The 144,179-nt window shown below is 42.4% G+C and overlaps 1 protein-coding gene across 1 annotated transcript; it reads right to left on the bottom strand.

The window, feature by feature from the left end:
• Window positions 1-12,830: 12,830 nt before the first annotated feature.
• On the bottom strand, window positions 12,831-88,125 carry EIF4E3 (eukaryotic translation initiation factor 4E family member 3). Its single transcript, XM_029601089.1, has 7 exons — window positions 87,676-88,125; window positions 33,937-34,009; window positions 27,481-27,575; window positions 25,384-25,444; window positions 19,031-19,097; window positions 15,536-15,691; window positions 12,831-14,586 (listed from the first exon to the last, which is right to left on the bottom strand). The coding sequence occupies exons 1-7, from the start codon at window positions 87,882-87,884 to the stop codon at window positions 14,540-14,542; spliced, it is 708 nt and encodes a 235-aa protein (XP_029456949.1). The 5' UTR covers window positions 87,885-88,125; the 3' UTR covers window positions 12,831-14,539.
• Window positions 88,126-144,179: the final 56,054 nt, after the last annotated feature.

The following is a 144,179-nucleotide window of genomic DNA, read 5'->3' on the forward strand; positions in this document are numbered from 1 at the left end:
TTGTTTTATGAGGACTGGTGATATTTCTCTTTTTCCTTTGTTACACTGCATACAGAGTCTCTGGCTTGTTGCGGTTTCCAGTTCAGTTTTTGTCTGCATGTTTCTAGTTATGCTTTATGGTCTCTTTATTCTTTTTTAGGTGAGGGTCTGCACATGAAACTGAGGTGAAGTATTCTGCTGGCTTGAGGTTTCTGTGTAGGAGCCTGGCTTGGTCCATTTTCCTAATAGGAGTATTGGAGTTTTAAGGCCTGGTGTAATATTTTCAGTGTTGCCTTATAAGGTGGTTACTGTTTGAGTGCTGGAAATTGGTGCTGTTTTGGCATGGGATGTTTACTATTTATTTATGCAGTTTCTGTTCAGAGGGAGTACTTATCTTTCCCTTGTGTCATTCTTAACAATAAAAATAATACTGGGTCTTTATTTTTTATTTCCACCGTGAATTGTAATGAGCAGTGTGTCACACATGTGAGCGCGGTCTGTCAGGTGTGTCACGATGGGAAAAAGGTTGAGAACAACTGTTGTAGATGTCAGATACTTGAGAGTATTTTGATGTAGATATATTACATATTTATATATTTTTTAACTGATTGCTATAAAAAGTATTCATGATTCCATGTTAAAGGGTCATTGAGCTATATATTTATTACTGAATGTTTCTCCTACTTGGTGTCAGTTTTATTATGTCATTTTGTTTTTATATAATTTATGTATTGTTTATATATTGTAATCTATTTGGTTGTATACCGCTTTAATTGGTATATGGATCTGAAGGCAGTATATAAAATATTTGTAAATAAATACTTCTGTCATATAATGCCTCAGTAACAAGATTGCTTGCACTTACACATGTGCTCCTATACTGGCAACTTCCCACCCACCAACTGAGTTTCTGCTTGCCTCTGAGCATGTTCCCCACTCACAAGCTATCCCCTGGTGGTTTCTAGGGACATTGGGATCCCACACAACCCAACAGAAATGTACTCACAGTAGCAATACACACAGAATACTGGGATCATTAATTAGTACAAGACAGGCAGAGCTAATAACTTAAGTTTAACAAAAGAAAGTAGAAACAGTGAATGTTAAAAGATTTAATCTGTCAACAGGAGCAGATGAAACAACAAGGATTAAACAGCTAAGTCTAGCTAAACATTTTCCACTATACTTATTAGTGCCTGGGGAGATCAAGAAAAAGATTGTCCATATGAGATGAATGGAGCTTCAAGCATAGTGATCTACTCTCTCTGTACTCCCAGCCGAGGCTTGAGAATTCTAGTACCTTTAGGGATAGTTCTCTGGCTTAAGGGCCAATCAGGGTACAAGGTTTCAGCATCAGCTCTCTAACCAATGACTTTCTAACCAGTAATATTTTTCTGGCCAAAGGCACTGCAGGCTATTTCAGATTTACATCTTCCTCAGGGATGCTGGAATAGGGATGCTGTTCAAGTCTCATTCTGAGTCAAACCAACATCCCACGTCTCTTTTTGAACTGCAGTCCAGAGGTCAAACACCACCTGTAGGCCAATGAAAGGAAATGAAATTCTTCTGGGAAGAAAACACGAGGACTAAGGCAAAGCAAGAAATTACAATTCACACATCCCCCCCCCCCCCACTTTGCCACAGCTTCATACAATGGGCCCATCTTGTCTTGCATAATTAACAATGTTGAATGAAGAGCAGGATATTTTACGGGTATTTTCTATAAGGCACCTTATAATAAAGGATTCTGAACATAAGTCAGAAATGGATCAGTAACACACAAATGATTCTCCTAGGAAATGGCTGAAACAATAAAGGCAAAAAGATTGGCATTCAACAAATACAAAGATTATCAAAAAGAACAACATTGGGAATAATTGGGAATCAAAGAAAGAAATCGGAAAGGATAGAAGGCTAGAGGCAGTCCAGAGAAAGGCAACTAAAATGGTGCAGGGTCTGCATCAGAAGCCAAAACAGACATGAGGATCTAAAAATATATATTCTAGAGGAGGGGAGAGACAGGGGGGATTTGATACAGACATTTAAATACTTGTAAGATATTGGTAATGTACAAGAGACAAACTTTTTCAGTAGAAAGTAAGTTCTGGAGACAAGGGGCATGATATGAAGCTCCAAGGGGATAGACTCAGGACCAATGTCATAAAATATTTTTTCACAGAAAAGGTGGTGGATACCTGGAATATGCTCCCAGTGAAGGTGGAGTTAAAAAAAAAAAAAAAAAGAGTGCTAGAATTTTTTTTTTTTTATTTAATCTTTATTAAAATTTTCAAAAATGCCTTACATCATGAAAACAAGAAAATATGTATATCAACATAAAGCAACAAATATTAGAAATCAATTTCCATTATTTCTGTTGTTACATATACCATAATTGAGGGAGACTCAAATAAACAAAATTGTATATAATCTATATATTATTAACTACTTCAATAATTCATACATTCTGTTTTAAACAAATCAAGAAACAGTATTTAAGAAGAAGGGAGGTTTACTTTTATTTTACTGGACATCTTCCCTAGATATTTCAGCTTGACTTTTATCCGACAAGAAGGTTTCTAAATGTGTAGGATCCACAAATCCAAACAAAAAGTGCTAGAATTTAAGAAGCCATGGGATAAACACAAAGGATACCTCGTATGGAAATGAAGCACTGGGGTAACCTGCACAGAGAAGCTGTTACAACTCTAAAAAGAATTCTTGCTGGTTAGACCGGATTGGTCATTTCTCTCGCTCTTTTTGTTTTGCCATCATTTACTATGTTAAAATGCAATTAAGCACTGGGGAAGGCAAATAGGAATAGACAGATGTGTTTTCAATTTGTTCACTAAAAAAGGGAAAGAAGGGATGGCTTCTCAGATTGAAGTGGGTATTTGGTTCCAGCCAGCTGATGATAGGGAACAACAGAAAATAAATCTACTTTATGGGATCTGCCAGGTACCTGCAACCTGAATTGGGCACTGCTAAAGACAGGATGCTGGGCTTGATGGACCTTGCTCAGACACAGCATGGAATATTTTGTTCTTAAAGCACGGAAGTGCACTTCTGTAATATGAGCTGAATTTCCCGGCTGGAAAGGTGGGTGATAAATAAATGATGGAAGGATGCTTGTTTGGTGTGAGAGACACAAAGAGAATTATTTGAATCTATAACCTCCTATATTTATTTGTATATCGACTGGCAACACTGTAATCACTGTATTGATAACATGTTTCTAACCATTGAAAAAGAGAAAACAGAAGACAACATAAAGCATAGATTGAATGTACAACGTTGCTAGGATCATAACAGACTGCACTAATTTGATCCTAGCAAACTGAAATTAATTATGGCACCAAAATCAGGGGGGAAAAAAACACAGCAATTTATTTTTTGTTATATTGTCCTGTATGAAGGCATAAAAACAATCATACAGGACAATATAACAAAAAATAAATTGCTGTGTTTTCCCCCCCCTGATTTTGGTGCCATAATTAATTTCAGTTTGCTTTTAAAAATGATGCTGTAGCTTGCAGGAAAGAGTTCCAGGTACTTAAATGTCTTTCACTGCCACATCACAATTAAGGCTTAACATTGCACATGTATCGCTAGTCCTTCCTTTCAGCACTAGGTGGAAGCACTTGCATAGTGTTTCCCAGAGGACCCATGCACTGTTTCATTGTGGAAACAAAATCTGAGTTTATTTCAGAAGTGAATATGGAAAAATGTTAACCAGAATAGTTTGTTAATGTCTGAGGCTAACTTTAGATGTGAAATTGTACACTTAAGACACAGAAGCACTTGACCTGTGCAGAGAAGGGACATTTCTCATATAACAATCAAATATTTACTGGATAACGTTTGTTTTTTTTTTACAAGCACTGGTAAGAAAAAAAAAAAAAGTACCAGCATGGAGCCTGCCACAGCTTCCACCTTCCAGTCCAGCTACAATGACAGAAAAGGAAGCAAGTTTAAAAAGGCCAACCAGAAAGAGAATCAGCATTGCTTAAAGGGTTTGCTGTAGTCAAAACAGGAGTACTTGCTGGGATAGTTTTCATTATAGGATGACAAAATTTAGTTAATTAGTTTAACAAGTCACAAACAGAAGCAACCTTGTAGCACTTGTATTAGGTGTGTACAGTACCTAAACCTTCAGCAGTTTCTAGTTTACAATCATCAGGAAAGAAATTTAGTATAAGAGGACTAAGTTACATTTATAGCATATTCCATTGTGAAAGATGTCCCCTCGCCCCCTTCACATATCAAGTTTTCCTAATGAGAATGCAGGGGACTCATTTTACAGCGCCCTGGTCTCTCCTTACTGTGGACAAATCCATTCCTTTAGTTCATGTACCAGTCTTTGCATCAACTTCTTATGACCAATCCCTTTTATATTCACATTTTCCTTATAATTTAGCATTTGTTTTCTTTTTGAAGTTGGGATTGAAAGTTTAGCTAGCAATTGTTTTTTATGCCTGACTTGTGAGCTTCCAAATGGGTGAGTAGAGGAAAAAAAAGCAATTGCCACATTGATTAATAGCAGCTCAAGATATTGGAGCCACAACAATAGAAAGTGACCTATCTACCTTCACAGACCAGTTTTTCAGTTCCTGAACTGAAAAAAAAACAAACAAACCCCCCCCAAACACCTTAAAAAAAATCTCAAAACAAAAACAAGGAGCAAAACCAGGCCTCCTGCAGCCCTCCAAGTTGCCTCTGCCCCTGTAAAATTTAACCCAGGGCTGGGGCTGGTTTCCCCACCCATGAAAACAAATCTAGCCTTGGGCCCAGCCAGGCCCCTCCTGCTAACCCTCCCCACCCCCGGTAAACATATGCTGGGATTGGGGATCTCTCTCCCCATATGCACTTGTCTCCTTCCTATGGCTGCCAGTAAAAGAAACTTAAGGGCCTCTGCACCTTTATCTTTAATAATGGTGCCAGTAGCCTGGAGCAAGGTGCAGAAGTGACATCACTCCAGTGGTCGCCAGCACCATTATGCTGCTGGCCATGCTGGAGACAGGCACCACAGTGAAGTCACTTTGGCATCATGCTCCAGGCATCCAGTACCATTATTAAAGATAGTTGCCAGGGCCGGAATAAGTGGGCTTTGCTCCAGCCCTTAAGATTATTTTACAAGCAACTGCAGGAAGGGGGTAAGTGGGGGCTATGAAGGGAGGCTCCTAGCCCTGGCATATTTATTTGGGGAGGGAGGGAGGGGCTTGGGGAGGTCTGTGTTCCAGGTTAAAATTTACAGACTAGGTGTTTAAAAAAAAAAAAAAAGTGGCAATGAAGACAAAAATATTTTCACATTTTCGTACCCATTTTTGGTTTGTTCTGTTGGGGATGAACTGAAAATGGCTTCATTCATAGCATTTTGTGCATTTGTTTTTAATGAACGCACATACCTAATTTGTAGCTTACTTCTCTATCCATTATGCCTCCTTTCCATTTATGTAGGAAGGAACACAGTAGGTACATTGGTTACTGCCCATTTTTCCCCAGCATCTTATATCACTTGGAGTGCATTGTACTCGCTCTTACAATAGATCATGAAATATCCTACAATATACTCCATAGTGAAAGGGAAAACAATTTAGTCATTTCAGTTTTATTTCATAAATGTAAATTATGCATGTACATTATTATGATTTGTATATATTTACATATGTTTTGTATGTGCTACACTCTAAAAATCTTGAAAGGCTGTTTATATATCTATAACTTTATATATGTTCAAATGCCAATACATACAAGGGGTTGCAATATTGAATTTTTTTAAATCTATCTTTTGCTAGTCTACTGCTTCAAAGAAAACATCTAAAAGCACAGAAATACATCTTTTTTTTTTTTCCTGGGCTACTAACATATTGCCACAGTTAATGCCTCAGATATGCTAGGACAATTTTTAATGTGACAAAGTTTTTATTTAGTAGAAAATTACTAGTCTTAGCTCTTTCATTACACTACAGATGAAAGATAAGGCTCATAGCACCAGGATCAATCTCCTATGAGACCAGATTATTCAGTCCATGGTAAGCACCTACAGAAAAAAAGGGGATGAATTAGCACAAAAGTTTGAAACTTGTGAGCAATGGCACCAATCACAGAATCTTCAATTTTTAATCATGAGCTGAGTGAATGTGAGACCTGTGTGAGTTTCTTTTTAAGGTGATGGAATTAGGATTGTTTATGCAAGATGCACAAATGATGTGCAGCTAAAGCTGATGCCTTGGCTATGGGCATTACTACTGACAAGTTTCAGACTTGTGCTAATTTCACCATCTTTTTTTCTGCATGTGCTTGCAGTGGGAAAATTTCTGCTTTAAGCTAAAAGTATTAGGCTGAAGTGGCACCTATAGCAATTATCAGCTTTGACAACACTTGGCTCAGAGCTGAAAAGCATACTTCATGTTTTTAATTTTATTCCTATCAATATTTTTCTTCCAGTGTCTTGTATTTGCTATGAAAACTTTTCTAATGAGAGAAAAGATTTTAAATAAAAGAACACATGCAGCTTTATCAGTTTTCTATTGACCAAGGTCCCTTCCTCCTTATTGGATAAGCAGGGCAACAGAAGGGGATTAACATATACATTTAAATAGTTGACTTAGCTCAGGCCTATAAGCAGTCAGATAGTGTGCCATTTCATTTTGCATGTCATCTGGGTTCTAGGTTTTCCAACCTTTCACTGGTATTGCTTGACCTTGCTAGGTTTTGGTTGAGCTAATGTCCTTCAATCGGACAGTACCAGAACACCTCTCTACTGTGAAGCTATTGTGACTACCCCTACTTGAGCTGTATTTATTTGTAGTTGAAAACATCAGACAAAGGTCCATCAAGCCCAACATCTTGTCTCCAAAAATTGCCAATCTAGGTCATAAGTACCCAGCAGATCCCAAAAAGTAGATTTATTTTTGTTTCTCACTCCCATGGAGATCAATGGCTTTTTTCTAGTCCATTTAGCTAATATTTTATAGACCTTTCTTTCAGGCATTTGTCCTAACCTTTTTTAAACTCAGCTATGCTAGTGGGCTTGACATTCTGTAGGAACACATTCCACAACTTGTTTGAGCATTGAGTGAAAAAGTACTTTCTAGAATTTAATCTGTTGGTTGCTAATTTTATGAAGTGTCACCCTGTTTTAGTGTTACATGAAAGGGTAACAAACCGTTCTTTACCCATTCCACTTATGATTTTATAAACTTCAATTATGTCCCCTTCTCAACCATCCCTTTTCCAAGCTGAAGAGCCCTATACGGTGTAGCCATTCCATCCCATTTACATTTGTCACCCTCCTCTGCATCTTTTCTAGTTCCAGTAGGTCTTTTTTTGAAATGGGGCAACCAGAACTGCACACAGTATTCAAGATGCTGCAGCAACATGGATCGATCTAGAAGCAATATTTTCCATTTTATTACTATGTACTAAGCTGATGATCTCAACATATTGTCCATAAGGACCACCAAGGTTCTCTTCCTGGGAGATGTCATCTAATATAGAACCCAGCATTGTGTACCTGCCAGTTAGGATTATTTTTTCACCTGTCCACATTCCTTCTCACTTTTCCACATTAAATTTCATTTGTCATACAGATGCTCAGTTCCCTAGTCTCACAAGGTCCTTCTGCAATTCCTCACACACTGTTGCTGTTTTAGATTTGAGTAATTTTGTGCCATCTGAAAATATTATTTCACTCATTGTTCTCTTTTCCATATTATTATATTATATTATATTATATTATGGGTGACTAGTGAACTGGATTGGGGAAAAGCACTTGATGTGGTTTACTTGGATTTCAGCAAGACTTGATATGGTCCCACATTGGAGGCTCATGAATAAAATGAGAAGCCTGGGAGGGGGCCTCATGATAGTGAAATGGATTACTAATTAGATGACTGACAGACAGAGAGTAATGATAAATGGAACCTACTCTGAAAAAAGAAGAGTGATAAGTGGAGTTCCTCAAGGATCTGCTCTGGGACCGGTTCTGTTCAATATCTTTGTGAGGGATATTGCATAGGGATAAGAAGGTAAAGTTTGTCTTTTTGCAGATGACAATAAGTTCTGCAAGAGATGATACACCTGCAGGAGTAGAGAACATGAGAAGTGAATTGGAAAGCTCAAGGAGTAAGCAATGTGAAAAGGTGGTGGCTAAGGCCAGAGGAATGCTGGGCTACATAGAGATAGGCATAATCAGCAAGAATAAGGAGGTGATAATTATCCTGTACAGATCCTTGATGAAGCCTCACCTGTGCTCAGTTCTAGGGACCGCATCTCAAACATAAGAACAGAAAGGAAGCAGTCCAAAGAAAGGCAACCAAAATGGTATCGGGTATGCACAAAAATACTTACAAGATGAGACTAAAGGACCTAAATGGCAGAGGAAATTTAATATGAAAAGTGTAAAGTGATGCACATAGGGAAAAGTGACCCATGTCATAATTATATGATATTAGGCTCTATAGTGTAGTTACCACCCAGGAAAAAAGATCTGGCTGTCATACTGGACAATACACTGAAATCATCAGTTCAGTGTGCTGAAATGGTTAAAAAAAAAGTACATAGAATGTTAGGAATCGTGAATAAAAGAATGTATTGCTCCATGGTGAGACCACACCTAGAGTGTGTGCAATTTTGGTCACTGCATCTCAAAAAAGATATAGCCGACTGGAAAAGGTTCAGAGAAGGGCGACTAAAATGATAAAGAGGATGGCACGGCTCCCCTATGAGGAAAGGCTAAAGAGGTTAGGGCTCTTCAGCTTGGTAAAAGATAGTTTTTTGGGGGGGGGGGGCGGATATGATCGAGGTCTATAAAATCATGAGGACTAGACTGGGTAAATGTGAATTAGTTACTTACTCTTTCAGATAATACAAGGACTAGGGGGCACTCAAAGTTAGCAAGTAGCACATTTAAAACAAAGAAAATTCTCTCCCCCTCACTGCATAGCTAAGCACTGGAATTCATTCCCAGAGGATGTGGTTAAGTTAGCGTAGCTGGGTTTAAAAAAAAAAGGTTTGGACAAGTTCTTGGAGTCTATGAACTGCTATTAATCAAACTGACTTAGGAAATAACCACTACTTATTACTGGCATTAGTAGCATGGATTTATTTACTGTTTGGGTATTTGCCAGGTACTTGCATCCTTAATTGGCCACTGTTGGAAATAGGATACTGGGTTTGGCGGACCCTTGGTCTGACCCACCATGGCAACTTCTTATATTTAAATATGTATTTCCTGGAGAAGAGAACAAACAGGGGAAATATGATGTGGACTTTCAAATGCCTGTAAGGAATTAATGATGCACAAAAAATATTTCCCCAATGGAAAGGAAGTTGTAAGACTAGGGGGGTGTGTGTCATAATATGAAACTCAAAGAGGGAAGACTTAAGAACAATGTCAGGAAATATTTCTTAGTAAGTGATAAATGTAGGAAAAAATTCAACATGTCAAACAATTTTTTTTTTTTAAATTAAAAAAAGGCAGCAAACATGGAGCTTCAACGGGTGAAGGGATTTTAATCATTTTACTTTTTGTCATTTTTTGCTGCAGGTTTCCTGAAGAATTCTTTCAGAATATCAATGTTGGGACTTGCCTTTTTTTGTCAAGATTATTATATGTTCTAAGCTGCGCCATTCATTCATTGGAGAAGTTAAGTACCTCCTTGACTGATAATGCTGCCAATACTATCTAAGTTCTTTAAAAAGTTTAATACACTGAGGACTATTTTGAACACTTTGGAGTACATTATAAAATCCATGGGCTGTGCGCGCCATCTGGCTGCTGGTATGTGCTTCCTTGGGACAGCGTACAATGGCGCTGTCCCAGCCCGCCCCAGACCCTTCCCCTTCGAAGAGGCTTGGCACTTGTGCACGTACCGGGTGTTTACGTGCATGGCCAGGCCCCTTTGAAAATTCACCCAGCTCACACAAGGCCCGACTACGCGTGTAAACCTCGGGATTTACGCTCACAGGGCTTTTAAAGAAAACAACATTTTTGGCAAGTGATGACAAGGGGTGTAGGGTTTCACTTTTAAAAATCTGGGTGATGCTCCATGTTTGTTGCCTTCCTTAAATTAAAAAATAAAACAAAAAAAAATAAAACTTGTTTCTATTTGACACATGTTGAATTTTTTCCTACTAACTTCTTTTACACCTACACTTTTGCTTGGGGTGATCTACAGAGCAGCAGTTACTATGTTAACAAAAGGCTTGGGGGTAACCTGCACAGAGCAGCAGTTACTATCCTTAAATTGGCTGGACAGACTAGATGGAACGTTTTGGTCTTTATCTGCTGCCATTTACTGTGTTACTATTTAGTCCTATCCTCTGTTTTGTGTCTTTTAATCAGTTCCCAGTCCACAATAGGACACAATCTCCTCTTTCTGCATGCAAAACTGCACTTGAGTGTGAATCAGTTTAGCACCAAGATGGACACAGCATTTGGACACACATTTTTAAGCAGCATCAGCTTTAATTTCAAGAAAGATCATTAATAAGACTTTTACTATTGGTATTTTACATCAAAATGAACTATACTAGAAATAAGCTTCAAGAGCTAGCAGCCAAATACCACAAAGGGGAAAAAAGGAAAAAAAAGATTTAAAAGCAACCTCGTTTGTGATGAAAATATGCCTCTCAGTTTTACATTGTCTCCTTGTTCTTCTCTTCTGGCACATACCCAGGATAATGTGAGTTACACAAGATACATACTAAATATATTACAAGAACTAAGTCTAAGTTGCATACAGCACCAGAGAAAAACAGGTTAGTATGGTATAAAGTTTGGTTTATTATCTTTGCATTTGAATTACTTCTGTTCTTCAGTGTTAAGAAATTTTGATACTACAGAGGGATACAAAATGAACACAGTTATGTATCTAATATATCTGCAAATAACTCTAGAAGTAGAATGCCCTTTCAGTACAATTCTTTAGGAATTATTGCAATGACTGTTTCTGCATAATGGAAGGATGACATTTGTGGCGATAAATACATTATTAAAATATTATCCAGATATTATCACATGCTTATCAAGTCACAAATTTATCCCCAACACAAAAGGTGTTTGTAACATGAGTACATCTGGCTGCATTGACATATATAGTGGATTTAACTTAGAACACTCTGCTTATAAAAACACTTGCCAAGCTTGGTATTGAACATAGCTCATTCTAGTTATAAAAACATCTGGTCCAAGGATGTGCTTACAAAAAGAATCCACTGTACTGAAAATGATGGCCTTTCTGTAATTGGGCTTCCAACGTGCTGACTTTCTGTACCAATTATCAAGGCCCATTCTGATCTCGTATTTCCTACCCCATAAGAAGTGTGTGTCAGCACAGATACATTTCTGAAATCTGATTGTTTTTGTGATCTGGGGTCAGATTCAAAACTTGCCCAGAGACACATATTTCATACTGCAAGAGACTCAGATACGGTAATGTAATCTATTTCAGTTTGCATTTCTCCATTCTGAGGGAAAATACATGCCCCCACTGTGGCTGGCAGCTAGGAAATATCCTTAGAAAGGCTAACTGGGCAGACTGTATAGGCTGAATCAATTTACTATGTTATCATAACTACAAAATAACATAACTACTATAGATATGGTACTTTCTATCTGTCATAATTAAATATATGGACTTTTAAAATATTCACACTTTTTTTTTTGTTAGTCAGCCAAATTAATTTTACTAAGAAACCTAGGGGGTCATTCATCAAAATGTGATATGGCCTTATCGCGTGTGTTAGGATGTTATCGCATGCAATAATGCCCTACCACATGTGATTACCATATCATGACTGTAAGATTCAAATTAGGGAAAGGGGTGGAATTAACAGTAGCGCTGCGGGGGATAATGTTTTAGACATTATCGCCGGCAGTAGTGCTGGAAGTATCACCACATTTTTCAGTGGCGCTATAGGGCGGTGTGGCCGCAACCGTTGCGGGCAAAACGCACAGCCGCAATGTGGCCGGTTGCCTGCACTATTGCCCCTGCCCCCTTTTTTTTTTTTTTTTTTTAAGCGAGTTACGACTCTGCTCTAATCATTGAGAGATGATGAATACCCCAGCTGGTAGGGTAGGGAACGTCGCACTGCAAATATAACATATTTAAAAAAATATTAGGAAAGTTTGGTTTATGATAAATTCCATTTCAGCCAACTAAAGCACAGATGTTTAACAATCCACCAACACCTCAAATTCTTCACAATTTTTGAGCTGCACGAATGGCCTAATAGATAGCAAGTTCAAGCTGTGGCATTTTTTCTTCAGACTGCAAGAAAAGATATTTGGTTCTGTCCCCTGGATTCTTGTACACAATTTTTCGCACAACTGCAAATTTCATACAATAGAAGCCAGAGATTTTAGTTTGTATTTGAAGATTATTTTCAACATATCTGACCTTTCAGTCAGTCATAGCCCCAAAAGCTTTTTAAAAAAAATCTTTAAAATTATTTTTTTGCCTTGAAACAAACATATATACAAAATAAAAACCATCAAAAGAATAAAAAACAAGTGACTTCATACATTTTGTATTTGATTGACAACGCAAAAATGTTTTCTTAAACTTTACTTTTTTATAATTCCTAATTACTTTTTTTTTTTTAAATATCTGTCAAAACCTCAGTTCATTTATAAGTGAAGTTAAAGCCTATTATCAATTGTCTGTTAATGCTTAATCATTTCTACTTTATGTAGAGCACATTCTAACAAGTTTTTACACTTTAAATCCCAAACCAAGTTTTCTGAACTTGTAGCAAAAATCACTAAACCACACAGACTTTTTGCATCTGACAGCATTAACCTAAAAAAAAACAAAAACAAACAAAAAACAAAAAACTACACACAAAACTGTAGAATACTAAATACAGAATTTATTTAAATAAAACCTTCAAAATGAACATTCCAAACTAGATTTACTCCTGGAAACACACAAGGCACAAGTCAGAGATAAAAAGTAACCACTTTCCCTTATGCTATGTACATTTTTTTTCTGATATACTGTAATATCTAGCTAAAATAAAGCAAGATTTATATGTATTTATAATTCAGAATTTTTTTTTATAGCTCGTGAATACTTTGACAGATAAAAACCTAATCTAGACTATCAGTGCATTTCCACATTAATACACTCTTGTCTCAGAAAGCAGGCCTGCCAACACCTCAGTAATGACAATTCAGACAATTTTTTTTTTAAAGTCCTGAAACAAAATGAGAGAAAGTTTGTAAATTGGGCACAAGTCATTACCAATGCTTTCTGTTAGAAAACTTTTTAATTCACGATGGAAGGGAAATGTATATAAAGTAATTTTATAAATACAGCTGTAAGTGTAAAAATATAAAAACTGAAAACTATTTATAATTGTAATTGAGGCTGATGGCTCCCTGTTGCTACCATGGTATGGAAATCAGTGCAGTCCTAACAATATGGAAATGAAATCTACATGGGGGGAGGGGAGGGAGGGAGGAAGAGGAAGGTATCTATTTCCTACTGCTCTGCAGCGTTTTCTGCTAAAGAGCTAAATCAAGATTTCTTTGGTTCTAGAAGGATAAATATGTTGGTAACTCCGAATTGTTTCCATGGACAAAATGCACTCAAAGTTTTAACATTGTACATGTTCACAGTTGTGCTGTAAGTAATAAAAATTCCTGCTTCTAATACAAACATGTTACTTTCAAACTGAATACAATAGGCTTATTGATCTCTGAGGAGGAACATGTGTATAAAGTGGCAGTCCTACTGAATTACAATGAATTGCTAGTATCTGTTGGGAGTACACAAAAGAAATCAAACAGAGGCAAAATTTTAAATGAAAACTTTTCAACATGACTCCCTCCCATGCCAAAATAACACACAACATTCAAGGTGTGGCTAAAAATGTGTGATAAATGTATTATGGAAAAATATTGGTTCACAAGATCTCCAGCAGTGATTCATGCACCCAGAATCTCAGCAGATCTCCAAAGGAAAATTAGCACTCAACCTGTATGTTTGTATGCCCTCTCACTGAGCAATTACGCCATCAGCAATTTACAGTATGTGTGCTATCATCAGTGCAAGATCAGATGACTTGATAACTTAGGTAATGCAGTGCATTTTCTCCTCTCGTGGGACAAAGACCATGAATAAATTTCAACATGATAGGAATGTTTTACAAAATATTGCAATGCATCTTCAACCAAGCCAATATCCCATGTACAGCAAGTTTAGAGCAGCAGCATTATCACATTTGTGCATATTGGCATTCAGCCATATAGGACAGTACAGCTACAATGCAAGTTTTCTATCTTAGTGAAAATAAGATTACTTAAAATTAAACAGTGGAAAAATCTATTTCAAATAAAACGGAACTGAGAATTTAGACAACCAACATAAGGCTATGTTAAATAAAAAAAGCGAACACCATGATGTTTACTTTGAGTACTAGTTGTCCAATCTGAATATGTTAAATATCTAAAAATGGCCAGCATAGTGCTTCGACAAAACTGCTGTCCAGCCTCTCCTTTGATCAAACCTCTGCTAAACCTCAGATGCAGAGAAACTAATCCAGTACAGTGAAGTCAGTGTCTCGACCGTCCACCTTCAAACGCATGATGCTCTTTGTGAGCTAAACAGGACAAAAAGAAAATCCATTTCAGAAGTTTTAATAATTATTCAAATCATCATTTTCTGACACTAGCAGGAGATGAAATGGGTTTTAACCTTTTTTATCAGCACAATTGAGATTAATGGGGTCTCCATATAAACACCACACGTTAGTGTGTTTCAATAAATATCCTCTTCATGAAACACAAATTGATAATTACTTTAGTTATATTTCATTTATGTCTGAGTGAAACAGCTCACTCACTGGATGGCAAAGATTTAGGACTTCTTTTTCCACCACACAGAAAAATATTAATTCCCTATTCATCACTCAACTAAAGAAAAAATGTCAGAATCATACTAGTTTCAAATAGTTTATGAAATAGATTGTAGGAGACTTAGGGCCTGATTTACTAAGGCTTTTTTTTTTTCTAGTCTGTCTGTATGGAAGAAAAGCTTAGTACATCAGTCCCCTAGTTTGCCATATTCACTCTTCATTCAGACTAAAGGCCATACACTTGTGTTGTTGACCAGTATTGCTGGTCAACATACCTGCTCCCCAACGGAGTTAAACACAGATATGCTGCCACATCACTGCAATCCTTTTTAACTAGCACATGGTTCTGGTTAAGTTACATTCCTGGTTACTTGCCACTGTGGCCGGCAAGAACCTTTGATATTTCTTACACCTATTATCCGTATTTGCTAAAATTAAATCAATGAATTAAAAATGCATCAAGAACAGCATTTTTCTGGTATCAGAGTAAAATTTACATAAAGTTAAATGTCTACATAGTAAATTTACGATAAGTTAATACAAATTATTAAAAATTCACCATATTTCTGATATAAGGCTTTCTAGAAGCAAAAAAATGTAGGGTTTCAGGCAAGCATGGATTTAGGCGGTCACCTATGTACAGCCCCACTTTAAAACAAAAAATATCAGTGAGGCAAGGATTGTGTATACTTACGTTTATAAAATACTGCTTTGAAAGATATTTGCGGAAGAAGTTCATAGATCTTTTCTAAAACGGTTGCCTCACTCGCCACAGATGCATTTCCATTCCATACTTGAACAACATCTTCGCGGTCACGAACGCTGACACTCACGCCAATAACTTCATCATCTAGGATGGGCGTGCAGTGTATGACAAACAAGGATAAAAGGTCATTAGTAATAAAATCAAAGATAAAGTACTGTGGTTGCCATGTCAGTTCACTTGGATGCAGGATAATAAAGGTCAACAACTAAAAATATATAAAGGTGATACCTTTCTATAGTGCTATTAAGTTAAACACATACCATTTGTATTGGCCTATTTGTTAAACTTTCTTTTTGTAAAAACGTCTATACTAGGCTTAAGACTTTAGTTTTATGATTTTATGCAATGCAATCAATGCTTTTGATTTTAGTGAAAAGTAGTATATAAAAAATAAAACTAACTTTAAAGAAATTGTATTGCTCTGCATTTGTTTTATAAACTATGGACAGGTTCTATTTTCTCTCTCTCTCTTTTTTTTTTGCATCTTTGCTTCACTGCTCAAAGTGTACTCCATTATTGAAAGTTCAAGCTTGACCAAATAATTCTGGTCATCTAAACCAGAGCTGACAGAAAACGGCATTCCTTTTGGCATTAAGTTCTCATGAAGACTGAGTAGTGTGAAACCGATGATTTCTTGGAGGAGTATATTGCAGCTGGATTGAAATCTCCTTTAAAAGCAGTAAGAAGCCATTAGCAATGTCTCCTGGGGCCAAAGAGATAATGATCCAGTTCAGAAGAACCAATATCCCAGGTTTAAGTAAAGTACACAAACCATTTATTGAAAAAGGGGAAACAACTAACATTAGCTTTTAAAAAAAGATCCGCTTGTTGGAAGCTGTGCCGCACACAGTATGTGCTCACAAAGGCTCAACGTCTAATCTGTACTTATAACATCTAATTTGTACATGTAATTTGTATCTATAACACCTTTTAAAAAGAGAGGAGAACTATAACACCAAGACTTTAATGAAGACAACTGGTCTGTCTAAAATTCTGATGCATGGGGATGAAATAGTCTAGGTTTCTTTTTGTTTTGTGTTTTTATTTAATTCTGGAGATAGTTGTACTAAAACATTAAGGCAATTTTAAGTTAAAAACGAATTCCATTGCGACTGACCCTGTGGCTCAGCTATAGCAGTGTGAGCTGTGGCGTATGAGCCTCATGCTTAGTATCCAATGAGTTAGAACCAGAGGGTGGCCTGACATTGCAGATACAACTCCTACTGGTTACAGAGCAATAGCAAAGGGGCACAGTCTCAGAAGAGGCTTCACCTAAAGCCTTCAACCAGCAAGGGAAAGGGGAGAAGACAAGCAGATAACAAAAAAATAAAAGATCAGCTTCATCCAAAGTTTACTTAAAAATGTCATTTCAATTCTTTACAGAACTTATAGTCAGCACATGCCCATCTCCTAAAAGCATAAGATGTGCCATGCTGGGGAAGTAATTAATCCAAGTCATAAGAACCCAGAGGATTCCAAAGAGTAGATCCATTTCTTATTGCTCACTCCCATGTATAAGCAGTGGTTTTCCCAAATCTACCTGGCTCATAATGGCTTATGGACATTTTCTCTAGAATCTTGCTCAAACCCCTTTTAAACCCAGCTATGCTAGATACCTGTACTAGGGATGTGCAGCAGGGATGGATTCGTTCCATTCGGTATTCGTATTCATGGGGAGCCAAATCAGTTGCATCTGTTCTCGGGGGACCCCAATCTGTTCATTAGTTACGTATGTATTCGTTTCCCAAAAAAAAAAAAAAACCCCTATCCCAACCCTTTAAATTTAACTACAACCCCCCACCCTCCTGACCCCCCCAAGACTTACCAAAAGTCCCTGGTGGTCCAGCGGGGGTCCTGGCATGATCTCCTGCACTCGGGCTGTCGGCTGCCGGTATTCAAAATGGCACAGATAGCCTTTGCCCTCACTATGTCACAGGGGCTACCGGTGCCATTGGTCGGCCCCTGTGACATAGTAGGAGCACAAGATAGTGCCGGCGGTCCATTGCTCCTACCATGTGACAGGGGCCAACCAATGGCACCAGTAGCCCCTGTGACATAGTGAGGGCAAAGGCTATCGGCGCCATTTTGAAAACCGGCAGCCGACAGCCTGAGTGCAGGAGATCGCTCCAGGACCGCCGCTGGACCACCAGAGACTTTTGGTAAGTCTTGGGGGGGGGTCAGGAGGGTGGGGGGTTTATTCATTAGATACGTTGTATTCGTGGGGGTTCGCCATACATTTCGTGACCCCACGAATACAACGAATAGGGACATATACGTTGCGGACTGCCAATACGTCGAAAACAAATGCACACCCCTAACCTGTACCACATGTTCCAACAAATTCCATAGCTTGAATGTATGTAAAATGGAAAAAAAAAACCCCCAAACCAAAATACTTGCGCCAATTTGTTTTAAATCCACTCCCTGTTTCATGAAGAGTTCCCTAGTCTTAGTAATGAGGAGGTAAATAACTGTTCTCTATTAATCTGTTTTACTGCACTCATGATTTAATAAACCTCTTTTTCATATGCCCTCACAGCCGTCTCTTCTCCAAGTTGAAGAGCTCTACTCTGTTTAGCCTTTCATAAGGGACCATTCTATCCCTTTATCATTTTTATTGCCCTCCTCTGTACTTTTTCTAGTTTCACTGCATGTTTTTTTTAAAATGGGGTGACCAGAACTGCACAAAGCACTCAAAGTGTAATCGCACCATGGATTGATACACAGGCATTATGATATTTTTTCCATTTCTTTCCAAATAATCCTTTTTTGGCAATCACTGCATACTAAGCTGAGGATTTCAACACATTGTCCACAATGGCTCCAAGATCCTTTTCCTGAATGGTGACCCCCAATACAGAACCCAGCATTGGATACCTAGAACTAGGATTATTTTCCCCTTTATGCATCACTTTACACTTGATCACATTAAATTTCATCTGCCATCTGGATGCCCGGTCCACCAAGGTCGGCCTGCAATTTTTCACAATCTACCTGGGTTTTAACAACTTTGCATAATTTTCCATCATCTGCAAATATGATCACCTCTCGCACTGCTCCCTTTTCCTGATCATTAATGAATGTTAAACAGTGCTGGTCTCAATAGAGATCCCTAAAGCACTTCATTATTTACCTTTTCTCCTAGGAAAAAAGACCATTTCGCTCTATTGTTTCCTGCCCTTTAACCAGTTACCAATCCACAACTGAATGCTGCCTTCTATTCTGCAACTTTTTAAAATTTCCTTAGGAGTCTCATGAGGAACTTTGTCAAATGCCTTCTGTAAATGATATCCTTGGCAGAAAAAGTTACAAACCAGAAAAAATCCTCCATTTATAGGCTACGAACTAACAGCACACTAAGAAAGCAAATTAAATAGAGAAACAAAGGAACACGAGAAGCACGATCAACAAAGGTGGATTTACCTGGTGTACAGCAATCTGTAAACTGTTCCCCGATGGTGGCGAGTAATAATTCTTTCCAAACTGCAGGCTGAACATTTAATAATTAAAAATGATGAAAATATATAGTTTGAAACTGTTATGTACATTTTTTTTGCTAAAATGAAAAGTCCTCGGCCATCTGAATCACTTTACCAAATGCAGTGTTATAGCTTTCTAGAGTGACATACAGTTTAGAAAAGAAAACTGGATACCCCATAATTAGCTAGGCTGACGTTTTATTAATGCAAATGAAATTTCTCTTTACTTATGTGGATGAAACAAATGTGACGGGCTAAACACAATATCATGGAGTCATCACACCTTGTGTGCTTGCTTCCCTTTTTCAGCTATGCTTAAACGTTTTTCTGCTGGTGCAGAAACTGAACCAATTTCAGCTGAGCACATTGAAAGGTTGGCATTCTGCAGATTATTCTGCCTGGCTGTTGATATCTATTCGGATTGGGTAAGTTATTTATTTTAACTTTTATTTCTACTTCTGCTCCTATCTTGGTCTCAGTATAAACCATATTTATGACCAGTATTTTAAGTTATAACTAGGAGACAACACCAGAAAATAGAAATCACACACACAGCATCATCTCTGTAGTGTTCCATCTAGTTAAAATGTTACTGTTTAATTTCTTTTGTTGACAAAAGAGCGAACAGAAAGAGTACAAATGAGATTTAGGGACTAAAAGGATCATCATTATGTTTCCTCTGCCTACACAAAATCACCGTATGTACTGCACATTTGTTACTGGATACCATACGCCAAAGACCAAGGAAAACTGAAGCCCGTGCCTTTTATTCTAAGAAATCTTAAAAACTGCGGTGTCTTTTATTCATGGTAAAATTTAAATTTGTTGCAAATAATTCGGAGGGATGGTAACTTTCAAACCGGTGTGTGAACGCATGTATGTGGGTGCGTGCGTGCCGAGATTTGGGGTCATTTTATAACGTCCGCGTGCATGTTTATAAAACAGCCTGGCCACATGCACCGCGAAATCTGAAGCGGGTGAGCATAGGTGCGTAAATCCCGCTTCTACCACGCAAGTCGGGGAACTTTAAAAGGGGGGTGCATCCACACCAGTGCCAGTTTAACCAGTTCATCCACCAGTCTGCCCCACTAACAGCTAGGTCCTCCAAGCCCCCTGGGTTTGATGGCCTACACTCCCCCCCCCCCCCAGACCCTTTAAACCCCTCGGAAGTGGCTCAATTCTTTTATTACTTACGTATCCTCAATGGCAGAAGTAAAGTTACGTAGCGGGGGTCCTTGGCACGCGCCGGGACAGGTACTTAAGCGCACATCTCTTGGCCATGCCCCTAATTCCCATGGCCCGTCCCTTTTTGTAAAAACTTTTCAGATGTGCGCACAGTGGGTATCTGGGCACGTTTTAAAATAAGTCTGGCATATGTGTGCATCCCCTGAGGTATGTGCGCCAAGCTTTTAAAATTCACTTCTAAGAAACCAGAAATTCTGGGTGTTTCTTCTAAAAACAAGATAGAACTAGGGTGCAAATGGGCATAGAGACAATGACTGGTGGTCCATGATTTCCATCTTCTCCTCATGCCCCTGGACCAGCTGATTTTTGACATTTCAGCTACTTGTCAGTCAGGGATATAACAAGAATGAGAGGTGAAAGAAAAGGAAGATTAAAGGCCTGCTGAACATGCTCTCTTTATTTCTGGTTAACTTCATTTCAATCACGTCAAAATAGTCCAGTCAACATCAAATGCACCAAATGTCTCAGAACAAAAAAAACAACTAGGTAAACAAATTCTTTAATGTTTACTGCTACTGGCATCCATTAATCAAATGAGGCTATGAGCTTTTTTTGGAGGGACCATTGTACCACTTCATGGGTAAGAATATTTTCTCTTCTTTAGGGGTCATGCATAATCCATAATCATTGGTCCTTTCACTTAATTCCAAATCACGTTTTTGAAAGAGCACCATTTTAAGGCAAGAACATTCCTGCAGTGCATGATTGCTAGCCCTCCCATTGACAAAACTTCAATTGCAAAACCACATGGACAGTCCACAATAGTAATTATCTATTGTGCTATCATATTTCATGCAGAGCAACCCTTAGATTCAGCGAATGCACAATATTTTAATCATTTACCAGACTTGTATTTCAAAAAAATTGCTTTTTTTTTTCTTTTCTGTTTGCACTTAAAATCTTAATAGCTGCTTCCAAATCCAAGTAAATACTCCTCAAAACAACATGGTAATGTCTCCAATCAATAAATGAATTTGTAACACCCCCATGACTATTACACATCATAATTTCATGTTGAGCGTAATACTTAGCTTCTTATCTCTCTAATGCAGTTAATTTGGTTAGCTGACCGGGATCATGAGGACCTCTGCCCGTCACTGTCAGTATTTCGACAGGTCTGCCTCAGGGACCAATGTAGCTCATATTGGAGACATTCTGTGTGAAAAACAGACTGTGGGATTACCTGCTATCCTTAGAGAGGGCAGGTAGTCATCTCTCTCATTGGGTATAAAATCTTAAAAGGTATGTTGTGACATCAGATACCTTCAGTATTCCACGGCAGCCATGGCATAAGAACGGTGAAACCACGGTTCATTTTAAATGAAGTCTATATAATATACTGGTTGGTAAGATACTTGACGGTAACGTTTGTTTGTTTTTCACATAAAACGTCTCCAATATGAACTAAATTGGCCCCTGGGCCAGACAAATACCCTGTCGAAACACTGGCAGTGTCGGGTGGAGGTTCCCATGATCCTGGTCAGCTAACAAGATTAACTGTATTAGAGAGCTAAGAAGCTTAGAATTATACCTCATAATTTCACACTGAGTGCAACAGTCACGTGGGTGCTGTGAATTCACTTATTGATTGGAGACTTACCATGCTGTTGTGTGGATTATTTACTTGGATTTGGAAGTAGCTATTAAGATTTTACGTGCAAACAGAAAAGAAAAAAGAGAAAAGTTTTTCCATTGCACAAACTTGATAAATTATTAAAATAGTGTGCATTCGCTGAATCAATGGGTGCTCTGCACAAAATATGATATCAGCATGGTAGATAATTACTATTGTGGACTGTACATCTAAGTGGTTTGTATAATTGTGATCTGGAGGTCCTTTTAGGCTATTTTGTATTGTTTCCGCCCCCTGCTTGCCCCAGAGCCCGCCCACTGCTGTTCAAGATCACAGTGGCAGTGCCGTAGCACTGAGAGGACTCCACCTGCCTGTCCATCATCAGCTGGAGCCCTGGGGAGGTAAGGAGAGGAAACTGGGCGGCCGGGCCAGTTCCAGTGGAGCAGCGTTCCCCCTTCCCTCGCCAGAAGGAAGAGTAGGCGCCCGCAGGACTGTACCCACATCCTGCCCGCCCACCACTGCTCAAGATCGCAGTGGCAGCGCTGGTGATGCACACCCGAAGGAGCACAACAAAGGAGCTTTCCCCCTTTGTGCGCACCCGAAGCGAGGCCTGCGGACGCCTTTCTAACTTGCTACTCTCCCCTAACTATGCAAGGAAAGTAATGGATCAGGAACACCTCATCACAGGAAAAAAAAAAAAAGGACAAAGGCTACCTCAGAAGATCCACCAAAAACAAACAGCATATGATCAACAACCTAACCCACCCCACAAGAAATAACTCCTCAGCAGATCACTCCTACCTAACGCTCATACTGCTTCTTCTGAATGCGCAGTCTATTTCTAAAAAAACCCTCTTATGATTTACTTGATGATTTCAACCCAACCATCTTCTGCATTGCCAAAACCTGGCTGAACAATAAAGATAATGTACTCTTAAATCAAACTGACAGTCCAAATATGTCTTTCACTTCCCCTGACCAAAACATAAAGGTGGGGGTTTACTAATTATTAGTTAAAAAAAAAAAAAAAGCTCAAACTTATTTCATACAAAATAGAAATCAACTCTCCCTATGAAGTGGCACTACTTAAATCTCCACAAAAACATCGGAATGGTCTACTGTCCCCCCAGAATACTTCAAAACGACTGCTCATTAAAGCGTTTCCTTCACATGAGTCCACCTTCATAGTAGGTGTCTAATCTACATGTTGATAGAACAACTAAATCCTCTGCCTGTGAAACCTTCTTTGAAACAATGGAATGGTCACAATTTATAACCAAACCCACTCATAAAGCAGGTCATATTCTAGATCTCATATTTGCCAATCTCAATTGTATGATAAATACCTCTCACACTATACTGCCTTGGTCTGATCACCAACTACTAAAAGCAGACATAACCTTCCTCAACTCAAATAAGCAAAACACAAACAATCAGACATTCACCTTTAGGAAAAAGATAGAGCCAGATCTACTTGCAGAATCACTAAAAAAAATAAGCTTGTCGATTTCAACCATGCCAATGCCTCCGCTTCATTTGAAGCATGGGATAACATGGTTAAAGAAATAGCAGATGACCTAAGCCCATTACAAATAAAAACAATCCAACTTAATCAATATACCTCTAAGCAAAAGAAACCATGGTACAATGAGGAATTAAGCCGCTCCAAACAATCTGAGAAAATCCGAGAAGCTTTGGCGGAAAATCCCGACTTCAGAATCACTTGGAAAAAACAGATCACTCCTCTCTCAATACTGGTTGCTAATCAACAAAGCAAAAAAAAAAAAAGAAGAATACTATGCCAAACAGATTCATGAGGTAATTTTTTAACTCTAAATTAGTCTTCGATGTCATTGAACACCTAATCAAGCATCCATCTTCCTCTATCTTGAGCAATAATCACACAAGGAATGCCTGCAACGAATATGCCACTTATTTTGTAGAAAAAAATAGCTAGACTAAAAACTCAATTCTCTACCTGCTCACCAACCATAGAAGAGGAAAAAAAATACAAATCAGCCAAATGGACCACTTTTGAAAGATTATCTAAACTACAAATCACTCAAATCATTACTAAAATCAAACCTGCAAATCACCCATATGTCCCCATTCCAGCTAACTCCCTAAAACTAATAAATAGCACTATCACCCCAATAATCACATCCTTAATCAATCAACCACTCTTGGAAGGTTTTGTCGATGATATGGAGAAACAAGCAGTGATAAAACCTATATTAAAAAATAATACCAGCTGTTCTGACAGTTGGGAAAATTAAAGACCAATATCCAGCCTGCCCTTTCTCTCAGAAATTCTCAAAAAACACAGCACTTTCACAACTAGAAGACTATCTAGATGACCAGCACATTCTACATCCAAACCAATTCGAGTTCAGGGAGAAAAAAAAATAATTCGCTCAATCAAGACTTTACCTGTATCCTTAACGGCCCCCATAATCCGGGGATTTTACAATGATGAATCCTATTTCCTGGTACTACCTATTGGCAGTCTTTGACACCGTTGACCATACCCTATTATGCCAGCAGTTGAGAAAAATCAGAATCGATGGCAATGTAATGAAGTGGCTCTTCTCATTCCTAGCAAAAAGGTAATTCCAAGTCAAACTGGGCAACCACATGTCCAACACCTTCCCGACTGATGCAGTTGTCCCCTAGGGTTCAGCTCTCTCGGCAACTTTAGTCAGCATCTATATGCTTCCTCTGTGTAGATTTCTATCTGATCTAAGAATCGCCTTTTTCCTATATGCCAATGACATTCAATTCTATAAACCATGCACCAAATCTATTGAAAATGCAAGACTAACTCTAGCAACATACATAAAGGCTATACAACATAATCTATCCAAACTTTAACTCTACACACTAATAAAACTGAAATCATTCTACTGAAGAAATCTACCTATAGTGACTCCTCAAACACTTGACATGGGTAACTTCAACATCTCACCCTCAGACCAAATACAGGACTTAGGCATACAAATAGGTTCTCGTCAATCAATGGAAAAGCATGTAAATAAATTAATCAAATAACGATATGCCAAACTGCGCTTACTACATAGACTGAAACCATTGCTGATTCAAGTAGACTTCCGCATGGTCCTGCAGACCCTCATCTTCTCAAACTTAAGACTACTGAAATTCACTTCTGAGTTCCTGTCTTCTAAAAAAAAACAAAAAACCTCAAGTATACAAAATGCTGCAGCTAGACTCTTAACAGGTTCAAGGAAATTTTATCACATACCACATTCTCTGATAGCTCTTCATTGGCTACCTGTACAATCTCGCATCAACTACAAAGTCCTAACATTAATACACTCCACTATCCATTCTGATAACTATGGTTTAGTAGACATAGTTCTACAATTATACAGGCCACAGAGATCTTTAAGATCTCAAAACAAAAGACTAAGTCAAAAGTGAAATCACCATAGCCTCTGCAGGAATGAAAGCCCGAGACATACCGTGCTTTCTTTTGGGACCTTCATTTTCCATACTCCTCCTTTTGCATTGCTTTCCTCTTCCCTGGTAGAGTGTGAAAAAAAAACATGTCATCAATCTTTGGAAAAGGAACAAGAGAGATACAAATGAACTCTTGAAGAAGCTCAGACTTTGATTTTCTAATAACAGTAGTATTTGGTCTTGTAAATATCAAAGACGATGATGACAAGGCCTGAAATAGCCTAACTGAAGAGGTGAGGAGACCATCACTTACAGAATTTGGACACGCTTGGAACAAATATGGAGGTCAGTGGTAGGAACAAGGTAGAGAGATATGAGGAGCAGTAGCAATGGAGTTAACAACGAGAATTTATATGATTATCCTCCCAAAGCAGCAGAAAATCAGAGAGGAAGAATTTCAACTGGACAGACTTGATGAGCCAACTGGTCTTTATCTGCTGTCATTTACTGCTACTACTTTTAGATGGTCCAAAAAAAAAAAAAAAAAAAAAGATATCAGAACCTACAAAGAACACAGATAACAGCTGTATATGGCTAAGTGTTTGCATTCTTGCAAAACACCACACTTACTGTATTTTTCGCTCCATAAGACACACTTTTTTTCCCCAAAAGTGGGGGGAAAATGTATGTGCGTCTTATGGAGCGATTATAAAAAAACAAAACAACCCCCCCCCACCCTCCTGACTCCCCCAAGACCTGCCAACTTAATTTACTACAACCCCCCCAAGACCTGCCAAAAGTGGCCCAGCGGGGATCCAGGAACGATCTCTTGGACTTGGGCCATCGGCTGCCAGTAATCAAAATGGCGTCGATGGCCCTTTGCCCTTACTATATCACTGGGGCCGACCAATGGCAGCGGTAGCCCGTGACATAGTAAGGGCAAAGGGCCGTCGGCGCCATTTTGATTACTGGCAGCCCAACGGCCCAAGTCCAGGAGATCGCTCCTGGACCCCCACTGGATCACCAGGGACTTTTGGCAGGTCTTGGGGGGGGGGTCAGGAGGGTGGGGGGTTGTAGTAAATTAATTTGGCAGGTCTTGGGGGGGGGGGGGGGGTTAGAAGGGTGGGTGGTTGTTAATTTAAAAGGTTGGGGTGGGTTTTTTTTGGGGGGGAGGGGTTTCCCAGAGAAAGATAAGTTTTCTGATCTGGGGAGTGGACTGAAATGGCCCTCCCCAGACCCGAAAACAAAATGGGGAGAAAAAAAATGTTATGCACTCCCCTAATTTGCTCCATAAGATGCACAGACACTCAGGGACAGAGCCAGTTTAGCACACTTTTTTTTTTTTTTTTTAATTTTCCCCCTCTGAATCCTAGGTGTGTCTTATGGTGCGAAAAATACGGTATGTCCTGCCAGTTCACGTCCCACATTGCTCTGACGATGCTAAAAGTGAAAGCTATTAGTTGGTTGTCAGAGCAATGTTGGGATATGAGCTGGCAGGATTTTAGAAAGCATTCTGCTGGCTCGCTTGGGAGACCCTTGAGGGTGAGTTTTCAACATGGGATGAAAGGAGGGGGACAGCAGAAAAGGAGTAACCCTGTAGGACAACCCCCCCCCCAAAAAAAAAGCATTATGGAGTATCAGGAAGACAACAGGGGATTATAGCTCTGTTTTGTTTTGTTTTTTTTAAACTTATCTTGTGAGAGGCAGAGGAGGAGGAAGATTACTTTGCGGATGTTGGCCTCCAAGGCTTTTATTTATTTTACTTAATTGCCTATATTCAGTATAAAGCCAATTAAGTCAACTTATCTGGGTAAACAACCAGATAACTTTAGCGAAGCATGTTCAGCAGCAGATTTGTCCTACTGTCTGGCTAAATAATTGGATAACCTGTCTGCTCACCACTTTTCTGAATATTGACCTCTGTACACATACTTTTCCCCTCAGTGCTACTGACCTAAAACCTTTTCAGTCTAAGGATCAATCCTAGGTCAAGTCTTCCTTTGTGGTACCATTTATACTCATAACCGAATGTGCATCACCAACTTTTTTTTTTTAGTAAATTTCATTAAGGATTCACCACTGCCTAATGACAGGCCATCCACAAGTATTAATTTATCCATCATCCTCATGAATCTATAATTACAAGATAAGAAACTTACCAAAGTGGTTTTCTTTCTCCTCGCATCAGATGATAACTACATCTCAGAGGCAAATTTGACACAGGAGGAATATTATTATAGACACTCCAGAAACTCTTGAATAAGAAAGAGATGGTCTAATTTATTCACATACAACTGCAAATTGTAGGTTAATTTTTCTCATCTATAAAATGATCTCAATATTATAAAACCACACAAAATTACAACCCTGCAATTATCTGCGATTCAATATATAGTTGGCTGTTTCACTATCCAGGAGTCTGAAATCTGAATTGAGTGTGCTTAAAAAAAAAAAAAAAAAAAAAAGTTACAACCCCAAAAGTTACGTTATTAGCAGGAACACAGTGTTTGCAGGTCTGGATGGAGGGAAAATCCTCCATCCTTTTACACTGTAGTGAGAGAGGATGTTACATATTATGTAAATGGAAAAGTATGTGTTTTTTCATCATGCACGATTCCCCAGAACTATATCAATGTATGGAGAAAGATTTATGAGCTTCTGCTGGAAATTAGCAAAACAGTCCTACGTGATCTTGGCGACTCCACAGAGTGAAGCTCCAAAACCTAGACCCTGGTGCTGCTGTTGCTTCTTTAATTTCGAGGTGGGTGGGAGAGTGGTGGTATGCATGAGTGTAAGTGAACTGTAGGGGGGAGGAGGAGGGGGTAAGAATGATAGACTGTTTAGTGTGTTGTACACTATTTACTCAGGCTGTGTGCTTTTGTTGTTATATTATTGTTGTGATATTATGATAGCGTTGTTTTGGATAGTGGTATGGTTGGCTAAAACATGCTAACAAATATATTTTAGAGGGGGGGAAAAAAAAAAGAAAAGCAAATACTATTCGAGAAAACAATGACCAGCAGTTTTCACCACTAATCCAAATACTGAAGTCCTTGTTTGTGCTCTTTACCAGCTACTTTAACTCTTCAATTGTCAGAATTTATTTTATTTTAGTCATTTTATCTGATGTAACAAATATTCCAGCCCTGAACAGATGTGTATTTACTGTGCATTTCTAATCGATGCTGCAGGGCTCAGTACAAATGCTATCCTCCCTAGGTGGCTATTAGTTTTCAAAGCAGAAGATCAAATACTGCACCACACTTCAGTTGTAGATTTTTTTTCTGACAAATTGGCTTTATCATAAATTATATTTATGACAGAAGAATTAGAATCAAATACCGGACAAAATTTATATTGGGAAATAACTTGGGGGGGGGGGGGGGGGGGGGGGTGTTATTCATCAAATTGCGTTAGGGCCTCTTCAGGATCAGTAGGGCCTTACTGCCCATGATAACGCCTCAACGCCCACAATAAATAATGCATCACGAGATGTGTATGCAAATTTTAAAATTTTTCCCAAATGGGGGGAGTTTGGGCAGAGTAAATTAAAATGAAGGGTGCTTAGCACTGCGTGCGTGCAATAGCATTTTAACGCGGAAATAACTACAAACAGGATTTGCATTAAAAATCACAAATTCCATTTTGGAGAGGGGAGAGGAGAGCGAGTGACCGCATCTCTGTGGAGGCACACATATTAGCCAACTCTTTATACCACTGTAGGAGGGGCAACTAGTAACTGGAGGTGAGGTTTTGAATGAATGAGCTTGCCAAGCTGGGTTGAGAGTATACTGTAAAAATCTCATCTTTGTGTACCTTACCTCACTCCAAATCGCATCAAATCTTCACTGATATGTACTGTGCTGTTAGTACCTCTGACTGTGCATGTAAAACTGCCCAAAACCTAAACCACCATCAAAACCTCACCTCCAGTTACTAGTTCCCCCTCCTACAGTGGTATAAAAAGTTGAGTAATGTGTGCCTCCGCAGAGGTGTGCTTGCTCGCTCTCCTCCACCCCAGTTCTCTCCATTCCCCTTCCTCTTTCCTCTCCAAAATGGAATTTGTGATTTTTACTGCATATCCCGTTTGTAGTTATTTCCGGCATTAAAACGCTATCGTATGCAATGCTAAGCACCCCTCATTTTAATTTACTCTGTCCAAACTCCTCCCATTTGGGAAAACTTTTAAAATTTGCATACACATCTCACAATGCGTTATTTATCATGGACGTTACCGGGAGCAGCCTGTAGATTGGTATTCACCCATCTGTGAGGGCTACCATCCTGCTTATCCTATGAGACAGCAGAGTTGCTTACCTGTAACAGGTGTTCTCCTAGGACAGCAGGATGTTAGTCCTCAGGAAACCCGCCCGCCACCCTGCGGAGTTGGGTTCTCATGCGTTTTATTTTTTCGCTCGTGAATTCTGTGTTACGAGACAGAAGTGGGACCCTGCGTGGACAGTGGCATGCTTGGCATGCTCAGTGTGCAGTCAAAGTTCTAGAAACTTTGACAAAACATTTCCGTGCCAGGTTCCATCTGATGTCACCCATCTGTGAGGACTAACATCCTGCTTGTCCTAGGAGAAAAATAGTTTACTTATATGAGAGCCTTATAAAGAGTCTCTCTCTCTCTCTCTAGCCAGGAGCAGCCCAAAATGTGGAAAAAAGTCTGTCTGGGCATTTCTCAGCTTGCAATGTCAAAATATCATGGGTGCAATAAATTTAACATGTGTTCCGTAAAATACCTATGCATTGCGATAAAATAATGTGTGTTGCGTTAACTCAATGGGAAAATTACCCTAATCACACCCCTTTATTTTATCTCTGGTGCTATTCATGCAAAATTTATAGCAAAATGATGAATCTAGGTCTTGGTTTGTTATAACCCATACTTGATAAAAATGTATTTCCTTTTGCTGTAAAAGTTACAGAAAATTGCACACTGGTGAGCCATTTCCTTATCTATGTACAGAAGAGAATTAGAGGACTGATCCCTAGCAGAAAGCATGGTGAACAGGGAGACTGCTTTCTGTAAGAAAGCCAGAACATGGTTCTTCTAGGAAAGAGAAACCACACCTGACTTACTAAGTGCTAGAAATAGTAAATATAAACAAACAGCATTTTAATACAAAAGATGGAAACTAGCTTGAGAGATGCCCAGTAAATTTTGGAAGTCCAAAATTAATTTGAGGTCCCAAGTAAAATTTTGTACGTAGTTGAAGATGTTACCATTTATAAACATATGTTGTAAAGGACTGAGAACGATGAAAAAGCTGAAGTGAGGTTTTTGTCACTCTCAGCTGCTTAGTGAACAGTGCTGACATTCACACTTCATTTTTGCTTATAGCACAACATAATATTGTATTTGGCAGGGCAGTTAATTCCTGCTCCAGTTCAGTCAGAACAGGCTTCTACCAGGCAACAGAACTATGATCCTTCATTCAAAAATATCCAGATTTGTTTATTTTTCAATTTGAAACATTTTCCCCTTCCCCCACTCCATCAGCTAAATATCTAGCTCAGCCATCCCAACAACAGTCCTTGGTCAAGGGCATGTGTGCACCCAAAGACTGGATAACAATACTACCAGTGTACAAATGCCTGGGATTGCTGCCTCTAAAGCATCCCAAGCCCTAGCTGGTCCAAGGAATAGAAGCCAGACTCATGAATCAAACCAAAACATTTCCTGAATTGTCACTAGAAGACCAGGTCAGTCCTATCTAGCTTAGAACGGATAAGTATCATCAAATATTCTAGAGATGCAAGAACCAGATATGGCCACAAGCCATCAGGCATGCTGCTTTTATCTATGCTCCTCTTCTCCATTGCTAAATCCGGATACTTTGCTTTTTACTTTACTGTGTCGTGTGCCTCTAACAGCCTCCTTGTGCACCATGTCCCATCTCTGGTCTAAAATCCCACACATTTGAGGCTGTTTTTAAATCTTAAAAGCTGGCTCACCATGATCAAGACCTTGTTGATTTTAACTATGATTTACTGTAATAAATACAAGCCTGAAACCTGTCTTGTTTGTGTGTCTTGACTAGATTTTAAGCTCCATAAAGCAGGGACTCTCTCTTATGCATATCTGCACAGTGCTACATACTTCCAGTAGCATTACAGAAACGATTAGTAGTAGATATAGATGTTACCCCTGAAAAAGATGCAGGAGGCAGCTGTTACCGGAAGCAGAGGGAGACGCCTGGGTGAGCTCCAGAGTTTTTACCATCTGAAAGTTTCCCGCCGGTCCTGATGTCATCAGGAGGAGCTGAAAGCGCCCATAAAATCGGCGCTATTGCGGCGCGTCACTGCCGCCGGCGCGCGCAGCTTTGTCCAGCTTACTCTGGATTAGAGTGGATTAGTGGAGAATAACCTCTGCCCGAATTTCAGCTGCCACAGAGGTGAAAAAGACGACACAGTTTGTAGGATAATCGAAGCTTCTGATTGAAGGGGAATTAAAGAGTGTTTTGTTTAAATATGCCACCAAAACGTAAGGGGAAAGTAAGGGTGTTCCCTTCAATGCCCCTTCCATCATATGCCTACATCTGCACTGAAAAGTCCAGTAACCAAGGATACTGCTGATTTAGACCATTTGGGAGGACGGTCTGAATCCATAGAGGAGAATCTTTAGAATGTAAAGCCTGTTGCTGAATTATTGTTTATTGTAAACCGAAGTGATGTTCTTAACGTGCTGCGGTATATAAAAATTTCTAAAATAAAAATAAATAAAATAAAGGAGGCGTTGTTGAGTCCCAATCTTGGACTACCACCATTGCAGAGGGCAAGCGAGGCCTCTCTCGGAAGCACACTGGTGCAGCCAAGTTCTCTTGGGTCCAAGACATCATTGGTATGTGTTGGCGAAGGAGTCCCAGCTGTGGAGGAAATTGACGTGGGACCGACAGAGGAGCAGAGGGATCGGACACCTCAGGAGGCCGCGACTGGAGGAAAAGATCTGGCTGCTAGTGGTGAGGCCTTGGAGACCTTGACACGCCCTACAGTGGTAACACTAGAACTTTTGTGGGATTTGATGGCTGTGATGGCTACTAATATAAAAGGGTTAGAGAAAAAGATGGATTCTATTGCAGGGAAAAGTCAGCAGGATATTTTGGCTATTCAAAATGTGGTTAAAAAAATCTGAAGAAAGAATTAAAAACCTAGAGGATACTGGTAAAAAGAATTTAGAATTTCATGCGGCAGTAGTAAAAGATAGAGAATTATTATCTAGGTGTACTGAGACCTTTGAAAACAACTCCAAATGTTTAAATCTACGCCTACTCAACTTCCCTCGTGTAGTTGGGGAGGTTCTGATGAAAACGTTACAAAAATTTCTAAAGGAAGTGTTATCTTTTTCTGAAAATGAATTACCTATTATAAGTTTCTGCTACTTCTTACCTAAGAGAAATCCTAACTTAAATACATCAGTTGCCCTTTCAAGGGAACCTTATTAATTTTTTAGAAAGTTCCAATAACCAAATAATAGATCAGGGTATATTACTGGTCTCTCTTGTAAATTTTCTTGACCTGAATAAGGTAATGAAACAATATTTTTCCAAATACCCTATTTCTTTTCATGATATAGTAAAAATTTTTCCAGACCTATCATTAGCTATGCAGCTTAGGAGAAAAGGGTTTTTGGTCTTCCGTCAGGAAGTTATATCTATGGGATATTAGTTTACCCTGTAAATGTCTAATAAAGAAACAGCAAGATATTTTCATTTTTTTCATACCAGATCATTTAAAAAATTTTATTGAACAGAGAAGAATAGCCACCGCTTCTCCACTGTCTAGTGAATTAGAGTAATTATATACTGTGCAGTACTGTGAAATGTCAAGTGTGTTTTAATGATTTGATTTCTCTAGAATCTCCCTATTATTTACCATGCCTCTGTTATTTCCAGTTGTCATAAGGTAACAGTTTCTATTGATTATGTTATAAATAAGTATGATTACTTAATTAGAAATTGGTGAAGGTATTAAGTTTGAAGGGTTCTCAAACTGTGCCGAGTTTATTGTTCATTTGCATTCTGTATTAAATGTGGAAAATCAATAAATATATAAATTAAAAAAAAAAAAAAGAAAAGCTGCAGGAAAGGGCTTTGCCTGTATATTTAATTGGAGGTCATGAAACTCCTACATGAATGAAGTGCTATGGTGTACATGTTCTAGAACAACTCCCCCTACTTGTTAGTGAGCTATGAGTAAAAATGTATTATGTTACACCACTTTGTACAAGAATCACAAAGGTTGTGCGCACTCCAATGCTGATATGAGAATATACAACTTTAAAATATTTTGGCCTATAAATCTGAACAGAAGCAAACATCTGAATGTGGCAGATTGCTGGGTACACATTATACTATTAAAATCAGTTGCTTTTTAAATCAGCTAATTTCATTAGAACATGAAAAGAAGGCGTTTTCTCAAACTTCTGAATATCACAGTTCAGATATTTTACTCTGTATAGCTAAAAACAGTATTTGTATTCTTAATGGTGCTGCAAGTCTCAGAAGTAATATAAAATCTTTCTTCCTCGCCATATCAAGCACTTTTTACACTTACACTACTTAAGCACAGAAATAAAATGCAGAATCAAAAGCACCATTTTGTTGCTTTACCTGTATTGTTTGCACAGAGTAAATTTTCTTCAGATTTGATTCACATTCAGCTGCTGTGGTTCCAGGTAGTGACCTGCAAAGTACCAAATCAAAAACAGCACATTCATTAAATACAGAAGCCACAGCATGAAAAAGTTTCTTTGCAATTTTTAAAGAGCAAAAAAATGTGCCTAGTTAAGGTTTCTCCAGCTGGTAGTTTGATTTTCTCTAAAATTAAAAATCACACACTGTGCTCACTGCATTTTTTCCCAGAACTAAAATTTGTATTTACTGCATACAAATAAGTCCCTTTTAGTAAGAAAGTATTTATAACTGACACTTAAAATATACAGTTGCATTGCTCAGAATACAATATACAAGTATTTACCACTAGATGGCAATGCTCACCTAGTTCTTTTATCTAAACAAACCATACTACCAGTAGTGCTTTCCACACTTTTATAAAATATGATGAAATATTGAAGGTTGTAGGTGATACCTTTATTCCTACATATTCAAATGGAATAACAAGGCAACCACAATACTTTATATCCAATATGTCCCAATCTTAACACTTGCAAATTCACGGGGCCCCAGCAAAGACTGAAGGTGAAATTAAACTTACCTGTTGCCGGTTAATTTCCTTTCCTGTAGTCCTGTCAGACCAGTCCAGGCAAATGGGATATGTCCTCTGTTTAGCAAATGGTGAAAGACAAAAGCTCAAAGCTGACTTCACCCCCCCCCCCATATAAAGGTCTGGTGCCGCCCTCGGCTCTTCAGTATCTGATGCCAAAGCTAAGACAACAGAAGACAATTGTTAGTTCTGGTTTCCAAATCACCATTACAAATCCTGATTCTGTCTACAAGGACTCCTCCTCCTTCCTTAAGCAGGATCATTGACTGACTTAGGAGGATGAGGAAGTCAAGCCCAATTCCAAAAGCAGTGAAACACTACCCTCAAAACAAAGGGAGCATGCTAGGCAAGGAGATACTTTTTCCTTTAAAATTACCAAAGGCCACCAAGGAGACAGACTTCAACATCAAGACTCCAAGAGATGCTACCTTACAAAGCTTGAAAGGAAGGGATGGCAGATCCCTTCATAAGCAAGTTCGCTGCGGAAGGTCTTCTCAGCTTGGAAGTGGAGGACTTGTGATCTTGATTCCTTAGAAGAAAGTAATCAAAGAGCAGGGAGGTGGCTTCCATTGCTATGTCTCTTGCAGCAAGTCAGAGCCTGACTGCCCTTTGCAAGACTTGTGTTATGCTTTCATCCCTTTGGTAGAAGGACAAGGTCGAAGGCATGAACCCCTCAACTGTAAATATTGCACCTCTCATAAACAGACTTTGCAAAGGATCCAAACTAAAGTATGCTACATGATCCGTTTTCGCAACACCAATGGCAGCAATCCCTGCCTTTAAGTACCCTCATTATGTAGCCTGGTTCTCTTAACAGTCAATGTTGTAAAACAGAATGGTACAGATCTTCTAGGGAAGAATTATTTGACTAAGGTGAAGCAGCACCCCTGCATGCATCTCCTAGACTCAGTTCACAGGATGTACAGGCTTTCAGCTAATACACCCATCAAAGACTGGATGCCAGTCATAGTTCTACCAGGATACCTGAAACCTCTGGTTCCTTCTTTCCTTTTTCAGCAGGAAAATCTTGCTTATCTAGGAACATCATAGGGCTAATCTAAAATCCACACATGGAAGCACACTATCTGACCTCTAGTAGGGCAAATGCCATTTTTGCTGGTCCTTTCACTTCAGGGTCTCAAAAGTGTCAACTCAAATCATTTGTCCGTAGGATGATGGTGCTGGCCATGTGAGCTGCTACTCAGTCCTGCAGGGGAACTCCAAGCTAGACCAAATCCAACTCACTTACCAGGGTTCATGAGAGCTACTAGTTCCCTCAGTTTCTTCCCTGCTGCTAAAGGTGAAACTGACTTCTAGCTCAAAAGAACAGCTCAGGAGGTAGAAGCCAAGATATCTGGAATTCTAGATGGCTGGCTCTGGTCCTCTGCCTGGACCCAGTTGCTTTGGTTCTCTACTAGGATTCCTATCCCTGTTTCTGCTAACTCCACTCAATTTATTCGGTTCATGCCAACAGCACAAAAGAACCCTGAAAGAGACTCAAGATCTATTCCCTTCAAGACGCAACTGTGAAAAATCACCTGCTCAGGCTCCTTACAATCTCCCTGTATTGAGAGAAAAATGAATGGCCTTGCAACTCTGGGCCACTGCATATCACCCTGAGAGGAGATTATGTTGAGAAATATGAGCATGGGTCTGTTCCTAAGGTACTAATGTTCATGTCAATTGCCCCAGAGCCTAGGACCTGAAGAACCAGCCATACTGAGGCAGATATGGGATGGAAGAATTGGACAGCAGAGTGAAGCCCAGAGCCCCTGATACTCAAAGCCCTAAGGTCCCCTCTTTATTATTTTTCAGAGACGTGAGGACTTCCCTATACAGAAGCTGGGGAGGACTGACTGACTGATAAGGATCTCAAGAGCAAAGGATTTCACCTCAGCCCTAAATAGTTTGATGTCTGATTAAAGGAGGAACTAGACTCCCTCCATGCATAGGGAAGCTTTTACTACTCCTGGACCAATAGGTATCTAGAGTCCTGGCTAGCACAAAGGGAGAGCCTTGTTGCTGTCAATGAGGGATCCAGAAAGAGGCATCTGAGAAATATCTGTGTGGGGAACCACTTAGCAAAAAGGTCTGCCATTCATAAGAACATACAGTATTCCACATTGGGTCAGATCAAGGGTCCATCAAGCCCAGTATCCTGTTTCCAACAGTAGCAAATCCAAGTCTCAAGTACCTGACAAGAATCCAAACATTAAGTAGATCCCATGCAACTAATTCCGGCAACAAGCAGTGGCTGTTCCTTATTAATTGTTTATGGACTTCTCCAAACCTTTTTTAAACCCATCTACACTAGCTGCCTTAACCACATCCTCTGGCAACAAATTCCAGTGCTTAATTGTGTGTTGAGTGAAAAATAATTTTCTCCAATTTGTTTTAAATGTGCTACTTGGAAACTTCATGGTGTGCCCTATAGTCCTTGTATTATCTGTGAAAGAGTAAATAACTGTTTCACATTTACCCATACAAGCCCTTTCATGATTTTGTAGACCTCTATCATATCCCTCTTCAGCCCTCTCTTCTCCAAGCTGAATAGCCTTTCCTCATAGGGGAGTTGTTCCATGCTCTTTATCATTTTGGTCGCCCTTCTCTGTACTTTCTTCAGTGCAACTATATATCTTTTTCAAGATGTGGTGACCAGAATTGCACAGTATTTAAGGTGTGGTCTCACCATGGAGCAATACAGAGGCATTATAACATCCTGTTTTATTTGCAATTCCCTTCCAAATAATTTCTAACATTCTGTTTGCTTTTTTTTTTTTTTTTGCCTGCCATAGCACACCGAGCAAACGATTTCAATATAATGTCAACTATGTTGCCAAGATCTTTTTCCTGGGTGGTAATGCCTAAAATGGATCCTAATATTATGTACCTACAGCATGGGTTATTTTTCTCCATATGCATCACCTTGCACTTGTCCACATTATATTTCACCTGCCATATGGACGACCAATCTTCAAGTCTTGTAAGGTCCTCCTGCAATTTATTAGAATTTGCTTGTGATTTAACTACTCTGAATAATTTGGTGTCATCTGCAAATTTTATCACCTCACTTGTCAAACCTCTTTCCAGATCATTTATGAATATATTAAAAAGTACCAGTCCAAGTTCAGATCGCTGACACACTCCACTGTTTACCTTTTCCCACTGAGAAAAACACATTTAATCCTACTGTTGCCTGTCTTTTAACCAATTTGCAATCCACAAAAGGATATCGCCTCCTATCCCATGACACTCTAGTTTTCTTGGAAGCTTCATGAAGGATTTTATCAAATACCTTCTGAAAATCCAAATACACTATATCTGCTGGTTCATCTTTATCCACATGCTTATCTACCCTCTTCAAAAAATGAAGCAGATTTGTGAGGCAAGACTTCTCTTGGGTAAATCCATGTTGGCTGTGTCCCAGTAAATGTCTACATATTCTGTGATTTTATTCTTTATAATAGTTTCCACAATTTTTCCTGGCACTGAAGTCAGGCTCACCGTCTAGAGTTTCCTGGATTATCTCTGGAGATATTTTAATAAATTGGCCACCTTCCAATCTTCAGGTACAACAGATGATTTTAAGAATAGATGATACATTACTTGTAATAGGTCTTAAATTTAATTTTGAGTTTTTTTCAGAATTCTGGCATGTATACCATCTGGTCCAGATGATTTGTGACTCTTCACTTTGTCAATCTGGCCTACTACATCTTCCAGGTTTACCGTGATTTGGTTCAGTTCATTTGCATAGCCACCCTTGAAAACTGTCTCCAAAATCCTGATCAGTAAAGAATTAATTTAGTCTTTCCACAATGGCCATATCTTTCCAAAGTGCTCCTTTAACCCTTGATCATCTAACGGTCCAACTGACTCCTTTGCAGTCTTCCTGCTTCGGATATATTTTAAAATTTTTATTATGAGTTTTTGCCTCTGTGGCCAACTTCTTTTCAAATTTTCTCTTCGCCTGTCTTATTATCAATGTTTTATGCTTTTTCCTATTTTCTTCAGATGGAACCTTCTTCCAAATTTTAAAGGAAGATCTTCCGGCTAAAATAGCCTCTTTCACCTTATCTTTTAACAATGCCTGCAACTGTTTGGCCTTCCTTCCACCTTTCTTAATGTGGGGAATACATCTGGACTATGCTGCTAAGATGATATATATATATATATATATACCGTATTTTTCGCTCCATAAGACGCACTTTTTTTCCCCCAAAGGTGGGGGGAAAATGTATGTGCGTCTTATGGAGCGAATATAAAAAAAAAAACCAAACAAAAATCTAACAAACACCCCCCCGACTCCCCCAAGACCTGCCGACTTAATTTCCTACACCCCCCCCCCCCCAAGACCTGACAAATTAATTTCCTGCAACCCCCCACCCTCCTGCCCCCCCCCAAGACCTGCCAAACGTCCCTGGTGGTCCAGCGGGGGTCCGGGAATGATCTCCTGGGTGTGGGCCGTCGGCTGCCAGTAAACAAAATGGCGCCGACGGCCCTATGCCCTCACTATGTCACTGAGACCGACCGCTGCTATTGGTCGGTCTCAGTGACAGTGAGGGCATAGGGCCGTCGGCGCCATTTTGTTTACTGGCAGCCGACGGCCCTATGCCCTCACTATGTCACTGAGACCGATCGCTGCTATTGGTCGGTCTCAGTGACATAGTGAGGGCATAGGGCCGTCGGCTGCCAGTAAACAAAATGGCGCCGACGGCCCTATGCCCTCACTATGTCACTGAGACCGACCAATAGCAGCGGTCGGTCTCAGTGACATAGTGAGGGCATAGGGCCGTCGGCGCCATTTTGTTTACTGGCAGCCGACGGCTCATGCCCAGGAGATCGTTCCCGGACCGCTCCTGGACCCCCGCTGGACCACCAGGGACGTTTGGCAGGTCTTGGGGGGGTCAGGAGGGTGGGGGGTTGCAGGAAATTAATTCGGCAGGTCTTGGGGGGGTCAGGGGGGTGGAGGTTGTTAATTTAAAGGGTTGGGATGGGGGGGGGGGGGGGTTTGGGGGTTCCCACAGAAAGAAAAAATTTCTGATCTGGGGAGTGGACCGAAATGGCCCTCCCCAGACCCGAAAACAAAATGGGGAGAAAAAAAAAAACTATGCACTCCCCTAATTTGCTCCATAAGACGCCCAGACGCAGAGCCGGTTTAGCACAATTTTTTTTTTTTTTAAATTTTCCCCCTCTGAATCCTAGGTGCGTCTTATGGTCAGGTGCGTCTTATGGAGCGAAAAATACGGTATATATATATATTTTTTTTAAACAATGTCCATGCCTGTTGTACACTTAACCTTTGTAGCTGCACTTTTCAGTTTTTTTCTAATCATTTTTCTCATTTTATCAAAGTTTCCCTTTTCCTTATTGTCCCCTTTTCAGTCATTAAGTCAAATTTGATCATATTATGATCACTATTGCCAAGCAGCCCCACCATCATTACCTCTCTCACCAAATCCTGCACTGTACTAAGAATTAGATCTAAAGTAGCTCTCTCTCATCGGTTTCTGAATCAATTGCTCCATAAAGCTGTCATTTATTCCATCTAGGAACTTTCTCTCTCTAGCCTGTCCTGTTGTTACATTTACCCACTCAATATTGGGATAACTGAAATCTAAACAAACCAAAGCAAGGTGCTGCACTACAGAATAATCCAAATCACAGAAGTGCAGAGCACAGAACTTTTAGTCCTGATCAAAGGAAATTCCAAAACATTTTGTGAGAAAAAAAAATGAATTCTAATTTTTATTGCGGCAACTCCACTGCATAATGTTAACACAGCAAACAATTTTCAAGGTACCTGCTACAGGTACCTGCTACAGGTACCTTGAAAATTGTTTGCTGTGTTAACATTATGCAGTGGAGTTGCCGCAATAAAAATTAGAATTCATTTTTTTTTCTCACAAAATGTTTTGGAATTTCCTTTGATCAGGACTAAAAGTTCTATGCTCTGCACTTCTGTGATTTGGATAACTGAAATCTCCCATTATTACTGCATTACCAATTTGGTTAGATTTCCTAATTTCTTTTAACATTTCATCGTCTGTCTTATTTTGGCCAGGTGGACGGTAAGTATACTCCTATCACTATACTCTTACCTAACACACATGGGATTTCTACCCATAAAGATTCTATTGTTAATTTAGTCTTTTGCAGGATCTTTATCCTGTTGGACTCTATGCTATCCCACACAAATTGCCCCCCCCCCCCCCCACCAAATTGCTCCTCCCTATCATTGCGATATAATTTGTACCCTGGTATAGCACTATCCCATTGCTTATCCTCCTTCCACCATGTCTCCGAGATGCCAATTAAGTCTATCTTATTATTCATTGCTATACACTAACTCAACCATCTTAGTTCTTTAGACTTCAGCATTAGCCTACAGACATTTCAAAGTGTGTTTTTGTTTGCATTAACAACCTGCTTTTCAGCTGACAGGAATCATTTAGAATCTATTAGCTCAGGTGATTCTTTACTTATAGGCAGATGGACTACTTTTGCTTTTATTGGAATCTGTTAGGATGTCCTAACTCTTCTATTCCATTAGTATCCTCTGAATTTACCTCTCTCTGAACTACACACTGCTGAGCGGCTGTTGCTTTCCCCTTTGTTCTAGTTTAAAAGCTCCTCTCTCTCTTTTTAAAGGTTAGCACCAGCAGCCTGTTTCCACCGTGGTTAAGGTGGAGCCCATCCCTTCGGAAAAGACTTCCCCTTCCCCAAACTTGCCCAGTTTGTTACAAAACCAAATCCCTCTTCCTTGTACCATAGTCTCATCCATGTATTGAGACTCCAGAGCTCTACCTGCCTCTGGGGACCTGCGCATAGAACAGGGAGCATGTCGGAGAATTCTACCCTGGAGGTTCTGGATTTCAGCTTTCTAGCTAAAAGTTTAAATTTGTTTTCTAGAACCTCCCTACCACATTTTCCTGTGTAATTGGTGCCCACGTGTACCATGACAGCAGGCTTCTCCCCAGCACTGTCTAAAATCCTATCTAGGTGACGCGTGAGGTCCACCATCTTCGCACCAGGCAGGCATGTTACCAGGCGATCCTCACATCCACCAGCCACCCAGCTATGTATGTTCCTAATAATTATATCAACTATGACAACAAACTTTACCCTTCCCTCCTGGGCAGTAGCCCTGGGAGATATCCTTGGTGCGAGAGGACAATGCTTGAGCTGGAGAGCAGGTCCTTGGCTATAGGATCACTTCCTGCTGTACCAGGATGATGCTCTACCAGTAGACCTTCCTCCTCTATGGCAGCATTAGGGCTGCCAGACTGGAGTTGGGACTTAGCTATGTCCCTGAAGGTCTCATCTATATACCTTTGTCTGCCTCAGCTACTCCAGGCCTGCTATTCTAGCCTTTGGAGATCGGACTTGTTCTCTAAGAGACAGGAGCTCTTTGCACCAGGTGCACAATTACAACCTCTCACTGGCGGGTAAAAAAAATCATACATATGATACTCGAAGCAGAAAACTGAAAGGCTCCCCCTCTTGCTGCTGAATTGCTGACTTCATCTTAAATTTAACTATGAACTCAGCTAATGTAAGTTGCTAAGGGAGTAGGAATGTGTAAATAAGAGTTTTTTTAAAATTGATTGGTATATTCTCTATTAATCTGGTAGTGACCTACAATGGAATAATTAAACTCTTGATAAGGGATGGGCAATCCTGCATTCTAGATAAAAGGCTGGTTGATCTTTTTATGTGCAAGTGTCTCTTGCCTATAAATCAAAGGATAAGCTAGGGGTGGGAGGGAGGGAAAGACAAGGAAGAATAATCAAAGGTTGTAATCATTTAAGGAAGAACCATATAAGAATGCAAAAATAAAAGATGCCAATCTTACCCAATAACAGAGATCAAGAGGGGGAAAGTCAGATGGTCACAAAGTTGGGAGGTGCGGAGGTGCGCATGGAACCAAAAGGTATTCACATACTATTAACAAATCCAAACAGCAAAACTGAGAGGAGAGGATCACCTTGCTGGTGGCTGAAAGGAATCAGTAAGTTTTTGCTTGGGACATTGTCTTTTTTTAAAGTATTGGGGCAAAGTTAACCATCTGGGAATATTATTTAGTGTGTTTATGCCTTTAATAGAAGGGCAGTGAATAAACAAGTTAGACTGTTTGTATTTTTAAATAGTCAGTCAATAAAGTAGCTAGTAAGCAGTAGGTAGTGTGTTTATTAATTATTATTAAAAGTCTGCAGAACTGAGTGTTCTGCAGACTTTTAAAGAACTGAGTGTTTGTATTTAATACAAACTAAGTGTTTGTATTGAAAAAAAAAAAAAAAAAAAAAAACCACCCACAAAAAACAAACCCCAAAAAGTAGCCAGAAGCTAGAAATAAGCTAGGAGCAGTGTATACCTAAGTAAAAAAGTTGAATAGCTCAGCTCAGTTACTCACCTTGGAAAGGTGTTGAGGTAGCATGATTGGGTTTGAATAGGGACCAACATTTGTTAATCAAGAGAGCAGTGAGTCACTCTGGCTGACTAATTGAAGTTAGACGGTTTGTATTTCCCAACCCTCTCACCCCAGCTCATCCCTTAATTTATAGGCAGGTGCCACTTTCACAAAAAAAAACCCCAAAACCAACAAAAACTTTATTGAGAATTCGATCAGACCCCGGTAGGCCACTACCAGACACATAGTGAATTCACTAATACATTTAAAGGACGTTAGACACATTCCTACTCCCATAACAACCTAAAACTTAACTAGGAACTGATCAAAATTGAGATGAAGGCAGCAGTCCAGCAGCAAGAGGGGGGCTTCCCAGTCTTTTGCATAGAGTGTCACATGTATGATTTTTTACCAACCGGTGAGAAGTTGTACATGTGCATGCGATGCAAAGAGCTCCTGGCTCTCAGAGAACGAGTCCGATCTCTGGAGGCTAGAGTGGCAGACCTGGAGGAGCTGAGGCAGACAGAGAGGTATATAGATGAGACCTTCAGGGACATAGTAGTCAAGTCCCAACTTCAGACTGGCAGCCCTGGTGCTGCCTTGGAGGAAGAAGGTCTCATGATGGGAGAGCACCAACCAGGTGCAGTAGGAAAGGATCCTGTAGCAAGGACCTGCTCGCCAGGTGATGCATTGCCCTTTCGCACTGAGGATATCTCCCCAAGGCCTACTGCCCAGGAGGGAAGGGTTAGGTTGGCCGTCATAGTTGGTGATTCAATTATTAAGAATGTAGATAGCTGGGTGGCTGGTGGGCATGAGGATCTCCTGGTAACATGCCTACCTGGTGCGAAGGTGGCGGACCTCACGCGTCACCTAGATAGGATTTTAGACAGTGCTCGGGAGGAGCCGGCTGTCGTGGTACATGTGGGCACCAACGACATAGGAAAATGTGGGAGGGAGGTTCTGGAAGCCAAATTTAGGCTCTTAGGTAGAAAGCTTAAATCCAGAACCTCCAGGGTAGCATTCTCTGAAATGCTCCCTGTTCCACGCGCAGGTTGCCAGAGGCAGGCAGAGCTCCGGAGTCTCAATGCATGGATGAGACGATGGTGCAAGGAAGAGGGATTCAGTTTTGTTAGGAACTGGGGAACCTTTTGGGGAAGGGGGAGTCTCTTCCGAAGGGATGGGCTCCACCTTAACCAGGGTGGAACCAGACTGTTGGCGCTAACCTTTAAAAAGGAGATAGAGCAGCTTTTAAACTAGAACAAAGGGGAAAGCCGACAGTCACTCAGCAGCGCATGGTTCGGAGAGAGGTATTTTCAAAGGATACTAATGATGCATTCAAATTAGGGCATCCCGACAGTGAAGTTCCAATAATTAGAAAAATAGTCCAAGTGCCTGTAACTAAAAACTCATCTGAGCTAAAAAATTCTAACTTATCCCTATCAATTAAAAAGCAGAATGAAAATACAAACAAAAAAAAACTTTGAAATGTTTGTTTGCTAATGCCAGAAGTCTAAGAAGTAAGATGGGAGAATTAGAATGTATAGCAGTGAATGATGACAGACTTAATTGGCATCTCAGAGACATGGTGGAAAGAGGATAACCAATGGGACAGTGCTATACCGGGGTACAAATTATATCGCAATGACAGAGAGGAGCACCCGGGAGGAGGTGTGGCGCTTTATGTCCGGGATGGCAGAGTCCAACAGGATAAACATCCTGCATGAGACTAAATACAAAATTGAATCTTTATGGGTAGAAATCCCTTGTGTGTCGGGAAAGACTATAATGATAGGGGTATACTACCGTCCACCTGGTCAAGATGGTGAGACGGACAGTGAAATGCTAAGAGAAATTAGGTAAGCTAACCAAATTGGTAGTGCAGTAAAAATGGTAGACTTCAATTACCCCAAATATTGACTGGGTAAATGTATCATCGGGACACGCTAGAGAGATAATGTTCCTGGATGGAATAAATGATAGCTTTATGGAGCAATTGGTTCAGGAACCGATGAGAAAGGGAGCAATTTTAGATCTAATTCTCAGTGGAGCACAGGACTTGGTGAGAGAGGCAATGGTGGTGGGGCCACTTGGCAATAGTGAGAATAATATGATCAAATTTGATTTAATGACTGAAGAGGAACAGTGTGCAAATCCAAGGCTATCGTGCTAAACTTTCAAAAGGGAAACTGATAAAATGAGAAAAATTGTTAGAAGAAAACTGAAAGGAGCAGCTACAAAAGTAAAAAATGTCCAAGAGGCGTGGTTCATTGTTAAAAAAATACCATTCTAGAAGCACAGTCTAGATATATTCCACACATTAAGAAAGGTGGAAAGAAGGCAAAACGATTACCGGCATGGTTAAAAGGGGAGGTGAAAGAAGCTATTTTAGCCAAAAGATCTTCATTCAAAAACTGGAAGAAGGATCCAACAGAAGAAAATAGGATAAAGCATAAATGTTGGCAAGTTAAATGTAAGACATTGATAAGACAGGCTAAGAGAGAATTTGAAAAGAAGTTGACTCACAGTAAAAAAATTTTTAAATATATCCGAAGCAGAAAGCCTGTGAGGGAGTCAGTTGGACCGTTAGATGATCGAGGGGTTAAAGGGGCAATTAGAGCAGATAAGGCCATCGCGGAAAGATTAAATGATTTCTTTGCTTCGGTGTTTACTGAAGAGGATGTTGGGGAGGTACCCGTAATGGAGAAGGTTTTCATGGGTAATGATTCAGATGGACTGAATCAAATCACTGTGAACCTAGAAGATGTTGTAGGCCTGACTGACAAACTGAAGAGTAGTAAATCACCTGGACCAGATGGTATACACCCCAGAGTTCTGAAGGAACTAAAAAATGAAATTTCAGACCTATTAGTAAGAATTTGTAACCTATCATTAAAATCATCCATTGTACCTGAAGACTGGAGGATAGCAAATGTAACCCAAATATTTAAAAAGGGCTCCAGGGGCGATCTGGGAAACTATAGACCGGTTAGCCTGACTTCAGTGCCAGGAAAAATAGTGGAAAGTGTTCTAAACATCAAAATCACAGAACATATAGAAAGACATGGTTTAATGGAACAAAGTCAGCATGGCTTTACCCAGGGCAAGTCTTGCCTCACAAATCTGCTTCACATTTTTGAAGGAGTTAATAAACACGTGGATAAAGGTGAACCGGTAGATGTAGTATACTTGGATTTTCAGAAGGCATTTGACAAAGTTCCTCATGAGAGGCTTCTAGGAAAAGTAAAAAGTCATGGGATAGGTGGCGATGTCCTTTCATGGATTGCAAACTGGCTAAAAGACAGGAAACAGAGAGTAGGATTAAATGGACAATTTTCTCAGTGGAAGACAGTGGACAGTGTAGTGCCTCAGGGATCTGTATTGGGACCCTTACTTTTCAATATATTTATAAATGATCTGGAAAGAAATGCGACGAGTGAGAATCAAATTTGCAGATGACACAAAATTGTTCAGAGTAGTTAAATCACAAGCAGATTGTGATAAATTGCAGGAAGACCTTGTGAGAATGGAAAATTGGGCATCCAAATGGCAGATGAAAAATAAGGTGGATAAGTGCAAGGTGATGCATATAGGGAAAAATAACCCATGCTATAATTACACAATGTTGGGTTCCATATTAGGTGCTACAACCCAAGAAAGAGATCTAGGCGTCATAGTGGATAACACATTGAAATAGTCTGTTCAGTGTGCTGCGGCAGTCAAAAAAGCAAACAGAATGTTGGGAATTATTAGAAAGGGAATGGTGAATAAAACGGAAAATGTCATAATGCCTCTGTATTGCTCCATGGTGAGACCGCACCTTGAATACTGTGTACAATTCTGGTCGCCGCATCTCAAAAAAGATATAATTGCGATGGAGAAGGTACAGAGAAGGGCTACCAAAATGATAAGGGGAATGGAACAGCTCCCCTATGAGGAAAGACTAAAGAGGTTAGGACTTTTCAGCTTGGAGAAGAGACGGCTGAGAGGGTATATGATAGAGATGTTTAAAATGAGAGGTCTAGAACGGGTAGATGTGAAACGGTTATTTTCTCTTTTTGATAGTAGAAAGACTAGGGGGCACTCCATGAAGTTAGCATGGGGCACATTTAAAACTAATTGGAGAAAGTTCTTTTTCACTCAACGCACAATTAAACTCTGGAATTTGTTGCCAGAGGATGTGGTTAGTGCAGTTAGTATAGCTGTGTTTAAAAAAGGATTGGATAAGTTCTTGGAGGAGAAGTCCATTACCTGCTATTAAGTTCACTTAGAGAATAGCCACTGCCATTAGCAATGGTAACATGGAATAGACTTAGTTTTTGGGTACTTGCCAGGTACTTATGGCCTGGATTGGCCACTGTTGGAAACAGGATGCTGAGCTTGATGGACCCTTGGTCTGACCCAGTATAGCATTTTCTTATGTTCTTATGTTCAACTAACTGGCTCCAAATTTAAGCATACATTGCCCACTTTGGTCCAGTTGCATTGGCTCCCTATTCTGGCCCATATTCATTCTGAAGTTGAAATTTGGGCATTCAAAACTTTACAGGATATGAATCCAAATTTGGGGAAGAAACTGGTGAGCTATTGCCCAAATTGCTGTCTGTGGTAGAGAAGGAGGGCCTGATAGTGGTACCTTCGGTGAAGATTAAGTTAATCTGTAGATAGGAAAATATTTTCGTGTAAAATTCTTCAGATTAGTCTTAGCTCCTGAGGGAGTTCATTCCAATCTAATAAAATTGAGGCGAGAGCTGAAGACCAAGTTGTTTGAGTTTTAGGGTACATTAGACATAAAATAAAAATGTTAAACAATCATAACAAAACAAAAATAAAGTCACAACCTGGCAGCCTTATTAGAAATGTTCTAGACCATCGATTCCCAAAATGAATCTTATTTGGGAAAATGGATGAGAAAAATGAAGAAAACCTTAAACAAAATGCATTTGTATAGGCTTTGATTTTATTACATTCATTATTACATTATGTATTATTGCAGCATTTATACAGTGCCCTGAACCAGGATACTTTACAACATTTAACATTCAGATATGAGTCCCTATACTAGAGCTTAAATCTAATTTACCAAGAACAACTGACAGTGATCAGAGTTTCTTCGTTTCATCAATGCTTTCAGTAGGTATTTTTAATAACAGACCCCCATGTGTCACTCCGTGGTGCAACCATACCTTGAATACTGGGTACAGTTTAGGTCGCCCCATCTCAAAAAAATATAGTGGAACTAGAACTAGAAAAGGAGCAGATGAGGGCAACAAAAATGATAAAGAGAATAAAACAGCTGCCAGTGATGAGGCTATGTAGGTTTGGTTTCTTTAGCTTGGAAAAGAGACAGCTGAGAAGGGACATTATAGAAATTTATAAAATCATGAATGGGGAGGGGGGGGGGAGAACAGGTAAATAAAGGACTGTTATTTAACCTTTCAAATACTACTAAAACAAGGAGGGCAGAGGGAGAAAAGTCCCCCTGGCAATTTCAACAGGCACTGCCTAACTGCTATCCTTGCTGCCTGAGGTCCTCGTTGGTGAAATTAAGAACCGGCGAGCAGTGGCATACTCTGAGAGGACAATGGTTTTGGTTGTCTTCCTTATAGCTTTGGACCTGGCCTTTTGGAATGGAAAGAAAAGGAAGTGTTCCACTAGAGTTTATCCGACCAAAATTGCTGTTCCCTCCTCTAAATCTCAGTCAGCACCTGGAGCCCTTTCAATTTGTTTCTCGAGCCTCACAAGATGTACTTAGAGGTGCTCTCTCCATGCTGAATACAACTAATGTTTCATTAAGCCCTCTAAGCCTTCCAAGACTCGTCCCCCTTTGAAATTAGCATCCAGGATGCCCCATTCAAGATCAATCAATTCTTGAATGGCCTCCATAATAGACAAAAAAAACAAGAGGCTTTGCGCAAAGAAATCAAATTGGGATCTTTCTTCGACTCAGACATGGATTCAGCCCCAGCATTTTTAATGTCTGGGAAATAAGAGCTGGTAACTCATCTCTATGAAAGAACTGCAACATAGTTCTATATGGTTGCAATCCCAAAGGAATTTCCCCATCCTCTAGGGAGTAAGGATTGGCATCATCATCCGTGCCATCCGGGTCCCTATCGGGAAGACCAGCCGCCGATCTAGGTGTACTTAGACGTTTAGCTACAGCACCAGGAATGCAGGAGTTCACAAACTGCGACTCTGACCTGGCAAGATTGGTCGTGGCTGAGGACTGTGCCTGAAGAAAAGACTGCAATCCTTGAAAAATGTCCACCCAAGAAAAGGCAGAATGATCCATGTCAAAACTAGGAGGCACCTGTCCTGTGCCCACCAAACTACCTTCCCCTACTGATGAACCAGCTAGGGGAGTTCCAAAGTCAGAAGCCCCTTCTGACACATCTTTACCCAGGTCCGCATCAGGCTGGGAAGAATCAGGCTTGGTAAAAATTAGACAAAGGCAATTCTCCCTGAGCTTCTAATCAGCGCTGACACAAGTTAGAGGGAATGCCAGGTTGAGATGCCCGAATATGACAAGCAGCACAGAGAGTAAGGCGCTTAGGTTTCTTTGCTCTAGGCGCCATCAGTCTGTCAGTATGCTTTAACAGGCGCAAGCAGGCGCCCAACTAAGCGTTCAAAAACTGGGTGCACAACTGGACCCACAGCCAGACGCACTTGCATGAACCGACGGTCCTGAAGAGGGAGCCTAATGAGCAGTGAAGATGTGCAAAAAGCTGCTGTGACCTACCACACAGCACATAGTGATAAGCCTAAGAGCGGGGCCTAGCCCAAAAAGGCTGCTCAATGTGCCAGGCTGCCCATGGCCCCTATGCTTCCTTGGAGGCAGAAACGAACATCAGATTGGTGCGCCGAGCAGGAGAGAGGGTATATACCATCACAGTTGTGCTCAGCTTCCTGCACCTGCTTGCCTTTCTGCTGTCTTTTACAGCTAAGACCATGCCAGCTGAAAACTAGCTACCATACCAAGGCACTCATCTGAGGGAAAATCCAATGTATATCACCTCAGGAATTCTCAACTGAGGGAGGGATGGTATCACCACAGGAGAGCAGGATGAATTAATATTTTCTCTTTTCTCCTTCTAAAAACCTTAAGCAATCCCCAGAAGGGAGATGCACGTCCACCATCTGCTGGAGATGGAGAAAACTGGCAGGCTGTCACTGCAGGGGTATATATACTGTGATGTCAGCTTTGCTTCATCTCCATCTGCTGGTAGAGGTGCATAACCCACTTGTTCTGGATTCACCTGTCTAAATGCTAAGAAATGGGTATTTGTAACCTAGACTGGCCACTGCCAGAGACAAGATGGGCTTGATTGACCTTGGTCTGACCCATTTATGTGCATGTTTGTTCTGTACATAAGAAGTGCCATGCTGGGTCAGACCAAAGTCAAGCAAACCCAGCATCCTCTCTCTGATCATGCCAGTCTGGCCACTCATCCTGTTTCCATAGTAGTTAGTCATCAATACCTGGATTAAGTTCATTGAAATTGGTCTGTACAAAAGGATATAGCTGCACTGGAGAAAGTGCATAGAGGGCGATCAAAATAATATGGGGCATGTAACAGCTGCCCTATGAGGAAAGGCTAAAGAAGTAAGAGCTGTTCAGTTTGGAGAAGAGATAACTGAAGGGGGGGGGGGGGGGGAGGGGGGAGATATGATAGAAGTTTACAAAATCATGAAAGGACTTGAACAAGTTAATGTAAATCCGTTATTTACTCTGTCCGATATTAGAAGGACCAGGGGGCACTCCATGAAGTTAGCAAGTAGCTCATTTAAAACAAAATTGAAGAAAATTCTTTTTCACTCAGTGCATAGTTGAGCTGTGGAATTCATTGCCAGATGATGTGGTTTCAGCAGTTAGTATTACTGGGTTTAAAAAAGGTTTGGATAAGTTCCTAGAGGATAAATCCATAAACTATTACGGTAATTAATAATCAATAGCAGCTTGTGATCTATCTAATGTTTGGGTACTTGCCAGGTACTTGAGACTTGGATTTGCCACTGTTGGAATCAGGATACTGGGCTTGATGGACCCTTGGTCTGACCCAGTATGGCATTTCTTATGTTATTGTTACGTTGCTGTGTGTACTTGATTAAGTTTTTGGTGAATACTTTGAGCAATTTAGTCTTATCCTTAGAATGGAAATTCCGAAAATACTGACCCCTAAATTCTTCCTAAATTCACTTAATATCAGTGTACAGACATTTTTTCAGCATGAGTAATCTCATTCATAAAATGTTTAAAAATATTTCAATTTCATCACTCTCTGCTGTATTTTAAATTTGTTGAAAGTAATATGATTCAAAACTTCTTGGAATGTGTGTTTTTTTCCCCCACTTTCGAAGCCCCAGGTCATTCTCCGACTTTTAGACAAAGCCCACATGCATGATATATAGACCATAATGTTTTGTGGCTTGAAGAGGAGCCACTGAATGATGTATGGCCAACACAGAGTTGTGTTGGCCATACATCATTACCACCAAACCCAGACCTCTTTCCCTTGCTCTTATTTTAAGCCAGTCACCCAGCTGAGGTGATAGTGAACACAAGCCTCTTTTTTTTTTTTTTTAGAAAACTATGCCATTTTTCTCCACTACATTTATGGCAGTTGTAGTCCAGTAAACTCTGACCATGGGCAAAAATCCAGATTCGAGCAAATCAGTCATTTTTCAGGTTCTCTACAATATATTTCTTTTAAGAGTTCCAAATGAGTAGGGTGAGCATTTGGCTTCAAGTTAAGAGGGACAGGCTGCCTGTTTTTACTCCGTGGCATGCATGGAGATGTAGTTCTGAGTTCCCTAAGAAAGAGCAAAATTACATCTCCATGTCTGTCAAGAGGCAAAGCTAGGACTGGCTCAGCTTGCCACCCTACAAATGATTCACATATTGCACAGTACATATTACTAGGTTTGAAAGATGTGCACATGTACTAAGTCACTCCTGTGCTGGGGTACACCAGAGGGAATGCTGTGCTCTCTGCCTCTCACCTAAAGTACATGCAGGCCCCTTTAAGGCAGGGAGTGGGGTAAGGCAGGTCCTGACTAGATCTTGGATTAGACTAGATGAGAATTGTAAGGGATTCATCAAGAAAAATGTGCACTATATATTAGTGAAAAAATTAGATGGATTCTTTGTGATTTATTTTGTAACACTGTAACCTGGTGTGTTTCTCTGTTCTGACTTTTGAAATATGTATTTATAAATATTTGATATTCCATCTTTGTAATCTTCTTTGAGACCGACTAGCAATCAAAATATCATTAAATTTAAATTAAAAACAAAAACAAAACAAAAACTAACTACTATAAAACATGAAGGAAGAGAATAGGTAAGAGGAACAATGGAAGGTCCAAGTAAATAGTAAGATACCAAATACAGAGAAGGTAAATGATCAGGCTCAAGCGGTTAGTGATAGAGGGAAGCCTGTTGCATGGAATATACGGGAAGGCTTGGCTGAATAGTCATTGCTTTGACCTTACTATAAAATATTTATTGGTACATCTATACCAGAAATGATTGCATTTAGATGCAAAATCACTGCAGCTAACAATTTTACAGTGATATGTTTTGCTTATTTACTTTCCCATGAAATATCCTCAAATGCTTGCAAGTCTGCAGGCGTGTAAAATTTCCTGGTGCCTAAAAACGGATGCTTGCCACTATGGTGTCTAAGGCCCTAGGCACAACCATTGACTGGGGCTGCTTTCTGCCCTATGGGAGGAGGAAGAGAAAAAAATAAAAACAAATCAAGCAAACAAAAACAAACCAAAAAAAAACGAACAGGTCAAAAAAATGAAACACTGTGCAAAAATGTCTATATTTTGGATTTTAAGGAAAAATACATTTTTGCTTGATTCCTAAAATTTTTTTGGCTTAGGCAACCAAGTTCTTTTAAATAAATTTTCCACCCCTATAAATCTGCTCAGGTCCATCAGCTTACTCACATATTGTTAAATGTGAACATGTGAGCTCTTTTTACAAACCAGTATTAGATAAATAGGGGAAGTGGTAGAATAATACTTGGATAGACTTGCTCATTTCAGATATTTTTATTTTTCGGATTCAGTCATTTTGCCATTTGTCTCATTTTCCATTGTGTTTATTTTATACTTGCATTTATTAGAAACACTTTGTACAAATAATAAACAAGAAGTAGGTGAGACTATTGGACTAATGCAATACATTTGTGATTAGCTCTCGAAAGCTAGTGGCAGCTGTATTAAGATTTTCCAGCAAAAAAATGTTTCATCTACAACTTGTTTGATCCTGTTTTTCCATGTATTTAAGTAACAGGCAACCACAATATTTTGCTACATTCTAGTAAATTTCAGGCTTCAGAACCCAGCTCTATAAGCTGCCAGAATAATACAGTAATTGGTATAAGTTAGGCTCTAAAATCTAGTGCAAGTATTCACTTCCAGTATGTTGATCTCTGTTCCCAAGCTGTAGAGTTTCATTACATTTTTTGGGTTTTTTTTATATAGTCATTTCTACAGTTGTTAAAGCCAGTTAATAGTTTTCTGTTCAGGGTAAAGAGAAACCGAACCTGCAATGGTGCATAGTGTTGGGCCTGTGAGCCTTTATGTATGCACAGGCTCTTCTCTTCACCCTCCCTGCATAGGCTTCCTGTTTTACTGGAAAACAGAGTAGAGGGCTGGATCCAGTGAGTGTGTGCCGACTGCTGCTGTTGCCACCGCTACTTCCTGAAGACCCACTCCTTCGCTTGGAAGGAGTGAAACTTAATGAGGATAGTACGAGACATATTAGGCTTTCCATGTGGCCCACTCGCTGAGTTATCAGGCTGCAGCACATCCGAGAAGAAGCATTTGACAAACGCCATGATTTCTGAGCCTTCCTCTCCACCAACTGCACATTACTTCCCTGTGAATGGTCCTCCAGATCAGTGACCTTCCCCTCAGGTCAGCCACTTGTTTACACAAGTCAGCAATTGAATTTGCCACACCAGATCATCAGTCTTCCAGGTCAGAAACTCGCTGTTCTAGCTCTTCAACCCATGAGGGAATCGCTTATCAAATTTTCTCACCCATGGTAGTTATAGACTCCTTAAGGGTCTGCATAACTTTAAAGATATTTTAGACCTCGCATCTCTTTCAAAACTAGGTCTGTTAGTGGCTCAAAGTCTTTTGAGGCCTGCATTTTCCCACCAGCCATATTGTCGGCCCCAAGCATGCTTTGTTCCTCAGTCTCAGAGTCTTTGTAATAAGTGACCTCGCAAGTCTGTTCTCCTAAACTACAAGTTCTCCGAGTCCCCATACTTATCACCAATGTTCACAGGAAGAAAATTATGCTTGAGGGTCAGACTGGCTCTGGTACAGATGGATGAAACAGGGCTACCAATGGAGCTCTAAGGAAGAGCAACCACCACCATAAGCACCCTGTAGCGGCCCTAGGGCCTAGTTTTTTTTTTTTTTTAAATTCCAAACAATCCTTTCCCTTTCCCTCCGGTACCAGGACTAACTCAAAATTTCCTGGAGAAATGGTGTCTGATAACCAAGGATTCCTGGGTTCTCAAAATTGTGCAGTCTGGGCACTGGTTGTTTCTCCCAGCTCCCATCCCTTCCTCACTATTTACCACACTGTCCAGATCCATCTCATCTACCTCAGATCCACCTGGAAGTACAATTGCTTCTCAAGCACCAAGTGGTGGAAATTATCCCTGTCCTCCCAACATACACAGGGTTTCTATTCCTAATTCTTCCTCATTCCAAAGAATCAGGGGGATTATGGCCCATCCTGTACTTGAGACTTCTCAACACAATATCCTCTAGAGATAATTCAAAATGAATTCCCTCAGCACAATCTTCCATTCATTCAACAGGGTGACTGGATGTGTGCCCTGGATTTCAAGGATGCTTACACTTGCATCCCAATTACTCCCCCTTTCACATTGGCGCTACCCTATGATTCCAAGTGGATTCTTCCTACTATCAATAACAAAGTGCTTCTTTTTGGCCTATCTTCTACTCCCAGATTCTTCACCAAGTGCCTCATAGTAATGCCAGTGAATATGCATCTCCAGGGAATACAAGCCTTCCCGTAGCTTGATGATCTGCTGATAACAGCTCAGTCATGAGAAGCAATTCTTTGCTCACTGGATGCAACGATTCACCGCCTTCACAGCTTGGGATTCCTTATAAACTTCAAGACATCAAACCTGGAACTAACAGTGCCTCCAGTTTATTGGGACATGCATAGACTCATTGCTCAGAAAGCATTCTGCCCAATGACCGAATGATCACCATGGCCTTGCTTATCCGTCAACTGTCCACTCAGAGATCCACAGCCAAGCAGCTCATATTGCTGACATAGTGTGGCAGCTATTCACATAGTTCACCAGACCTGCCTTCATATCTGTCACCTTCAGTGGGGCCTGAGATCTCCGTAGGTTTAACTCACAACCCCTGTCTTCAGTAGTGTGGATCACACCACTAAAAGTGAGGGAGTTGCTCCAGGATGGAGCTCTGCTTCGCCTACTTCCCATCAGCTCCTTTACCATGGATGCTTCCATGAGGAGGTTGGGGAGCTCACGTGGGATCCTTCCACACCCAGGGAATCTGGTCTCCTCATGAACATCTCTCTCAAATTAATTTCTTGGAATTAAGATTCACAGATATCCTCAGAGAGAGGAGCATTCTAATTTAGACAGCCAATCAGGTCACCATGTTCTACATCAATAAGCGGGGGGTGGGTGCAGGATCATGGCCTCTCTGCCGAGAAGCACTGAAAGTCTGGAACTGAGTGGAACATCAAGTGATCATTCAGACCACTTATCTACCAGGTGTCTCCAACATTATAATGGATCACCTCAGCAGAGTAGTTTTTTCAACCTCACAAGTGGCGTCTACAGCAATCAGTAGCAAAAAATTGGTATCTACCAGCAGTGGACCTGTTTATTTCACAGCACAATGCAAAAATTAGTCAGTTCTGCTCACTTTCTATCAAGCAATCACAGACTAGTACAGGATGCTTTTCTAATCAACTGGGGGGAGGGGGGCGAGGAAGCAAAACCTCATATATGCTTTTCCACAAATACCCCTAATTACCAAAACAGTGCAGAAAGTCCTTCAAGACCAAGCCCACCGAATCCTCATAGCACTGGTGTGGCCCAGACAAATTTAATAGGCATATCTTGTCAAGCTTTCCAGCAGTCCTCCTATACCTCTAGGACAGGTGTGCTCAAACTAGACCTCATGGCCCTGCACCCCACCCCCCTCCCCCAGCTAATTGGGTTTCCAAGATATCCCTAATGAACATGTATGAGAAATATCTGGGTACATAGGAGGTAGTGCATGCAAATAAATCTGATCCATATTCATTAAACAGATCCTGAAAACCTGCCTGGCATGGGAGCCACAAAGACTGGTTTGAGCACCCTTGCTCTAGGGTCAGATGCTGCTGTTCTAACTTAGGACAATGGCATGCTCTTTCATCCCAATTTCTTGGCCCTCAACCTCACAGCTTGGATGTTGAGTGCACAGTGATTGGGCAGCTCCATATACTGTCAGAAATCAAGGACATTAATCTCAACTACGAAACTTTCAATCAGAAGACACTATGCCTTCAAATGGAAATATTTCCCATATAATGCCAGCAGCATGATTTTGAACCCTTTTCATAACTCAGAGGTGAAGCAGGTATTGTCAATCTCAAGCAAAGAAGCAGCTTTATGGGCTATCCTAAAAAAAGATGATGGGATATCCATTTTTATTGTTGTGGTTTACAGGCCTCCAAATCAGATGGAAGTACTAGACAGTGATCTGATTGAAGACATCCAAAAGATGAGTAAGAAGGGAGAAGTGGTGATTGTTGGAGATTTTAATCTACCGGATGTAAACTGGAGAATCCCTTCTGCGGAATCTAACAGTGGTAGGGAGATAGTGGATGCCCTGCAAGTGGCTCTGTTCAAACAAATGATAATGGAGCCTACGAGGGAGGGAGCTACACTCGATTTAGTGCTCACTAATGGAGATAATGTCTCTAATGTCTGGGTGGGTGCCCACCTCAGCACCAGTGATCAAACAGTATGGTTTCACATCTCTAATACGTTACGGAGAAGTTGCAACAAAGACCAGGGTTTTTGTGTTTCAAACACATGGATTTTGTTGAAATGGGGAAGTACCTGGAAGAAGAACTACAAGGATGGGAGAAAAACAAGAGTTCTGGAACAACAGTGGGCCAAACTAAAAGGAGTAATTACTGAAGCGACTAATATATATGTTAGAAAAGTAAAGAAAAGCAAGAAAAGAATGAAACCTATCTGGTTCACAAAGGAGGTGGATGATAAAATAAAAGATAAAAGAACAGCAGCTGAGATTCAATGCCAAGAAGTGCAGTCATGCATATGGGATGTGGAAATCCAAAAGAACTGTATTCGATGGATGATGAAGGGCTGATGTGCACGGAGCAGGAGAGAGACCTTGGGGTGTTAGTATCTAATGATCTGAAGTTGGCGAAACAATGCGACAAGGCGATAGCTAAAGCCAGAAGAATGCTGGGCTGTATAGAGAGAGGAATATCAAGTAAGAAAAGGGAAGTGATTATGCCCCTGTACAGGTCCTTGGTGAGGCCTCACCTGGAGTACTGTGCTCAGTTCTGGAGACCGTATCTCCGAAGGGAGAGAAACAGGATGGAGGCGGTCCAGAGAAGGGCGACCAAAAAGGTGTATGGTCTTCATCGAATGCCTTATGAGGAGAGATTGATGAATCTAAATATGTATATCCTGGAGGAAAGGAGGAGCAGGAGGAATATGATACAGACCTTCAGATACTTGAAAGGTTTTAATGATCCGAAGTCAACGGCAAACCTTTTCCTTTGCAAAAACATCAGCAGAACCAGGGGTCACGATTTAAAACTCCAGGAAGGAAGACTCAGAACCAATGTCAGGAAGTATTTCTTCATGGAGAGGGTGGTGGATGCCTGGAAAGCCCTTTCGGAGGAAGTGGTGAAGACTAAAACTGTGAAGGATTTCAAAGGGGTGTGGGATAAACACTGTGGAGCCATAAAGTCTAGACGATGTGAATGAAGAGAAGAGGCATGGGGATGGCTTGCAGGAATGACTGCTACTACCTGGAGATAATACCTTTATTCAATAAACATACACACGGGTTAATGTGTCTCCAACATTGCTCTATGCTTCAACGGCAAGAGGAAATGTAGAAAATAGGATTTGCATTCACAAAAAAGAAGGGAGTGGCTTGCTTGTTACGGCAGTTACCACCCCAACCAAATAATGCCTGATACTTCACTTTCACTGCATATCCAGCGTAGCTCACTGCTTCAATGGCAGGGGGGGATGAAGAAAAGATGATTTATATTCAGACAACAACCAACAAGGACTGAATTGCACAGGCTGGGTAAACAAATAAGCGTGGGAGTAGCTTGCTTATTGCGGCTGTTACTACCCCTAACCAATTAAGCTAGATACTTCACTTAGATGCAGCTCCAGCACTACTCTCTACAGCAATGGCAGGGGTGGAAGTGAAATAGAACCAAAATGTTACTAAGGGCCAAGAGTAACATAAGTAAGAGAAAAAATAAGTGTGAAAGCTTGCTGGGCAGATTGGATGGGCCGTTTGGTCTTCTTTTGCCGTCATTTCTGTGTTTCTATGTTTCTATAAGCCTCGTCACTTCTTTGGTGAGAGTCCATTTGAGCACCATCTCAGCCTATCACACTTTTCTGGACAGCAAACTGATCTCTCACCTACATGTATCTCACTTTAGGAAAATGTCCATGGCATGTTAAGCCCCCGATACAGAAATCTCTGTTCCATGGGATCTCAATGTGATATTCTCTCAACTCATGAAGCCTACTTTTGAGCCACTAGAGTCCTCATCTTTCAAGTTCTTGACTTGGAAGGTGCTTTTCCTCATTGCAGTCACTTTGGTGAGAAAAATTAGCTAACTCCCAAGCTCTTGTCCACTACTCTCTGTATCTACAGTTTTATACAACAGAATGGTTCTTTGCAGACACAAAAAGTTTCTGCTGAAAATATTTTCAGCTTTCCATATCAACCAATCCATAGTACTACCTTCTTTCCAAACCCCATGTGCATCAGGGAGAAAAATCCCTCCATACTCTGGTCTGCAAAAGGGTTTTGGCATATTATAAGCAATATATTCCACCTCATTGTCAAACCAACCAGCTCTTCATCTCATATGACCCTAACTGCCTAAGGATAGCAGTCACCAAGTGAACTCTATCAAACTGATTAGGTTTTGATAAGTTCCTGGAGAAGCTCAAACTGTTAATCACCAGGGAATAGCCACTGCTTGTTGCGGCATTAGTAGAATGGGACCTTTGGATTGGCCAATATTTGATACCATATATGGGCTTGACAGACCCTTAATCTGACCCCGTTTGGCAAATCTTATTTTCTTATGAACAGCATGTTTTGCATAGCATACCTGCTTAACCAAGTTACATAACTCAGTAATCAGTGTTGGTGTAGTTTAAATAAATGGATTTCCTCTCATGTGTGGCATGCAGTGTTTGGAGAATACTCTTGAACAACTATGAGGAAGAAGCATAAATGCTACAAAGCCCAAGCTGCAATGAATAGCAATAAAGTTGCATAAAGTGAGGTGGAGGATCGCAAATATAAGTAGAAAGATGTCAGAACGTAAGTGGCCTGTAAGGCAGAAGGCCAGATGCTTTGAATGGCATCACCTCTGCTAACACAATTCACTCCCTGGAATATATGATTTTTTTACCTTATTGCTAAAAGATACTCTCCTAGGCCTTGAAGCATGATTTGACTGTCATCCTAGTAAGAGAAAAATGTTACTAGAGCACTCTGCATAGCTATCATGATTTATAAGCAAGGACTATTTTATCATAGGTTACCAGTGGAAATTTCATGAGATGAGGCATTTTCATTATTTTTAATTTGCTGCTGCCTCAAGTTTCCTACCCCATGATCATCCTCTTTCCATCTTTATCCTTTGCCAAAAAGCAAGTTTGCTTACGATAAGTGATGTTTTCTGTAGATAGCAGGATGAATTAAGACATATATGGGTGATGTCATTTGGTTGCACTGAATGGAATTGTCTCGCCAAGCTAGTATAATTGAGCTCTACTGAGTATGTGCAGGAATTTCTACATGATGATTACACTTACAGCACAAAGAAGCTTTTAGCTCCAAAGGGTTACCAGGTTAATATCCAGGACCCTGTGCCATATGATGGTTGCTGGAAAAACAATCCTTTAAATTTTCCATAGTCCACCATTAGTGAGAAATGTGTTCACATTCTTTGTAATATAGTTTCTCATGGTTATAGATTTTCTTTATACGGAATTCCTACATGGGCATTGCTTCAGAGTCTCCTCATTCTGTTTTAGAGCTAATACGATAGTGTGCTGTCCAGGAAGGAGAGTGGGCATCTCATGTCTAACTCATCCTGATATCTAAGGGAAAACACTGATTAAATTAAGCAAACTTACTTTTTCCAATAATAAGCAGGGGTGAACCAGACTTCATCTGTGGGGAGTCCCAACCTGAAGGGTTGCAGTGGAGCATTTTGTTATAATACAGATAGAAAGGAAAAATAATAATATATCTTTTAACAATAATTTTATTACAAATTCTGAAAAAGTATCAAACAGCTTACAAATGAAAAACTTAGACAAATTTAACTAACTCATTTTGTGAATAGAACCTATAATGTGTTCTTTGGGTACAATTTATCCATCATATATATTAAAAGTAAAAACAACACACACTTGCTTAAAAAACACCATACCTCAATCATAAGCATCCACAAACAGTTTAAGAACGCTAGTGCCCCAATATAAACATTTAAGGTATGCTACTCTAATGCTGTACACTTTTATACTGTTGATTTCATATGTTTGATATATCAAATCTCAATTGTAATTTTTAGCCCTAACAAGGTCCTTATTTCACTGGAAATGAGCTTCTTCAGGGGAAGTTTTTTTTTTACATCAGAATTTTTATAGGCAATATTTTCAAAAGGCGCTTTCTAGGAAGCAACTCAGACAACTTTAAAAAATGTCGAAGGTATAGCAAATGGTATTAATTCATCTTTGGACTTCTCAAATGTCAATTAAGTCTCCAATAACTACTTTTAAAATGAAAAAAAAATACATTTAGCCAATCAATCTGTTCTAAATACTATTTTTTCTTTTTTACTGTTTGAGTGAGCTCAGCAACTTACTTGTTTAACTGTAAACATTACTGGAATCTGCCAGAGGCAAAACCCACCCAAGCTTAAGCAAAGATCATTTTTCCAATCTAAAAAGCAGGCTGAATTAACCATGTTATCTGGGGTGATGTCATCTGACAGCGCACCACATGGAGCTCTCTCTCCAAGAATACAGAGCTTTGCTCTGCTGCGTATGTGTGGTGCTTTCCGCGTGATAGTTCCATTTTTTCCGTGCTTCACACAGATGTATTGAAGCTCCTCTCCATCTTTTCTCCTCAGATTCTATTTTTCAAAATTTTTTCGCATGATACCCAAAAAGCACTTTTCAGTGCCACAAATGTCTAAGAAGCCCGGATTCAAGCACCCTCAGTGCAGGCATATATCCATCACTGATGATCATAATTATTGCTACCTGTGTCTGGGCCCAGACCACGACCAGGCCTCATGCTGTGACTGCAGGTGCATGCTGCCTAGAGCACAGCACCAGAGGGCTATCAAACTTGCAGCATTGCAGGAGAAGGATGGAGGCTCCTCTGCATCAGGAAGTTATGCTCCTTCTCAGAAGCATTCCACTCACTCCTCGTCGGGCCCGAAGAAGAACCACCAGGACCCACGCCGGAGGGCCGCATCCATGGAGCCATCATCAGGTGCGTTGAGGCATAAGGCCAAACATTTCACCATCATAACACTATCTCCCTTTCTAAGGTGACTGAAGCCGCAGAGGGATCAGGGTCACAAAAGCACCAAAGATCCCAATAAAGCATTGGCTGAGAAAGTCGCGCCAACCATCTCAACCTGCACCGATTCATGGAGCATTGTTGACGTCTATGCACCTCGACGCGCCGAAGCTAAGATGATGTTGAGATCTGCTCATGACGCAAAACAGGCTAAGGATAGCTGTGTCGCTTCGATGCAAGATCGGCAACACAGAACAAGGGCCGTGCCACTCCAGCGTATGGCAGTTCTGACACGATGCAACGCCGTGGTGCTCAGGTGCAGCGTTCTGACGCTGCAAAGCCAAATTGTGTGTCAAAGACCCAGAGACACACAGCGCAGGATAAGGGTCCTGCAAAGCATGTATCATCTCCAAGGAGAAAGCAACCTCTAGCTGCTCCTTCAAAATGTTTCCAGGGATCAGAATCATTGACCCTACATATTCCAAAGCAGAAGAGAAGGATGGTCCTACAACTCCACCTCACCATTTCATGGAATTGGACCCAATCCTGGACACCTTGACCAATCAACCACAGTCATCACTTTTGAGATCTTATTCTGTGAACTCTGCCTCCACCTCTTCACAAGGTGGCAGACGAGTTTATTCAAATCTTTTGACAAAGTCTCATCGTACACAGTCCTCTCTTCAGGAGGAACTTTCTCCAAGGGGCAAACAGCCAGCATTGGAAACAGTAATGCTTAGTCCTCGTCAACCAGTTTCTGACATTTTGTTGGCGGCTATCAACCCATCCAATAGCTGCAGGCACTCAAGAGTGAATTTTCCTCCAACTACTGGTGGACGGAAACTACTTCCTCCAGTATCTCCAGGAAGCCATTCCAGCCAAGCTATACAGCAGATTTCACTAATTATCAAGAACCTGTTCTCCTTGCATCCTTAGGAGTTGCCACCAGTTTGCCTGAGTACAGAATTGGAGTCAATCGCCAGGGGAGTCTAGAGAATTCCCATCAACCAGAGTCTGTTCCACAGCCTTATGGAGAGGCTTCCATCTCCATTGCTGGATCTGGCAGAAGACCCTAGTCCACCAGCTTCTCGACTTTTGGACCATCAGCGAGACAGTGCTCCGGCTCAGTCTCCCTCTAGCTCTACGGGCATCCCTTTGGACCCTCTGGAGGACCCTCCCAAAATACTCATCTCCTCCAGAGGATATCAAATACTCCCGTTTTGTGAAAAAAAACAAACTGGGTACGGTATTGAAGACAGAGGTCCAGAAGATACTTGAACCCCAAGCAAAAACATTCGGAATTCTGAAGATCCTAGATGTACCAGCGGAACCCACTGCACTGCTGTTGCATGTGGTTCTGGACTCTGTTCTGTCAAGGTCGTGGGAATCTCAGTTCACCAGTGTCAAAGAAAATTGGACCTAAAATTTTGACTTCATAAGCCTCTAAATTATGAGGTAGTACTTTTGCCTCATGCATCTGTAGTGTTGGAATCCACAAAGAAAAGAGCGAAAAAGTCGAAGCTTCATTCTAATACTCCTCCAGGCAAAGACCACAAGCTCTTAGATGATTTTGGGAAGAAAGTCTTCCAAAGCACCATGTTGACATCTAAGACACATCACCATCAATTCTACATAGTACAATACTTATATGAGGGCCTCCAACAATTGAAACTCTTCATCTGCTCAGAGACGGGACAGCACACACCGCAGCCTCTCCATGACCTAAAGGAGGGTCCAAGACCCCTGCTGGGAGCCGTTTGAGTCTTTCGAGACTTCTTCTCCTACCTCAGTGACATCTATAGCTGCATATCATATGGCCTGGTTGCAAGCCAGCAGTATTTGAGAGGATGTACATGAAAAGCTGGCGGTCTTACCATGCTTAGGCAATAACTTGTTCAGGGACAAGCTCAGTGAGACTGCCTCCCAAACTAAGGAGCAGAATGCTGCAGTGCAATCTTTGACAACATCACTGGAGACCCAGTAAGCATCTAAGCGATTCTGTCCCCAATACCGAATATCAGTGGAAGCCTTACAAGCAATTTCTGTCTTACCGAATGCAGACGGAACCACTGGGACCATAGGCAGCAGCAGCAGACACAGGCATCAACCCCCAAGTCACAACAGTCTTTTTGTGCAAGGAACAGCCACGGCCCCCTCTTCTGGTTCGGGGCAGACCATCACTATTATTCAGCGTGGAAGCAAACAATCAGTATTATTCAGAGCGCTATCATCTGGATTTCAAGGATTATCCTAGACTTTCTCACCTCATTGCTCCCCCGCGGGATCCCTCTCAAGCAGCCTTTTTGCAACAGGAGATACAGAGGTTGTTACAACAAAATGCTAATCAAGTGGTTCCAAACCACCAGATAAATACAGGCTATTCCCAATACTTCCTAATTACAAAGTATTCAGAGGTCTACGTCCCATCCTAGACCTCAGATCACTAAACAAACACCTTCGGAAGGAAAAATTCAAGGTGACTTCACTCTAATCGATTTTGTCTTATTCAGGCAAATGACTGGATATTCTTTCTGGATCTCAAAGATGCATACACTCACATTCCGATCTACCAGTCCTGTTGGTGGTACCTCTGATTCCAGATGGACTCCAACCGCTACCAATACAGGGTGCTCCCTTTCGATCTGACTGTTCCCGTCTTCATGAAATGCATTGCAGTGGCTGTGGCTCACCTACATTGAGAGGAAATACAAGTCTTTTCCTATCTGGACAACTGGCTTATAGTTTCTCCCAACCCATCAACTCTACAGGACAATCTGCAGAAAATTATTTGAAGCCTGGAAACCTTATGATTTCTCATCAATTATGAGAAGTCAGTACTCAAACTGTCCCAGATATTGCAGTTTATAGGAGCCAAGATTCCATTCAGTTGAAGGCTATCTTTTTTGCCAGAGGACAGAGTGCAAAAGATGCATCTCAGTTTCCAACTGCTCTGCAGGCTGACAATAGTGTGTCAAACACTGATAATCCACTAGGACATATGGTGGTGACCATTCATATAGTCTCACGCTCATCTTCACATTGCAGCGCTTGCAATGGGGTCTGAAGAACTAATGATCACAATTTTTTCAGCCCCTGAGAACCAGACTTGCAATAACCAGATCCATGAAGGTGGACACAGCGTGGCGGCTAAAACCGGATGTTTTGGCCCAAGGGCCCCCCCTCTCAAAAAGCTTCTGCATCAACTGATCTTTACCACCAATGCTTCCACTCAAGGATGGGGAGTGCATCTGCTCCATCACAACACAGGTGGTCTCTGGTTGTCAGAAGAGAGTACTCAGGAGATCAATCTGCTAGAACTCAGAGCCAACAAGAATAAACTGGTTGCATTCCACCATTTTCTGCAAAATAGTTCTGTGATGATCGCCATGTTCTACATAAACAAGCAAGGCAGGTCCCATTCATGGATAGTCCGCAGGGAAGCCATACTAATTTGGAAATGGGCCATAGACCACTCGATTTCCCTCCAAGCAACCTACTTGCTGGGCCTAGTAAATGTACTAGTGGATTGACTAAGCAGAATCTTTCATCCATATGAATGGTCCCTTGATCAGACCATAGCAGACAATCTTTTCCTTGATTGGGGACTACCTTGGATAGACCTATTCGCAACATAACACAACAGGAAGCTAGACAAATTCTGTTCCATTCCACCCAGTTGAGACTGGGAAGCACAGGACGCTTTCCTGCTTTCATGGTCGAAAGGCCTGTTGTATGCTTTTCCTCCAATCTCTTGAAGAGTCCAGAAGATCATTCAGGACACAGCTTGCATGACACTAAGCTCCTGCATGGCCGAGACAGCCTTGGTATGCCTAAAGTTCTCGGCACAGACCCTAAAAGCCTCTGGGTCACAATCCAAAACTTTTAACTCGAGGGGGTGGGGATGAAAAAAATTGCTCCTTCATTGCTCCATTTAACAGCTTGAATGTTAAACGTGAGATTTAAAAAAAAAAAAAAAAAAAAGTTGTTCCTCTGCCAGTTCAGGAAATAATTATAGAATAGGAAGCAGTCAAATCATTGCAACTACTCTTAAATAGAAACTGTACATGGGGTGGTGTGCCCTTCATCCCATTAATCCCTTCACGTTTTCACTGAAGGAGTTACTCATCTCCTTGCACCACCTCTCTAGATCAGGCCTAGCAACTTCTTCAGTCACAGTTCATCTGAGTGTTATTGCAGCCTACAATGATAAAGACGCAAGCTCTTCATTTCGGCTCACCCTCTCATCTCTCAATTCATGAGAGGACTTCAACTGTATCCTCCACTTTGGAAGCCACCCATTCCTTGAGACATCAATATTGTCTTGGCAGCTCTAATGAAGGATCCATTTGAGCTGCTTTAATCAAGTCCTTTAAAGTTCCTGACTTGTAAAGCACTATTTATCACTGTCACCGCAACAAAAAGAGTTAGTGAACTACAAGCTATGGTCCATTTTTCACCCTATTTGCAATTCTTCCAACACACTTGAAGTTTCTATCTAAGATAGTATCAGCTTTTCACATCAATCAAGACATCACATTTCCCATTTTCTTTCCAAAGTCACACAGGAATGAAAGGGAGAAACCTTTACACACTTTGGACTGTAAAACGGATATTGGTGTACTATAAACAAAAACAGAGGGCCACAGACTCTCTTTGCAACTGTTCGTCTCTTATAACCCAAATGCCTTAGGAACAGCAGTGACCAAAAGAACGTTATCCAACTGGATCACCTGTTGTATTTAACACTGCTATAACTCAGTGCTGCTTCCATTGGCCAGCTCAGTTAAAGCACACCAGGTGCACACTACAGCCTCTTCCAGTGCATATCTGCACAATGTTCCTATTGAAGAAATTTGCAAGGCAGCCAGATGGTCCTCCATTCACACGTTCACCTCTCATTACTGTCTGGACCAACATGCAGCTTCAGACAGTACCAGTGGATCAAGCAGTCTTAAATAATGTGGTCCACTAGAGGAACCATCCACAGGAGAAACCTGTGGGTCTGTTGGGGGGGGAAATCTCCTCCCGGTAGCAGGCTACCAAATCAGCGTCATAATCCTTACAACCCTAAACTTGGGATTCCCCAGACAGCATGGCTAATTCAGCCTGCTTAATGGAAAAAAGCAAGTTTGCTTACTGTAAACTGTGTTTTCTGTAGATAGCAGGTTTGAATTAGCCATGTGAACCCACCCTCCTCCCTGAACAACCCTTCCTTCCTGGAATATGGCGCTTGCCTTTATGCTTAGTTACAAACTGAGGAGTAACAGTGCACAATTGTGCGGAAAGCATCACACATACGCAGCAGAGCAAGGCTCTATATTCTTGGAGCAAGAGCTCTGTGTGGTGTGCAGTCGGATGATGTCACCCAGATAGGATGAATTAGCCATGCTAACTACGGAAAATACAGTTTAGAGTAAGCAAACTTGCTTATTTCTTTTGTGTTTGTCAATGTGCAAGAAACGTAACTTCAAGATGCTCTCAGTCTAAAAGAGAACAAAAATGTAAATTCTAAATAGAAAAATTGTGACTATATGCCTTTATCACCTGCTAAACTAAACTTACAGGGAACTTTAAAAACATCAAGCCGCACTGCTTGTTATTGAAAATAACACCTCTGCCTGTTTTGACTAACCAGACATCTATAAAGATTAAACAGAACTATAAACATTGGATCTAATATTTTTTACATAGTTTGAATGCAACACAGACAAAACACCTTCACTTAGATAAAGTTTATATTTAATCTTAGAATCGCTTACCTCAATTTCTATACCTACAATGTAAAAAACATTGCAAGACTCTCCGTTGAGCATCACAAGACAGAAAAATGCTTAATCTTACATATTAAAGGGATTCCCGCATGACGTGTAGAGTTTTGCATTGCGCATGTACCTAAATGCCAGCATCCCAGGCTTGAGAAACTGACAAGCTGTCATAAAAATGAAGCCCATTCAATTTCCTCGTTTAAACCTGGAGTGTGTAGAGCCTGCCAGCAGTAAATGAAATGCTACTCTTTTCGTGTAAGGGCACAAGAAATGTCCCCACCGAGATTCAAAAAACTCTCCAAATAAAGAATTCTGCGAAAGCCAATGCTCTATTAATGGAGCTTGAAGTTTCCCAGTACGAATGCAACTTTTATGTTCAGTAATGCGTGTTTTTCACTTTTAGTTTGGCCAATATAGATTAATTAGCAGAGACATACAATGAGACTAAATGATCACAAATATTTGTTTCTTTTAAAAGCAAAAACCAGGGTTTCTTTAAAGTGATTTGTATCTGCCAAAATGTGCCAATACTTATATAATAAACGTAATTGCTTTTGCCTTGTTCGAAAAAAGGAATAGTACATACTAAGCATTCCTAAGTGACTTTTTCATTGTTTCTCAACAAATTGTCTCCGTTTGCATAGAATGCACGTTTAAAAGCTTTACCGATGCACCTAGGGGTTTATCTGCGATCAAGAAATCTAGTAGACAGTATTCATGCTTGAGTTCTATACTGTTGCATAGAGTGATAATCTACAAAATCGCAGAACTTGGCTGACTTGTATATTTTATTTTAACAATCTAGGGTGAAAACTGGAATTGTGTAGTAAAATGTTTCTATCATGGGTTTTCTGTAAATAGTCACTATATGACCCTGTTCAATTTTTACAACCAAATCCAAAAAAAGGTGTTTGAACCATGTCATATTGTAAAGTAATTTAAAAAACCTAAGGAAACACTTCAAACTAAACATTTCATAGTAAACAATATATAATTTATTTCACACTAGTATATTTATTAATACAAAATTTTACAAAGATCAATTTATTCTTACAAAATTAATTCTTAACATTTAAAACCCATACAAAAGATAACTATTTAATACCCGATATTCCATCATTCACACAATCACTCATACCATACATACTAAAATTATCATGAAAATCCAAACCCAACAAAACAGGATCCTCTGTTTCACCTGTATCAGGCTTCTTCAGGGGATTTTCTACAGCAATCAATTTACAACTCTATTAACAATATTTTCCAACTGAGGAGTTCCATGGTGCAATTCATCGTACTCCAGTATCACTAATATTTCTTCAACTTTTAATATTAAGACTGTCAATCTTCATTCATCAATCAATCAATTGGTTCTTAAGAACAAGTTCCTTCAAATTCTTAGGGTGCTACTATTGCTTAAATTGTTTCCACTGTCTGATCTGAGGAAGCCTGATACAGACGAAACAAAGAGGATCCTGTTTTTACAGAATGTCTAGGATTTTTAATATTCCCAGGACTTACTCTTGGATTTGGGTCCATGCGTACTGTGCAATGTTAAGAGCTGTTCCCATCTTTTCCACAAATGTAAAGTATGTTATGTCCTCTGGTGGAGAAGTGTAATCTGGTGGTCCTGAAGGTGGGTTAGAAGGGATGCCTTTGGAGCTGCCAAGGGACTCCTCTGGGGAAAGATGACTAAACTAAGAAGATTGTAGTGAATAAGGGGGACTGACTCCTGCTGATAGAACTGAAATACGAGTTAGACCTTCACTAGATGTGGATTGTCTTCAACTTGAAGAGGAAGACGTTGCCCAGTGCTCCGCCACTACCATCACTTTTTCATGTGATAACAGAAAGATGAGATAAGCCTGTGGGAAGGAAGGTTCCGGCAAGAAAAAAAGCAAAAATGCTTCATAATATGTCCGTTATTTGCTCCATGGCTTGTTGGGATCTCTGGGCTGGCATTAGCGGAGGGGCATCCTCTTCTGATACTAGAACTGATTCAAGTGCTGTTATTGGTGGAGGATTGGATGTCAGGGGAAGACTAGAGCATATAGGATCAGGTGTCTGTAGGCAGAGTCCTTGATTCAGAAGCTGAGAGAATGGTAGAGCTCTGGTGATGGGAGAGGGAACATATAACTTGGCTTCTGCTAGAGAAGCATTATAAGCTGCAAACAATTGTGTATGTAGTGCTCATACCTTTAAGATCTCCTGTGCCATAACGTTCAACTGGTCAAATAGGAAATACTGGGAAGTGCTGGGCTTCTTCCTTAGATTTTTTTCAATGTTAGAGATCATGGTGATATTGTGAGAGAGATTCAGACCATCATCTGAAATAATCTGGAATGCTTCAACGGAATTATCTATTTAATGTTTGAGTACTTGCCAGGTGACTGTAACCTGGATTGGTCACTGATGGAAACAGGATGCTAGGCTTGATGGAACCTTCTTATATTCTTATGACTCTGCTAACACTTGCATCAATGCTTGTGCTGAAGGTAATCTCTTATGCAAATTAGTTTTTGTTAGCAATATCTTCAAAGCACTATACTTCAAGGGGTGCTCTGGTGTATCATGCACTGGCAACTTCAATGCCTCTTTTTTTTTTTTTTAGCATCTTCTGATTTTTTCAATGTGTTATTAGTCCTGGGAGAATTCTGCGCTACTGTGGAGCGCAGGATTTCCCCCTGCACAGAAATGCCAAACTCTGCGCATAACATGGCAGAGGAGACCTTGGCATGCTGCAGAGCATGCGCCGTTTGCAGCGAAGATGAAGGCCCCGGTGAGAGTGAATGTATGTAGAGAGGTGTGGGTGTGTGAGAGAGCGAGCAGGGGAGGTGAGAGCGAGCGGGTGCCAGAGAGAGGGAGCCTATATGAGGAGATTGTGAAGGAGTATGTGTGTGTGTGTGTGAGAGATTGGGAGCTGGTGGGTATGAAAACGGGATCGTGGTTATGTGAAGGAATTGTGTATATGTGAGAGAGAGCTTGTGTGAAGAGGTGCGGGAGAGAGACAGGGAGCTTGTGTGGGTGTGTACTATGCAAGAGAGGGACCCTGTGTGAGGGGATGTGTGTGTGTGTGCAAGAGAGAGTGAGGGAGCCTGTATGAGGGTGTGTGTATGTGCACTAGAGAGAGGGACAGAGGGAGCCTGTGTGAGGGGCAGTACTGAGCATGGGGTCAAACTCTGGGAGTATCGATAGAATGGAAGAGGTTGAGCCTAGAGGTGGAAGGGAGAGATAATGGCAGGTGGAGGAATTGGGGCCTGAGAGGGCAAAGTGGCCAGGGGAGTAGGGAAAGCGAGTGGAAGGAACACTTACAGTGAATTTTACGGAAATTCTGCTCAAAATATTAAAAAATTCTGCATCTTTAAATAAAATTCTGCATCTTTAAGTATCTTTAAGTTCTTCACACTTAGTGACAGCATCTGAGGCCGTCACTAAGTGCAAAGAACTTGCACTCTACTTCCACAATAAAATAAAGAATCTTCTGTCTAGATTCCCCGACTCCTCTCTCTCTCCTCCTTTAAACCCTGGCCCTCCCACCCCTGCCCTTGTCTCCCTCGACCTCACCTCCTCCAAAGAAGTAGAATCCATACTCAAAAAGCTCAAACTTGCTTCCCACCCAAGCGATACTATTCCCCCCAAAGCACTCCTTTCCATCTCCAACTCCATATCCAGAGCGATAGCTGACATCATCAACTGTTCTCTATCCACAGGCTCTGTCCCTGACACGCTTGAACATGCAGTGGTCAAACCCCTTCTTAAGAAACCCTCCCTTGACCCACGAGACCCGGCAAACTTCCGGCCCATCTCAAACCTCCCTTTCATCGCCAAGATAATGGAAAGAGTAGTCAACTCTCAGCTCACGGACTACCTAGAAAACCATAATATTCTCCACGTTTCACAATTCGGTTTCCGAAAACACTTCAATACGGAATCCCTCCTCACCCTTTCAGACCACCTCCTCATAGGAATGGACCAGGGCCGTAGCTACCTCCTCGCCCTCCTAGACATTTCCACGGCCTTTGACACTATATGTCATAACCACCTTCTTGCTCGCCTAGAAGTCATCTGTATCTCTAGCCTAGCACTTTCATGGCTCAAATCCTACTTATCCAATAGAAAATTCTCAGGCAAAATTGGCAACACAATTTCCACCCCTCACCCCCTGCAGCAAGGAGTCCCACAAGGCTCCTCCCTCTCCTCCACTCTTTTCAACATCTACCTTCTGCCCCTATGCCATCTACTCTCCGATCTCAAACTTAAATTCTTTAAGCTGATGATGTCCAAATCATCATCCCCATCCACACCTCCATCTCTGATGCGCTAAAGCATTGGGAAACCTGCCTTACATCCATAAATTCCCTGCTCACCAATCTCCACCTTGCCCTGAATACTAATAAAACTGAACTCCTCATCTCCTTGCACTCTTCCCCTAAACCCCCACTATCTATAGATCCTGCCTGCAAGTCCATCTCAGATCAACCTTTCGTAAGAGACCTTGGAGTTCTGCTTGACCATCAGTTAAACATGAAAAAATGTGTGAGCTCTATACTCAAGGATGGCTTCTTCAAACTTAATGTCTTAAAAAAAACCTCAAGCCCCTTCTATACACTCAAGACTTCCACACAGTAATCCAAACCCGATTACTGTAATTCACTCCTCTTAGGACTCCCCTACTCTACATTAAAACCTCTGCAAATGTTGCAAAATGCATCTGCCAGAATCATCGCCAACGGGCGTAAAACAGACCACATCACCCCGATTCTTAAGGACCTCCACTGGCTCCCCATCTCCTCCAGAATAATCTACAAAATACTATCATACACAAATCCATGCATTCTCACCATTCCCACTGGCTTGATATACCCTTCAGCCCCGTGCAGAACATTTGACCCACAAGATCGGTCCATAAAGGAACCCTGCACGTACCTTCTCTAAATATAGCACACCTCTCCTCAACCAGAGACCGTGCCTTATCCATTGCAGGCCCTACATGGAACTCCTTGCCCACGGTGCTCCGCCTAGAAGCTTGCCCAATCAAATTTAAAAAGAAACTTAAAACATGGCTGTTTCAACAGGCCTATCCGGATTAGCCCTTCTCCTCCTTCCCCTTTTGTCTTCTACCTTCGACACCTCCCAGCTGAACGTACGATCCCTTTTGTCACCTTCTTAGTCCACACTAAGAGCCAACTCAACCTTTAAGATGATATCTTGTTACCCCTTGCAGTTATTTTTTGTATTGTTACTCTTGCAGTTTGACCTGTACTTCCTGTGCTTTACTATATTGTTGTCCCTTTCCCTAATTCCTTGTTATGATGTACTTTCACTCCTATTGTTAAAACGTGAACCGACATGATGTTTTTTTCTACTAATGCTGGCATAAAAAAGTTTATAAATAAATAATAATGTTTTTCTGTATTAGTTTAAAATATAGTTACTGTCATGTAAAGTGTGTTATTTTGACCAATATAAAATATATAGAATTTTGCAGAATTTTAAGTTTTTGTGTGCAGAATTCCCCCAGGAGTATTATTTTTGGTTACATCTATGTAGCATGCTTTTTATACACCGGAGCATTCGTACTGTGCATCAAGTGCAACTTGCTTCAATTCCCCCTGAGCATATTGTATTCAGATGTTGGATGCACGATGCGTCAGTTAGATTGATGCATTACTTTGTTTTTAGGGCTTTGCTGCTCCATGCATCAAGTGTTTCAAAGGTCCAGGCAAATCTTGTGCAACTGTTTTTTCTCAAAGCTGCTTAGATTTTTTTTTTCCTCCGAAGGCACGGGGCAGATTGCATCGAGTGCACTGAAGAGTCTCAGTGCTTTGTCTTGGTAGACCTTCTGACCAACTCCAGGGACTATAGCTACTTCAAGCTCAATGCCTGGCTGGCCATCCAGTCTGAGTCATCTCAGTTTGAAGAAGTCGCTTTCAAGGATCTGCTCCAGTTGCTTTTTGATGATGTAGAAGAATCAGAAGACTGATTAAGCAGAAAGAAGATGAGAGGCAGAGAAAACAGTCCATGCAAAGCAAGGACAAAAACAAACTGGAGAGACTCTGAGGCAATGCCCATGTAGGAACTTCCGCACACGCTCAGTAGAGCTTAAGGCTCTGGAGAGACAGTTCTATTCAGTGCTGCCTGATTACGTCAGCCACAGATCATATGCAATTCAGCCCTGCTTACTGATGGAAAAAGCAATTTTCTTCTACCTCCTGCCACCCTCCCCCTAAGTTGATAGTTCATCCCCAAGACTGCTTGCTTCCATTCCTCCTTCCCCCAAAGACAGGACCAGAGTGTGCTTAACTGCCTCTGTCTTCTACACTGGTTTCAGTCTTGTGGTTTGAACCACAGGGTTTGTTATTGGCTCACTGTGTGCTTGTAGCAAGACAAGCCTAGAATACCCCAGGGCATTACCCTGGTGAGATCCACCCCTCCCAGACACAAGGCTGGTATTCCCCTGGCAGCTCTCCTCATAAGATTACCACTCCAAGACAAAGCAGTATCCTCTAGGCTCCCCTCCACAGACCCACTATCCCAAAACACATCTGGCGTATTGTGTGCAATTTTGGTCACCGTATTTCAAAAAAGAAATAGCATTATTAGAAAAGGTATAGAGGAGGGCGACTGAAATAAAAGGGGATGGAACAATTCCCCTATAAGGAAAGGCTAGAGAAGAAACGGCCAAGGGTAGATATGATAGAGGTCTATAAAATGAGTGCAGTGCAATGGGTAAATGCAAATCATAAGATTTACCATACTGAGTCAGACCAAAGCCCATCAAGCCCAGTATCTTGTTTCAAACCATGGCCAATCCAGGTCTCAAATACCTGGCAGGATCCCAAAATGTTGATTACATGCTGCCTCCCCAGGGATAAGCAGTAGATTTCCCCAACTCCACCTTAATATTATGGACCTTTCTTCCAGGAACTCGTCCAAACCTTTTTTAAACCCAGCTATGCCTAAGCTTTCATCATATCCTTCAGCAACAAATCTCAGAGTTTAATTGTGTTGAGTAAAAAAAGAAATATTTTCTCCTATTAGTTTTAAATGTATTACCTAGTAACTTCATTATGTGCCCCCTAATCTTTGTTCTTTTTGAAAGAACAAACATGTAGCCTAGAACTTTACAGGCCACATGTGCCAAACACATCTAGCCCACATGTGCCCATTTACTGATTAAGAAAACATTTTAAAACAAGCAAATCTAGACAGTAGAAGCTGAAAACGCAGCAGCTGTTAGATTATGAAATGACCTCAGGGTAGTAGTTACATTTAGAGCGCTGTGTTCTTCTAAAAATAATGTTCCTTACTGTATCACATTTTTGTTGTAGTTACAAGGAGATCACAATGCAGAACATAAAAATTGCTTTCACTGGGTTTTAATTGTTAAAATTACCAGGTGACAAAGGAATGGGTTTCAAGATTATGGACCTCCTCATAAAATGGGTGAAAGAGCAGGTGTAGGTAAGATGGAGAAAGTATGATTAAGGACACCTATTCACACATTTAAAATGTTATGCATATATCAATCGTCCAATCACGGCATGTGTTATTTCAAACACTTCTAACACATACCATTAAAAATACTTGTGCCTAGCAGCTAAACAAATACACAAAATTAAAAATAAACAAAGATATCAAATGTAGCATGAAAGAGATGACAATATACAGCAACAAAACAAAAACATAGGTCAAAATATACTGTGGCTTGCAAAAGTATTTGACCCCCTCAAAAGTCAGATTTGTATGGATTACAAATGACACGTACACAGACTGTTCCAGACAGTGTGTTTACTGCAAACCAGTATGCTCAAAGTAAATTTTCAGTCGTAATTCATTATTTCTCAGTATTTTTTTTGTAAAATAAAATTAAAAACTGAAAAATGCTACTGGTTCATTCCATATCAAGTGGACAGGGTTCCATACTCAACCTCATCCAAATCGAACAAAATTTTACACCGCTGTTCTCTAGGGTCTCAAACAAAACCTTGCTAAATTTTTCACCTGGATCTCCATTTGTTGGAGAGCTAGAGGCAGTTGAATGGAGGTCACCTCTGAGTACCATGCTCTGCACAACCTAAAATGGCATTTTGTCCAGGTGCCTCAGGCCGACACCTCCTCTCAGGTGCCTGAAATTTTATGGATTAGTACAACTCTTGGTGGTAAGTCCCAGTGCAAAGTTTGGAACATAACGTGAGTTTGGGCCACCAAAGTATGTGAAAAGTTTTACAAAAGAAATATAAGGTCTACTTTGACTCCATTGCTCCTGACCTATATTTTGATTCAGGCTGTGACTGGACTAGTAGTCATGGCCCATGGCATATAAGTTTAAGATTTGCACTAAGAGGCTTTACAGGCAACTGGAAGCAAATATATAATTACATAAAGACACTGTCACTTTTTTATGCAAATTTTTGCCAATTTTCAGGTGCAAATATCTGTGTAGTTTTTAAATCTTTTCCTTTTTATGTCATTTGAAAGAGCATCTTTTTTCTACAGAAGTCACCCTGTTTCATTTTGGATCCAATCTTGCTTTGGTCAGAATTAAGGCTCCAGGGGGCCTGACCTGCGAGGAAGGAGGGAGCCGACCTAGCCTGCCCGGCACAGTGGAGCGGTGAGGAGTGGAGATCGCCTGCACCTGCGGGACCCCTGCCCCCTGACATCATCGGCCGGAGACCGCGAGCTGAAAAGCCCACGAGACAGAGTGGAGTTCGGGGCCTGACCTGCGAGGAAGGAGGGAGCCGACCAGCCTGCCCGGCACAGTGGAGCGGTGAGGAGTGGAGATCGCCTGCACCTGCGAGACCCCTGCCCCCTGACGTCATCGGCCGGAGACCGCGAGCTGAAAAGCCCGCGAGACAGAGTTGAGTTCGGGGCCTGACCTGCGAGGAAGGAGGGAGCCGACCTAGCCTGCCCGGCACAGTGGAGCGGTGAGGAGTGGAGATCGCCTGCACCTGCGGGACCCCTGCCCCCTGACGTCATCGGCCGGAGACCGCGAGCTGAAAAGCCCGCGAGACAGCGGCGCACCGTAGCCGCCGGCGCAGCGTCTAAGCCGCGCACGTCCAAGGGGCGTGCGTGACTTAGATTGACTTTGATCGGCTTGGATCAGCTGGGATTGTTTTTTCAGTATTATTAGGTTTTATGGGGCGTAAAAGGAAGGCGAAGTTCGTCACCTCGTCTCCAGCCTCACATGGACTAGGACCGATGGATGCCCACGTACGTAGGATTTCGCCACAAAGGGACTGCATTAGAGACTCTTATGAGGCCTCGCTGAGTCCCGGCACAGGCCCAACACCTCTACAACCCCCACCCGGAACATCAGGAGGAGAAACCAATTTACAAGATCAAGCAAGAGTAAGTGATTTGGATAATTTTTCTCAATCGCTGAATGTTGCAGAAACCTCCCAGTCTGATTTAGACAGACAGGGTATGGGTGAGGATTCTCCAGTATTTAACATTGAAAGTGCAAGGTTAGACACCGTTGACACAAACAATGTGACGTTGGGGGATATATGGAGGATGATGATCAAATTGGACTCTAACATGCAAAAGATGAATGTATATTTAGGTGCAACTGTAAATCGTAATAAGAATTTAATACAAGAACAGGGCAAGAAGTTAAATGGAATTGAAACAACTATGTCTAATTTATCCACAGAAGTAGATAATGTTAAAAAAATGGAAGATTTACATACGTAGATAATGTTATATTGCATGCAAATATGGAAAATTTGGAAAATTTTATGAGAATAAAAAATCTCCGTATTGTGAACTTCCCTATCACCAGATTATTGTCACCTTTAGAAATGTTTTCGAAATATGTAAGATAAATTTTAGTATGTGAAGAGGTTCCAGCTATCTCGAAAATTTATTATTTCCCACGCCAATTAGATACTGCCCCAGGGAGAGAGGTAGAAGACTCCCCAGGTGTATCTACCTTCTTGGAGGAATCAATAGATTTAATAACCAAGAGAACAACCCTGTTCATTTCTTTTGCCTTAGAGAGAGATAAGGAGATGATTATGGAAAAATTCTTTAAAAATAAAGACATTGTTTTGTGGACAGAAGGTTTTTATTTTTCCTGATGTCTCCAAACCAACACAGGTTAGGAGAAGGAAGTTTTTGGCCTAAAAAATGCAGCATTGGAACTGGGGGCTACTTTTTTTTTTTTTTTTTTTTTAAGTACCCCAGTAAATGCTGCATCAATTATCAGGGGAAAAAATTTATTTTTTCACAACCTTCACATTTGGAGAATTTTTTGACAGATAAAACTCAAGCAAAGGTAGAGAACAAAGTATCACCAATGTTGAGCCAATAATAATAAATTAGTGCTCCTGCTTCCTTGATAAATTGTTATTTGAAAATGTAAGATGTATCAATAAAACCACCAGAGACTGCTTTTATAAGCTCCAAGTGCTGAAAAGAATACGACCTCTCTTCCACACACATGACTTCAGAACGATTCTACAATCAATCATTTTCGCAAAGCTGGACTATTGTAACACCATCTTGCTTGGTCTCCCTTCATCACACACCAAACCACTGCAAATGGTCCAAAATGCCTCCGCCCGTATACTCACTAACACCAGAAGAAGAGAACACATAACCCCTATCCTGATGCACCTCCACTGGCTGCCCATCCACTTCAGAATAATCTACAAGGCCATTCTCACCATTTTTAAAAACATCCATCAATTAGCCCCAATTGATCTCCATATCCCCCTCCAATTACACAACTCTACAAGACCGACAAGAGATGCTTACAAAGGATCACTGCAAGTACCTCCAGCCAAAACAACCAGACACATTACACTTAGAGATCGTGCCTTCTCCACAGCTGGTCCAAATTTATGGAACACCATTCCCCCGGATCTTAGAATGGAACCAAGCATCTCAACATTCAAGAAAAGACTTAAGACGTGGCTGTTCACGCAGGCCTTTCCTAACTCTAACAGTATTTAACTCCCATCAATCAACACACTTCGCTAGTAATAGCATTAATAGCCACCTCTTACAATGTTATTATATATATATAATTATCTGATCTTCATTTTCCTTCTTTCTCCAAGTTATTTATTTCCTTGTTACATGTAACTGCTTTTCTGCACGATTGTTCAAATTGTAAAGTTTATTGTAATTGCACCCCTGTTTCTTGTGAACCAGCATGATGGGACTTCCGTCTTGAATGTTGGTATATAAAAAACGTAAATAAATAAAATAAAATAAATAAATAAAAATCTTTAACAGGCCTCCAAGTTATATGGTTTGAATATAGCAGAATCTCTTATATTTGAAATTGTTTCTTATGTTTTTTGCTGTTATATTCAATTTACTTGATTTATGCATGTATAATGTAAGAATTGCTGTTAAGCTTTCTTGAAAATCCAATAAAGAAAGAATTATAAAATAAAGAATTAAGGCCCCAACAATATGCAACATTTGCATGCGTGGGTGTACTATGTTAAAGAGAGGCATCTTTGGCGCCCTGCTGCGTAACACGCAAATGAGCTAGAGATGTGAAATTGTACAGTGTGGCGAAGCTTGTTGTACTTACCATGCTTGAGCTTATGACATCTTGCTTCGATATACTTTCATTAATTTCCCTTCAAAATGAACATTTTATTGTGCTGTGTTCTTTACTGCATGCAAGCCTGAACATGCAAAAGTATCACCTTCACAAGGAACTATGGCAATGTGTGTGTGGCAGAGATTTTGGGAAAATGCCCTGGCCTATGACACCATTGTGCTTTTTTTGTGCCCCTGGTATCAAATTTTTCTTTTTGCCAAAGGAGGACATTGAAGCAATTAGACCTGTTCAGGATGAGAGTTTTAGCAAAGGTCATACAGTTGCTGGCACAAGGGAAAATCATCAATTCAAGCCCATTGATGTATCTAAAAATTGCATTTGCAAAGTTTTGAATGATGTCACTTCATTCACTGCAAGTGTTTGAGAACATGAATGTGAATATTTTCCTGCCCTTCAAGTATCCAGCTTCCAACCTGGTCAGTATTTAGCTGGCATCTATGATAAATCCTGGTGCATTGGCCATATATGCGAGCTCTCAACGGAGGAACATGATGTCTTAGTCAATTTCTTGTACCCCAAGATCTTGCCAGGCCATTTTACTGGCCACCCCTTAGAGACATCTGTTGGGTTCCAGAAGAGCACATTATTGCTACCCTTGATGCACCCATAACAATTTCATCAGGCAGGCAGTACTTCCTGATCTTACTGGACATCTCGGCAACCTTTGATGCAGTTAACCATAATATCCTCCTTGATAGACTAAACGAAATAGGCATTAAAGACTTAGCGCTCAAATGCTTTAGCTCTTACCTAACAAATAAAACCTTCAAAGTAAAATTTCTTGATAAAGAGTCACATCCTATCGATCTCAGCTTCGGAGTGCCCCAAGGATCCTCTCTATCCTCTATACCAGGGGTCAGGAACCTTTTTGGCTGAGAGAGCCATAAACGCCACATATTTTAAAATGTAATTCCATGAGAGCCATACAATATGTTTAAAACTAAATACAAGTAAATGTGTGCATTTTATGTAAGATCACACTTTTAAAGTACAATAAGTCTCTGAAAATATTACACCAGGCCTTAAGACACCAATACATCTCCTATTAGGAAAACGGACCAAGTCAGGCTGCTATAGAGTCCTACACAGAAACTACACGCCAGCAGAAAACCTCACCTGAATCACGTGCTGTCCCTCACCTAACATAGAATAAAGAGACCAAAACGCATAACAAGAAGCATGCAGACAAAAACTGAATTGGAAACTGCAACAAGCCAGAGTCTCTGTATGCAGTGTAACAAAGGAAAAAAGAAACATCACACATCCTTATAAAACAAATCAAGAAATATAAAATCATCAGCAGTAAAACTGTACTAACAAAAAGAACATATTTCGAAACAGCTGATGAGTGGAATATCCAATAATTAAAAACTCATATAAAACATTTCCAGATACCAACAAAATATTTCAAAATAGCAGACACAAAGATCCAGTAATGAAAAATAATAAGGATACAAAAATTTTTTTGCTCTGCATACCTGGGAAAGTTTGATATCCAGGTGTCCTGAGATTGTTCTGAATTAGCAGGAGGTGGGGTGGTTTGCTTGGAACTTTCTCCTCTCTCAGTCACATACCAGCGCTCTCTCTCACACTGGCTCTCAATGACACACCTATACACACATGCTCTCAGTCACTCACATATACAAATGTTTTTTCTCTCTCACTTATATAGGCTCTTAATTACACATTTACACACATGCTGTCTATCTTTTCACGCTTACACACACACACACAGGCTTTCAATCACATAAATACATGCTGTCTTTTTCTCTCACACACAGACTCTCATTCACATGCTTACAAACATGTCCTCTCTTTCTCTCATTTACACACAGGCTCTCAATCACATACTCACATGCTCCCTCACCTAAATCAGCTCTCAATCACACAGACACACATGGTCTCTCTCTCTCATTTAAACACAGGCTCTCAATCACATACTCACATGCTCCCTCACCTAAATCAGCTCTCAATCACACAGACACACATGGTCTCTCTCTCTCATTTAAACACAGGCTCTCAATCACATACTCACATGCTCCATCACCTAAACCAGCTGTCAATCAGACACAGACACACATGATCTCTCTCTTACTTATACACACAGGCTCTTAATCATACATACACATGATCTCTCTCACACACAAAGGATCTCAATCATACACACATACTCTTTCAAACAAACAGGTTTTCAATTACAAACTTACACATACAGGTTCCCAATGGTAAACTTACATTCATGCTCTCTCTCACACAGGCAGGATCTCAATCACAGACATACTCTCTTTCACATATACAGGCTCTCAATCATTCACATACATGCAATCTCTCACTCACACACACAGGATCTCAAACACACATGCTTGCTCGCTCATTCACTCTCTCTCTCCCCCCCCCCCCCCCCGGGAACTCGCGGCAGCAGCAGCCACCTCCCAACGCTAACCTCCTTCATTTTCAGCCCTCGCGGAGGCGAAGGCGGAGTCCCATCGGCCGCGGTTGAAGATTTTCATTTTCCTCCGAGCCGCGCTGCAGTCTTCTTCCCGGACACTAGCGTGCCTGCGCGGGTCTTCCCGCGCAGGCACCCGATGCTCTCCACTTCCTCTTCCGGGCCGCGGGAAGAAGAGAGCACCGGCGTGCTCTCTTCTTCCCGCGGCCCGGAAGAGGAAGTGGAGAGCATCGGGTGCCTGCGCGGGTCTTCCCGCGCAGGCACCCGATGACTCCAGCGCTGGCACCCGGCTGACACCCGATGACTCCCGCGCAGGCACCCGGATGACTCCAGTCGGCGTGCTCTCTTCTCCTCCCCCCCCGCGGCCCGGAAGAGGAAGTGGTGAGCATCGGGTGCCTGCGCGGAAGAAGAGACCACGCTAGTGTGGTCTCTTCTTCCCGCGCAGGCACCCGATGCTCTCCACTTCCTCTTCCGGGCCGCGGGGGGGGGGGGAGGGGGGAGGAGGAGAAGAGAGCACGCCGGTGCCGCTGACTCCAGCTGTCCTGCCGCGTTCCGCCTGGGCTGACAGCATTTTAAGCCCGGGCGGCGGAGGACCGGGGAGCAGCTGGGTCAGCGGGGAACCGCGAAGTATGGCGACACTTGTCTGCGAGCCAGATGCAGCCCTCAAAAGAGCCATATCTGGCTCGCGAGCCATGGGTTCCCGACCCCTGCTCTATACTATTTAATATCTATTTGCTCCCTTTATGCAAAATTCTATCAGGCCTCGGTCTAACACATTGTATCTATGCCGATGATGTTCAAATTTTAATGCCGATCCAAAAGTCCATTGACCAAACTCTAAAGCTCTGGGACATATACCAATTCACCATTGAAAATGTATTAACCCAAATGAATCTTTCCCTAAATATTAAAAAAACTGAAATCCTATATATCTCCCTTAAATTAAGCAAGACAAAAGAGCTTGAAATTCAAGAAGCAGCCAAAAACTACCCCATCTCCCTAGAAGTATGAGATCTAGGGATTCTTATAGATTGCGAATTCTCCATGAAATCCTGCATTAAAAAAAATCATAAGTGATAGTTACTTCAAATTAAACATACTCAAAAAGATTAAAACCCCTCCTATTCCCTAAAGACTTTAGAACTGTCTTACAGACACTTGTCTTATCAAGATTAGACTACTGATCTGAACATATCACCCCAATATTAAAAGAACTTCATTGGCTGCTGGTCAAATACAGGGCCCAGCATAAAATCTTATCACTAATACACAAAATCCTCTACAATGAAAAAATTGAATGGCTAACCTCTTCACTTCACTTCCACACTCCCTCAAGAACCACCAAGATCAACCGGAACAGGGATGCTACCAATTCCTTCTCCCAAAGTTGCCCACCTAAATAATGTAAGAGAAAGATCTCTCTCTATTGCTGGACTCCTATGGAACTCCATCCCGCAGGAATTACGACTAGAAGCTGACATCAAATTTTTTAAAAAGGGGATTAAAACTTGGCTTTTTAAACAAGCCTACCAAGAGCTGTTAATTATCTAACACTTCTGATTTAATACCAAGGTAATGTATATTTTTATTATACTATCTCTACCCTAAGTGTTTAAATTTTGATTATTTAGCATATTATTTAGTTTGTTAGGTTAATTATATTATGAAATAATGTATTTATCTATTTATTTAGTGGGGGTTTTTAAGCACAAAATAAGAACAATAAAACACTTAAACTATGGATTTACTTCTTTCTTCTTTGGAAATGCAAATCATTTTAAATGATTAATTGCTAACTACTGTAAACCGATTTGATATGCTCGCATGAAAAGTCGGTATATAAAAATTATTAAATAAAAATAAATAAATGTATTCACAAGCCACTTTGGGACACTCAAAAGCATGTACAGGGCAGGAAAAAAAGACTAAGCGAGTTTTTGTGAAATCTCCAGTTTAAGCAATTCTCGTATGTATTCTTCTTTTGTGCTTAAATAAAAGCTTGGAAACCTGTGGCTAGAAACTTGTCTGGCTGTCTAGAGTAGCCATTAGGCAATGGGGCTGTCAATAGCTCAGCCACCACTGACCCATGCAAGGTAACAAATCAGCATACAAAGTTTTGCACTGAATTTGATGACTAATTTATGAAAATGTGTCTAAACAAATGTGTCAAAAACTAAAAAAAAAAAAAGTGTTGTAACCTGAGCTGCATTGTAAAATTTCATATCTCTAGCTCATTTGCCTGTTTCACAGATGGGTGCCAAAGATAGCTCTTTTTAACATAAGGGCAGATTTTCAAAGGGGTACGCATGTAAGATATGCGCTTACCCCCCGAAAACCTGCCCCAAGCTCCCCCTGAGCGTGCCGAGCCTATGTTGAATAGGCTCGGTGGTGCGCGCAAGCCCCGAGGCTTTCCTGGGAGGGGGGAGGGCCGCAGGCGTGGTTCCAACCCGGGGGCGTTTCAGGGGCGTGGCCGAGGCCTCCGAAACTGCTCCCGGGCCAGCAGGCGTAACTTTTATAATAAAGGTAGGTGGGGGGTTTAGATAGGGGGAGGCAGAAAAAGTTCCCTCCGAGGCCGCTCCGATTTTGGAGCGGCCTCGGAGGGAACGGAGGCGGGCTGCGTGGCTTGGTGCGCGCAGGCTGCCGATGTTGCACAGCCTTGCACACGCTGAGCCCGGATTTTAAAAGATATGTGTGTATCTATTAAAATCCGGCGTACTCTTTTGCGCCGGGTGCGCTTACTTTTTTAAAATCTGCCCCATAGTGTATTCACGCATGCAAATGATGATTGCCTTTGGGACTATAATTCTGACCAAAGCAAGGCTGGGTCCAAGACTAAACAGGGTGACTTCTGTATCAAGAGAGGTGCTCTTTCAAATGACATAAGAAAGAAAAAAAATTAACACACAAAACAAAAACTATACAGTAGAGATATTTGCACCCAAAAAAATGGTGAAAATTTACATAAAAAGGTGATATCTCTTTATGTAACTATATCTTTGCTTGCAGTTGGCTGCAAAGTCTCCTAGTGAAAATCCTAGATATACGTCATTGGCCCGACTCCTGATCCAGTTATGACTTGAATAGATGTCTACATCAGGAGCAATGAGGAGAAAAATTAGGCCTTAAATTTCTTTGGTAAAATTTTTCATGTACTTTGCTGGCCCATAAAAAAGATGGCAAGCTCATGTTAGGTTCCAAACTTTGCATAGGTACTTAGCACCAGAGGCTATAATTATCCCCAAAATTTCAGGCCCCTAACTGGGGTTATTTGGCTGCAGTGCCAGGACAAAGTGGCTGTTTTGTGTTGCACGGAGCACAGTACTCTTAAGGATGACCTTCATTCAGCTGCTTCTAGCACTTGAACCAACAGAGATGCAGGTGAAAAATTTTGCATGGTTTTGTTTGAGGCCCTGGAGATTCTGGATTTCAGCTTTCTACTTAAAATCTTAAATTGAGCTTCCAGAACCTCTCTCTCACATTTTCCTATGTCGTCGTTGCCCACATGTACCACGAAGCCAGTATTTTGTAGCCTTTTATTATCTTGTGCATGTCTATAACTTTATCGTTACTTTCCTTAGAATGCTCTTTAGTCTTCATTTTCACAGCTTTCCTTCAAATTCAGTCTGACCAATGGTACTGGATTTAGGGGTCTTTTATGCAGAAAAGCTGACAGGGTTTTTTTTTTTTTTTAATGATTCTCAGGTTAGAGGACAATTGTAAGCCAATTGTTAGGACACTCTTTCATCTGTGCACAGGGTTTGAATACTTATGCAAGCAGAGGGCATCCAAATGGCAGATGAAATTTAATGTGGACAAGTGTAAGATGTTGCATATAGGGAAAAATAACCGTTGCTGTAGTTACACGATGTTAGGTTCCATATTAGGAGCTACCACCCAGGAAAAAGATCTAGGCATCATAGCGGATAATACTTTAAAATCGTCAGCTCAGTGTGCTGCAGCAGTCAAAGCAGCAAATAGAATGTTAGGAATTATTAGGAAGGGAATGGTTAATAGAACGGAAAATGTCATAATGCCTCTATATCGCTCCATGGTGAACACACCTTGAATTCTGTGTACAATTCTGGTCGCCGCATCTTAAAAAAGATATAGTTGTGATGGAGAAGGTACAGAGAAGGGCAACCAAAATGATAAAGGGGATGGAACAGCTTCCCTATGAAAAAAGGCTGAAGAGATTAGGGCTGTTCAGCTTGGAGAAGAGACGGCTGAGGGGGGATATGATAGAGGTCTTTAAGATCATGAGAGGTCTTGAACGAGTAGATGTGACTCTGTTATTTTCACTTTCGAATAATAGAAGGACTAGGGGGCATTCCATGAAGTTAGCAAGTAGCACATTTAAGACTAATCGGAGAAAATTCTTTTTCACTCAACGCACAATAAAGCTCTGGAATTTGTTGCCAGAGGATGTGGTTAGTGCAGTTAGTGTAGCTGGGTTCAAAAAAGGTTTGGATAAGTTCTTGGAGGAGAAGTCCATTAATGGCTATTAATCAATTTTACTTAGGGAATAGCCACTGCTCTTAATTGCATCAGTAGCATGGGATCTTCTTAGTGTTTGGGTAATTGCCAGGTTCTTGTGGCCTGGTTTTGGCCTCTGTTGGAAACAGGATGCTGGGCTTGATGGACCCTTGGTCTGACCCAGCATGGCAATTTCTTATGTTCTTAAATGGTGTGGTATGTAGGCATGGCATATGTGCACCCCATCATCCACTAAGGTACCTAGATACTTACAAGCATAGAATCACCTATGCTCAAACATCAGAAATTATGCAGGTAGCTCAGCAGCCAGAGGGGAGCTTGTGAACTCTTGGCATGCACTCTTTCCAAAGCCGCAGGGCTGTGGGACCAGAAATAGGAAAAGACTTCCCTGGGGCCACAGTTTAGAAGTAAAAACAATCCCCAGACATGAACATTTGTGGAGGAGTAAATTGGAACATGTGCTTGGAACAAGCATGGCTGACTATTGTTGGAGCATCAGGCAAGATTGTCCACAGACTGAACACTGCCAGAAAAGCTATAAGCGTAAATTTTTACCTTAGTATGTATGTTTGGTAGCAGAACTTTACTACTTGTACAGTTTGACTTACAGTAATATATAGCCTTTGTATGAATAAAATAACTAAATAAACAGTATATTCAGGTAATTATTTCATTTGTATGTAAATTTTTTATGATTTTTGGGACAAAGGGAGGGATATCCTGTACCTTAAAAAGTTGACGTGATAGAGAAAAACTGGGGTCATTTTTGGATTCAGATATCAAAAGTTAGACAAAAACAAGGTTCAGATCTAACTCAATGAAAATTATGTTCCCCAGTGCTATATTTCAGAAGGGCCCTATGACAAAGAAATACTTCCAGAGTAGATCTCTTTGAGGAATCAGACAGGTGGTTGAAAGCAAATACATGTTTCTATCTATATATAACGAACTTATAGGCAACACTCATAGCTGCAACATAGTTTTAAATGGATAATCCATGCACTTGTTCAGGTTCCTTCCTCTGTATGAACTCTTCCCTTGATGTAAAAGCTCTTAAAACAGTAGCATTTGTAATGAAGGTAGTTATTAAATATTTCAGCTACCAATTTAAACCGAAATTCTTAAGACTCCAATTACTGCTTTTAATTTCTGAAAAGTTCACATTTAAATTTTGCAATGTCCTCCTAACCACTCCCATTATAGAAGTTCGACCCCTTGCTCCACCTCAACCTCCTTTGCATGTCTCTATCCTAGTTTTCCCCTCCTAGGTGCCTCTTTTTTAAAATATCAAACTAATAACTTGTTTTTACCAGATTACTCCTTGCCCCTCATTTCTGGAGGGCTTGGCTGGGCCTGGTCGGATGATCTCTTCCCCTGAGAAGTACAAAAATCCTTCTTAATCCCCGCGATATCCACCAGAAGCAGAGGCCTAACACGGAAAAGCCCAGGACCTTTCAGGGCTACTCCCGGCGGCCCATAGGAGCAGGGCCCTTGCACCAACCAAGGCCCACATAGCGCATTCCCGGGGGCTGCAGCCCGCGCCGGCTCTTTTACCTGTCCAGCCAGAAAGTCCAGGGTGAGTGGAGTGGGATGCCGGGCTCCGAGACGCGGCTGGCGGCGATGCTGTTGTCCAGCTCCTTGTGGTTGATGTGGATGCCCCGCTCCTCATCCTCTGGCTCTCCCCTCTTCCTCCTCCGGCTGCTGGGGCCACCCGGTTCGGCGCCCGCCTTCAGCGGCAACTCGGGGTCGGCAGGGAGCGCCATCTTTCACTTCCTGAAACCCGCTCGGCTGAGAGGGAAAACAGCAGCAGAAGAAGCCGGCAGTACGATGCGGGCACAAACCCCCCTCCCACCTCTGCTGCTGAGTCACCGGTTGCGTCACCCGGCCGACTGGCACTGCTGATCTACGTCACTGTGAGAGGCCGAGGAGGCGCGTTGACAAAGGCTGGGGTTGCGGTTGACGTCAGACACCCGAAAAGCACCCATGGAAGTCTGGATAGGAAGCTAATGCAGACACCGTGCCTATATTAACGCTAAGCAGAGGCGCAGTTAAATCTGAGAGACTGATAATTGCAGCACAGGACAGTGAACCATGGACAAGATAGTTCACAGTCAACATAGAAAAGAAAGACAGAAAAAGATAAATATAGGTTCTAGAAATGTAAAACTCTTCGGTAGGTGTGACGTGCTGATGTCAAAAGGCTGCATATAGAAAGGCATAAGAAGGTGACATGGGATCACAACCCTAAGAAAACTGTAGAGAATGGAGAAATTGTGATCAGAACATTCCTAGTCCATCCAATGAAAAGCTTGATGCAAGAAAACTGGACATTGTAGCCTGGCCGGTGCAAGTATTTTTGGCACCTTAGGCAAACCTTTGGTCAATCACTCCGCTCCCAAACTTAACTACTGGCAGCAGGGACTCCAGCACACCACTCACTTCTTTGATGGTATGGACTCTAATACAACACCCCTCTAGACCTCTCACTGGCAGGATTTTGTTGCCCCCAAAATGTTGGCACACTAGGTAACAGTCTAGCTTTCCTAATGGAAGCACTGGCTCTGCATTCTGGTAAAGAAGAAAAGCACAAGAATGGCATTGCTAATAGAAATGTTAGTACCAAGCAACTATTCTGTGGGCATTATCCTGAAGTACCAAATGATGTAATCAGAGACCAAGAAAATGTGGCAGAAAGATACAGAAACCGTCCCAATTGTGTTGAGCACAACTGGCCTGATTAAAAAGAACTTGCCAAGCACACTTCGATCTGTTGTCTGTATATATTACATCTTGTGAACTCTAGAAAAAGGCTCTCTTTGGCACAATGCAAGAATTAAGAAGGGCATTTGCAGTAAATTTGAGAGCATGAGATCATAGAATATAGTAACATAGAAATGACAGCAGAAAAGAACCAAAATGGTCCATCCAGTTAGCCCAGCAAGCTTCTTTTGGTAGTATCTGCTCCACTGTGCAGGTTACCCCGTGTTTCTCGTAAGGGTAGCAATTGATGGTCCTGTGAAGGACTTCAAAGGGGCGTGGGATAAACACTGGATCCATAAAGTCAAGAGGCCGCCAATGAAGAGTGGGTGACTCGCCAGAATGATGGCTACTGCCTGGAGACAATACCCTTGTTCAATAAACATACACATGGTTACTGTGACTCCAACATCACTCTAAGCTTCAACAGCAAGAGGAAATGTGGAAAAAAGGATTTGCACTCACAAAGACGGGAGTAGCTGGCTTGTTACGGCGGTTACTACCCCAAACCAAATATCCAAATTACTACCTCCACCTTCCTCTATTCCTGATGCCTTTCAACTAGCTTGATCACTCCATTCTTATACTTCACTTTCAATGCATATCCAGCATAGTTCTCTGCTTCAACAGCAGGGGAAAAGAAAAACTGTTACTTCACACATCCAGCAGAGCTCTCTGCTTAAACGGCAGGGGAGAAGAAAAAGGGTTCGCACTCACAAAGCGGGGAGTAGCTGGCTTGTTACGGCGGTTACTACCCCAAACCAAATGTACCTGATACTTCACTCTCGACGCATATCCAGCATGGCTCTCTGCTTCAACGGCATGGGAGAAAGACTGATACATCACGAATTTCCAGCATAGCTCTCTGCTTCAACGGCAGGGGAAAAGAAAAACTGATACTTCACGCATATCCAGCATAACTTCAACGGCAGGGGAGAAGAAAAAAGGATTCACACTCACAAAGCGGGGAGTAGCTGGCTTGTTACGGCGGTTACTACCCCAAACCAAATGTGCCTGATACTTCACTTTCGATGCATATCCAGCATAGCTCTCTGCTTCAACGGCAGGGGAGAAGAAAAAAACTGATACCTCACGCATATCCAGCATAGCTCCCTGCTTCAACGGCAGGGGAGAAGATAAACAACCAATAAGGGCTGTATAACATAATCTGGGTAAAAACAAATAAGCATGGGTGTAGCTTGCTTATTGCGGCGGTTACTACCCCTACTACCTCTAACTAATCAAGCTAGATATTTCACTTGGATGCAGCTCCATCACCGCTCTCTACATTAATGGCGGGGGTGGAAGGGAATTAGAACCAAGAGCTAAGAGAAACAGATAAGTATGGGAGAAGAAATGAGGGAAGCTTGCTGGGCAGACTGGATGGGCCATTTGGTCTTCTTCTGCCGTCATTTCTATGTTTCTATGTTTCTATGTAATTGCTGCTCCGTGCAGTTATCTCCAAGTTTTATGTTTCCTAACACCCAGACAGATGAATTCAGAACCAGTGGATGGAGGCGGAGCAAAGCTTATGTCACAGTGTATTTACTCCTGCAGTAACATCAGCCTGCCAGTATTCTCTGTCTCTGGCATGTGGTGGAAGTGCATCTCCCTACTGGGGATTGCTTCAAATTTTAGGAGAAATTAAAGGGGATTTAATTTGCTCCGCTCTCTTGCGGTGATACCAAATGGTCCCTCCCCCAGTTGGGAATTCCTGAGATGATTTCCATGGTCCCTCAGATGAGTGCCTTGGTCTGGTAGTTGGTTTTCTTCAGCTGGCATGGACTTAACTGTTAAAACAGCTGAAAGGCAGCAGATGCAGGAAGCTGAGTGCAGCAGTGACGGCATTTGCCCTCTTCCCCCGCTGCCGGAGACTGTTTCTGTACTCAGCCGGGAAAGGCTGAGCTCAGGGAAGTTTTAAAAAAAAAAAAAAAAGAGAAAGAGTAGAAGAGTTGTTTGTAAGGCTTCCCCCTTCCTCCGGTCTCCATGCTCAGTATGCTGTTCCGACATTCGTTCCTGCTCCTGAGAGAGGTTAAGGGACTTGGGTAGCCTGGCGGGTTGAGCAGCCCAGGTGGGCTGGGCCCTGCTGTTAGGATTTTCTCTGTGTGCTGCATAGTAGGCTGTGGCGGCGTTTTCGCGCACTTTTTTCTGTGCATTAGGGTGCCCTCTTCAAGACCGTTGGTGCATGCGTCTGGCTGTGTGTCCAAGTTGAGGGCCCAGTTTTTGGATGTATGGTTAGCTGCCTGCTTGGGCACCCATGTGATAGTGGCTTCCGAGTTAGGCGCGTGCTTGCCTGTGCGCACAATTTGGGCCACATTGTTTGTGCACTTAAGTTTGGAAGGGCGGAAGTGCACCTAGTTTTGCGACGCCTAGCCTTGGGACGCCTGAATTTTGTGCCTCTAAATTTTACAGCAACAATTCAGCTGGAGGCACAACTTCAGTCACCTGTTAAGCATACTCACAGACTGATGGTGCCTGTGGCTAAGAAACGTAAGCGTCTTTCCCTCTGTGCTGCCTGTCATATTCGGGCATCTCAGCCTGGCATGCTCTCTAACTTGTGTCAGCACTGCTTAGAGGCTCAGGGAGAACTGTCTGCCTCTGATTTTACTAACCCTGGTTCTTCCTAGCCTGATGATGATCTGGGTAAAGATATTTTAGGAGGGCTGCCTGACTTTGGAACTCTCTTAACTGGTTCATCAGCGGAGAAAAGTAGTTCAGTGGGCGCAGCACAGGGGCCTTCTTGTTTTGGCATGGATCCTTCTGCCTTTTCTTGGGTAGACTTTTTTCAAGGATTGCAATCCTTTCTTCAGGCACAGTCCTCAGCCCCGTCTAATCCTGTCAGGTCAGAGTCGCAGGCGGTGACCTCTCACTCACCCGGTGCTACTGTTAAGCTCCAGAGTACTTCTAGATTGGCAGCAGGTCCCCCTGACAGGAATCCGAGTGGCATGGATGATGAGGCCGATCCTTATTGTCTGGAGGATTGGGAAATTCCTCTGGGACGGGAACTTTATAGGACTATGTTGCGGTTCTTTCTTAGAGATGAACTACTGGCTTTGATTTCCCAGACGTTAAAGATGCTGGGAGTACCTGGGGCAGATTCCATGTCTGAGCCAAAGGAAAATCCCATTTTGGTTTCCTTGCGTTAAGCCTCTTGTTTTTTCCCTGTTATGGAGGCCATTCAAGAATTGATTGATCTTGAGTGGGACAACCCGGAGGCTAATTTCAAAGTGGGTTGGGCTCTGGTAGGCCTGAATCCCCTGGATCCAGTGGTGAGAGAGTGTTTGCATTTTCTGAAAGTGGCTGTGCTTGTCTGTGCCGACTCCAAGCGAACAACTTTCCCCATAGAGGGAGGAGCATCCTTGAAGGGTGTGCACAATAGGAGGCTTGAGGCCATCCTTAAGCAAGCATTTGAAGCAGTGGCAGATATCTTCTTGTTCTCCCTGGTGGCTCGCTCTTGTTTACTTCTCTCTCAGGAAGTCGATGAATCTGGAGTGAATTTCAGGGCAGTTATGGAGCTCGCAGCCGCCTTTTTTGGCAAAAGTGGGCTGCAATTTGGTCCGCACCTCAGCCAGAAGGGTGGCTTCGGTAATAGCAGCCAGGCATCAGTTATGACTGAGAAATTGATCGGCCGATGCAACCTTTTTAATATATTTATAAATGATCTGGAAAAGGGTACGACGAGTGAGGAGATCAAAATTTGCGGATGACACAAAATTATGCAAAGTAGTTAAATCTCAAGCGGATTGTGATGAATTGCAAGAGGACCTTTCGAGACTGGAAGATTGGGCTTCCAAATGGCAGTTGAGATTTAAGGTGGGCAAGTGCAAAGTCATGCAAATAGGGAAAAATAACCCTTGCTGTAGTTACACAATTTTAGGTTCTGTCTTAGGAGTTACCATCCAGGAAAGAGATCTAGGCGTCATAGTGGATAATACATTGAAATCATTGGCTCAGTGTGCTGTGGTGATCAAAAAAGCAAACAGAATGTAAGGAATTATTAGGAAGGGGATGGCAAATAAAAGGATGAATGTCATAATGCCTCTGTATCGCTCTATGGTGAGACCGCATCTTGAATACTGTGTCCAATTCTGGTCAAAGATATAGTTGCACTGGAGAAAATGGAGAGAAGGGCGACCAAAATGACAAGGGACATTGAACGGCTGCCCTATGAGGAAAGGCTAAAGAAGTTAGGGCTGTTCAGTTTGGAAAAGAGACAACTAAGAGAGGATATGATAGAGGTCTACAAGATCATGAAAGGACCAAAACAAGTTAATGTAAATTGGTTATTAACTCTCTCAGATAATAGAAGGACTAGGGTGCACTCCATGAAATTAGCAAATAGCTCATCTAAAACAAATTGGAGAAAATTCTTTTTCACTCAGCGCATAGTTAAGCTCTGGAATTCATTGCCAGAAGATGTGGTTACAGCAGTTAGTGTAACTCGGTTTAAAAAAGGTTTGCATAAGTTCCTAGAGGAGAAATCTATAAACTGCTATTAATTAATAAGCAATTGTAGCCTGAGATTTATTTAATGTATGGGTACTTGCCAGGTACTTGTGACTTGGCTTGGCCATTGTTGGAAACAGGATGCTGGGCTTAATGGACCCTTGGTCTGACCCTGTATGGCAATTCTTATGCTCTTATGTAATCTTATGAAATTGCCCTTTAAAGGCTTGCTCTTGTTTGAGAGCGAGTTGGAGAAACTGGTCAGTAAGATGGACGAATCCCTGGTTTTTCAGTTGCCGGAGGATTAGAAGCAGATGCTGTACTCCTTTGGCATGAAAGGTCGTGCCAGTGGATCCAAGTATTTTCGACCCATCAGAGAAGTGACCTTTCAGAGGACGCGATCTTTTGGTAGGTCTCATCCAAGACACCCTAGACGGGGAGCGAGCTCAGGTAGTGGAACCTCCTGAGCCTCCCAATGAAGATTTGTCGACCCACCCCCAGGAACAGGGAATGGAAGGTGCTTCTCTCTCTTTTATAAGAGGTGGGTTGAAATCACATTGGATCAGTGGGTCCTGGAGGTGATACGAGAAGGATATGTGCTGGCGTTTCGCAGTATTATAAAAACATAAGAACATAAGAAATTGCCATACTGGGTCAGATCAAGGGTCCATTAAGCCCAGCATCCTGTTTCCAACAATGGCCAATCCAGGCTATAGTACCTGGCAAGTACCCAAAAACTAAATATATCCGATGCTACTGATGCTAATAATTTTTCTAAGTCAACTTGATTAAATGCAGGTAATGGACTTCTCCTCCAAGAACGTATCCAAACCTTTATTAAACCCAGCTACACTAACTGCACTAACACATCCCCTAGCAACAAATTCCAGAGTTTAATTGTGCGTTGAGTGAAAAAGAACTTTCTCCGATTAGTTTTAAATGTGCCACATGCTAACTTCATGGAGTGCACCCTAGTCCTTCTCTTATCCGAAAGAGTAAATAACCAATTCACATTTATCCATTCTAGACCTCTCATGATTTTAAACACCTCTATCATATTCCCCTCAGACATCTCTTCTCCAAGCTGAACAGCCCTAACCTATTTAGTCTTTCCTCATAGTGGAGCTGTTCCATCCCTTTTATCATTTTGATTGCCCTTCTCTGTACCTTCTCCATTGCAACTATTTCTTTTTTGAGATGCAGCGACCAGAATTGTACACAGAGATCCTCTGTGTTTATCTCATGCTTTCTTGAATTCAAATACTGTTTTTGTCTCCACTACTTTACTCTTTTCTTTATTTTATATAATACCATAGATCCAACTACATGAAATTCTATTCCTCCTACTGCTTATCATACATAGTTCCTGAAGTTTAATGCCTTCTTACTTGGATTCCTTTTACAATTCTTCCTGGTCAGTAACCATTTACTCACAAGCCACGGTTCATAACTGTGGTATCATACAGGTGAATTCTGTTATTAATTTAATGACTTCAAGGGGAAATTATTTAGGCTAGTTCATTTACAAGAGGCAATAATTGCAGAGTAAGCGACAGGGATCTCTGGTGGTCCAACAAATATCAAAGCAATCTCAGTTATCACAAAAACACCCTTGATATAATCCCCACCTTGTTTCATGATGTAGATCAATCTGTAAATATTCACAGAAGGGATTCCCAGGCTTGTAGTAAATATTCTCCTCATCTTTCCTCCTGGCCCTGGGAAGGGGGTACCACCTGGCCAGTCATTACTACTCTCTCCTCCATCCTCTGTAAGCCTAGGAGAGAGTATTTTGGATTGGTGGTGACTATTGTTGCCTCCTTGCTCAAAGAATGAGATCCCCAACAGGCTGAGACTGCTGTTTCCTTCCTGCTCTTTTTTGAGCCTGCAAGAGGGAATTCCTGATCGGCCAGTACTGTTCTTGCCTCCTCTTTTTGGACCCTGACTATTGTGGGATGACATCACGGGTTGCGAAATATGCCATGTTTACCACTGCAACCAACTACATAACAAGGTAACTGCTCGTTATGAGGATATTTGTGCGGGTGCCGACCCTGAAGCCGTCTTGTGTTCTGACTGTCCCCCTTAGGTCGGCTCCCGTGTTTTATTCTTTATTTGTTTATTCAAACCAATTTTTCAATTTTTCTTTTTACTTTTTACATGCAGCAATCAGCATGTTTACCACAGCAGCTGTAGTAGCCATGGTAAATATGTAATTTTGACTCTTTTACTAAATTTATTTAATTAATTAATTAATTTATTTGTAGGCTTTTATATACCGATGAACGTTGGGAACACCTCATCGGTTCACATAAAACATAACAATAGCTAAACGAGCTTTACAGAAAACAAGGAACAATGCACATAATATAGGGAAACTGCGAGCAGTGTAATATAACATATAAGGAGGGGACCACTTAAAGCATAAGGGGTAAAAGCAATGTACAGGTACAGGAACTCATAGAACTAATTACAGGAAGGATTTCTAATTACATTGCTGATTAGATGAATAAGAAAGGGCAGAAAATGTCATAGGTTTACCAAGAAACACTTTTTTTCTGCAAAACTACAGCATTTCAAAACAGCAGGAACATCAAATAATAGCCAATAATTAAAACTAATAACGATAAAAAAAATTCCCCTCTCTCCATCCTGGGAACTTTTGATTTTCAATCACCCTCAGATTTTTGTGGATTAGTAGGGTAGGAGAGAGACAAAGACTTTCTCCTCTCTCTCACTCACACATTTCCCTCTCTCACTCACTCACACATGCACAAGCTTCCCTCTCTCAAACAAATGCTTCCCTCACGCATGCACTTCCCTCTTGCACGCACATGCTTCCTTCTCTGTCACACACATACATTAAAACATACATATAGACTCCCTTTCTCTCATTTGCACATGCAGTAGACTCTCATTTATGCTGGCTTCTCTCTCTTGTTGGCTGCAGGCTGGATGGGTTTTTTCCCCCCTTATCCAGACTTATGTCCGCCAAAATATTCTGTTACACATTCTCTTACCTCCTTATCCTAGATACAACACCCTTCCTGTTCAATTTGCTCTGTTCTCCCTCTCGAGGCTTGAAACTCCTTCCCTCCCCTAGCTCATCTTCTAGACCTCCTTGAGAAGAGTTTTAAGCCTCACTGGGGATGGAAGAGAGAGAGAACTAGACTTCCATCTCCACTGAGGCTTGACAACCCCTCCCTATGTCCTGATCTGCACAGGAAAACAAATAGCAACAGCTTCCTTCTACTTAACCTCCACAGCTGAGCTTCCTCTTCAGGCTCCATGCAGACCAACTCAGTTGGTCTTTTCCTGCTGCTGGTTCCTTTTCTGGCCCCATGCAATTAACTTTGCATGGGGCCAGAGAAGTTCTCTTCCGGCCCCCTCTGACTCAGACTGCCCCTACCTATGTCCTGCCCCTGCCACTCTCAGGCTTCCTATTGGCTATGCAGCAATCAGCATCAGCTCCACTTGCTGCCTCAATGCTTCTTCCTCCACTGTGTGACGGCATTGCTGACGTTGCTGCCCCCTTTGATGCACAGCTGAAACTCGGGGGACTGTCAGTTGGACTCGGATACAGGCCCCATGTGGCCCGGGCTAATGATGCTCCAGCACACTCTTAAACCAGTAACTACTAAAGAGTCAAATGTGTAGTGCTACAAAAGATGTAACAGAAGATTTAAGTTCCAGAGACAAGATATTGCAAAAGTCATTCCAGATCTTAAGAGAGGAGGATGCTGCTATCTTATTTAATTCAATCTCAGTAGAGATAGGGATAACTCTACATTTTGTAATCCAACTCTCAAGAGTTAAATTTTCTGAACATTTAAAATAATCTTATTCTTAAGAAACCAGCTCATAATCATCTCTAGATCTAATTTCAGGTTTATCAAGGATGTTTGTCATCAAAATATTATCCTTTTAAATCCATCTCCACTAATAATTTCCCTAATGGCTTCATAAACACATTAAGAACATATGAAATTGCCATGCTGGGTCAGACCAAGGGTCCATCAAACCCAGCATCCTGTTTCCAACAGAGGCCAAACCAGGCCACAAAAACCTGGCAATTATCCAAACACTAAGAAGATCCCATGCTACTGATGCAATTAATAGCAGTGGCTATTCCCTAAAGAAAAGGGGTGTATTGTGTGTGTGTTGGGGAGGAGGGGGGGGGGGGATGGAGAGCCTTTTGGGACTCCATAAGTCAGTTCAAAAAGAATATGCCCCCTTTGAGGATATTGCATTGTTCTCTCAGAGAAATGATGTAAGCCACTGAATTACCACACCACTCAAGGAGAACTGAGTGGTTCACCAAAACAAACACTGAAGTTAAATCTAAAAAGATGGACAGCATTTTGCCCATCCAACTGTCAAAACATATCATCATGTTATGTCCTGCATGGAAACCTGCCTGACAAGAGCCCAACCCACCAGAACCCTAAAAAAAAAAAAAGAGTTAATTGCTAAACCACCAATGTTTCTGTCAGTTTTGCCATAAAGCATAATATTGGCTACTGGACAGTAGCTTGAGTATGCTGAAACATACAAACTAGATGAAGAGATTGATATAATTGGCATTTTAGAGACCTGGTGGAAAGAGGAAAACCAATGGGGCACTCTGATACAAGGGTACAAATTATATTGAAATGATCGGATGGATCAAATTGGCGGCGGGGTGGCACTATATGTTAAAGAGAGCATTGAGTCAAACAGGATAAAGGTTCTGCAGGAAACAAAGTGCAATGTTGAATCTTTATGAATAGAAATTCCAGGTGAAAAGGGGAATAAAATAGCAGTGAGGGTGTATTACAGTTTGTCTGGCCAGAATGAACAAACAGATAATGAAATGCTAAAAGAAATTAGGGAAACAAACAAAATCAGCAGCTCAGTAATATTGGTTGATTTCAATTACCCAGTATCGATTGGGTGAATGTCACATCATGACATGCTAGAGAGGTAAAATTCCTCGATGAAATAAATGACTGATTGATGAGAGGGGGAAACTATTTTAGACCTAGTCCTTAGTGGAACACAAGATTTGTCATGAGAGGTAAAAGTGTTGGAGCCACTTGGTAATAGTGATTACAACATGATCAAATCTGACATAATAACTGGAGGGTGGTCATTAAAGAAATCTACTGCAACAGCATTTAACTTTCAGAAGGGTGATTATGATAAAATAAGGAAAATGGTTAGGAAAATACTTAAAAGAGCAGCTGCAAAAGTTAAGAGTTTAGATCAGGCATGTACGTTGTTTAAAAATACCATCTTGGAATCCCAGACCAGATGTATTCTGTGCATTAGAAAAGACCAGATGTATTCTATGCATTAGAAAAGATGGAAGGAAGGTTAATTGATTCCCGGCATACAGGGCCGATATAGTAAAACCCGCGGGAGAGCCGGCGCTCCCAGGCGAGCGCCCGCTCTCCCGACACACGCACAGGCTACTCTCCTGTGCGCGCGATTTAGTATGCAAATGATGGCCTGTGGTAAAAAGAGGCGCTAGGGACACTAGAGCGTCCCTAGCGCCTCTTTTTTGACAGGAGCGGCAGCTGTCAGTGAGTTTGACAGTCAACGCTCAATTTTGCTGGTGTCGGTTCTCAAACCCGCTGACAGCCATGGGTTCAGAAAACGGACCCGGCATAATTGAGCATCCGTCTTCCGACCCGCGGGCCAATTAAAAAATTTTTTTTTTAATTTTTAATTTTTTTTTTAATTTTGGGGCCTCCGACTTAATATCGCTATGATATTAAGTTGGAGTGTATACAGAAAAGCAGTTTTTTCTACTGTTCTGTACACTTCCTCAGCGCTGGCAGGTGTTAATTTTTGAAAGTAAAATGTGCGGCTTCGCTGCACATTTTGCTTTCTGGATCGCGCGGTAATAACTAATAGGGCCATCAATATGCATTTGCATGTTGCGGGCGCTATTAGTTTTGGGGGGGGGGGGTTGGATGTGCGTTTTCGATGTGCTATTACCCCTTACTGTATAAGGGGTAAAGCTAGAGCGTCGAAAACATGCGTCCAAACGCGGGCTCGACTCGATAATTAAAAGGTGAGGTGAGAAAGGCTATAATAGCTAAAAGAACATTTTTCAAGGAAAAAGGGATCCGAATAAAGGAAACAGGAAACAGAATAAGCACAGGCAAGTTAGATGCAAAGCACTGATAAGGAAGGCAAAGAGAGAATTTGAAAAGAAGCTCGCCGTGAAAGCAAAAACTCATAGTAAAACCTTTTCAGGTACATTCAAAGAAAAAGCTTGTGAAGGAGTCAGTTGGACCATTAGATGATCAAGGGGTAAAAGAGGCACTTAGGGATGACAAAGCCATACAGAGAGACTAAATTAATTCTTTGCTTTGGTCTTCACTGAGGAAGATGTAAGAGATATACCCATGCCAGAAATAATATTCAAAGGTGATAATTCAACAGAACTAAAATAAATCTCAGTGTGCCTGGAAGATGTAACAGGGCAAATTGACAAACTAAAGAGTAGCAAATCACCTGAACCAGATGGTATACATCCCAGAGTGCTGAAAAAACAGAAAAATGAAATTGCAGACCTGCTATTAGTAATTTCTAAACTATCATTAAAATTTCTACAATACAAGACTGGAGAGTTCCAATGTAACATCAATTTTTAAAAAGGGATCAAAGGATGATCCAGGAAACTACAGACCAGTGAGTCTGACATCTGTGCAAGGCAAAATGGTGGAAACTATCATAAAGAACAAAATTGCTGAACATATAGACAGGCATAGTTTAATGGGACAAAGCCAACATGGATTTAGCCAAGGGAAGTCTTGCCTCACCAATCTGCTATATTATTTTGAGGGTGTAAATAAACATATTGATAAAGATGAGTCAGTTGATATAGTGTATCAGGATTTCCAGAAAGCATTTAACAAAGTCCCTAATGAGAGACTTCTTATGAAATTAAAAAGTCATGAGATAGGAGGCAGTGTCCTATTGTGGATTGATAACTGGTTAAAAGAAAGAAAGAGTAGGGCTAAAGGTTAATGTTTTCCAGTGGAGAAAGTGAGTAGTGGAGTGCCCCAGGGATCTGTTCTGGTGCCACTGCTTTTTAATATATTCTTAAACAATCTGGAAATGAGAGCAATGAGTGAGGTGATCAAATTTTCAGATGACATAAGTTTTAATTACTTATGTTTTCTGTTATTTTTCTTTTCTTTTTCTTTTTAACGTATATTTACTTTGTAAATCGCCATGACTGCAAACCAGAACAATGGCATATAAATGAATAAGTGAATGAATAAATAAATAAGTAAATATTCAAAGTTGTTAAATCACAAGAGGATTGTGAGGAATTGCAAGAGGACCTTGCAAAAATTGCAAATGAAATTTAATGTGGACAATTGCAAAGTGATGCACTTAGGGAAGAGTTACCCAAATTATAGCTACACAATGCAAGGTTCCACATTAGGAGTCACTGTTCAGGAAAAATGATCTAGGAGTCATTGTTGATAATATGTTGAAATCTTCTGCTCAGTGTGCAGTAACAGCCAAGAAAACAGATAGAATGTTAGGAATTATTAGTAAAGGAATGGAGAATAAAACAGAGACTATCATAATGCCTCTGTATTGCTCCATGGTGAGACCTCATCTTGAGTATTGTGTGCATCTGGTCAGCACATCTCAAAAAGGATATAGCAGAATTAGAAAAGACACAGAGAAGGACAACCAAAATGATACAGGGGATGGAACGATTCCCTTATGAGGAAAGGCTAAAGAGGTTAGTGTTGTGCCCGTCAGTCGCAGATGGCTGCGACCTTTGCTGCTCACCTCTCTTTTCCCTGCTATAGCGATTCTCAAGGCCATGGCGGCTTCAGCCTGCAAACGCCGCCTTCCTCGGCATCCCCGGGATAGCATGGGCATCCCGTCCACCATCTTGAGTCGGATATTACTTAGGGCAAGTGCGTGCGCGCCAGGCCCTCTCTTATTGATGTCTTGGCGGGAACCTCGGGGGCATCCCCTCCACATGAAGTCACCTGCTTGATGTATTTAACCCAGCCTGCCTAAGCTTCCTACGAGTTAGCAAGGACTTCCTTCCTGCTTATTCCACTCCATTTGGAGATGCTTCCCTTCACTACTTCCTGAACTAGAATGCCTTAGGTACCTGCTCCTCGGGGGCCTTGTTACGTTCTGGCTATCCGCTCCTTGGAGGGCCTTCCTGCCTGGAGTTTCCTATCTTCCTGATTCAGGACATCGTGAGTTCAGTCTAATGAATACTACTTCTGCTTCTACCTCCTAGCTGAAGGAACCGCCGGCGTACCTCATGCCTCGAGCCACTACCGTGCTCATTCCAGCTACCCTTCTACACTCCAGAGTAAGTACCATCACCTACTTCGCTCTGCTGAGCTTATGCACCTCTCTGGACTTCTACCTGCTGATCCTCGGCATACCCCGTGCTGTGGGCCACTACCGGATCCCTCCAGAGAGTTACCATCAGAAGACTTCCCTGGCATATCCCGCTCTGCAGGCTACTACCGGGGATATCTGCATTGAGCTGCTTTACTACTCTGGACAGTGTCTTCTCTCCATGCTGTGGGTATTTCCCATGATTCCAGTACAATAAAGTCTATCTCATCTGTGTCCGTCTCTACTGAGGCCATGCCTACTGCAGTGATTCCCCACAGGGCTCCTCCCTGTGGGTGGAACCAACTCTCACCACAACCACACCAGATTATAACAGTTAGGACTCTTCAGCTTGGTGAAGAGACAGTTGAGGGGAGATAGGATAGAGGTCTATAAAATAATGAGTGGAGTGAAATGAGTAAACATTAATCGGTTGTTTACTCTTTCAAAGAATACAAAAACTAGGGGACACACAATAAAGTTTCTAGTTGATACATTTAAAACTGAGAAAATAATTAAGCTCTGGAATTTGCCCCTTACCTTTGCGCGCGTCGCCGGCAGCCCCGCTCCGTCCTCCGGTCCCGGGGGTGTGGTCCGGAGGCCTCGACCACACCCCCGGGCCGGCGCCACGCCCCCGGGCCCGCCCCTGAAACGCCACGTCGTTTCGGGAACGCCCCAGACACGCCCCCTCCCTCCCCGTTTCGAAAGCCCCAGGACGTACGCGTGTCCCTGGGCTTTACGCGCGTCGGCAGCCTATGCAAAATAGGCGCGCCGGCGCACAGGGGTTTTAAAATCCGCCCCTATTAGTGAAGCTGTATTTAAAAAAGGTTTGAACAGGGTCCAGGAGGAAAATTCCATAAACCATTACTATGATGGATTTTACAGAAATCCACTTCTTAACCCTGGGATAAGCAGCATGGAATCTATCTACCCTTTGGGATCCTGCTAGGTACTTGTGACCTGGATTGATAACTGTTGGAAACAGGATGCTGGGCTTGATCAACTTTTGATCTGACCCAGTATGGCAAATCTTATATATTTATAACATCTAATAATGTGTTTTTCAAAATAGGGGTAACGAGTGAATTATGTCAACAACGATGAACATAGCCTTCTGTGAGAGAACTATTAACCATTCTTAACATATGCTTCTGAACCAAATGTGGAAATTTTATCAGCAAACTAGCAAGACATGGATCTAATTTACAAGAAGTTGCTTGTATTTTAAATAAACATGCTTTAAATTCTAATAGGGGCAAACAATCAAACGTCACCAAAAATTGTTGGATCTGTTGCTTCCTGGACTATAGGTTGCATGTCTTCATTCTAAATCAATAGTGGACCTCCATCCCAAGTCTTACAACCTCTGAACTATTTAAAATCTTTATAACCAAAGTTTTCAAAGCATTTTCTACCTTGGTTATGAAAAATAAAACAAGATCCTCGCTCCATGGTAATATTGACATATCCATAGATTGGCCCAAGCCTTTGCCCAACAGCCTATTGACCATAACAAATGCTTCACTCAAGTCATCTTCTGCCTTTTTAATAACTTCCATATCAAATTTATTTTTTTTGCTTTCACTCTTTCTCTATAATAGCTCTATAATAGTTGTTCTCTGCTACTCACCTTCACCTCTTGCTGTTTCACCCATGTTCTTTCTAATCATCTAACCTTATGTTTTAAAACCTTCAGCTCCTCTTGAAAACCAAGAAGCCTTATTGAGACTTTTTTTTACTTGCTATCTCAGGGGAGCAACCTCTTCTAAAACTTCAGATTTTTTTTTTATTCCATATGATGCCTAAAATCTCTACTGAACCTTCTACACACTCCTCCTTAAACTGCTCTAACATAGATTAGATTAAAAAAAATAAATCTTCCTTAATTTTTCCCCCAACTCCATTTTTTCTGACCCTTTCCCATCACTTGAGGGGGAGTTAGGGAGAAAACAAAAGCCACAACCTGATGATCTAAGGCAGTGGTTCCCAACCCTGTACTGGGGACCTCCCAGCCAGTCGGGGTTTCAGGATATCCACAATGAATATGCAAATTTTCTCTCATGCATATTCATTGTGGATATCCTGAAAACCTGGGGGTCCCCAGGACAGGGTTGGGAACCACTGATCTAAGGGACCTTACTTGCCCCTAACATTCTAAATTTTCCCATCTTTCCTTAATGGTCCTTAGCCAAACACAATATCTAAAATGTGATCTTCAACACATGTAGGGAATTTTACAAATTGAACTAAATCAATATATAATAAAGAGGAAAGAAACCCTTGGGAGATATACCAAGACTGCGCTTCCACATTTAAGTTAAAATTCACCACTACTAGCAAATGGGAAAACTTAATAGAAGAAGTTTTAATGATGCATTCTTGTATTTAGTCTTGAGAGATCTGAATGAAACCTGGCGCCAGATAGAAAATCAGGATACCTGTCCTAAAAATCGAGGACAACGGAAGTAACAGAGCTTCACAGCTTTTTAGAAAAACCCAAGCTATTTGTACTAACTCCTATTGTTCTTTAAAATCTCCAGCCACCCCTTTCCCTGGTCCAGGATCAAATCATTTTATATACTGCTGGGCATAACTAAAACACGGCGACTCCTCTTTCTGGAAGCAGCCAGGTTTCTGCCATATAAAACAAATCTGGTTTGCCATCATTAATAATATTAATAGAACGGAGTGCAAAGTAGAAAATTAGATGTATAAAAATAAACCACTCTGTGAAGAAATTTGGAGAATCATCAATAATGTAAGAACTACAAACAATAAGGGGCGGATTTTAAGAGCCCTGCTCGCGTAAATCCGCCCGGATTTACGCGAGCAGGGCCCTGCGCACCGGTGCGCCTATGTTCAATAGGCCTACCGGCGCGCGCAGAGCCCCGGGACTCGAGTAAGTCCTGGGGTTTTCCGAGGGGGACGTGTCGGGGGTGTGTCGGGGGGCGTGTTGGGGGCGTGGCCGAGTGGCGCGCCGTTTTCGGGGCGGGATGCGGCGTTTCGGGGGCGGGCCCAGGGGCATGGTTTCGGCCCGGGGCGGTCCGGGGGCGTGGCCGTGCCCTCCGGAACCGCCCCCGGGTTGCGTCTAGGCTGGCGCGCGGGGATTTACTTCTCCCTCTGGGAGGCGTAAATCCCCCAACAAAGATAGGGGGGGGGGGGTAGGTAGAGGAAGGGAGGGGAAGATGAGGGGAGGGCGTTAGCGAATTCCCTCCGAGGCCGCTCCGATTTCGGAGCGGCCTCGGAGGGAACGGAGGTAAGCTGCGCGGCTTGGCGCACGCCGGCTACATGAAATCGGTAGCCTTGCGCGCGCCGATCCAGGATTTTAGCGGATACGCGCGGCTACGCGCGTATCTACTAAAATCCCGCGTACTTTTGTTTGCGCCTGGAGCGCCAACAAAAGTACACGAACGCGCCATTTTTGAAAATCTACCCCTAATTGCATATAAGAAAATGAAGATAAAAAGGCAGTAACATTTTCATACATGGCAACTGAATTAGCTATATTGCTGTAATCCTTGCCCAGCTATAATCTTAGAGATCATTGCCACAGTTCCCTTAAACATACTTTTTAAATTATTGTAATGCAATGAAAATGCTTATTGATGAAAAAAATCTTTATCTTTTCCTGACTTTTCAAGACAAAAATAGTCCAATGCCAACCCAACACAGAGCCCGAGTTTCAAAATGCTCAGGGATGTGCCACTATTTTCTGATATCCAAGTTTTTATGACCTGCACAAAGGGGTAGATTTACAAAAAGGGCGCCCTCGCGTACTTTTGTAGGCGCATCAGGCGCAAACAAAAGTACGCGGGATTTTAGTAGATACGCGCGTAGCTGCGCGTATCCGCTAAAATCCTGGATCGGCGCGCGCAAGGCTACTGATTTCGTGTAGCCGGCACGCGCCGAGCTGAGCCGCACGCCGAGCCGCGCAGCCTACCTCCGTTCCCTCGGAGGGAATTCGCTAACGCCCTCCCCTCACCTTCCCCTCCCTTCCTCTACCTAACCCACCCCCCCGGCCCTGTCTAAACCCCCCCCTACCTTTGTTGGGGGATTTACGCCTCCCAGAGGGAGAAGTAAATCCCCACGCGCCAGCGGGCTGCTGGCGCGCCTAGACGCAACCCGGGGGCGGTTCCGGAGGGCGCGGCCACGCCCCCGGACCGCCCCATGCCGAAACCACGCCCCCGGGCCCGCCCCCGAAACGCCGCGTCCCACCCCGAAAACGGCGCGCCGCTCGGCCCCGCCCCCAACACGCCCCGACACGCCCCCTCGGAAAACCCCGGGACTTACGCGAGTCCCGGGGCTCTGCGCGCACCGGTAGGCCTATTGAACATAGCGCACTGGCGAGCAGGGCTCTTAAAATCTGCCCCAAAGCGAATAAATATCCCAATGGCAGTCATAATGAAAGCAACCTATCAGCATCGCAAATGACAATGAGTCACACTCTGATCGGTAAACCACTTAATGCTGTGTATCTCAATAATGCAAAAAAAATCGTGTTAAAAAATTCCACTCAAATAATCATAAACACAGAAACATAGAAATGATGGCAGAAAAGGACCAAACGGTCCATCCAGTTTGCCCAGCAAGCCCATGGCAGTATCTGCCAGGCTGTGCAGGTTACCTTCATGCTTATCAGTTTACCAAACTGTAAAAGTCAAGGCCCTCATTGGATTGCTGTCTGAATCCCATTCCCCTTTTCCTCTGCCATTGAAGCAAAGAGCAATGATGGAGTTGCATCAACAGTATTAGGGTTATTGGTTAAGAGCAGTAACTGCCTCAATAGCAAGTTACCCCCATGCAGTCTTTTCTTCATTTCCATTCTCTAGTTTTCAGGGATGCTGAGGGGTAGATTTTTAAAGTTATGCAAGGGCGTAGATTTGTTCGTGCAACCCGGCGCGAACAAATCTACGCCCAATTTTATAACATGCGTGCGCTGCCGCACGATTTCAGAGTGGCCTCGGAGGGAACTTTTTTTCCGCCCCCCCCACCTTCCCCTCCCTAACCCACCCCCAGCCCTAATTAAATCCCTCCCCTACCTTTGATAAGAAAGTTAGGCAGGCGTAACTTGCGCGCACCGGCGGGCTGCTGCCGTGCCATTCCTCGGCCTGGGGACTGGTTCGGAAGCCTCGGCCACACCCCCGGAATGCCCCCGGGCTGGCACCACGCCCACAGCCCCGCCCCCTAATGCTGCGCCGCCCCCGGCACGCTTCCAACACGCCCCCCCCAAGCAAAGCCCTTGGACTTATGTGCATCCCGGGGCTTTGCGCATGCCGGTGGCCTATGCAACATAGGCGCGCCGGCGCGTAAGTCCCCTGCGTGTAAATTTGGCTGGATTTATGCATGCAGGGCTTTAAAAATCTGCCCCATAGGGGCAGATTTTTAAAAAATACGCGAACGCATACTTTTTTTCGCGCACCAGGCGTGAACAAAAGTACGCTGGATTTTATAAGATACGCGCATAGCCACGCGTATCTTATAAAATCCGGGGTCGGCGCGCACAGAGCAGCGCGGCCTGCCTGTTCCCTCCGAGGCCGCTCCAATTTCGGAGTAGCCTCGGAGGGAACTTTTCTTCGCCCTCCCCCCACCTTCCCCTCCCTTCCCCTACCTAACCCACCCCCCCGGCCCTATCTAAACCCCCCCCTTACCTTTGTTGGCAAAGTTACGCCTGCTTTCAGCAGGCGTAACTTTGCGCGCGTCGCCGGCAGCCCCGCTCCGTCCTCCGGTCCCGGGGGCTGGTCCGGAGGCCTCGGCCACGCCCCCGGGCCGGCGCCACGCCCCCGGGCCCGCCCCCGAAACGCTGCGGCACGCCCCCTCCCGCCCCTTTTTGAAAGCCCCGGGACTTACGCGCGTCCTGGGGCTTTACGCGCGCCGGCGGCCTATGCAAAATAGGTGCGCCGGCGTGCGCGGCCCTTTTAAAATCCACCCCATATTGTTTATCCCATGCTCCTTTGAATTCTTTCACTGTTTTCATTTTCACTACCTCATGTGGAAGGGCAATCCAGGTATCCACTATCCTCTCCATGAAGAAATATTTCCTGATGTTGGTTCTGAGTTGACCTCCCTTAAGTTTCATTTCGTGACCTCTAGTTCTACTGATTCCTTTCCAATGGAAAAGATTTACCGAGTGTGCCATTTGAGTTCTTCATTAAAGCCTTGAGGTTGAACAGAATTTAACGTAAAGATCCAATGTTTCTACCTATAACTAACAATTCCCTCCATGTGGAATGACTGGAATTTTTGTTTTGGACAGGATTTTTTTGCATTATTGAGATACACAGCATTTATTGGTTCACCAATCAGAGTGTGTCTCATTGTCATTTGTAATGCTGATAGGTTGTTTCCATTATGATGGCCTTTGGGATATAATGTCTGCATTTTGTTCATTTTGTACAGGTCATGAAAATTTGGATGTCAGAAAATGGTGGCGCACCCCTGAGCATTTTGAAATGCAGGCCCTGTGTTGAGTTGATGTTGTACTGTTTTCATCTTGAAAATTCAAGAAAAGATCAGTATTTTTTCATTGACAAACATTTTAATTGCATTTACAAAAATTTAAAAGGTATGTTTAAGGGAACAGTGGCAGTGAGCTCTATGATTATAGCTGGGCACTGTTACAGCAATATAGATAACTCAGTTGCTGTGTATGAAAACATGCCTGCCTTTTTATCTTCATTGTCTTATATTCAATTATTGTTTGCAGTTCATACATTATTGATGATTGTCCAAATTTCATCAGAGAGTGGTTTATTTTTGTACCATCATTAATAACATCATGGAAAACTAGTGCTTCTTTTGGACAGGTCATCCATTTAACAGTGCACAATCCCAGACATAATCCTTTTTCCTGAGACTCATCTCTCTGACCCAAGGCTCAAATAGTACAGAACATTTCTAAGTTCTATAACATTTATTTTTGATGCCAGAATATCTACCTTGCACAGAAATTATCACAATCTGAGACTCAGCGACCTCTCTATGTTCCTGAGATCTTTCCCTGTTATTGTCCCCAAAATAAATCAAAGGAAAAGTGAATAGATCTTTTGAACCTGGCTTCCAATGCTCCAAGGGGTACTAGCTGCGTTGAGCACACCTAGCCATAATACCCTCACACTAGATAGATATTTATATCTCTATGGGAGGCCCACCTAGTCACTCGAGGTGAGATTTAGGTATTAGTGTAGGGGTTAGGGGCCACTTTGACATTCAAAGTGAGACGTACAAACAGAACAGTGCTCTCTTGTAAAGATTTGATGACCTTCTGAATAAGGAAACTCACCCGAAGATGAGATTTGTGCAGTTCTCTCAACCTAGCTTGATGGACTCTCTACCTGGGTAACATCAAGCTAAGTTGAGAGAACACTGCACAAATCTCATCTTCGGGTTAGTTTCCTCACGCTGAAGGTCATCAAATCTTCACAAGAGAGCACTGTTCTGTTCATACATCTCACTTTGAATGTCAAAATGGCCCCTAACCCCTACACTAACACCTAAACCTCACCTCGAATGACTAGGTGGGCCTCCCATAGAGATATAAATACCTATCTAGTGTGAGGGTACTCTCTCACTCACTCTCTCTCTAAAACACATCCCTTTTCCTATTGCATGCGATATTTAATGCATTTTGATAAATCCAGGCCTTAGTTACAAGTATTCTTCTGATATTTTTCTTTTAAACATCAGTCCTGGAATCAACTTCTTAAAAAACAAACAAATAAACAAACAAATGAGATTTTCACAAAACCTCCATTCCCCATCTCCTTTGGACCATCATATTCCTTTGGCGATGTCCCTTTCCTTTTGATAACTGAAATTTCCAAATGTAGCCCTTTAAATCCCAAAGCTAACATTTTACGGTCCCTTAATCTGAACATAAGATGACTGAATGATTTACTTTACTTTTGAAATTTCAATATTTTAAGGTAATTGAATTATGAATGTTTATGAAAGATGTGCGAATGGACAGTAGCCAGGGTTGAAGGCTTGACAACTGGTTTCAAACTTGTGCTAATTCAGCCTCTATTGTGTTACCATAAGCACCGTAGCAAAATGTAATAACTAAATCTGCATATATTTCCTGCTGTTCATTTAATTGTGTAAAAAATGTAAATAAATCTATATTTTACCTAGACTGTGGATATTTTGAATTATCTTAAGTTTTTGTATGGGAGGGGTGGAGGGGGTAGAATCCAAAACAAGCTAGCAATCACAATCTGATGTAAAAGATGAACTGGAGTGTGTAATAATGCACAATATATACAGCAAGTATTTGCACACTACACACCCAAACACACAGACACACACATACAAGATTTAATACACATCTGCTCAAACATATCTGACAAAACTTCCAATCCAACAATGATCAGCTTCTCTACCTCACTTGATGTCTTCTCTAACTAAACAGTGTTATGTCTATGAATTACAATCTCTTTCTTTTAGGATTTATGAGGATTATAGATCTTTTGTTTCTGGTGAAGTGCATGACAGTCCTAGGAGCTGTACAGATTATTCAAACAAAATTCTTTATTTTCATTTAGAAAATTATTCCTGTTAGAAATAATGTGAATAATTATGGATCACAAATTGTTCCAGAAAAATGATTTTCTATAAGATGGCTGGTGGGTTAATGATATGTTAATTTGCAGCTCCATTGCTAAAGGATTTTGAATGTTTAAAAAAAAAATAATGAAATGTGTGAGATACTAAGCTATTAAGATTATATTTGTTATTTTAAACTCAGCTTTTTGTATGAGAACAGTCAGGGTTGGATTTAGGCATTGGCAACATTGATAAGCGCCTAAAGGCACCAAATTCTGAAGGCACCCAAAAACTGGGACTACCCCTGCTGCTTTCTCATTTCCGGGGGCAACACCTTTCACCCTCAATCTCCTACCTATGGGCACTATAATCTTACATCTGGCCCTGAGAAGATTGCTTAATAACATACAGCTACACTTTCGAAGGTGCATTTTAAAAGCCCAAGATGTGCTTCAATTAAGGGATGCACGAGAATGTCTGGTTGACGTGCACCCAGTGGATTTTAAAAGCCACCGGGATACACCTGTACATGCCACTGCATGCACAAATAAAACGTTTCCAAAAGGGGCAGGGCGTGGTCTGGGCGGGGCATGGGCATTCCGGGATTTTACCATGAAATTTGCACATACTTAGGCGCACTGGTGAGTGCTGGGGTCCCCTGCTGTGTAACTTTATTTCTGCTATGGATGGCTTGTAAGTTAGAGAACAAAAAAAACTCTAGACTAAGCAGGGTGGATTTAAATGTCAGGACGAACAGGGGGGAAGGGAGGCTAATAAACTAGGGGGTTTGGAAGTCCTATCCTGGGAAAACTTGGCAATGGCATCGGCGTGCATGCCTTTTAAAATCCCCACCACTTACGCAGCAGAAGCAGCATGTTTGCGCACAGGCCCGTGCCCACTTAAAATTGAGTGCACATGAGCGTGCGGTCAGGCTCTTTTTCAACATTTGCGCATATATGTGTATATGCTACAGAACAACCACACCCCTGGGCGTGGGCCAACAAACGCACGCACATGTGCGCGCTGCTTTGAAAGTTACCGTTCCTGAGAATATTAATAGACAGAGGCCTATTTTTGCCAGGCAATACAAACAATTTGCCTCATACAGACTTTTTCAGGCCCAAGTTCTATTGAGATTGTGATCGTAATGCTTTTTTGAAATGTAATAGTTTTTAAGCTGATTTTGCCATCCGAGGGAATGCATTAAACAAAATACTTGGCCCTGAAAATACCCAGATGAGGCCAAGATTTTTTGGATTACAATAAAAAAGGAAAACAAATCTCAAGTTTTAAAACTTTTTTTCCGTAAAGAGAAAAATCTGTATCCTACAACAGTTACTTCATTATTACTATCCTTATACATGAACCACTTACAGCAAAAGGAATGACACCTTTGCTAAGAGTGACCTTGTGTTTTAATTGCTAAGGGGCATATGCAATAAAGCTTAGATATTAAGAGCTGCTTGTGCATGTTAAAAATAGCATGTTATATAATAAATCCCCCATGTTAGTACATGTTCCAATTAGGGCATTTCTGAATGCAAATTAGGCTTCAGCAGGATCAGAGCAAATAGTGTGGTATGCTCTGCTCCACCAGCCATTTATTGTGGACCCACTAAAGCCCAAAATGTAACACCTGCCTCAGACCAGATGATAAACTTCGAGTAGGCATACTGCCTCAAGAAATTCCTCCCTCCCCTCCGGCCCATTAGCATTCCCCACCCACATAATACTCCCTCCTCCAGCACCCCCACCCTTAAGGTAACCCTCCATTATTTTGGAATGCCTTCTTAGTATTCTGGAGGGTCCCCAGAGAGGATCTTCATTGGCAGGAAAGTTGTTGATGGTGCTAGTCAAAGCTTCATGACTATAGGTGCCTATGGTCCTTTCACAAGGTCTGCACTCTTCCCAGTGGAGAACATAATAAGCATGGCAGAATAGTGTCTTTGACTAAACCATTTTTAATGGCCACAATGGAGCAGTTCTGGGTTGGTTCACTGCTGCCTAAGAACATTTTGGATAGAAGGAAGGTGTTGGGAGAAGACAGAAGTCCTGCCTCTTTTCTCTCTGACTGAGTTTGTAGTTTGGGGAGGAGAAAATGTGCCTTGGGCCCCTGTTGTAACATAAGAACATAAGAACATGCCATACTGGGTCAGACCAAGGGTCCATCAAGCCCAGCATCCTGTTTCCAACCGTGGCCAATCCAGGCCATAAGAACCTGGCAAGTACCCAAAAACTAAGTCTATTCCATGTTACTGTTGCTAGTAATAGCAGTGGCTATTTTCTAAGTCAACTTAATTAATAGCAGGTAATGGACTTCTCCTCCAAGAACTTATCTAATTCTTTTTTAAACACAGCTACACAAACTGCACTAAGCACATCCTCTGGCAACAAATTCCACAGTTTAATTGTGCATTGAGTGAAAAAGAACTTTCTCCGATTAGTTTTAAATGTGCCACACGCTAACTTCATGGAGTGCCCCCTAGTCTTTCTATTATCCGAAAGAGTAAATAACCGATTCACATCTACCCGTTCTAGACCTCTCATGATTGTAAACACCTCTATCATATCCCCCCCTCAGCCGTCTCTTCTCCAAGCTGAAAAGTCCTAACCTCTTTAGTCTTTCCTCATAGAGGAGCTGTTCCATTCCCCTTATCATTTTGGTCGCTTTTCTCTGTACCTTCTCCATCGCAACTATGTCTTTTTTGAGTGAGCATAGAGGGCCATGCAGATGGTTCCCAATGGTGATGTTTTTGATACTGTATTATACAGCCCCACTCTAAAAAGTGAATTTTAAAAGCCCTATGCTCGCTGAAATTAGGGGATGAGCGAATATGTCAGGCCGGAGCGCACCGAGTGGATTTTAAAAGCCGGCTGGATGTGCACGTGCTTGCTGCAGAGTGCATAAATGAAAGGTCATGGGGATGGTCTGGGTAGGGCATGTGCATTGTTGGATTCAAACTTGAAATTTGCGTCTAAATGCTTATGCGCCCTAGTACGCGCCAGGGTCCCGTGCCGTGTAACTTTACTTCTGCTATGGATGACATGTAAGTTGTAAAAAAGAAAAAAATTCTAGGCAGATCAGGGTTTTAAAGGTCGGAGCTAAGAGGAGAAGGGAGGCTAATAACCTAGGGGAGTTTGGAAGTCCTGTCCCTTACCTGGGTGAACAGGGAATGAACTGGGAAAACTGGTAATGGCGTTGGCACATGTGTCTTTTAAAACCCCTTACTTATGCGGTAGAAGTGGCATTTGCGTGCATAGGCACATATCCACTTAAAATTGTGCGCACATGTGCACATGGTCAGGCTATTTTATATTGTAACATGTGTGCACATATGCGCCCATGTTATAAAATGGCCACGTCCCTGGGTGAGAGCTGATGAACGTGTGAACGACACACACACTAGTCGGTCCTCATTCTCTGCCTGAACGATGGACTCTGGTACTTCAAAGCACACGATGATTTAACCTGTTTTTTCTCTACTGTATTATATTTATACGACTACCGCCGGCTTTAACCTCTCTTTCCAGCTGATTAAGCCTCCAAGTTCTTACCCCTTGTTTGAATGTAACTTTGCCTCTTCCACATCATTTGCTTATTTATTCTAGTTGTCACTCCAGTTTTTACCCTGTTCGATGTAAACCGATCTGATATGGGTTTTATCATGAAGGTCGGTATAGAAAAGTGTTAAATAAATAAATAAATAAAATATGCATCTGCATGTCGGTTTAAAAGTTACTGCCCCTAGGAGTAAACATGTCAACCTGGTTCTGCCTTCCTATGGGGGAAAGGAGACCCTGATCCAAGTTCATGGTGAATGAAATTCTACATAAGAATAGCGAGGGTCATGTGCCTGTCTGGAGGTGACCATCAATATGGGAGGGGGAGAAGGGGAGGCTTGGCTTTAGCAGGTAGAGGCTGTGGATGTGTTACTGCAAAGGTAGGGAGAGAGGGAAGATAAGGGAGCAGATGTTGATTGTTGGAGCGGGGACTGTTGATGGTTTATGTGACACTAGGAAGGGGGTGGGGGGAGATGAAATCCATCCACCTGTCTCTTTCACTGTGAGCTGGTCAGCACAGGGATTGTGCAGCAGCGAGCAAATATGCTTCAGTTATTTAGGTTAGTATGAATATTAATACCATTTCCATGCTATTGTTGTGATTCTGCTTGTTATGCAGCCTCCCAGCCACTAGACAACCTCGGGGAGCTGCTCTTACCCTCTTTCCACTCATAGTCACTATGATCCCATGACTCAGTAGGATCTAGACTATTTAACCCTGTTTCTGGTTATGCTCTAGGCCTTGTCATCGAGTCTGCTGGGCTCCCTGCTTGGCCCCACGTCTCTGAATACTCTGTGGCTTTCTCAAGTCTTCTGCTCCAGATTTGGTTCTGTGGCTTTCCCAAGCCTCCTGCTCTAGCCTTGCTCAATTGCCTCCCTAGGCCTTCTGCTTTTGCCTTGCTCAGTGGCCTTCTTAGGCCTTCTGCTTTTGCCTTGCTCAGTAGCCTCCCTAGACCTTTTATGTTACCTATCTGGTCTAGTCTTTGTCTTGTCTGACCTGTCCTGTTCCAGTGTACCAGGCTACTCCAGTTCTCCAGGTTCCAGCCTGTTCCAGTGTCCCAGCCAGAGCTGTAGCCAGGCTATTTGGCACCTATGGCCAAGTAAAACAGTGCGCCCTCACCCTGAACACCATATACAACACCACAAGAGAGGAGCCTCTGCTAAATGTAGGGGGCTTTGAGGTTTTTTTTTTTGACCCAGCAGTTTCCTCCTTCTCCTTTGGACTTCCAGCTCAGTCTTTACCAATACAGAGCTCCTGGTGCCACGCATGACCCGTCATTCACAAATACTGAGAATCTTATTTCCCCTTATTTTATATCCTCTCAACTTATTTACTCCAATCATTGCAGTGTCAGTCCTGGGATGGGGGCCATGTACCAGGGCTCCCTTCAGAACCCTGCAGTCATAGGCCCCCATTCAAACCACTGGGTGTTATCTTCCTTCCAGTCATACCACAATTAAAAATTATGCATTTATAATGCTAGATTTTACATTAAAAAGGACATTGTGAGGTAAAAATATCACTTACAACAACATCTATATTATATTTGCATGCAGAAAACCCTGCAAAATATGTAAAAGAAAAAAGTCATTTGGAACCCATATGGTATTAGGCCTATGGTAACGCATGTCAGATATACACTTGGCCCTCAGAAAAACATGAGAAATCTGAATTACAATTATAATATAATAAGCCTCCCAAACCAAAACAGCACTACATGCCAGCACTCAAACAGAACAGTCCTACCTATGAAAACGCAACACTGTAAATATTACACCAGCCCCTAAAACACTAATACATCTGCTATTAGTAAAACAGAACAAGCCAAGCTACTATAGACTCTAACAAAACTACCTGCTAGCAGAACTCCTCACCTTGTTCACAAAAAACCGAACACTGACAGATCCTCACCAAATAACGAACAAATAGATCATAAAGTGTATGTATAAGCATTCAGATAAAAGCTGAACTGGAAATCGCAACAAGCCAGACACTTATGCAGTACAACAATGGAAAAACAGAAACATCATGCCTCATAAAACATCAAACAAAATAAAAAAATATAAATTATAATAATAAAAATGCTAAATATTTAAAAAATCCCGACAAATAGAAAATCCAATAATTAAAAATTCATATAAACTTTTCAAAATGCCAATAAAATATTCCAAAACAGCTGATATATAAAACAGCACCCAATAATTAAAACTATAAGGATAAAATCAATCCCTTGCTTTCCATACCTGGGAACTTTTGATTTCCAGATGCCCTGAGATTATCATGGATTAGCAGGTGGTGTGGGGAGGGGGTGATATGATATGGGGAGCATTAATGTGATGACCTGTCGTTGATTCATTAGTTGTATAAACGTGAAACAGGTTTTAGTTCGGTTTCATTTGGAATTGTATGCACACAAACTTTCTCCATGCTCTCCTTCTCACATGATTGACCATATACACATACACAAAAACTCATATGTTCTCTCTCATATGCTCAGTCATACATACTCTCTCTCACGTCTCCAGCAGGGGTGGGATTCTTCTTTGTGGCTAAGAAGGATGGCACGCTACGGCCTTGTATAGACTACCCAAGTTTAAATGTAATAATGAAAAAGGATCGCTACCTCTTGCTGCTTATTTCAGATCTCCGTCTTCAAGGAGCCAAGATCTTTACAAAGTTGGATCTTTGGGGGGCATACAAGCTTATCCAAATCAGGTCAAGCGACGAATGGAAGACTGCCTTCACTATACGGGATGGCCACTACAAATACCTCGTCATGCCCTTTGGCCTGTGCAACGCCCTCACGGTATTCCAAGGCATGATGAACAAGGTCTTCAAGGATCTCTTGTATGTCAATGTAGTGAGCTACCTCGACGATGTTCTTATCTTTTCAATGGATCTTCAAACCCATCGCCGAGATATCTATCAAGTCCTTCAATGACTATGGGCTAACAAGCTGTTCGCCAAGTTGGAGAAATGCGTCTTTGAGAAGGAAAGTTTACCTTTCTTGGGATATATAGTCTCTAGCGCCGGCTTCCACATGGATCCAGAGAAGATAACCTGTATGCTGAACTGGCCCTAGTCCTCTGGACTCCATCCCTTACAGAGGTTCCTGGGGTTTGCAAATTTCTATCATCATTTTATTCCTAAATACTCACAGATTGTGGCTCCTCTCACCGCCCTAACCAGGAAAGGGGCAAATACCAAAGAATAGCTTCCTGAAGCGGTTATTGCCTTCAGTAAATTGAAACAGGATTTCCTCCAGGGACCATGCCTTTGCCACCCAGATCCCATATGTCCATTCATTCTGGAAGTTGATGCCTCTTCCATGGGGGTAGGAGCCATGTTAAGCCAACACTCTGACACAGGGGTATTCCGCCCATGCTCCCCCTGTCCCGTAAGTTCTCTCCCACTGAGCATAACTACAGCATTGGGGATAAAGAGTTACTGGCCATTAAAATGGCCCTGGAAGAGTGCCGACAGTGACTGGAGGGAGCACAACATCATATCACTGTATATACCGACCATAAAAACCTGGAGCACTTCCGTCAAGTTCAGCGTTTGAATGCCCGCCAAGCCCGATGGTCATTGTTCTTTTCTCGCTTTGATTTCGTGGTGAAATATAGTCATCAAGCCACCAAGAATACCCGAGCTGACACCGTCTCCCGGTATTTTGAAGCTGAGGTTACACAGCCCCCCCCCTGGACACTCATTGATCCGGCGCAGATTCTTCTGGCAGCTGAGAAAGTTTTGGAATGGACACCCTGGCCAGACCCAGACCCTCACGCTACTCCAACGATATTATTGGTGGCCCCAGATACAAAGAGATATCAAAGCCTATGTGGACTCCTGCCCTACATGTGCCCAGCAGAAATCCATTGTGGGATGACCTTGGGGGCTGTTGTAGCCATTGCCAGCTCCCAAGGAACCCTGGACCCATTTGTCCATGGATTTTATAGTGGACCTCTCCCTTTCTAATGACTGCCATATTATTTGGGTCGTTGTCAACTGTTTTTCCAAAATGGCTCACTTCATTGCCCTCCTGAGCCTCCCATCTGCACCAGAACTGTCGAAGTTGTTTACCACCCACGTTTTCCGCCTACATGGTTTGCCACGACACATCACCTCTGACTGTGGTATCCAGTTTACAGCCAATTACTGGCATGCCTTGTGCCGGAAGATTAACATCAAGCTGGACTTTAGCACAGCCTATCACCCACAAGCCAATGGTCAGGCACAATGGACAAACTGCACACTCAAAACTTTCCTAAGGGCATTCGTCAACGAGCGTTAGGACAACTGGGCATCTCTCCTCCCGTGAGCAGAATTTTCTCATAACTCTCATAGCAACAATGCCTTGGGATCGTCCCCATTTCTGATTGTTTATGGGAGACAGCCTCTTCCCCCACTACTACTTCCCTGGTTTCCCTTGTCCATCTCCTCCCCAGTGGCCCAACTGTCAGCATAAGAACTGTGGACCTGAATTGAGGCGATGACTCAGCAAGCCACCCAGAGGACTAAGAAAGCCACTGACATCCATTGAAGACCAACCCCCCAATTCAAGCCAGGAGACAAAGGTCTGGTTAAGCACCTGCCATATCCGACTTAGGGTGCCCTCTATGAGACTCACACTCTGCTATATAGGACCTTTTCCCATTATCCAGAAAATAGGGCCCATAACATATTAGCTACATCTACCTGCATCTCTGAAGATCCACAGCATGTTTCATGTTTCTCTCCTCAAGCTGCTAGTTCTGTTATGGTCCTCCCAGAAGGCCTTGGAACCTCAGGAGGTATCCACTGAGGTGGACCAGGTTTATCAAGTAAAGGAAATACTGGACATCCAGTGACGAAATAAGAAGTGGGAGTATTTGATACCCTGGGAGGGATACGGCCTGGAGGAAAATACCTGGGTACTTGCCTCCAATATACTAGACAAACATCTACTCAAATGGTTCCATGCCTCTCATCCCAAGAAGCCTAAACCTTCGGGAGGGGGTACTGTTGCACTAGTCGACTGCGGAGCTCTGCGGCTGGCCGCATTTACCCAGTGCTACCCTGGACCAGCCCCAACTTCCTTCACAGTGGCAGGGAGCTGCCGTCAATGCCAAACTTCCTTGTGACTCGGAGCCGCTACTCATGCTGCCGACATCCAGCCCCACCAGCAACTCCCTAGGCGCACGACCCTCTGCAGAATTTAAAGGGGCCGCAGCGAGAAAGTTCCCCCGGCTCCCTGTGATGGTGTCAGCCCTCCAGATTACTTAAGCCCATTCCTGCCTGCAGTGCTTTGCCTCAGTAACAGGTCGAGCTCCTTGTGAGTAGCTAGTTGCCTGACTCCATGTCCCTGTTCTTGTCCTCTACTGGATTGCTTCTCTGGCCTTGACCTTGGATTGCTCTGGACTTCATTGGATTGCCGCCTGCCCTGACTTCTGGTACGCCTTCTGGACTTCATTGGATTGCCGCCTGCCCCGACTCCTGGTACGCCTTCTGGACTTCATTGGATGGCTGCCTGCCCCAACTCCTGGTACGCCTTCTGGACTTCATTGGATGGCTGCCTGCCCTGACTTCTGGTACGCCTTCTGGACTTCATTGGATTGCTGCCTGCCCCGACTCCTGGTACGCCTTCTGGACTTCGTTGGATGGCTGCCTGCCCCGACTCCTGGTATGCCTTCTGGACTTCGTTGGATAGCTGCCTGCCCTGACCCTAGGAATCTTGACTCAGCTCATGCCTTTCGCCCTTCGTGGAGTTATTCTTCTTCAGAGACCTGCGCCTAAATCCAGCTGGCCCTGGTATCCAAGGGCTCAACCTGTGGGGAAAGAGGGCTGGTATTAATGAAAGTCCTATTGGGTCTCTGCACCATCCAGCTCCACCAGCCGACAACGAGGACCTGCAGGGCTTCTCCCTGCAGGTAGCGTCAACCTCTTCTCGGTCCAAGGGTCCACCTTTGCAACAACTCTTCCGCTTTCTTCTAGCATTCATTTGTGCAATGCTGCTCCTGCTTCTGAGTTGGGGGGAGGGCGGGGGAGATGGAATATGCAGAGAGAGCCAAGGATTCTTGTACCCCGTAGGCCATGTTGCTTTTCACTGCTGGGGGAGGGGTGAGTTTGGAAGAGGCCAATGCTTTCTTTTCTGCTGTTGGCTACACTTCTTCTCCCTGCAGAAGTGGGGGTCAGAGAGGAGGAGACTGTTTCATGCAGCCCTATGGCCCGCACTGCTTCTCATTATCAGAGTGGTGGGGGGAAGGAGGTCAATGTGTCTCGCAGCCCCGCAGGCCACACTGCTCCTCACTGCTGGGGCGATGAGAGAAAGGAGGCGGTTAATACTTTTCACAGCCCTGTGGGCTGGGAGAAGCAACCCGATGCTTCCTTTGGCCCTATGCTCCTCACCACTAGGGTTGAGGAGTCTGCTACCTCTAACGAGCCTCTGGGTTGTGCTACTTCTCACTACATGGGGGGAGGGGTGAATGCTGCCGATGATTCAGTGCCCTGGTGAATGGCACCTATGACTGTGGCCATATCGGCCATAGGCTAGCTATGGCTCTGGTCTCAGCCTACTCCAGTGCCCCAGGTTCCAGCATCCTAGGCTACTCAAGTGTTCCAGCCTGTTCCAGTGTCCCACACTTCCCTGCATCTGGTTCGAGACTCCAGTTCCATGCCTGCCTTTGGTTCCAGTCCCTGTCTAAGTCCTGCCGGCTGCCAGTGTCCAAGGGCTCAACCTGCAGGGGAGGTAACTGGTATAGGCCGAAGATTTCCCAGCTTAGTTCTGTCTTGCCCATAAGCCATGGACCTATTGTGGTTGAGGCCTAGCTAGGTCCTTAATCACAATAGGATGACAAGGCCATACTATCCCCACGGCAGTGAGTCTAGGACTTTCCATCTGTCTGGTAAGCCCAGTAAAAAAAATTTTTTCTTATCTTTATTAAACCCTCACTGCTTTACTGGATTTCTAAAGTGTTGGGGGTGTAATTCTCCCAACCTAGCCCTGTGGGAGTGCAAGCAGTGCATCTGTGCAAATTCCAGGTTTCTATGGATTTGCTTTGCTTGTGGGGTACATAAACTGACCTTTGATAAAACACTGTCTGTGTTAAAAATTCCTGATGTTTCCTTCCCCTACAGTAAGGAGAAGCAATACAAACCTGTAAAGTCTGTGCCTAGACCAAATTCTGTTAAATCTGATCTACAACCACTTAATGTCCCTTGCAGAAATAACCTCTCTCCACAGATGGGCAGCAAAAGGGAAATGCTTTAAACCAGGGGTAAAGGTACCTGTTGTGTCAGAGAACTTCTGTTTGTATGTTGCACCTAAAAACAAGGAAAAAACCTTACAAGAAGGGCCAGTTCCCACCTTGTTTTTGTCTTATATGCACTCCCAGAGCTTTTTAGATTACCATGTAGTTCAGCTGCAGCCGCTACCATTTAAAACAGAGAAACAGGAGCAATTGTTAAAATTGCCTGTCTTAACTGCTTCTGAAAGAAGCATATTTCAGCAGAACCACAGAGAGAGAAAAACTACAATCAAGTTAAAAAAGTATATTCTTTATTAGAGAACTCCAGTATTCCTGTTGTCGGAAGTAGCCATACAGCTGAAACCTGATTCCAGTGTGGTTTCAATCAACACACATTGCACAAGAGTTAATTCACAGAATCAGACCTTAGAAAAAGAAAAACAGTTTAACTGTTTCTAAAACATCTGCTCTGACTTTTCCTGAACATACTATCTCTGTGCAGAATTCTGTGGAGGAAAAGCATAATAAAGAAAAGTATTCAGTTCCAGAGATCTCAGCTTCTCCTACCACCAATTTGACTTTTGATTTCCCCAGGTTAATGGACACACCTGCTTGTATTCCATCCCCAGCTCTGGTTGACTTAATTGTGGAGTCTGTGCTTGAACAAGAAGTGGTTACACTCCATTCTACTGCCTCTGAGGTTTATTCTGTTAACTAATACTGAAAGCCCTGCTTTGAAGCCTGAAACTCCAGCTATGCCTAATCAGAAGCTAATTAGAGCTTAAGCCCCATAAAGTAGCTTGTACTTTTTCTGCCAGAAGCCTAGTTCAGCCTGCTTTAAGTCTGACCATGTGAAGGAAGTTTTAAAATTACTTCAGGAGCACAGCTTACTCCAGCCCTGATCTTGTAGTAGTCTCAGTCTACCAGAGCAACTACCTACCCAGAGCCTAATTTTGAAACAGATTTTTTCCAAGATCAAATCCTGTGTTACACTCCATCTCAGATTTTCTGTTTCCCTCTTGTGTAAAAATACTTTTGCCTGAAAAGAATCTGGTACTCGGCACCTAGACCTTGCCTATAACCTCTGAAGAGAACTCTAACCCTGCTCTAGTTTCTATGTTTGTCTCAGATTCTGTCCTGAATATTTCAGCCCTGGAGGGGCCCAGTTCCCAGCTACCCTAGGTGGGGTCCATGTCTTTGCAGATTCCAGAGGAGCCCAGCAACCCCAGGAAGGGTCCAGGTCCACTCAGGAACCCCAGGAGGTGGTGCAGCCAAGCCCAGCAATCCGAGGAGGGGTGCAGCCAAACTATGCCTCTCAAAGACTACTCTTTTCCTGCCCAGGGGGAGGGGGGGCTTAAGAGGGGGCACTGTTGTGATTCTGCCTGCTATGCAGCCTTCCAACCACCAGAGGCCCTCAGGGAACTGCTCTTACTCTCTCTCCACTCATAGTCACTGTGATCCCATGACTCAGCAGGATCTAGACTATTTAACCCTGTTTCTGGTTATGTTTCAGGTCTTGTTATCAAGTCTAGTTGGCTCCCTGCTTGGTCCCACATCTCTGAATGTGGTGTGGTTTTCCTAAGCCTTCAGTTCCAAGTTTGCTCTGTGGCTTTCCTAAGCCTCTTGCTCAGTGGCCTCCCTAGGCCTTTTGTGTTACCTGTCTGGTCTAGTCTTTGTTTTGTCTGTCCTGGTCTACTTCAGTATTCAAGGTTCCAGCCTGTATCAGGGTCCAACCTACTCCAGTGCTCTAGGTTTCAGCTTGTTCCAGTATCCCAGCTTACTCCAGTGTTCCAGGTCCCAGCCTGTTCCAGTTTCCCAGCCTGCTTCAGTGTGTCTCGCCTCCCTGCATCTGTTTCCAAACTCCAATTCCATGCCTGCCTTTGGTTCCTGCCTTGCCTCAGCTCCAGTCTCCAATATAGCACTAGCCTCAGTCCCAGCCCCTGTCTAAGTCTTGCTGGCCGCCAGAACCCAAGGGCTCAACCTGCAGGGGAGGTGGCTTGTATAGGCTGAAGATTCCCTAGCTTACTTCTTTCTTGCCCTGTAGCCCTGGACTGTCCTACGGGAGTTTCCCCCAGCCTAGTTGGGTCCTCAACCACAATATTATTGTGGGTGATTTTAATGTATGCTTGGTAAAATAATCGCATAGCATCTTAAATCCCATTTTAGAAAACATGTTCAATTTTTACAAGCCTGTATGATAAAGACATTTTTTTTACTGCATATTTTATTGAATATGCCCCAAAGGAACTTATAGCATTTAAAAGCTTCAGTGATATTCACAGTAGAAGTAGGCTGCTAATTTTAAATGCCAGAAATATTTACATTCTGCTTCTGTCTTATGTGTGGCTGAACAATATTACAAAAAAAGAAAAGATCTCCTATAGATAGTAATCTTATTTCTGCAGGTTCTTATTCTGTCTGGTGTGTTGTGCTAATATTTTGATAGTCGTTTTTTAAAAATCCCTGTGTGTTTTTAAAAGAGGAACACAGACTCTACCTACTAGACTTTCTGGGTGTGGTATAATCAGTAGAGATGTGGATCGGAATTGGTTCTGATTCCGGTTCCGATTCACATCGTGGGGATTTTTTTCTTCCGGCCCGATCGCGGTTTTATCGGCTGCGCCCGAGCCGATAAACAAAAATCCCACCTCGACCCTTTAAAACTAATCCCTTAGCTTCCCCCAAGATGCACAAATCTCATCTTTGGGTGAGTTTCCTCACTCCGATAGTCATCAAATCTTCACAAGGGAGCATTGTTCTGTTCGTATGTCTCATTTTGAATGTCAAAGTGGCCCTTAACCCCTTCACTAATACCTAAACTTCACCTCGAGTTACTAGGTGGGCCTCCTATAGAGATATAAATACCTACCTAGGATGAGGGCATTATAGCTAGGTGCTCTCTCTCTCTCTCCCTCTCTCTCTCTCTCCCCCTCTCACTCTCTCTCATGAGCCCAGCCCACTTGGTCACAAATCACACCTGAAACTCCTCCCTTTTTTCTGATTTGCATCGCACCATGCGTTATGGTGTTTTCGCAGGCGTTACAGGCGTTTTCACATGTGTTAAAGGGGCTTAAAGTATGTGAAAACACCTTATAGCAATTTGATAAATGACCCTGTCAGTTTGGTATTTACTAAAGAAAACCATGGAGAAGGACCGTTGCTGGTTAACAAGACATTGATGGGGCTGGAGTAGACAAAACTCCGTTTATAGAAGAGAAAGTATGGGAGAAGCTAGGCAAACTGAAAGTGGGCAAGGCCATGGGACTGGATGAGATACACCCCAGGATACTGAGAGAGTTCAGAGATGTGCTGGCGGGTCTGCTGAAGGACCTGTTCAATAGATCCCTGGAAATGGGAGTGGTACCGCGGGATTGGAGAAGAGTGGTGGTAGTCCCGCTTCACAAGAGTGGTAGCAGAGAGGAGGCTGGAAACTACAGGCCAGTTAGCCTCATCTTGGAGGTGGGAAAATTAATAGAGAATCTATTGAAGGAAAGGATAGTGAGCTATCTACAATTCGGTGGATTGCTGGACTCGAGGCAGCATGGATTCACCAGAGGAAGGTCCTGTCAGTCAAATCTGCTTGATTTTTTTGATTGGGTGGCTAGAGAATTGGATTGAGGAGGAGAGCTCAATGTGATCTACTTCGATTTCAGCAAAGCTTTTGTTACAGTGCCGCATAAGAGGTTTGTGAATAAAATGAGAAGCTTGGGAGTGAGTGCCAAGGTGATGGCATGGATTACAAACTGGTTCACTGATAGGAGACAGAGTGTAATGGTAAATGGAACCTACTCTGAAGAGAAAACCATATTAAGTGGAGTGCCACAAGGTTTGGTTTTGGAAATGCTTCTGTACAACATTTTTGTGAGCAACACTGCAGAAGGGATAGAAGGTCAAATTTGTGTATTTGCGGATGATATTAGATCTGCAATAGAGTGGACATGCCGGAAGGAGTAGAGAGAATGAAAAGAGATTTAAGAAAGCTGGAAGAGTGGTCGAAGACTTGGCAGGTGGGATTCATGCCAAGAAGCCATGCATCTGGGGTGTGGTAATCCAAAAGAACTATATGTGATGGGGACTGAAAGACTGATGTTCACAGACCAAGAGAGGGATCTTGGGGTAATAGTGTCGGGAGATCTGAAGATGGCGAAGCAATGTGACAAGGCAATAGCTAAAGCCAGAAGAATGCTGGGCTGCATAGAGAGGAATAACCAGTAAGAAAAAGTAGGCAATAATGCTCGTATACATGTCCTTGGTGAGGCCTCACTTGGAATATTGTGTTCAGTTCCGGAGCCCATATCTCAAAAATGACAAAGACAGAATAGAGGAAGTCCAGAGAAGAGCAGCCAAAATGGTGTGAGGTCTGTATGACAAGACCTAGGAGGATAGGCTGGAAGAGAGGAGGTGAAGGGAAGATATGATTCAGACCTTCAGATACCTGAAATGTTTAATGATGCACATTCAACAAACCTTTTCCATTGGAAAGAAATCAGTAGAACAAGGGGTCTTGAAATAAACTCCAGGGAGGACGATTCAGAACCAACTTCAGGAAATATTTCTTCACAGAGAGGGTGGTGGATTCCTGTAATGCCCTTCTGGAGGAGGTGGTGAAGATAAAAACAGTGAAAGAATTCATGAAATAAACACTGTGGGTCCTTAAAGGCTAGAGAACTGGAAATGAAGAAAAGAATGCATGGGGGTAACTTGCTGGTGCAGTGGTTAATACCCTTAACAAATAAGCCTTCATACTGTTGATGCAATTCCATCATGGTTCTCTGTTTCAACAGCAGGGGGGGGGGAGGGGAATTGGTAATTGGAATAGCAATCAATGAGGGCCCCAACTTTTACAGTCTGAGAAACAAACAAGCATGGGGCTAACTTGCTGATGCGGCAGTTACTATCCTTAACCAATAAGCTGGATACTTTGATGCAACTCCAACATTGCTCTCTGCTTCAACGGCAAGGGGTAACGGGGAATTAGATTCAAACAGCAACCAATGAGGGCCCTGACTTTTACAGTCTGGGAAATTGATAAGCATGGGGATAACGGGGAATTGAATTCAAACAGTAACCAACGAGAGCCTTGACGTTTACTTATTTATTTTTATTTTTAGATTTATATTCCGCTTTTTTTTTTTTTTTTTGCACTTTTTTCAGTACTTCAAAGTGGATTACATTCAGGTACTGTAGGTATTTCCCTATCCCCAGAGGGCTTACAATCTAAGAGCTGGATTTTCTAAGGTCGCAGGCCTTAGAGAATTCGGTGGTAATGGGGGGGCGAAGCGGGGGGTGGGGGGCCTGCGAAAGCCGGCAGCCATCACACCACTGCGGTGCGCTGGCTGCCGGCTTTCACACCGAATAACTACACCATAAAAGGTGTAGTTATTTGGCGCGAAACTGGTGGCGATAATGGTCCTTACCTTTCGCCGCCAGCGATGTCTATGCAGCGTTGCCCCAGTGCCGCCCCGACTCCTCTCTTCCGGGGCCGACTCCGCCCCCATGTACTGATCGCACACAAAAAGGGACTTTTCTTGTGCGATTGCTTTTGAAAATGACCCCCTTAGTTTGTACCTGAGTTTACGGTCTGGGAAACTGATTAGCATGGGAGTAACCTGCACAGCGCAGCAGATACTACCGGAAGCTTTTTGGGCAGACTGGATGGACGATCTTGTTCTTTTCTGCTCTTTATTCAAACTCTATAACAAGACCACTTGCCAGAGTGAAAAATAGTTAAAGCACAATAATGTGGTATAACTTGGCTCTAACTGCAAATGCACCAAGTCTGCAAGCTGTTGCTCTGGGTACTGATGTTGTGACTTAGTATCTTCTCTTCTTGTCTTATTTATAATTCTTATTTTTTAATATTTTTTAATTTTGCAAATAAAACCTCTTTTAAAATTAACTTGATTGCTTAATAATACATTCTAAATGTACTTCTGTCTGTACAAAAAAATTGAATTATTTATTCTGCTTATTTTTGTTACAAAATGCAGCAGCAGCAGCAATTTCAAACAATCAAGCACTTAAGCAAAGAAGTGCTGCTCCCACTGGGGCATGTTCTGATGCTGTTCTTGCTCTCCTGGAGCAGTTGAGCAGCACTCTGGCCACCGTGGAAGGGCAGCAGAGGGGGATGGCAGCCAGCCTGGCGCAGGAGTGAGTGATTGAGCTGCTGGCAGCAACGTCTGCAGTGGTGATGGCCCAACCACAAGCATGTAGGCCACCAACCCCTAGTCAGAAATGCTCCTCCTCAACTCTCTGGAACCCCACCTTTCTACGCTCCATCCAACTCCTTTTTTTTTTGATCATTTTTATTTATGTTCTTTATTTCAGATAATTCTTTATTTTGTTTAGCAAATGTTTTTGCTGTTATTGTTTCAAGGAGACACACATTTTGCTTTATTTTTATACAGATACTTTATTTTTATTTCTGTAAATAAATACTCATTATACTTGTTCAACTAGTTTCTGATTGTGCTGACTTTGCACAGGGGGTACTGTATCTGGGGAAGAAGGGATTGTCGATTCCTCCACTCTGATGGCCAGCACTGCCCTTCTGTGCTATCCCATCTCTGCAAGTGCTTTGTGCAGGGACAATAATCAAAGCAATTTCCCGTAAATATTAATGATTGATATTCCATGGCTAAAAACAAAAAAACTGGGGTTTCCACCCACCCACTCACACACACACTTTATAGCAGTGGCATAGCCACGGGTGAGCCTAGGTGAGTTGTTGCCCACCCACTTTGGGCTCAGGCCCACCCAATCAGCATTGTCCGGCGGCCCAAGAAGAGATACCCTATCATAGGGCCACAGCAGACACGCCAGGCAAGAGGAGGAAGAAGTCCACTAGGCTGCCAGTGGACCCCATCCCACCACAGGTGAGAAGAGAAGGAGGTCCGCAAAGCTGTCAGTGGACCCCCATATCACCACAGCCAAGAAGAGGAGGAAGCTTCACCTATACCAGCCCTCATTCCCCTTGGGTTGAGCCTTTGGGTGCCGGGGCCGGCAGGACTTAGGTGGGCCTCGAGGTTAGCTAGAGATGAAATGTAATTCAGCCCAGAGACAGCAGCGGTAGATGGCGTAGTCCTGTCCTGGACTGGATTCGGTACTGGAACTCAGGTGCCAAAGGAACAATGAATAACTGGAGGCGCTCAAGCAAAGGAAGGCCTAAGCCTTGTAAGTCCACCTTCAGAGGATAGGCGAGAAGAGGTGTCACTGACAGGCTAGGATCAGAGCCGGCGGCGAGTGGAAGTTGTGGCAAGCAACGTAGAACTCTGGACACAGGAAAGTTTGTAGCGTAGTCATTCAAAGCAAGGATCAGGGCACGGAGAAGGCAGGTAAGGTCAATCAAGGCAGTGGTCAGGGCACGGAGAAGGCAGGCGTAGTCAATCAGGGCAGTGGTCAGGGCACAGAGAAGGCAGACGTGGTCAGGGCACAGAGAAGACAGACGTGGTCAAGCTGGAGAGAAGCTGAAGAATAGTCAGGCGTAGCAGAGGTCCGGGGCTGGAGAGAAGCTGAAGAGTAGTCAGGTGTAGCAGAGGTCCGGGGCTGGAGAGAAGCTGAAGAGTAGTCAGGTGTAGCAGAGGTCCGGGGCTGGAGAGAAGCTGAAGAGTAGTCAGTCGTAGCGGAGGTCCGGGGCTGGAGAGAAGCTGAAGAGTAGTCAGTCGTAGCGGTGGTCTGGGGCTGGAGAGAAGCTGAAGAGTAGTCAGGCGTAGCGGAGGTCTGGGGCTGGAGAGAAGCTGAAGAATAGTCAGGTGTAGTGGTGGTCAAATCCAGAGAGTCAGTCCAACACATATACGAAACAGAAACAAGGAGAACAGGAACCGGGAACCACAGGAAAACAGGATGACAATGATGAGACGATTATAGAATCAGCAATGAGTACGAGGAGTACAAGAAGTCCTGTTGCAAAGGCAACGCTATGGAGCCAGGCCTGAGCTTTTATACGCTGGAGAGTCTGACGTCAGCATCCGGGTCCGCAGATAGGTTCCCGCCGCAGGCCCTTTAAAAGAATAAATGATGCGTGCGCGCCTAGGAAAGGGCATAGCGCTGATGGCGGCGTCTCTCCGCGGGCCATGCGGAGAGGTCCAACGAACAGGGACATCTTGGCTGGCAACACTGGGTAGCGTGGCAGGGCTGGAGGCACTGGAGGGAACCCGAGGTCAGAGCTGGCGGCCCACCACTGCCAGTGAAGAGGAGCCAGGAGCTGGAGTCCATCTGAAAAGGTGAGGGGGCTGCCGCGGGTGGCACGCGTAACAGCCCTTTTTGCTACTGATGGGGAGCCTGCCTGTGTTTTGTATTTGTGTGTGTGTGTGTAAATGGTAGCCTGCCTAGGAGTAGGATGCTAAGGCATTATTTATCAATAAAAGTACAACTAGTAGGGCCTAGATCTGTATGTCTACTGCCCACACATGTTAACCTTGGGCCCCCCCAAAAATTCAGTTCTGGCTACACCACTGCTTTATAGTCTTGGAGCTTCTCCAGCTGTCTTTATAGCATTTCCTGACTTGTGTGTTAGGGACAGAACTTTTTGGCTGAGCCGGAAAACCTGTATAAGAACAGGAGAGGGTACAATACCTTGAGGATAAAATTCTTTTTAAAAAAATTGTCCTGTCCTGAAACATTTACTGACTGCGTAGCCTTTAATATCCCAAAAATGTGATTAATAGCCCTTGACTGGTAGCAGATAAGAGAGGTGGGGGAAGTGAGCAGGGTTCTGCTACTCTGATGGCCTCTTCCCTTCTGTACTATCCCATGATGTTCCCCCCTCCCCCACAATCAGACTGTCCATCTTTTGGTTTATAAAAGCTACATAACGTATATTGTTCAAGGTCAATAAAAACCTTTATTCTACAAACACAACAAAAGCAATTTCATCACAAGAAACAACAGCAGCGGATGAACGTTATGTGTGATTCAACGACCTGAATATACCGGTAAGATCCTGGACAGCCCTTATAAGGTCTCCCAAAATGGCGGCTATGTTTGCCATGGCCGCAACATTCTCCCTACACATTTCACTGAGTTCTGTTTGGACAGCATGCCACCCCTCAGCAACAGCTTGGTCATGCCGCTCTAGCCATGACAGTTCAGTCACCAAGTTTGCACCCAGTCCATCGAGACTGACGATGGACAGCATGACTGATGGATGCCTCCTCTTCCAGATGCATGATGGGGGCTTGTTCAGGGGCTGCCGTTGTCTCCGTTAAATGCAATAGTGTTTGCTAACAATCACCTCCAAGGTTATAGTGGAAGAGTTGTTAGGGTGGTTCTTCTCTATACTCTCAATTTTCAGACATGGGGATGCTTCAATGTCCATGGGAAATGAGAACTGTGGTGTGGAAGGAGACTTTTTCTCTCCTTCCACATTATTATTCACATGCTGTGACTCCATGTCATTGATACCTTGACCTATGGAAAGGACAGAGGAACACAAGTTGCAAGTCATAACTTATAAGTCAGCTTTTAACAACCAAAGCTCCCAAAAGAGAAACACAGTAGCCTTTTCAAATATGTACCTTCCTTCCTTTCAGTGTCACATTCATGGGGTGCATCTACCCCATCTAACAATTCAGAGCGCAGAGGTCAAAACAACAGAGCATGGATGACTACCCCCAGTCCTGTGTTGTGACGACTATTTTTGTCGCCTTCTCCTTCGCCTCCCTGCAGGTGTCACATCAGTGGTGCTGTATCAACTTCACATCACGTGTCTTCACCGCAAGGGGGCTGACATCGATGGCAATCAGTGACCAAATCCTTTTCATAGTCGCCGCAGGAGCCTTGGAACGAAACAGCACTGTATACTGCTTACACATGCACAGGCACAGCTTATCCTTCTCAGCATCAGAGAAGCGCACATCACGCACTCTCTTCTGGGGCACTTCAATACCACTGGGCCCTGCCTGCTCTTCCTGCCAAACCGCCTCTCTCTCCACCTCTGTCAACTTCTTCTTCCTCCAGCTCCTTGCTCCTGCTCGTTCCACCCCCTTTCTGCCATTTCCTTTCCTGCACCATTGCTATTGTCTCCCATGTTCTCCATTGTGATGCCGGGAAAAGCTTGTGGGAACTGTGAAAAAAAAAGAAACATAAGAATATAAGAATTGCCATACTGGGTCAGACCAAGGGTCCATCAAGTCCAGTATCCTGTTTCCAACAGTGGCCAATCCAAGTCACAAGTACCTGGCAAGTACCCAAACATTAAATAAATATTAAGCTACTATTGCTTAATAATTATTAATAGCAGTTTATGGATTTTTCCTCTAGGAACTTATCCAAACCTTTTTTAAACCCAGCTACACTAACTGCTGTAATCACATTCTCTGGCAATGAATTCCAGAGCTTAACTATGCGCTGAGTGAAAAAGAATTTTCTTTGATTTGTTTTAAATGAGCTACTTGCTAACTTCATGGTGTGCCCCCTAGTCCTTCTATTATCTGAGAGAGTAAATAGCCAATTTACACTAACTTTTTCAAGACTTTTCATGATTTTGTTGACTTCTATCATATCCCCCCTCATTTGTCTCCTCTCCAAACTGAACAACCCGAACTTCCGTAGCCTTACTTCATAGGGCAGCCATTCCATGTCACTTATTTTGGTTGCCCTTCTCATACCTAAGAATTTCTGTTGAAAACCAACAGAGAGAATCAGCCAACCACTATAAAAAACTTACCACTAACAATTTCAAATAACTTACCACAAACAATTCCAACAAACTTACCACAAAGAATTGCCAAACAAGTGGAATGGATAATTGACCAGCACTCGACTGCAATACTCAAAATGAGTTTAACTGTATGGCTACATGAACAGAGGGAAACACAAGCAGTTACTAAAAGGACATGGGAGTGACAGAGTAGAGAACACCATGTGGCCGGAACAAGCCACATGGTAGCATGAACAGATAGGAATACAAGCAGTTATTGGAGGGACACACAAGAAAAAGAAAAATCTAGAATAAAATCAATAAACCCCCAACAACCATCAAATACATCTCTGATAGTAAAGGCAATTGCGAACCAAAGAAATGAAAAATAAAGTAACACAAATAAAAAATTGAGAAAATAAATAAACACCAGCAACCATAAAATAAAATTGTGAAAGAAAAGGCAATTGCAAGAAATGCAAACTTAACAATTTACAAACCAAACAAACAACAAATATAATAATAAAAACATTTACCAAGCAGTGCAGATTACAACAAAGAATAAAGATTAAATAATCAATTGCCTTAGTTGTGGAAAATCCAGCAATGTAGATCACCAGGAAGCACAGCACCAGTCCACACCAGTCAGCACAGAGCATAGGACTGGTCTGGACTGAGCACAAAAAGACAGTTGGATTCCCAGCAGCTATTTATATACTCTGCAGGCTTATGACATCACGTTGAAGTTGCAGCTTTGAATTTCAAAATAACATTTTTTTTAATAAACATTCCCATTTTCCATTGACAGAATGAATGTGTGTCCATAACGCACGCACATTAAGGATACATGATGCAATATGGGCGCAAGATGCAATAAACTGTGGAGCACTACAGACACACCTTTTCAGTTACATGCATTTTTTGGCACCCTTTTCATTTCAGTTTGATTTGAATATTGCATTGGGCACTCAAGGGAAGTGTCAGCGTGCACGTATTGTTGCATCAGCCCCTCAGTTTTCCTTCAATTATTGAAACACCCTAGAACCACCTAGTGCACATTTTCGTGCACTTCTAGCTTACACTGCACTATTTACTATATTATACTGACATTCAGTGTCAGCTTGCTGTATCTCATAGCTTAGAATCTCCGCTACCTATACAGATCACTTTTTTGAATTTCATTGTGTTTTTGAGCCACTTATGAACTACCAAGTACATGTTTTTGTGCACATGAGCTTGTACTGTACTATTTATTGTATTACGCTGACATCGGGTGTCAGACTGTTGTATCTCATGGTTTAGATTTTCTGCTACATATACAGATTACTTTTTTATGATTGTCATTATGTTTTTGGGCCACTTATTTTCTGGTTCTTTTTTTATCTCTTCATACTGTTCTACTGTAAAAAAGAATTTCTAGGTGTGTCTAACATTTTGCTAAGAAATGGAAAGTTGGATCCACGATGGTGCCGAAGGGAGAGGTCGGCGTTTTGTAAGCTCCTCTGCTGCAATTTCTAATTCTCGATTTTCAAGAAACATGCCGCACATGAAGAGGAAGGGAAGGGTACAGATGGAGACCTCTGCACCACCCGTATCGACCCCTTCCCAGCCTACAATAGAGGGTTTTTTTACACTGGCTACAGTCTCGACACCCGGTGAGGAGTCCGCGGAGTGTCCAGGATTAGAACACATTCATTAACTCATGGACAAACAAATATCTTTGAGCCCGGGAGCACCTGAAACGCCCTTCCCCCCGTTCCAAGGTAAAACGCAAGACCTGGCTGGAGAACCACGGCGGAGTATGGCAGAGGTGATCCGTCATCGGAGACGGGAAGCTGAGTGTTTACGGTGGACTCTGGCAGGAAGCCCGGAGAGCAGCATGGAGGCTACGAGTTTGGGATGGGCAGAGAAGATCATGCCGGGACCGAGTGAACAGATCAGCATGCAGACGAGGAATGAGGACTCGGTAAACAAATCCAGATGGATAGAGGAAGTTTGCCGAGAGAGTGGGGTAAGGCCAAGCTTTACTTTGCAGAAACTATCTAAACCAAAGGTGATTACTTTGGATACAATATGGAGTGCACTGGTGGCACTAGAAAATTCAATTTCTTCGATGGCAGTTGCTACTAAAAGTTCACAGAGTTCTATTCAAAGAATTGTACCAATGATAAAGACGCATGAATCTAAGATTGAGGAAATAACTGGTCAAATAACATCAGTAAAGGAAGTACAAACAAAATTGACAGAAGGAGATAATATTAATATGAAAAGAATTGAAAATCTTGAGAATAAGCTAAGATATCTGAATCTTAGAATACTAAATTTTCCAAGTGTTGATTCCTTTAAAGGACCAATTTAAAAGTTTCTTACTGATATTCTCTTAATGCCAATAGAAGCTGTACCACCTGTTTCAAAGATTTATTTTGCCTCTACACCAAGGAACCAGAATAATTTACTTCAGATACTGAAAATGCAGAATATTGAATCTGACTTAACAGCTTTTTTGGAAACATCATTAGAAGATCAACCTGAGTTTCATGGGACCTTGTTGGTATCCTTTATTTTTCCTACTGATAGAGATACAATTCTGAGACTGTTTCTTCGTAACAGAAACAAGTTATTCTACGGACAGAAAGTCTGGATTATACCCCATTACAAGAGCAACACAGATCCTTACAAAACATTTCCTGGGAATGGCTCAGGAAGTCAGGCAAAGGGGTGGCCAAATAAATATCAGATATCCTTGTAAATGTTTGATAAATTTAGAAAATGTTAGATATATTTTCTTTGAACCGATACAACTGCGAAATTTGTTGGATAATCGCATAGTAGCGGCTAGTATTACCTGACCTTCAGGAGAAGTATAAGAGATAAAAAATGGTAATTCCTCCCTAATTTCTTTATATAAAGTTCTTATATGGAATGTGTTCTAGTAATATTCTTGGATCTCCCAATTACTTTACTAGCAGAAAAAGTATGTTTATTGCAAAATTAAGATGTCAGGAAAAATGTTTTTTTTTCTTTATTATACATATTTACCTAAACATCAGAGATGTGAGATAACTTTGTTTGATGTTACTTTTCTGTTTGTAATTTTTGAGAAAATTAATAAATAAAGAATTGAAAAAAAAACCCAACTGAAAGTTGTTAAGTTTGCTCTGTTTTCAGAGATTTGAAACAGGTTTATTAGAAACATACAAATGTACTACAAAGCTGGCCCACAATTTTTTTATTTTTATTATTATTCCACAAGTGAAATTCTGTTGTTGAAGTGAATCCGTGGGCCGAGGCAGAAGTGACGCTACCTGCGGGGTGGAGTCCCACAGGTCTCCACCATCGGCATGCAAAGCTGGCTGAAACAGAGACCCAACTGGAGCTTCACCACTACCAGCCCATGTTCCCCTTAGGTTGAGCCCTTGGGTACTGGGGCCGGCTGGACTGAGGTGCGTGACTTGCTGATGATCTGTGGCGTAGTAGGTACAAGCCTGTGCAGACGAGTGAGCCCAGGAACAGAAGTAGGCAGAGGAGGCAAGCGAGGAATTTTCAGAGTCCGTGTTCAGTCCAAGGTTCAAGCTGGCGGCATTCAGCACAGTCAAGGTCCAGACAGCTGTCGAGGCAGGTGGCGTTCAGTCATAAGTGATAGGAAGGCAATGGTCAGAGGCAGGCAGCGGCAAACAGCATCGGGTTCAAACCAGGGTCAAGCCAGGAATCCAATAGAATACACACAGTAGAGGAAAACTGAGGATCAGGAGCGAGAAGACGCTGAAGACAAATGAGGGAGACTGACCATGATGACTAACTCACGAAGGGACTGCCACTGGGAACCACAGGAGACACAAAGACACTCAGGAGCAGGACTGGAACCAGGAATAGGAACTCGGTGGCAAAGCAAATCTCAGGAGAGACGATCTGTCACCAAGGCGCTGAAGGAAAGGTGAAGGTGTCTTATATAGGGAGCAAGTTGTGATGTCATCAGAAGGTAAACTTCAGTAATTCCCACCAAAGGCCCTTTAAATGAGAGGCGTTCGGGCATGTGCATGCCTAGGGAATACCTGGTGCATAGATAGAGCTGGAGGCAGGCAGGGCCTGATGCATGCTGGCAGGTGCACCAGCCCACAGTGGACAGCCGCTCCGAGGAGCTGGCTGGCTTGGGAGGCTGGAGAAGAGGCTGGTGGCTGCACTGCAGAGCTAGAAGGGAATGCACTCTCCAGGAGTGAGGGTGAGTGCGGTGGTATGCTGCCTCGCCCCGCGGACTGGCAAATGTAACAGTGCCCTGCCCTCTAACCCCTCCCCCGAGGGTTTAGGTTTCTTGGGGTACGCAGCATGGAACACCTTTAGGAGTTTTTTGTCCAGGATTTGGAGGCTGGCTCCCACATGGTTTCTTCAGGCCCATAACCCTCCCGTGAGAGGAGGTACTCCCATTTACTGCCATGATGTCTGACATCTAGCACCTCCCTTATTTGGTAAATAGTGTTATCTTCTGCGGTTCAGGTGATTTCCTCAATGGCCATGAGAAGATCAGTGGCTTAGGAGAGCTATGTGGAACACATTATGAATGCTCAAGGATGTGGGTAGTTGCAGTTGGTAAGTAATGGGGACCGAGCTGTTTGATCAAGGGAAATGGCCCAATGTACCTTGGGGTGAGTCATATGGAAGGAACTCAAAGCCTGATATGGCGTGAACTCAGGCAAACCTTCTCACCTGGCTTGACTTGGGGAGCATCTCTCCGGTGCACATCCATGAACTTTTTTACCTTCTGAGCTGCCTTTTGTAGCATTTCCTGAGTGTGTGTCCACAGTTCATGGAGTTCTTGAGCGGAGAGCCGATCTGCCAGAGAGGGAATGGCCAACAGAAGAGGTACAGGAGGCAGTGGTTGTTTCCCATAGACAAGTTGAAAGGGTGAGGAGCCCGTAGCTGCACAGATGTGAGAGTTGTGGGAAAATTTGGCCCAAGGTAGAAGGAAAGCCCAATTATCCTGTCCAGCATTGGCATAGGCTCTGAGGAATGTCTTCAGGATCCGGTTGGTTCATTCTGACTGGCTGTTACACTGCGGATGGTAAGAAGTAGTGAAGTCCAGGATAATGCCAAGCTTCTTACAGAGTGCCTATCCATACTTAGCTATGAACTGGATCCCATGGTCAGAGGCTAAATATTTGGGAAACCCATGCAGGCAAAAGATGTGCTGAATGAACAAGCGACCCAACTCAGGCGCTGTGGGAAGCCCCGGTAGGGAAACAAAATGAGCCATTTTTGAGAAATGGTCGATGACGACCCAGATATTGGAGTAGCCATTAGAGAGAGGGAGATCCACAATAAAGTCAGTGGACAAATGTGTCCAAGGTTCCCTGGGGACTGGCAATGGCTGTAACAGCCCCCATGGTCATCCCACTACCAATTTCTGCTGTGCACAAGTGGAACAGGAATCCATGTAGGTTCAGACATCGCAATGCATCTGTGGCCACCACAGTATTGTTGTAGAAGGGCTAGCATCCGAGCATGACCAGAGTGTCCTGCTACATGAGAGTCATGGGACCAATGAAAAACCTTTTCTCTGAATTTGCATGGGATAACTGCTTTCCCTGGTGGGACAGTCATGGAGGTAGATAGAAAAATGTTTGCCGGGTCAATGATGTGTTTAAATGGTTCCGAGGTGTCCTCAGTCAGAAATGAACGGGAAAGGGCATCTGCCCAAGTACTCTTCATTACAGGATGCTATTTCAACTTAAAATCAAAGCGAGCGAAAAATTGAGACCAGCAGCTTGCCAAGCATTTAGTTGCTGAGCCAAGTGCAGATGTTCCAGGTTTTTATGATCAGTGTAGATGGCTAAGCAGTATTGAGCACCTTCCAGCCAGTAGTGCCACTCTTCCAGGGCTAACTTAATCACCAGGAGTTCCTTATCACCAATTCCATAATTGTGTTCCACTGGAGGGAACTTTTTTGAGAAAAAGGAGCATGAGTATAGGACTTCCTTGTCAGAATTCTGGCTTAAGACGGCGCCTACCCCTACTGAAGAGGCATCCACCTCCAGAATGAAAGGGCATGTAGGTTCTGGATGATGAAGACATCCTGGAAAGCTGTCACCACCTCAGCCGGCCATAGCTTGGCATTAGCTCTTTTCCATGTAAGAGCAGTGAGGGGTATAGCTATTTTGGAGTAGTTTACAATGAAATGTCGGTAATAGTTGGCAAAACCCAGAAACCTGTGTAGGGCCCAGAGGCCAGTCAGCTGAGGCCAATCTTGGATGCTTTTGAGCTTGTCTGGATCCATGGGAAAGCCTTTACTGGAGACGATGTACCTTAAAAAGGGTAGGCTTTCCTTTCCAAAAAGGCATTTCTCCAATTTGGCGTAGAGCTGCTTTGTTCAGAGGCATTGAAGGACACGACACACATCCCTCCTATAGGAAGTGAGATCCTTAGAATTGATAAGGATGTCACTTTTGTTCATCTTCTTTTGGAATACGGCAGGTGTGTTGCACAAGCTGAAGGGCATCACAAGGTACTCATAGTGCTGTCTTGTGTTTTAAATGCCATTTTCCACTCGTCATCGGTGCAGATGTGAATTAGGTTGTAAGCACCGTGGAGATCCCACTTGGAGAATATTTTTGCCTTTTGCAGGCGATCGAATAGTTTGGAGATCAAGGGCAGCGAGTAACGATCCTTTTTAGTGATCACTTTCAAACCTCAGTAATCAGTGCAGGAATGGAGTGTCCCATCTTTTTTTGAGACGAAGAAGAATCCAGCTCCTGCTGTTGAGGTGGAATGATGAAATGAAGCCCTCTTCAAGATTCTTTTGGATATACTCCGACATTGCCTTAGATTCCGGTTCTGACAAGGGGTAGTCCCTGCCATGAGGTGGCTTTGAGTTGGAGAGTAGATCAATCGCACAGTCAAATCAGCTTTGTTCTTGGAGAAGACATCCATGAAGTCGGTTCATTGAGGAGGAAGACCTGATATGGTAGCCGATAAGGGAATACTTTGCGGATTAACCACCTTAGTCAGACATGGCAAATCTCAGCAGAGATGACCTGTTACCAAGTTGCTGAAGGAAAGGTGAAAGTGTCTTATATAGGGAGCGAGGAGTGATGTCATCAGAAGGCGACATTTGGTAATTCCCACCAAAGGCCCTTTAAATCAGAGGCGTTCAGGCACGCCACGCGCCTAGGAAAACCCCAGCGCACAGATGGGCCTGATGCATGCTGGTGGGCCTGCCAGCCCGTGGTGAACAGCTGCACCTAGGAGTCAAGGAGCTGACTGGCTTGGGAGCTGAAGATGAGGTGGGCGGGTGCACCATGGAGCTGAAAAGGCATGCAGTTTCAGGAGAGTGGAGTGAGTGGAGTGGTCTGCGGCCTTGCCCTGCAGACTGGTGTTGCATCCGTCGGTCTCAGATGGTTTCGACCCTTGTGCCTCACATTTTTCTCTGCTCTCCCCGCTAGCCTTGGGAAGATGGCTACCGCCGCGTCTGCAAGCTGCATTCTCCGGCGTCCCTGGAATGGCTATGGCAAAGCCTCATGCCACGTTTCTCCTAAGGGCCTCCTAGGGGGCGCACATGCACGCCACCCACGTCTTTATCCATGTCATGGCGGGAACCTCAGGGGCGTCCCCCTCGAGTGACGTCATGCCATCTGGGTATTTAGCTTGCACTTATTTGCTAGCTCAGTGAGTTAGCAAGGATTGGACTTGTCCGGTCTAAGCTACTCTGCCGCTTCCGTGCTGCCACTGGAATCTCTCTCTGCCCTTCGGGGTATTCTCTAACTTGGGTACCCGCTCCTCGGGGGCCCTTTGCTTTCTTTCAGGTGCCTTACTGGGATCAGGTACTCACTCCTCGAGAGCCTGCTCTCCCTGCCTCGGTGCCTGTAACCATCTACTTCTGCCTGATGGAATCGTCAACCTTACAGCTACCATCTAGTGAGCAATCTAATTCTCAGTCTGTCTCATCTACAGCTCTCCTGTGCTGGGAACCTACACCTGGATCTCCCTATACCATCTCGGTGAGACGGGTCCCCTCTGCCGAGGGGCCCTGGACTGCTACCTCTGGATCACCTCACTACTGCCACCTTTGGTGGTATACATCAGTTGTACAATAAAAAACAAAACTCTGTGTTTGTGCATCTCGAGTCTAGCCCAGTACCATGGCTCCCCACGGGGCTCCTCCCTGTGGGCGTGGTCATCCCCCACAGTACCCAAGAATCCACTCAAAACCACCTCAAAACCATAACAACCGGCAAACATAAAAAATACCCTAGAACTGCCACGGAATGTTTGCATGCTCGTACAAATTTAAAGGCTTGCAGAATCATTGCACATGATTGTAGATTATTTTATGATCTTTGATTTCTGAAAATTTTAGCTCCCTAGCCACTTCAGTGTTTGATCCACAAGTGAAAAACCCTAGAACTGTCACTGGCATATTTTCATGTCAGTACAAATATAACAGCTTGCAGAATTAATGTACATAATCACAGTGGGCTGATCTCTGAATTTGTGGATTATTTTCTGCTTAGATTTCAGAAAATTTTAACCTCCTAGCCCCTTCAGTGTTTGATCCATAAGTGAAACACTCTAGAACCACCGACTGGCACATTTTCATACCTGTGAATGTGTCTCCTTTTCCACTTGTCATAATTTGTGGGTAAAATTCTCAGAAATCGAAGTCATACGTAATCTATTGTTATTTATTAGTAATGACATGCAAGGACCTGAGTTCACTTCCCAGAGTAGTCGGAACAATAGAGAGTAGTGTGTACAGTAGAGAGAATAATGGCAGATATTTTATAATAATATTTCATGTGAGATGTGCAAGCATGTTAGAAGGAAAGAAGGGGGAGATATGATCAGTCAGAGGTGAAAAAGGTCTGTAAAGGTTTGCTTTCCACTAAGAGAACTTCTTTGTTGTACAATAATTTACAGAAGCATCTGTTTGAACCTGATTAGATAATTAGGTATATGTGTACCCTATATCATTCTGTAGATTTAGGCCCAACTCGAATTACATTATGGATACGTACATTACTGACAGTCATAAATGATGAAAATTCACAGCATTTCTAACTGCTGCATTCATGTTACATACGGGCTGATACAATACGGACGTACTAAAAAAAGCGTCCACTTCGGCGCCCACTTTTTGAATGCGTGCACAGGCCCCTCTCCTGGGAGCGTGATATATAATGCAAATGAAGGGTCACGCTAAATGGAGGCACTAGGGGCAATTGCACACTCCTAGTGAATCCATGGTCCAGGAGTGGTGGCTGTCAGTGGCTTACGAAAATGGGTGCTCAATTTTACGACCGTCTGTTTTCCGAACCCGTTGACAGCCATGGGTTAGGAAAATGGGTGCTCATAAAATTGAGCATCCGTTTTTCCTAACCTGACTTGCTGGTACAATTTTCTATTTATTTATTTATTACTGTTTTGGTTCCTCCAACTTAATATCGCTAGTATTTTCTGCTTTTCTGTACATTTTTTCCAGCCGCTCAGAAATTAGCTCCTGCCCTTGGGCAGGAGCTAATTTTTGAGTGTAAAATGTGTGGATTGGCCACACATTTTTTTTTTTCAGAATCCTGGGTGAATAACTAATAGCCTCATCAACATGCATTTGCATATGATAAGCGCTATTAGTTTCCAGGAGGGCTGGACATGTTTTTTTGACACGCTAAACCCCTTATTGTATAAGGGGTAGTGGACGCGTGACGAAAACGTGCATTCAAATTGCATAAAATGGTGCGCTAGCCTGGGTGCACTTTACTGTATTGGCCTGATAGATTATGTGAGACTTTACACTTCTGAATTGCAAAAAAATGTGCCTGTGACAGTTCTAGAGAAACTATTATAATGTGAAAAATATCTTCAAATACCAATAAAAAAAACACTGTTAAAATGTGAAAGATAAGAATTATTTACAATATAAATAAAATTATGTTTTCTTTCAAATATAGGACCTAACACAAAATTGCATATTTTTATGCCGGCAGCTGTTCTAGGGTAGCTGTCACAGGCAGTACCACCAAAACCTTGAAATAAATAGACAAAAAGCAGAATTATTGTCTATACTTTATACAGAGCATCAAACATTTGTTTTCTTTCAATTATGGAGCCTAAAACATAGCAGTATAAAAATGTGCCAGTGGCAGTTCTAGTTATCACAAGATTTTGGTGGTTCTAATGTTAAAATGTGATAAAATGATATTTTCATTTGTATTGTAAGTAATTGTTATGTTTTCTTTCAATTACAGAGCCTAAAACATAGTTGCACATTTTTATGCACATAGCTCTTCTAGAGTGTTAGCCACTCCTAGAGGGTTATAGTACACTTTTAGATTTTAATGTTCACACACAGTCAATATTTTCACTTTTGCTTTTAAGGATTTTTTGGCTATTGTATTGCATTTTATGTTCACTCTAAAAACATTTACTATCAACAAACTAAGGGGGTCATTTATCAAACTGCGATAAGGTGTTTTTGCATGCATTAAGGGCTTATCGCTTGCGAAAAGCCCCATTAATGCATGCGATCGCACCATATCGTATAGTGCGATGCAAATTCAGAAAATAGGAGAGTGGGCTGGGTTAGACTGTCTGCGAAGAGCTATTGCACAGCTGTAATGCTGATTTTAACTACACCTCTTTGAATTGTGTTAGGCTGTGTGATAGCTGCTGTAAGGTTACATTGCCCTTTGTGTTACCCAGGTAGAGAGTCCATCAAGCTAGGTTGAGAGAACCTTGCCCAAATCTCATCTTGGAGTGAGTTTCCTCACTCCAAAGGTCATCAAATCTTCACAAGAGACCACTGTTCTGTTCGTAGGTGTCACGTAGAATGTCAAAGTGGCCCCTAACCCCCTACACTCTTATCTAAACCCCACCTCGAGTTACTAGGTGGGCCTACCATTGGGATACAAATACCTACCTATGGGCCATGATATTATGGCTCTTTCTCTCTCTCCCTCTTCCTTCAGGAAATACAACAGGTCTGGCACTTATCACAGAAAATGGTATTGCAATTTGCACTGATGTAGCTCTTCGCACAGGTAATTAGCAATAAATGCTATATTAACATAAAACACGCCCCTTTTGCTATCGCATGCGGTACTTACCGCATTTTGATAAATTCAGGCCTAAATCCCTACAATGAGTTCCTTTTTTGTAAGCCATATCATACTAATAGTAAAAAAAAACAACCCATTGCTGTTACAGACTATAATCATCAAAACTTTGAAATAATTTGACAAAATGCTTAATTCTTGACTGCATTTATTACAAAGCATCAATTTCTACACAAAGTTTTTTTTTACAGATATATTTTTATTCTTTCAATTATAGAGCCTAAAACATAGGTGCACGAAAACGAGCACACGGTGATTCTAGGGTATACCCATTCCCCACGGCTTGTAGTACATTTTCAGATTTTATTGTACATGCATAATTAATGTTTAAACTTTTTTGCTCTGAAGGATTTTGTTGGTTATTGCATCTAATTTTATGTTCACTTTAAAAATATTTACTATCAACAAAACAAAGTCCTACAATGAGTTTCTTTATTGTAAGTCATATGATACTAACAATAACAAAAACCCACTGTAGTCATAGACTGCCCCATCAAAACTTTGAAATAATTTGACAAAATGCTGAATTCTTGTCCTTACTTATTACAGAGCATCAATTTTTACACAAATATAATTTTTAAAATTTCAGTTATAGAGCCTAAAACATAGGTACACGAAAACGTGCACGTGATGATTCTAGGGTGCAGCCCTTGCCGGTGGTTCTAGTATTAACTGGGTGAACTGGGAATAAACTCTGAAAACTATGAATGGTGTTGGCCTGTGTCCCTTTTAAACTTTCCCCACTTATGCAGTAGAAGTGGGATTTGCGCACACATACTTGCATCCACTTAAAATTGAGTGCGCATGTATGCGCAGAAGGCTATTTTATTACATAGGCACATATATGAATGTATGTTATAAAATGACCATGTCCCTTGGTGTGAGCCGACAAATACTGGCAAATGTGTGCCGCGTGACAGTTTAAAAGTTACTGTCTTACAGGTGAATTTTAAAAGCCCTGCACATGCCAAATCTGGGAGATACGCACACAAGTCAGGCTGGTGCGTGCCAAGCAGATTTTAAAAGTCATCCGTGTATGCGCTTATATGCGCACAAATAAGTTTCAGTAAAGGGGCAGGGTATGGTCTGAGCGGGGCATGGGCGTTTCAGAATTTCACAATGAAACCAGTGCATAAATACTTACACACACATACACGTGTGCATGCTGGGGTCTCCTACCGCATCAATTTACTTCTGCTATGGATACAAAGATCAACAGTGTATTAAGGGTCAGGGCTAACAGGGGAGAAAGGAGGCTATTTAATTAGAGGGTTAGGAAGTCCTATCCCTTACCTGGGCAAACTGGGAATGAACTGGGAAAATGGGCAATTGAGTCGGTGTGCGTGGCTTTTAAAATCTCCCCACATACGCGGTAGAAGCAGTATTTGCTCACATAGGCATGCACCCAGTTA

The sequence above is a fragment of the Rhinatrema bivittatum genome, chromosome 4 (genome assembly GCF_901001135.1).
Source record: "Rhinatrema bivittatum chromosome 4, aRhiBiv1.1, whole genome shotgun sequence".
NCBI classification, from domain to species: Eukaryota; Metazoa; Chordata; class Amphibia; order Gymnophiona; family Rhinatrematidae; genus Rhinatrema; species Rhinatrema bivittatum.

Coding starts and splice junctions, on each gene's coding strand:
- EIF4E3 (XM_029601089.1), bottom strand. CDS start 87,884: ATGGCGCTCCCTGCCGACCCCGAGTTGCCGCTGAAGGCGGGCGCCGAA. Junction 34,010..87,675: donor TGGACTTTCTGGCTGGACAG/GTAAAAGAGCCG, acceptor GGTACTTTGCAG/GTCACTACCTGGAACCACAG. Junction 14,587..15,535: donor CAAAGCAGTATTTTATAAAC/GTAAGTATACAC, acceptor TGTCCTGTTTAG/CTCACAAAGAGCATCATGCG.